The 124,958-nt window shown below is 41.4% G+C and overlaps 5 protein-coding genes, 1 long non-coding RNA gene and 1 pseudogene across 16 annotated transcripts in view; 4 read left to right on the top strand and 3 right to left on the bottom strand.

Annotated features, from left to right (window-relative positions):
• The window catches only part of rasl12 (RAS-like, family 12), a 10,143-nt gene extending 5,229 nt beyond the window's left edge, over nucleotides 1-4,914 (top strand). The window contains exon 3 of the mRNA XM_085159441.1: nucleotides 1-4,914. This exon is cut by the window's left edge and continues 1,097 nt beyond it. The gene's annotated coding sequence lies outside the window, so the exon portion shown is untranslated.
• On the bottom strand, nucleotides 1,408-11,651 carry LOC146525033 (uncharacterized). Its single transcript, XM_085159431.1, has 6 exons — nucleotides 11,388-11,651; nucleotides 8,136-8,177; nucleotides 6,019-6,408; nucleotides 4,434-4,550; nucleotides 2,403-2,493; nucleotides 1,408-2,315 (listed from the first exon to the last, which is right to left on the bottom strand). Exons 2-6 carry the CDS (start codon nucleotides 8,173-8,175, stop codon nucleotides 2,021-2,023), a joined length of 933 nt encoding a protein of 310 aa, XP_085015557.1. The 5' UTR covers nucleotides 8,176-8,177; nucleotides 11,388-11,651; the 3' UTR covers nucleotides 1,408-2,020.
• A 7,173-nt stretch (nucleotides 11,652-18,824) lies between these two features.
• On the bottom strand, nucleotides 18,825-21,815 carry uqcrfs1 (ubiquinol-cytochrome c reductase, Rieske iron-sulfur polypeptide 1). The gene is made up of 2 exons (XM_085164072.1): nucleotides 21,545-21,815; nucleotides 18,825-19,805 (listed from the first exon to the last, which is right to left on the bottom strand). The coding sequence occupies exons 1-2, from the start codon at nucleotides 21,753-21,755 to the stop codon at nucleotides 19,195-19,197; spliced, it is 822 nt and encodes a 273-aa protein (XP_085020198.1). The 5' UTR covers nucleotides 21,756-21,815; the 3' UTR covers nucleotides 18,825-19,194.
• A 2,436-nt stretch (nucleotides 21,816-24,251) lies between these two features.
• On the top strand, nucleotides 24,252-35,447 carry mtfmt (mitochondrial methionyl-tRNA formyltransferase). 2 transcript variants are annotated; one of them, XM_085163970.1, is made up of 10 exons: nucleotides 24,252-24,588; nucleotides 27,432-27,629; nucleotides 29,233-29,355; nucleotides 29,426-29,528; nucleotides 30,205-30,280; nucleotides 30,363-30,454; nucleotides 30,527-30,605; nucleotides 32,928-33,001; nucleotides 33,490-33,565; nucleotides 35,105-35,300. In XM_085163970.1, exons 1-10 carry the CDS (start codon nucleotides 24,374-24,376, stop codon nucleotides 35,158-35,160), a joined length of 1,092 nt encoding a protein of 363 aa, XP_085020096.1. In that variant the 5' UTR covers nucleotides 24,252-24,373; the 3' UTR covers nucleotides 35,161-35,300. The 2 variants fall into 2 exon arrangements, with proteins under 2 accessions (XP_085020096.1, XP_085020087.1); XM_085163961.1 differs by lacking the exon at nucleotides 33,490-33,565 and having other exon boundaries at nucleotides 24,254-24,588; nucleotides 35,105-35,447.
• On the bottom strand, nucleotides 28,290-28,406 carry LOC146525031 (5S ribosomal RNA; annotated as a pseudogene).
• A 4,365-nt stretch (nucleotides 35,448-39,812) lies between the features above and the next one.
• Nucleotides 39,813-95,844, top strand: celf1 (cugbp, Elav-like family member 1). Of its 10 annotated transcripts, none has more exons than XR_014874711.1 (15): nucleotides 39,814-40,266; nucleotides 44,246-44,365; nucleotides 50,563-50,750; nucleotides 59,748-59,830; nucleotides 63,971-64,019; nucleotides 64,143-64,277; nucleotides 78,308-78,387; nucleotides 78,768-78,929; nucleotides 79,019-79,088; nucleotides 79,270-79,392; nucleotides 82,222-82,338; nucleotides 84,183-84,368; nucleotides 87,557-87,710; nucleotides 88,921-89,093; nucleotides 95,080-95,844. XR_014874711.1 is itself a non-coding variant. In XM_085163883.1 (15 exons), the coding sequence occupies exons 2-14, from the start codon at nucleotides 44,262-44,264 to the stop codon at nucleotides 89,046-89,048; spliced, it is 1,569 nt and encodes a 522-aa protein (XP_085020009.1). In that variant the 5' UTR covers nucleotides 39,826-40,266; nucleotides 44,246-44,261; the 3' UTR covers nucleotides 89,049-89,093; nucleotides 95,080-95,844. The 10 variants fall into 10 exon arrangements, 9 of the variants coding, with proteins under 9 accessions (XP_085020027.1, XP_085020057.1, XP_085020065.1 ...); XM_085163883.1 differs by having other exon boundaries at nucleotides 39,826-40,266; nucleotides 87,557-87,700; XM_085163901.1 differs by having other exon boundaries at nucleotides 39,813-40,266; nucleotides 88,921-95,844.
• On the top strand, nucleotides 50,757-54,002 carry LOC146525029 (uncharacterized). Its single transcript, XR_014874720.1, has 2 exons — nucleotides 50,757-52,320; nucleotides 52,373-54,002. It is a non-coding gene; the product is annotated as an uncharacterized LOC146525029 (long non-coding RNA).
• Nucleotides 95,845-124,958: the final 29,114 nt, after the last annotated feature.

Here is a 124,958-nt window from a genome sequence, read left to right as displayed (position 1 = left end):
TGGATTTGAACTCAGGACCTTCTTGCTGTGAGGCAACAGCACTAATCACCACGCCACCAATCCAGGCATAACAAAAGTAGGAAAGCAATGATTTCATGGCTTGATGCAGAATTTTCTGTACATTTTTGTCCTTGACAGGTTGAACCTCAGTAAATAGCGATAGCATAACGTGGTGTGTCTGTAGATATCTGCCTCTTATAATTCCAGTGATTTTCCTGCAGTTTGAAATCTCGTGTGATCTTGTGAATTTTGTGAGTCCAGCAACTAACCGCTCTTACTAGATTGGGAAGGACACTGTCTCAGCTGAACTCTGGACACATGCACTGATACGCACTCATCCCTCCTTCCTTTCCAAACGCCTTCGATGCTTGTTCCCTCCTGGAGAACACGGCGGGTCTGAGCCCGCGCTGGAAGAATAGCTGCAGGGCAGGATGGCTGCTGCGTTTGCTTCGGATTACTCCTCACCCCCCACCCACCCCTGTTGCTTTTCACCTGCTCCATAATGTTGTGCTGTGGACATTTATGTGCTTTCTGTGCAGAGGAGTTTTTTTTGTTTCCTGTTCTCATGCTGTCCTCCCAGGAGCTCAGCATGAGTAGAGGTCTCTTTTTTTCCTCTTGGACTTTCCCATTGTAGTGTACATTTCAGTGTTTTTCCGTAATACTACCGATCTCCGACCCGTCTCCCCATGTGATGTCTGTGTTGTGTATGTAAGGCCGGCGGCGGGGGGGGGCATTTCACTGCAGGGCAACTTGCATGTGACAAATAAAGTTCTGATTGATTGATTGATTGATTGTATCAGGTCATCTCAACAAGGAGAAATTAAGTTGTTGAATTTCATACAGATCCTACATGATTTCCTAACGTTCAAGATAGAAACATGAAATTTTTGTGTTGTGTTTTTTTAATGTATCAACCACCCAATTTACTTTATTTTGTATACCGAAAAAAGTAGAGGCAGGAGGCTCGGCTTGAGATGGATGCCTTCCTCAAACCACGATCCAAAGGTGTAGCAAGATTTAACATCACTATATTATTGACTTACTCGAACATGATTTAATCTACCCTCTCTGCATATCATGTAGTTTCTACACGACACAGTTACACTTAACTTTAAAGCATGAGGCAGTTGTGTTAAATACACGCAAGATGCTTACATAAATCCAAGAGATGGCCAATCCCTTTTTTTCAGCGTAGTTTATCTTACCTCCTTAATGTTGTCATACATCCACTGAAATGATGGATAAACCAAGCCATTATGTCACTGAGAAAAAGACATGCATACCTTTTAAGCTTGCTCTTCCAATGTGGTGAGCAGCATGAAGGATGTTCTTTCTCTACGCTAAGCAATGTTTTCCCATATTAGAGACATTTATACGAACAATGACAAGTCTGAAAGGCCTTCAAAATCAAAGCAAGTGATTTATTGTGATGCAATAATATCTGAGGCATCAGCACAACACACACAAGTACTCAAATCTCATTAGGTTTTTCCCATTTCAGTTCACAGGAAGACTAGAACATTCGGTGTCTATTTGTCAGACTCCCTGTGGACAGAACCTTATTGAAAGTTTTAACTTTACTGCCCATCAAACCAGAAATCAACAACACAAGAGGAGCCCTAGAAACTGAACCATCAGCAGGGGCAGTGCTCCCTCCTTTAGCCACCCCAAAACAAACCATGGCGAAGCCCATTGAGGGAAACACACATAAGCAGATCTGAACTTACATCCAGAAGCTGTTTTTATGGAACAGCTTTACAGGGAACCATTTTTATACAACTTTTGTTCCCACATGGACACATTTTATGAGCACAACCACCCACTGAAACTGTAATGTAAACTGTTATGAGCTTTATTAGGAATGAATAAAAAGAGACAAATGTTTTCTGATCATTTGAGGGTTTCATAAAATTTCTCTCTGAAGTCATGAAAATAAGAATCATCAGAAAATTATGATCAATTATTAAAGCAAACACTGCCACGCCCACTGGCCGCTGGTATTCACTGTGACCTCTTCAGCTCATAATGGAGAGTCGTGCTCAGCAGCTGTTATTTCCTCTTTCCTCTCTTCCTCCTGTTTCTCTTCCACCGCAGGATCTGGGTACAGGCAGGAGGTGTTGCCATCTTTCCATGTGATCACAATATTTCCTGCATTGCTCTGCTCGCTTGTGTCACTGTTGGACATGTGAGGCTTGTTTCCCTGCAGTGGCATGTCTGATGCTGGGTGTGTGCTGTTTTCTTTGAGCAGCTCCTGATCTTCATTTTTCTGAAGCAGAGATGTTGCAGCCTTGTACTCGGCTATCTTCCTCCTGCTCCTGTTTGAGTTGGTACAGAAACCTTTAATATAATATACAGTATGTTCGCTCTCAAAAAAATAGCAGTCAAACAACTTCGGGTCATACTTATTTGCCATGGCTCCCATTCCCAGCAGAAGAAAACCAACAAGAAGGCAGACAAAGGCCAGTCCCAGCAGTACAAATGTCCATGTGGTTTCTGCAACACGAGGATAATTAAAACCTGAAAACCTCCCTGCCCTCTTTCATATGAGAAAATCATATGCACACTGCAGAATCAGTAATACACACACGAGTTAAATAAGGGCTTGTCAGTATTTCCCAACTTTTTATTTTTGATAATCTGCAGAATGTTAGCCTCAAAACAAATGCGTATCTACAGATGTGAGATGTTTCCCTGATTAGAAAACGTAAAAAATTTGACATAAAAGTATTTTCTACCTGACAGCATTACAACATAACAACACTAACCTTTTAGTCAGCGAATTTTTCTGGATTTTTGAATGCTCGCTTTCTTACTGAAATATGTGGTATCAACATTTTTTGCCAAATGTGTAAATTAACAGCATTTTGTCGGAGCTGTTCACAGCTATTCCCCCTGACAGCCTAATGAGTAATGAAAATGAACCAGTGCCAAGACCCTTGTGGTCTGGTTCACCAGCATGAAGCTGAGAAACTGCAGAATTCTTGCTCTGAGCTTCATCATTTAGCTTTCCCCCCCAAAAAGTTTCCGTTTTCTATATGGAAAAGCTTTCAGCATGTGACAAAGCGGCTAGGACAGAATTCATTTGCCATTTGTCACTTGCATATATTGTTATTTTGTGTTCTGATATCTTATAGTCTATCATAATGCTTTAATGGAGTGACACTGACGCATGGACGCATGTCTCAAGCTCACAGAGTGAAGCCTGTATCGGTGCGTGCGTCGCTTTAAGAAAAAGTCACGTGAGCGATACAGCTGCTGTATCGCTCATTGCCAACGCGCCAAGCTGTGTTTAAAAGGTGCCGAATTTTTCTGAATAAAAATTATAATAAACTCTGAGTCAATTACATTTAAATGGGTAATATTACATTCACAATACTTTCATTTTAATTTTCACTTAATGTCATTCACAATATATTTTAAATATGTCTGCAATAGTTGCAATGTAAAATATATAAAATGATTCCATGGAAAGTACAATAGCTTACAGTGTGTACAAGTATGACTAGGTCATTGAATCAGTGTCTGTTGAGTCTCCAGTAAGGTGCCTGCAATGATATTTAAGGTCCAGCAGGTGTCAGTATGGAGCAAAACAGCAACACTGTGTCGACTCAGTATTGATACAGTTTGGGGAATGTGCTGAAACGCTTCACGAGGCCTCATCTACCCATCACTACTTTAATGTAAACACAGCACATGCAACCTCGGCTCTACATACTATCCCGGGTCTGTTTGTGGTAGCATTGGTTATATTCATTTCATCTTAAAGCTAAATGTCACTTCATCATTAATTGATTTGAATCTTTCATTTGTTTATGTAGTTTGGTTATATTTACCATTGTGTGTTCCTTTGAGCAGGTCCTATGTGTAAAACAGGTATGTGGGAAGGGCCCCCAGTACTTCCTGATTTTATAGGATATGATGTCACTGATTATGTCAATTGGGTGTAACCAAATGAAAGGGTGTTTCTTTTGTGTAAAATTGTTTATTTCACTTAAAATAACCTCATGAGTCAGAGTAAGTGAAGAGATTGACTTTTCAAACTGTTTAGTTGGGTGAATGAGTTAAGTGGAAAAATGATTTTATTCCTGTTTCTTTGTCTAGACTGTGTTATTTAGTCTACCCTGTTTTCCCAATGGTGGAGGTTAATGAGATCCAGGTGTGAGTGGAATTCTATATAAAGCAGGTGCGATTTTGACTGAGAGGTTCTTATGTTTTTGTGAAACAATTGTTGAAAGGCGACACCAGAAAATAAAGAACACTTAAAGGAAACGTGAACAGTCTGCAGATGCTGTCTTCCTATCACCTTCCATGCTGCTTATGTTATGCTACTTCACACAGCATACGATGTCTCAGGAAAAAGACTATCCAAATGACCAAGTATTTCATGTTACACATCCATTTGGATCAGGTATTCTAGCAGGAGCAGCACTTACGGTCCTCTGTGCGGTAGAACCAACGTAGATACTCTCTTTGTTCCTTTGTCATAGCTGTCAGCTCTCCTGTTTGCGCTTCATCCTCGTATGTCGAATCGTCAGAAGCTCTCCTATGTCCTTAAGAGGACACACAGACAGACCCCACAGAAGCTTTGATTGTCAAACACAAACGATCAAACTGAGAATTTCAGTATCAGCTCTTAAATTTGTCTCTGTACCAGTAATAATATAGTGGCAGGAGAGCCGGTCATCTACTGCCAAGTAGCAAGATACTGACCCCAAGTTGCTCTGCGATGCATCCATTGCATTATAAATGTGTACGCATGTTAGGAAGCACTAACAAGCTTAGAAGAAAGGTGCTGCGTGATTGGGTGAATTTGGCATGTTGGGCGCTTTGTGTGCTCTGGGAGAGTAGAAAAGCGCTATACAAGAATTAGTCCATTTACCATTTACATGTGCTGCTCATTAAACATACTGAATGTAATATATTTTGAGTTCCTTAGTGATAAACTGTAAAGATTTTGTTGGCCGAAGATTCAGGTCACTGTGACCTGACCTCCTCAAAGCACTTTCAAGTCTCATCCACACGATCACACACATTCATACAGCTCTTATCTATACACTTTGATCTAACACTCACACTCCAGTGGATATATCAGGACAACTTGGGATTCTGTATCGTGCCCAAGGATACTTTGACACATACAAAGTACGTTATGTGGATCCAACTTTCTAACTGCTAGCTGACTCACAGTCTCTCATGACAAGAATGTGCTGCAATGAGTTTTCTTTGCTTTTCTACCTTTACTGCAATCAAAAAACACAGGTCACTAATAAGCACAATAGCAATGTATGGACAAGTTTGATTTAGACAAGATCAGTGAAAGAAGTTCACTGAAGTTTAAATGAGCTCCACCGTTTTCAGCTGAAGAATTAAAGTGATAAATGAACACTTTAATAGCATACTTAATATTAACTACTTTTTGACTACTTCAATATATTTTCATGAAATCACATTATTGCACTTTCACTTTAAATTTGTCTGAGTTCCTTTTCTACTCATATGTGAACGTGTTGCGTACTGCTAAAGCAGGATTTACGGTGTGTCCGCGTACATGTTTTCAGTCGAATGGTGGGGGTTCCCCCCACCCTAGATACGTGCAGTCATCCAATATCCTGACTGCATGTTGTTGGAAGCGTATGACATAAATGTAGACTGGTTAATAAGTGAGTCAGAAAGAGGAAAGAGTGATAGCAGAGTTCACTAAACTACAAAAATCCAACATAAAAAAGCTGCGGTGGACATTTTCATTGTTTTTAATTCTTTGTGTGTTAGAACTTCTCTGCTGCCGGCTGATAGACCAAAATCTATAAGAGCAACAGTGGCCTGCAGACCAGCTGTTACACACACTTTGTACACTGCCTCCATCTGACAACAGAGGCAGACTGCAGGCCTACAGGCAGGCCCTGGACTAAAGTGGGCAGTGAACACGCCGTCTTTGGTGGACCATAAATCCTGCTTCAGTGTGAAAAGTGTGCGAAGAACAGAAAAGCTGCTTTCTGTTCAATAACTACTGAGTCTTACTGAATCTTTCCTGGCAGATGTCCCCCTGATCCAGATCCAGAGATCTCCACTTTGGGTGTTTGCTGTTTTGTACGAGGATCGCATGCTGGCCATTGTGTGACAGAAGCCTTGATAGCTTTCTGCTGATCAGTTGGTCCCGGTCACAGTCCCATATTAACCAAGCAGCATCCACCTCGGGTCCGTGGCAGTCCTGGGTGTGCACTGGCCCTTCGTGCTGGGCTGACAGACATCTAGATGATGCGATACACATCAGCATGTCCCGACTGATCCAGATCCACTGCTGATATTCAGAGTCTAGGTTGCATGTCTTCAATTGGACTTCACCTGTATCTGCTGAATCTTCCAGACACAGGTTGTGCTGGGTGTTGTGGATCATGAATGCTCTTGCCCCTGCAGGTGTTGACAGTATAACAACGTTAGATATAGACCACTTAAAAAATGATAGTTTGCATGGTTGGAGCTTAACAAGGTTCCAAGTAGAGCTTCAACATGGAACAAGACAAAATGCGAGTGAGACTAAACATTTTTTTGAGCATGCAATTTATTTAATTTAAAATAACGCTTAAACTGAAACAGGCTGTTTTACAGCTGATCAAGAGTTTAGGACCACATGCCTTTAAAAGGCCACATCTGTGTAAAAATGTCAATTCATTGTCATTTTGTAGTCAAACTGTCATGATGTTCTGACGGCAAAGGCAAAAAAAACGTTCCCTTTTTGAATGTGGTTGGGTTGTTGAACTGCATAAGTATGGAACAAAAAAATCAAGTGGTAGACCCAAAAAAATGTCACAAGCACTGAACCAGAGGATCCAATTGGCTGTCCGTCAAGACACTGGACAATCCTTGACCCAAATTAAGGCTTTTACTGGTGCCGACTGCAGCCCAATAACCATCAGACGACATCTGAGACTGAAGGGCTTTAAAAACAAAAGACGTCTTCAATGGCCTCGTCTCTGTTTTGCACTTTGCAAGAGACCACCAAACATGGGACATCGAAAGGTGGAAGAAAGTTTAACTCTGATGAGAAAAAAATTAAACCTCGATGGTGCTGATGGTTTCCAACATTACTGGCATGACAAGCAGATCCCACCTGAGATGTTTTCTACACGCCACAGTGGAGGGGGCGCCATAATGGTCTGGGGTGCTTTTTCCTTCAGTGGAACAATGGAGATTCAGGTGGTGCAGGGGCGTCAAACGGCCGCTGGTTATGTCCATATGTTGCAAACGGCATCCCTCATGACTGAGGGCTCTCATCCGTGTGGTAATGACTGGGTTTTTCAACAGGACAACGTTGCAGTATACCGCAGGACAAGGGACTTCTTTCAGGAGAATTTTGGACCATCCATTTGCACCATGGGGAAGGATGGAAAGGGAAATTTACAAAAATGGACAACAGTTCCAGACAGTAGATGGAACACTTCAGCCATGGGTGGCTGTAGCTCAGGTGGCAGAGCAGGTCAGCCACTAATCAGAAGGTCGGTGGTTCGACCTGGGTTCGACCCAGGCTGCCTCCTGGCTGCATGCCAAATATCCTTGGACAAGACACTTCACCCGTTGCCTACTGGTGGTGGTCAGAGGGCCCGGTGGCGCCAGTGTCCTGTCTGTCAGTGCTGTGGCTACAATGTAGCTGCCATCACCAATGTGTGTGTGAATGGGAATGACTGGATGTGTAAAGTGCTTTGGGGTCCTTAGGGACTAGTAAAGCATTATACAAATGCAGGCCATTTCACCACTTGGAGAAATGTTCCCACTCACCTCATAGAAACACTTGCATCAAGCATGCCGCATCGAACTTTTGAAGTGATCAACAATAACGCTGGAGCTACTCATTACTGAGTTCATGTTTGGAACTTTGACTTCTGTTTTGGAGGGGGGTTACAGGTGTGGTCAGTTTAAGCGTTGTTTTCAATAAATTGCCTGCTCAAACAATGTTTTGTCTCACTCCCATTTCTTCTTGTTGCATGTTGAATCTGTACTTGGCACCTTGTTAAGATCCAACCATGCAAAATATTGTTTTTTGTTTTGTTTTTTTTTCAACTTTTGATCAGGACTGTATATATTATATTAAGTATTAATAAAATCATTTCAAAATGTGTTTGAATAACAGGGTTATTTACCAGACAGGAACAGCAACAGTAAGATCCTGGCATCAAACATATCTGAAAAACACAGAGTAAGGGGATTCTTTCAGAACACTCAATAGAAGCTGTACAATATAATAAAGTGCAGCAATATCATCCTGTTGATATCAAACATACATTGACTATACATTTATTTATTATCAGTACATTTCTTTTATATGCACATTATTTCATCTCTTTTATTCCTTATCTTGCACTTTTAATCTTTTGTACCACTGACAGGAGGGTTACATTTTGTTGTGCAATGACAGTAAAGCTATTCTATTCTATTCTATTCTATTCTGATTTAACAATTTCAGGAACTTCCATATATTACTCCAGGAAAACAATCTGAGAGCAAAGACTATACTAACTATGTTTTTATACATGTTTACATGCAGATAAGAGAGAGCCAGCACAGTGACAGATTTATTCTGGTCAACCAAGAGGAAAGTGAGCACACACCCAAAGAACCAGCAGTACATAGAGAATAGTGTGTGTGTTATTTCCACAGCCAGTAAAAAAAATATTTGTATAGTGTTCACGTTGTTTCAAAACACCTTTAGTGCTTGACTGACATATTTCAGCTTGTAGGTGTCCCCAGAATCATCATAAAAATATATAAATAAAACATTTCAAATAATATTTATTTTTTTAAAAGGCAACCATATAATGTATGGGTCAGAGAGACAAAGTTTAGACCATGTGCCACGATTACCCACTGGACCAAACGTACCGATGAAGCAACACAACTGTTCAGTCTAAAAGCTTTGCCGGACATGCTTTCATCCATGCAACTTTGAAGAGTGTCAGCTGTGTCAGAAATCACGTGTCTGTCTGTCTCTCAGTGAACAAATCTCATTGTAAAGATCTATTTGAACAAGTATGTGATGAGCCAGTCAACTCCAGATATATACCTTGCATATAAGTATAATATGGCGAGCAAAAAACAACTTAAGCATTGAAACAGTAAAATGTGGATTATTAAATATTAGGTCTCTCTCCTCCAAGTCTCTGTTAGTACATGAGTTAATAATTGATGAACAAATCGATTTACTCTGCCTTACAGAACCCTGGTTGCAGCAGGATGATTATGTTAGTTTAAATATGTCAACACCCCCGAGTCATTCTAACTACCAGAAACCTCGAAGCACAGGCCGAGGGGGAGGTGTGGCAGCAATTTTTCACACCAGCCTATTAATCAACCAAAGACCCAGACACTTTTAATTCATTTGAAAGCCTGATGCCTTGCCCACCCTAGCTGGAAAACTCAGAAATCTGTCTTATTTGCAATCATCTATCATCCACCTGGGCCTTACAGAGAGTTTTAGTCTGATTTCTCAGCATTTTTATTTGATTTAGTGCTCAGCTCAGATAAAATCACTATTGTGTGACGTTAACATCCATGTAGATGCTAAAATCACGGCATTTAATCTCTTATTAGACTCCGTTGGCTTCTCTCAAAATGTAAAAGAACCCACCCACCACTCACTAATCACACTCTGGATATTGCTTTACTGTCGCCAAAGTGCTCGCTCATAGGGGGTCATATGATTGGATTTTCTCTGTATGTATTATTGTAGTGCATACCTTACAATATAAAGCGCCTTGAGGTGACTTTTGTTGTGATTTGGCGCTGTATAAATAAAATAAAATTGAATATAAATCTCCATAATGTGTTTCTAATATTACTGACCACTCAAAGCACTTTTAGAGTACAAGTCACATTCTAACCATACATTTGAATATTAGGTCAGTTTTATGATTGTTACATACAAATTTTCAGCTGGTATGATTAATGATTATGAAGGCTGGAGAAACCTGCGGTCAGCTGAGGATGAAAAAGTCACCTGGTTGTGACAAAACATTTCTCCATCTCAAAATGAAATCAACTTTCTGGGAATGTGTTCAAAGACATTTATATGGGATGTGGCATTAAGCTTCAGTCTGACTCATTATCACTGCTGATTTTCAAAAGGTTCAGCAGCTAACCTCTCACCATCATCCTAATTTAAGGGCTTAAAATTATTATTAGTACTAATCATTCATTTTATCCATAACATATTTTTAATGTCTTTATCCCTCTTCCCTTTTTAATTACTTCTATCAGACTACCCCGTTTTGTTTCTTAGTGCTGTTTGACTGCAAAGTCTTATTTTGGTAAATGGTAAATGGACTGGTTCTTATATAGCGCTTTTCTACTCTTCTGAGCACTCAAAGCGCTTTACACAACTTGTGCATTCACCCATTCACACAAGCACATTTCTCTAGGTGCTTTCTAGATAACATTCACACACCGATGGATGCATCGGAGAGCAATTTGGGGTTAGTATCTTGCCCAAGGATATTTGGCATGCAGACTAGGGGAAGCCAGGAATTGAACCACCAACCTTCCGATCAGTAGATGACCTGCTCTGCCACCTGAGCTACAGCCACCCATTTTCAGCACACCTTTGGATCACAGATGTAATACTTACTTTGTTTCTGATAAAACATGTCCCTCTCTTCAGAACTAGTGTCGGGATGAGAAAATTATTTTACTGTTACTATTCATAACCATTATTATTACTGTTGCATCACTTATGATTTATCATTATCATTTCATTAAAGAATTTATTGAAATGCATTTATTGAAACTGTTGGTGTTACATTAAAGTCTGTATTTCAGGTGTTAGCTGAATTACATAATAATCTTTCATTGCAGGGGCAGCTGTAATCTGTAATTTTGCTCAAAACTGCAAGTTGTACCTGCATACGTGACAGTTTAATTCCACAGGTAAGTGAAGTGAAATAACAGGAAGCATCTGGCGATAGTGGAGGAACAGAGGAAGGAAATGCTCTTTTTTAGAATATGTCCTAGGTCCAAGAATTACTGGAACTGATGCAGGTCATTTATCTGTGTTGACGCATGTTGCTCGTCATCAACTATGTTATATATATGACTGCTCATTTACTGTTCGAAGAAGATCGATGCTGTGTGAGGGATCGTGCTCGGCTTCCCATATATATGTGTGTTTTAATAAAATCATTGTTTGACGCACTATGGACCTCCAGTCGTCTGTCCCTCACCTCAAATTAAGAATCAGGGCACTAGTCTGTGGCACAAAAAGAAATGTTTTGTTTTTTGTTTTGTTTTTTGCAAACAGCATGTAACAAACTGTGAAACAACTTTCCCCTTCATAGAAACCTGCTGGTTACACTTATGTAAGTCACAAGAAACAGTCTATATTTACTGATAGTGTACTTACTTTTTTTGATGCTCCAGCTCTGGCAGAAGAAAGGAGAGTATCTGTGCTATGCAGGCAGAAGGCTAAAAATGAGACTTTCCACAGTGCATGGGGAGGAGACTGCCCAATGTTTCATTACTCCGCCTTCTTTTTCTGAACGCTGATTGCGTTAAAGCCCATAAACAGAAACACTGTGATGTTTTGTTGAATTATTAAACAGAACTATTATGTGAAGCTGAAGCCGGTTGCTGTTCTGCTATAACTCAGTCATGCTGTCCTGTTAATCTTTGATATCAATATGAAACTCATTCTCACAAAAGTGCTGCAAAGTCTTTAAACCAAAGTCCAGACGGTTGCTTTTCAGGTCTTTGACCCTGTTGCATAGATACTATTTATATGACCTCGTTGCAACCTTGGTTTTTCTGTTTGTAGAGGTACATGACTCACTGGTCAAACGCCTGCGGGCTAACTGCTGGCTGTAAAAAGATTCATTTTTATAGCACACTTGTGGAGAGGTGAATAACCTCTGTGTCAAGAAAGAAAAGGACATCTTGTTGTGTATATGAAAAGATTCTGGAAGGTCTATTAATGGGTGTTTCTCCCCCTTTTCACTCGTGTTTATACTCTGCATTTAATCATTAATTATTAATCTCTGGCTCTCCTCCACAGCAGGTCTTTGTCTTGTCTTCCTCCCCTCAGCAGATGGCTGCCTATTTCCTAAGCCTGGTTCTTCTTGTTAAAAAGGAATTTTTGCTTCCCACTGACGATGTGCTTCCTCAAAGGGAAATGGAATTAGATTGATTCTTGGGGTTTTCTCCATTTCCTTTGTATAATTTGTAGGGTTACAAGTGGTTTGAGGAGATTGTTGTTGTGATTTGGTGCTATATAAATAAAACTGAATTGTGAGGCCTGGTGCTAAGGAGAAAATGACTTGCACTGTTTGAGAGAACGAGCTGGAAAGGGTGCAGCAGATTAAGGATAGAGATCAAAATGTGCTTAGAAGTGAAGAGCATGTGTTCAGATATGAGAGTGCTTTGATGAACTGAAAGAGAGGAGGACAGATGGAGCACAGCTCCTGAATCAGGAAGAGCAGAGGATTAGTAAGGAGGAAGTGAGGGAAACTATAATGTCAGCAGAAGCAAGACCGAATACATGTATGTGAATGAGAGAGATACAGGTTTTCCACCTGAATATGTAACATGAAAGGTGACTGCTGTCACGTGGATTCACACCTTCCACGTGCCCTCTGGCCTGTAGGAAGAGTGACACGCCTGCTGAAAAGCCCAGATGACCGCATCAGAACTGTGGAAGTAGCACAGGATAAAACCCTGCCCTGTCTCCTGTCTGATCCCCCGCTTCCTGAAGAAGACTGATCCTGATCATATCAACATGTTTCTCACTAGAAATATGGGGGCGGCTGTTGTAAAGACCCACCTTTAGCACATCCCAGCACACCCACTCACTTCACCAGATGCACCTTGTTTATTTCTCTCACCTTTGATTGGGTGTGGTGCTGGTCCTTAATTGCGCTCACCTGTCACACGTTATATAAGGACTGCATTTACTCTTAGCTCACTCTTCCTTCACTCCCACACGGGGCGGCAGCGGAGCATTGGCAGTCCATGGCTGTGTCCCAACTCAGGGTCTGCACGCTTATAGTACGTACAGTACGAGTACGGTGCGTACTATAAGTACGAGAAGTGAGGAAGTGAGAGGCTTGTGAAATGGGACGGTCTAGCCTTCCTCGCGCTGTTCAGGTTGCCTAGCAACCATGACACTAACCGCGAGAAACGTCTCATACAGCTTTGTGTGACAGAAATGAAGGAGAAAAATGTTTTGTTGGTCATTAATTTTTGTCATGACATCACTTTGATTAGTTGAGTATCTGAGGCTGAGACCACAGGACTGTAAAACATGATTGTTGGGCTTCATTTCTGTACTGAACAGTTATTTAAGATTAGCTAGTAAATAACAATTAGCTAATGTTGTATACATATATATATATATATATATACATATATATATATATATATATGTGTGTATATGTGTATATATATATATATATATATATACATATACACACATATATATATATATATATGTGTGTGTATATATATATATATATATATATATATATATATACATATATATATATGTGTGTATATGTATATATATATATATATATATACACATATACACACACACATATATATATGTATATATATATATATATATATATATATATATATATATATATATATATATATATATATATATACATATGTGTGTGTGTGTGTATATGTATATATTAGGGGTGCAACGATACTCGTATCGATATCGAACCGTTCGATACAGTGCTTTCGGTTCGGTACGCATATGTATCGAACAATACAACATTTTTAATTTATTTTATCAACTTTCCTTCTGACGATGCTGTCTGTGTTGAGCGCTCAGTGGATCTGCGCTCGGCAGTGCAGCCTAGGCGGAGTAGTCGAACACAGATTCACTGAGCGCAGGGCAAGCTAGCTAGACAGAAGTTAAGCTCGTTGCAACATGGCAAATTGAACCTCCCCCACCCTCATTCAGATCTGGCGTTTGGAACTATTTTGGTTTTCATGTGACGTATGACCCTGAAGGTAAGCGTGTCATGGACAAAAGTAAAACAGTATGTTGGATGTGCCAGCAATGCTCAATTGGTGGGAACTAGTGTGTTAGCGCAGTTAGCTCGTTAATGTGTTGACGTCTTCCAGCCCCACTCATGAGGCGATCCGGGGTAGCTCGTTAACGGAGATTTGCCGTGTTGTGACCTTAACGTCATTTCAGATTAACGCTGACAGCACTAGTGGGAACACAACCAATATGACTGCACATTTACTCCGACATCATCCTAGTGCAAAGACAAGTGGAAGCAGACAAAAACAAGCACGCATGCTACAAACTTTACCCGAGTCATTTAGACAGCCGTTAGCACATGATTCTCCTTATGGGGACCTGATATGTTTAATATGCTGCTGAGAATATAGCCCAGAAGAAGCGTATAGTATAGCTTTTATTTTGGAAAGAGACATTTCTCCATAATAAACTCTCTTTTCCAAAGATGAGTGATTCCTCAATCAGATACAGGGCTCGCAAAATCGCTAGCCTGACGTCCTGGGGCTTTTTTCCAGTCGGGCTACCAAAATCTATCTCTGCCCTGCCCGTCGGCCTATCGTAGGAAGGAAAAATATATGTCAATGCTTTTGCATTCTTTCGGAAATGTAGCTGGGTAATTATGTCATTGGCATCGGCCACTGTCAATATGTGACATACTGAAATCGCGTTTGAATTTGCGCTTGTTTTTTGCTTTCACTTTGCAATCGCGTGAACTGTGTATAGAGAGCGACAGTACTGATTGGTGAGTGATGATAATTTGCGCACCAATTCCTCTGACATCGTCTTATCAATCGTTAGCTTACTATGCAAACATGACAAGTGAAATCTCCTGCAGCTTAAACATGTGAGAGGTTGATCGCGCAGAGAATCGCTGAGCGTTATGTTAGTGCGTGTGTAAAAGCAGCAGGATATATATTTTAGTTCTGCTGAGCCAAATAAGACAGGTCAGGGTGAAGAAGTGACAAAACGGAAAGGTTATGACAAATCAGACTATAAGGCAAAAAGAAAGTGCAGCTTTATGGTTTCATGGACAAAAGAATTTCTGTGGCTGCAATATGACGAGCTAAATAACCAGGGCTGCACATAAGTGGTCCGCAGGTGCGCATTCGCTGTCAAAATAAAAACGCGCACAAGATAAGAAGTTGCAACACGTGTTTGCGTACATAAGATTTTCAGGAGGAGGACAGACATTTGTTTAGAACTCTTAAAGATGTCGAAGAAGCTCCTTTAAGCAATTACTGTGATGTTCCTCCACCTCCAAAGAAATGTCAGAAGGAGTCCGAACCGCAAAAGAGGCGCCTATTCTTGGAAAAGTGGTTGCAGGAGGTGAGCTGGCTTCAAACAAATGATGAACGCACAGAGATGTGGTGCAGAATGTGCCGTGAAAATTTAATAAATGACAAATTAATAAAAAGGCATGAACATTTTTTTTGTATCGAAAAAATATCGAACCGAACCGAACTGTGAATTTTGTTGTATCGTTGCACCCCTAGTATATATATATATATATATATATATATATATATATATATATATACATACACACACACACACACACACACACACACACAGTGGGGCAAAAAAGTATTTAGTCAGCCACCGATTGTGCAAGTTCCCCCACTTAAAATGATGACAGAGGTCAGTAATTTGCACCAGAGGTACACTTCAACTGTGAGAGACAGAATGTGAAAAAAAAAATCCATGAATTCACATGGTAGGATTTGTAAAGAATTTATTCGTAAATCAGGGTGGAAAATAAGTATTTGGTCAATAACAAAAATACAACTCAATACTTTGTAACATAACCTTTGTTGGCAATAACAGAGGTCAAACGTTTACTATAGGTCTTTACCAGGTTTGCACACACAGTAGCTGGTATTTTGGTCCATTCCTCCATGCAGATCTTCTCAAGAGCAGTGATGTTTTGGGGCTGTCGCCGAGCAACACGGACTTTCAACTCCCGCCACAGATTTTCTATGGGGTTGAGGTCTGGAGACTGGCTAGGCCACTCCAGGACTTTCAAATGCTTCTTACGGAGCCACTCCTTTGTTGCCCGGGCGGTGTGTTTTGGATCATTGTCATGTTGGAAGACCCAGCCTCGTTTCATCTTCAAAGTTCTCACTGATGGAAGGAGGTTTTGGCTCAAAATCTCACGATACTTGGCCCCATTCATTCTGTCCTTAACACGGATCAGTCATCCTGTCCCCTTGGCAGAAAAACAGCCCCATAGCATGATGTTTCCACCCCCATGCTTCACAGTAGGTATGGTGTTCTTGGGATGCAACTCAGTATTCTTCTTCCTCCAAACACGACGAGTTGAGTTTATACCAAAAAGTTCTACTTTGGTTTCATCTGACCACATGACATTCTCCCAATCCTCTGCTGTATCATCCATGTGCTCTCTGGCAAACTTCAGACGGGCCTGGACATGCACTGGCTTCAGCAGCGGAACACGTCTGGCACTGCGGGATTTGATTCCCTGCCGTTGTAGTGTGTTACTGATGGTGACCTTTGTTACTTTGGTCCCAGCTCTCTGCAGGTCATTCACCAGGTCCCCCCGTGTGGTTCTGGGATCTTTGCTCACCGTTCTCATGATCATTTTGACCCCACGGGATGAGATCTTGCGTGGAGCCCCAGATCGAGGGAGATTATCAGTGGTCTTGTATGTCTTCCATTTTCTGATGATTGCTCCCACAGTTGATTTTTTCACACCAAGCTGCTTGCCTATTGTAGATTCACTCTTCCCAGTCTGGTGCAGGTCTACAATTCTTTTCCTGGTGTCCTTCGAAAGCTCTTTGGTCTTGGCCATGGCGGAGTTTGGAGTCTGACTGGTTGAGGCTGTGGACAGGTGTCTTTTATACAGATGATGAGGTCAAACAGGTGCCATTCATACAGGTAACGAGTGGGGGACAGAAAAGCTTCTTACAGAAGACGTTACAGGTCTGTGAGAGCCAGGGATTTTCCTTGTTTGAGGTGACCAAATACTTATTTTCCACCCTGATTTACGAATAAATTCTTTACAAATCCTACCATGTGAATTCATGGATTTTTTTTTCACATTCTGTCTCTCACAGTTGAAGTGTACCTCTGGTGCAAATTACTGACCTCTGTCATCATTTTAAGTGGGGGAACTTGCACAATCGGTGGCTGACTAAATACTTTTTTGCCCCACTGTATATATACATATACACACACATATATATATATATATATATGTGTGTATATGTATATATATATATATATATATATATATATATATATATATATGTATAGAGGCTGTAAAACCACGTTAACGCTGAAAGCACAAACATCACTAATGTCACATAACTTTGCTGTTGACCACATGTCGGCAATGTTTTAATGTTCTTCGCTATTAAACATTCGCACATAATTAAGTGACGTCATGTTCAGTACTTACTTTTGACAGTTCGGCGGCTCCCTTCTGTCGTATTTTGTGGCAAAATTATCCACACCCACCGCTGTGCTATGAATTGTGGGATATATGGGACCACGAAGCGTGCACCGGACCACGCTTGATATTTGGGGAAATCGACGGCGCATTTGGAGTATGCATTTGAAGTACACTTCGAATTGGGACAGCCGTCGTCGCGTAGCGGTGACGTGATTGCACTTGAAATGCGTACTTCAAGCGTGCAGACCCTGAATTGGGACACAGCCCATGTGTGTCTTTCCTTTATTGATTTGAGAATAAAAACCCTGTGAACGATTAGATGACTGCTTATTCTCATTCTAATCGGATGAGCCCGTGATGCTGATTACTTAAACCCTGAGCCTTCCTTCCTTCCTAACAGTGACAGTGAAGACAGACGAGTTTAAATATCTAAGTTATAAGGAAGTCCATTTTAATTTATATTGCACTTTTCACAGAAAATTAATACATCACAAAGTGCTTCACAATAAAATATTTGTTTGGTTGATATATAGATTGGAGACAGTGGCACTGAGCTGAGGATGCTCAGATGATGGACAGAGTTAGAAATGAGTCCATCAGAGAGACAGCTCAGAGTCAGAGGAAGGAGGGTGAACAAAGGATGATGAAGAGGGAGCTACCAGGCAGGAGGACAAAAGGAAGACCTCAGCAGAGGTTTGTGGGTGTAGTGAAGGAGTGCATGCAGATGGTTGGTGTGACAGAAGATGCTGGAATAGCGTGAGATGGAGCAGATGAGCCGTTGTGGCGACCCCTTCAGGGAGCTTCCAAAAGAAGAACTATCCCTGCCATTTTGGTTGCGTCCACATATGTTAATCTATTTTGAATTATTTATTTTAAACACATGCAACACTCCACAGCTGCAGGATGTACTGTAGGTGGAATCCCATCTCTACATTGGCTATAGTACATGACACTTTAAACACATGTCCAAATCTCATTGAGGTGCTCCTTAGAGAACACCTCAAACTGCATCTTGTTTGTAGTCTAGTTTGACTGGATTCTTGTTTGGTCCATCCTAATCATGTATGCTATCCCATTATGCCCAATAATTACACCTTTAACATTTCTTTACCTGTTACTTGTTGTAATTCTGTCCACAACTTTGTTTCCGTTTTTCATGGACAGTTTAATCTCCTCACTGCTTTAGTGAGGTTGTCAGTTCAGTTCTTCTGAGGCTTGTAACTTTATCGCAAACACATCTGCGCTTTGTCCTGATGCATGTTCAGTTATTCAGGTAAGTAAATCCCAAAAGGTACACCTGCTCAACTTATCTTCTGTCCAAGTATTTGGACGTGACCTGAACATCAACAGAATGTATTTGAAGGTAAACAAAGGCTTAACACAGACCCACAGCTGTCAAATAAAATTAAATCTTTATTATCCAAATCTGAATACATTTGTTCTCCAGAGATAGATTATATCACTCAAGATGTTTATCATGTTCAAGTCGCACTCGGGAAAGGAAAGAAGACTATGAAGTTTTCCAAGTGTAGTCAACTGTCTGAATGCAAAACTCAAAAGCTCCTGCTTGTTTTTAACGTGTAATGTGCCTTCATGGCATAATATAAAACAAAGCAGAGGTGCTCTCATGTTCGAGTGAGCAGTTGAAAGGAACTAAACCCTTCGAACACGTCAACATCTCACTAACACAGCTGAATGCACCTGAACACATTTGTGACGGACTGACAACTGAAGTACAAAGCCATCTCAGTCCTGTGAGTGCCATTTATCCCACAATCACTGTGTCGTCATCTGGAAACTCGTAGTAAGGTACCTCCAGGTTGAGGGGGGCGGGGCCTTTCCTGATGCGGCCAGAGGCATCATAGTGCGAGCCGTGGCAGGGGCAATAGTAGCCGCCGTATTCGCCGGCATTGGCGATGGGTACACATCCCAGATGTGTGCACACTCCCAGCACGATGACCCAGCTGGGGTCGATGACTCTGTCCTTATCGTGCTGAGGGTCTCGCAGCTCTGCGAGGCTGACGGCAGCCTCGGTAGCGATCTCCTTCTCTGTGCGGTGACGAACAAACAGCGGTTTGCCTCGCCACTTGAAGGTCATGTTCTTGCCTTCAGGGATGTCACTCAGTTTGATTTCTATCTTGGACATGGCTAAGACATCAGCTGAGGCACTCATGGAAGAAACGAACTGACTGACCACCGTCTTGGCAGCGTAGACGCTCACCACCGCTGTCGCCCCGGTAACCAGGTAAGAGAAGGTTCTCCTGGATTCACTGCTGTCCTGAGACGACTTGCTGGGGTCGAGCACCTCTGGACGCCTGTAGTCAGAAAAGTCTGGTACTCTGATGTCTGTATGAGCAAATCTGACTCCTGCAGATCCTGCAAAGACAAGAGCTGGAAGTTAGACTGCTGGAATTAAATAGAGTAAAGATTCATCACCAATGAATGGTGCCCAAACTATTCATTCAAAGCAAATTAAACGAAACTAGAGACTACTAAATGATTTTCTAAACAGATCTGCCTCTCCAGTGAGCTGCGGATGAGTTCAAGGACCACCACAACAGTGTCCTTACCAGCTTCTGCCCAGCAGTTAAAGAGGAAGACTGACTCCCTGACGGTGGCCAGGAAGCTTCAGCTTACACATAAGGGTGAGACAAGTAGTGTCTTTAATATCGTGTTTTTCCTTGGCATACATGTGCTGCATCAAACACATCTGAAAACATTTGTTCTCCAGTGACTGGCTGGATATCATTGATTAAATAGATAATATGATAGCAGACGACCTCTACTGCAAACAAAGAGTTAAACTGGTTTTTCTCAGCCTCAACAGCTTGAAAAAACTGGGCTTTAAAGTTTCCAGCTTTAAATTAGTGGATCCTTTGTCTAAATTAAGTAGTATACTGCATTTACTGGTTTGTTTGTTTCCTTTAAAATGCACTTCTGCAAATATAAAAACGTTTATTTAAGAAACACAAACACGATGTTGATATTCTTACTAACAAGGATAAGGCAGTAACATTCAATATAATGCAGAAGTTACAAGACTACAAGGTTAAAAAAAAATCAAAAACACATCTGATCACCTACACTACAAAAGCACATGACATTTATGAGTGCCAATGCAAGAGCACACTTATTATTCGCCATATTTATTCTTATTCTCCATCTTCAGCCTCACATTTTGCCGTGACACTCGCCTCGCAGCTTTGACACCCCCCCCCCCCCCCACAAATTATATCATTTCGAGCAGCTCAATTGGGAACGGTGTGCTATAACTTTTGGTGGTGACTCGTCGCCTGATTATTATTACTACTTAATTCTACTCATGTTACTTTAGATGGCTATAAAATGAGATGATTTTATAAGCCTCTGCACTTCTTGTCTGTTTAGCTTTGACTTCAAATTGGGCAGATGGACCTTTGAGTCCTTGGGTCAGGTAAGCTCAGAGTGAAGAGCAAGTTTAGACAATGCTACCTTCTTATCATTTCAACTGACTGTTACCAGAGGGGGAAAACCAACCGCTCAACTTTTCTATGTGGAGCACAGTGAAGAATCAGGAACAGACAGGTGAGCCTCATGTAAAAACATGCTGTACAATGTATCAGAACTACACTCTTCAAATGAGTCCCAGGGCTGATAGTTAGGCATGGAGCAAAAAATACGACTACTTGATTTAGTGCAACGATAAGTTCATGTGTCTCGAGTTTTGTCTGCGACCTAAGAGGAGAAACGCACACAGAGCAGGAGACGTCACGCATACTGGGTTACACGGACACTGAACGGACCCCAACAACGCTCACGCCACGCGCACTGCGGTACTTCAACAGAGCCTCTAAAAAAGGTTTTGTATCAGATATGTAGAGCCCTGAGGTGATGTTGTCAGTCCTGATTATCTAACACTAACGTAACGCTCACGTCAGCTGTAGCCTCCTTTTAGCCCCAAAGGCTAACTGCCTGTATAAGAAAGCTAACAGCAGCCGACTGTATAAACGTGAGAGGGAAAACCTCCTACTGACTAATATATCAGGATATAGGCGTTAACGTTAAATGTGCTTTTTCTAAACAAAAGGCTAACATTACCAGTTCAGATAATGCTAAAATTCAATGACAATACTTACCATTGATGCTAACTGTCACAGCAGGGCCTGTCTTTGGGCTTTGACCGTGTAGCGACTCGCGACACAAAAACTGTTTCTTCGGGTTCAACAGAATATTCTCTCCCTTTACAACAACCCCGGGAACAAGAGCTTTCAGCGGCCCCGCAACTGCGAAAGCGGTGGCCTGCATGTAAGGGGAAAACACCCCTGAGCGGGCAGCTATAGACATCATGTTTAACCGCTGCAGTAACGACCTTGTGTCGCTCGACTGCGTGCGCACCCCTGGATCTGGCGGAACTCAGTGCGTACTTACGTAACATGTAACAGTTACGTACGTACAGATACGCAAACGTGACCAAAGCCCTTTCATTTAAGGTGAACAATGAACATTTACAGCACAGGTGACAAAAGTACAGACATTCTGTATTTAAGTAGAAGTACAGATACTTGTGTTAAAAATTACTAAAAGCTGAAGTACTGATTCAGCTTCTTTTCTCAAGTAAAGGTCAACAAATACAGGCTCTGAAATGTACTCAAAAGTAAAAAGTTGCTCCTTGAAGGACGAGTCTACCATCTATTTTTATGCAGAGGTAAATGAATCGTGTGCTATTTTAATATTTTAATAATATTAATACACGAGAATAAAAATGTTATCCGATTTTAAATTCTAATTGTAACGAATCTGCTCAGCTTGTTATGTAGGACACATGTAGTGACAAAGACATGTAAAAATTATTTTCTGTTGCCCACCTGGTAGAGGGGGACTTTGCCTCCACACCTAAACAGGAAAAACAGTCAGGTGATAAAGTCACCAGATGTTTCACAAGATATCTCGGCTGATTTCCGTTTCCTACATTTTCAGTATAGTGGATATTTTCTTTATACTAGACCTTTGCAGTTAGCATGAAGGTGGAATTCAATGAATGAATCTAAGCATTGTCAGCTTAATGACGAATTAATCTACGACACTTGATGTGACCCAACACTGACCATGAGCATCACAGCCACCGAACACCAGTCCAACACAGTGCCTACTGTGAAATCACCACAGTACTACCAGCTAACCAGTTTATCATGTACTAAACTACTGAATATTTTCATGCAACATTTGAATAACACAACTTTGTTTTGCAGGATGTTTCCCGATATGAAAATACATAATTTATCAAAACACATCAGACACAGATCCAGTATGTGATTAAAATGAACTACCTTTAAATCTAATCACACCTCTACCTCTCCTGTCCCGTCTTTCTCCTCCTCTGAGAAAAGCTATTCCACATTTTTTTCTCTCCCTAAATACAGTAGCTGGACATTTAGCTGGCAACACATTGTGTGATAAACTGCACACACAGTTGTATGTTAGCTGATGTCTGTTCCCTAATAGAGATGTTGCATTTGAAATTACCTGACAGTTAAAAAACTTTACTTCCTTTATCCTCACTCCTCAGAAGCGCTAGCTAAATGCCTAAATATCAAGGCTACACGTGATTGGATTAAAACCTCCTGATTTTGGAGAGATGACCACTGGTCAGTTGCACCACCTTGCAGATGCGAGTGAGAAGGGGTTTGACACTGTTACCTGCCTGCTGCTGCACAACAGTCGCTCACAGATACACAGTTCCTTGATAATGGGAAATCCAGGGTGGCACCTTTAAAACCAGTCACAATCCCCTATATGGTACTGAAAGCAGCAGTGGTAGCAGTTCGCATGGATAGAATGTGGAGGAGGGAGCTAAGACTACCGCTCCTGAACTCAGTATTTTATTGACTTAGTAATCAATAAAATCAGATCTTCCTCACATAGTAGCAACCAGCTGGTTTCTGGGTCCGCAGTGAGGAATATATAAATAACAAGACGTCCACATTATTCAACAATAATATTCCCCTATTCAGCTGCTCGGCTACTCAAAGGTTTGATAGTTGCCAATAATAGTTTTACAAAATCCAAAGGAAAACAGGAGAAATGAGAAGCATAGGAAGGAACAGGAGAGATGAGACAGTTATATCTCAACTTAGATTTGGGCACACTGGATTGAATAGTATGTTGTTTTTAATAGAAAAACACACAGGACAGCGTGACTTCAATAAAGAAGAAACAATAGAACGTGTTTTAATGCACTGTCAGAAATATGATGCTGAAAGAAAACAACTGATCAAAAAGCTGGGTGATATGAAAGTGAAACTGGACTTGGTTGATTTATTTCATAAGAACTTGAGAAGTGAAAGTTATCAGGCCATATTTTGTTTTTTAACCCTGTAAGACCCAACCCATCAAAAATAGCCAGAAAATTATTTTTATTTTTATTTTTTAACTGAGATGTTTAATGATCCTAATAACAAAATCCACATTTTCTTTGGTATATCATGTTGTGTATAATATGTTTTTATTATATATTTTTTGTATTGCATTTGATACATTGGGCGTTTTGGCAACTTTTTGTTAACAACAATGTTAATTTTAGACAAAAACAAAGAGTTTTGTCCATAACATTTTATGGACAAATTATGGCAAGTATTGATCATGTTGATGAGATGGAGGTCTCAGAAACTCATGTATCAAATATGACACAGAGGGCATTATAGGACTAATTTGTTTGGGAGGGTTTGAATGTTTGTTTGTTTTTTATTCTTTTGTGGACGTTCCGGTCCACACTCCACACCAGTTGGTGGCGGTAGTGCACCATTTTGCTGTTTGCCAACCGCCAATAAACATTATAAAGAAGAAGAGGAGGAAGTAGAAGAAGAAGAAGAAAAAAACATGGCGGCTTCCTGTGGGTCAAAACGACGACAAACTGAGGAAGTTTTTCATTGTGTGAACTGACACTTTGGGCCGACGCTGCTTTCAGTATGTGGACGAGCGCCAAGACAATAAGAGCTTATGTGGAAACGTTGAAGCGCTGTCAGCGTTGCTGTGTGGGGACAGTATGGAGGGGCGACGCTGGCCGCGGGCAGAGACCGCTATGTCGAGTCCTGTCATCGGCATCAAAACCCAAATGGAGGCTCCTGTTTTTTGGCACTGATCACTTCGCTGTGGAATCTCTGAAACTTCTCACATCCTGCAGGTGCGAGTCCAACACGCCGCTTACAGGCGTGCACACAGGCTTTCACACTGCAACGTGTTACATATGTCACATATCATACACAGAGGAGCAATAGTTTGCAATAACATTGTAATTTTTTTTATTGAAATTAATCTTAATGAATTTGTTGAAATTGTTTCCTCTTCAGTTTAACCTGCCAGAAACCGTCCTCTTGCCTAACGTGCTAGTTAACTTAAACATGTAATACGAAATAAGCTCGAAATGTATTAGCACAGAGTGCCGTCAGTTTTATTAAATAATAAACGCAGTAGTTTCTGAAGAAGATTTTTTTCAGCTTTTTTTTATTTCCACATCTGTAAATTTACAGACAGGAACTGTGCTGTGCCACAAAGTGATCGTCAGCTTTTTGCAAAACAACGTTTATGTATCATTTATTTAAAACTCTTATTGACATTAAAAAATGACCAGATAGATTATAACGTAGAAAACAGGGTATGCACTACCTCAGGTCATTTATTTATTTTAAATGTAACCTCTTTGTAAATCCTATTGACTGCTGACTTTTTAACAATATAAGCAAAGATATTAAACAGAAAAAACACACATCTGAAATCACCTTTGGCACAACCAAGGAAACGGCTCTTTTACATTTACTGAGATCAGTAGCAGACTTTCAGAGTGAACATAAGTCAGATCTCTAACATGTTTTACACCATACTGGACTACAGTTTCTGTGTTATGCAGTGCATGATAAAGGTTTGTTTTTACTGAGGAGTGTGGCTGCTCCTCTGTATCAGCTCGTCACAATAGTTTAAAACCACCAAACTCTGCATGTAACACAGCAAGAGTTTCTAACTGCAGCATGTTTAAGACTGCAGCACTAGTGCAAAGCTGCACTACCTGACCTCCCTGTCAGGTAGGGATGGGAATTGATAAGATTTTCATGATTCTAATTCTATTTTTGATTCTGTTTAACAATTCGATTCTTTATCGATTCTTTATCGATTCTTTTTAAAAAGGAGAACACTAAGGTCGATTAGCTTAGAACTTTGTTTTATATCTTCTCTTTGAACAAGATAGAAATTTAGGAGTAACATGGCCTTACAAACCCAACAGTGAGATCTTAAGAGATCCACAGCCTACGGCTCTTCAATGGGGTGTCACAGGGTCCCCAGGGAAAAAACTGTAAATGTAAAATAATAAAATAAATATTCTTCTGTAGCAATAACAAAGTATAACATCAATTATTCTGTAGCAATTACACAAGAATGTCCAGTAATGTCCCTGCCTACAATTAAACACATTCACTTACTGAAAATCATCTGCTGTGACAAACGGCTGCAAGCCTTTGACCACAAACTGAGTCTCTGCTCGCTGACATTCGTCTATCCTGCCTGAAAGGAGACGCTACGGTAGACTGCAGTGAGAACTGCCAGCATCTGAGCCAGACTCTGTCCGTGTCTCTGATCGTGGTTATCTAAACACACAGTAATGGCAGGTTTTGTAATAAGACAGATCGCGCTAACATAATCTGCACTGTTAGCTGATTATTTACCTGCCGCATTAACGGGAGAGGACGTGTTTCCTGTTTCAGACAGTCGTCTTCAAATCTCAGTAGCTAATCAGTTTATTTTAAATCCTCAGATTTGCTCCTGTGGCACCAACAATCAAAGTCACTTTCTTTCCCAATGCATTGCCCTTTGCTCAGTTTTAATTTCAGCACGTTGTTTTGAACTGCAAGTGCACATTCACTGAATTGCACTAATGTCAGTGGTTGATTACATAGTGGTGAAGTTCAGTATGTGTATCATATTCATTGATCAGTGAGTGTACATAAACACACAGGTGTGAACTTCTGTGAGAAACAGTCCTTGCATAAAATACTAAAACACTATTATCACTTTCAAACAAGTCAAAGTTTTTGAGGAAAGCGCCACCTCTTGGTAATACTCTGTAACTGAATGATAGTGGCTTCGTAACAGTTGACACATCCCACAGGGAGGACCAGGCTTTATCTGTATGTGCAACTCCAGTGTCCTATGTACATTTAAACATTTTAGAGAGGGCAGGGCTGCAACTATTCATTAAGTATTTACAATAATTCAATTATAAAAAACATATTCTTTTCTTCGCTTAATGCACGGCTCTGTGCTGCGCCATTGTCACCATGAAAACAAGACATTGCACACTTTTGCGACTAAAAACTACCTGCAATAGAAACTTGTTCAGGAGAAGTGTGTGAATAAAATCTACACGGGCGAGTAAAACTCTTACAAAACCCTGAAAGACAGAGGGAAGGTAATTTTTTATGCCTTTATATTTTATGTTGTTTGACTTTGATCTTAGACTGTACTTTAGTGTATTTATATAATTTTGCATTTAAGAAATGTTTGTCTTTACATACAGTCAGTGGGCTTGGTTATTTTTTGACAAATAGAACAAAAACTTTCTAAAATGGAAACTAATGAGCACTTGAAAGATCTTTATTTTTTCTCTTTTGAATATTTATCAATGCTCATTAATAAGACACAAGTACTAATGGATGGAATAGATTACTAAAAGAATGGTTAGCTTGCAGGAAACAGATGAGGGCGTCATTGACACAGAAGTGTGTTGTAGTTTAATTCCCGACTCCATGATCAGAAATCTCACTGCTTACACAAACACAAAGCCGATAAAAGTGAGGGAATGAATAAAATCAGTTTAATGCTCTATTTTCCTCTTTGATTTCCTGGTAAAATTGAGCCTTTAGTATCTGGTATTGACTTTAAAACATATTTTTGTCTTAGAGAGTTGAACACACTGCTGAGGTGCTGCAGTTTTAGTTTGTTTTTTTATACTCAACCCTTCCTTTTGTGTTGCAGGAGCACCAGTGAAGGGATAGTGGAGACCCTTGAAGTTGTTACCTTGGCTGGTGATGTTCCAGTGAAGAGGTTTGCTCAAGAGAACCACCTCCCACTACACAGTTGGCCCCCTGATGATGTGAATGGACGGTTTGATGTTGGTGTGGTCGTGTCTTTTGGCTGCCTACTTCCTGAGAGACTAATCAGCAAGTTTCCATAGTGAGCATTTATCGTTGATCAATCGTTAAAACCTGGGGACTGGTGCCGTGCTGTGCTGTGATCTCACTGTCTCTGAAATGTTGTGACAATGTCGTCAGTACCCAGGGCGGCCTCTTATAGCTCTCACCCCTGGGTTTTTCAAGGGTGGGTTGATTGTTGTAATCAGAGTTTTCTTTTCTGTTTTAAGAATCAGTTTAACATCTCGTGCAAATGCACTGGGACGAGAAAATAAAACAAAGTAGATGATACTGTGGAGAGACACATAAATACAGTGTACATATGATGGGTGACAAATTAAAAGAAAAGGCTGAACCCTTGGCCCTGTCACTGACAGGTCCAATTAGTCTACAGGTAAGCTGTGGAAATGTTTCGCTTTCATGCTCCGAATCATAAAATCTCTGTTAGCACTTTCTGCTGACATCCACAGAGACAGAATGAACGAATATCTAGATTAGTGATTCCCCCCAAAATCAAGGTATGAAAAGGGGTGGGGGGGGGGGACAACAACGCTTGGACACTGCTAGCACTGGGCGCCTACACAAACGCAAAGCAGGAGATGAAGCATGAAACCAACTTCATTCTAAGCCAAAAACTCCCTTTTAACAGGAAGAAACCAGGCTCAGGGAGGGGCGGCTATCTGCTGCGACCGGTTGGGGTGAAAGCTTACAGCACCTGGTATTCCCAGGCGGTCTCCCATCCAAGTACTAACCAAGCTCAACCCTGTCTAGCTCCTGAGATCAGACGAGATCGGGTGTGCTCAGTGGTATGGCCGTAAGCCGTACCACTGAAAAACAGCAGCTCTCTGCAGTTGCTTGTGGACAGTCATGGCTAAGACAAAGAAGCTCAGTGAGGACCTCCGGCTGTGCTTTGTGGCTGCTCACAAGGAAAGGGATACAAGGTGCTATCTAAATATTTTCAAGTTCTAGTGGCTACAGCATAAAGTGTTATTAAAAAATACAAGATGGCCACACCTGTGCTGGCCAGATAAGATAGTGAAAGAGGTGAAAACAAATCCAAGGTCCACCACTAAGGCCATCCTGGGGAATCTGGGCTCTGTTGGTGGCAGACAGTCCAACGGATACTGCACACTGTTGGGTTCCACGGATGCAGACTGAGGAGGACGCCAATTCTCCAGGATTGCAAATGCTCATCAGCCAGAGTCCTGACTTGAATTAAGAATCTGTGGAGGGAGCTAAAGGGTCTTAGACCCTCCAACCTGAAAGAGTTGGAGCTCATTGCTAAAGATGAATGGGTGAAAATACCTGTGGAGACGTGCAAAAAAAGCTGTTCTGCAATTATAAGAAGCTTTTGATTGATGTAATAGCCAATACAGGCTTTTCTATTGATTATTGAGAATGGTATGAATAACTTTGAACGTAACACTTTTTGCTCAAATCTAAATCAAAGCTGAGATTTTTCCCCCATGGGAGACGCCCATGTCATGTCCGGTCAAAAAAGCCAACTCGCTGGTTAAATAAAAGTAACTTTAAGTCAAAGTGTGCAGGGGTGTGAATAATTATGGGCTTGACTGAAGCTGTTAAGGCATGAAATCAGAACTTATATATATTTTGTCCACAGAAACAGACATTGCATTCTCTTTCAGTGGGATTTTGAATGTTCACCCTAGCCTGCTGCCGAGATGGCGCGGTCCAGCTCCTATCTTCCACACCATCTTGCATGGTGACAGTGTGACAGGAGTCTCCATCATCCAGATCCGACCTCACAGGTAAACAGCAGATAAATGTCTTTTCTTTTTCCTGATAACAACCGTAACAGAGCTCAATATCACCCTGCAGGTTTGATGTGGGGCCTATTCTCAACCAGCAACTCTATCAGGTCCCTGAGAATTGTACTGCTGATGAGCTGGGAGGCACTCTAGCCACAATGGGAGCACATCTCGTGAGTTGATAGAACAACAACAACAACTCCAATTCCATAAAAGTTGGGATGTTATGTAAAATGTAAATAAAAGTAGTGATCCGAAAGTCTCATAAACCCAGTCTATTTACAATAGAACGTGAAAATCTATTAAATGTTTACATTGAGAAAATTTCCCATTTTAAGGACAATATGAGCTCATTTTGAATTTTATGGCAGCAACATCTCAATACCAAATGTTCTCAGCTGGTGAAGGTCTGGACTGCAGGCAGGCCAGTTCAGCAACAGGAGTCTTCTGTTTCAAATATATCCACCTTTCAGCATTGTTAGAGCATTTCCAGATGTGCAAGCTGCCAGCTCCATAGGCACTAATGCACCCCCATAACATCAGAGATGCAGGGTTTTGAACTGATGACAAGCAAACCTTGGTAAAGATTATTGAACCTCTGCCCCAGCTTTACTCCAGAGAAACACGACCTCCTTCAGATACTCCTTTAGATACTGATTAGATCAGGGGTCTCGACCTCCAGTCCTCGAGGGCCGGTGTCCTGAAACTTTTCCATGTGTCGCTGTTTTGAGATTTGCAAATGAATTACATTTTTTTACTAACATTCCCACAATGTCAGAACTGTTGTAGAACATGGTTATTCTTTTACCAGCAGGACTGTAACATGATTGCTTGTGCGTGCTTTTGCAGCTGATTAACACATTGATGTCACTGTCTGAGAGGATGGAAAATCAAAGGGAACAAGGACAAACTGGTGCAACATTTGGTGCGTAACCCTGAGCTGGATACATATAGTTGTCTGAATGAAAAACTGGTCTTCTAACTTTCAACATGATTTCCTCCAACAGCCCCAAAAATCAAGATGTCCATGAGCTGGATTGTGTGGGAGGAACAGACTTGTGACCAAATTGACCGTCTGTATCGTGCAGTCGGGTCCCGGGTAAGGCTCACTGCATAACTGAGTCATGCCAAACTCTTGGAGATCTCAACAATGACCCCTCTCTTACATCAGATCCCTTTGAGGACTATATGGATGAACAGAACAATAAAACTTCTGGATTTTGCTGGAAAATGTCACGTGTCATTATCAGGTAAACAGACCGTATGAGTGTTTGTGACGTTGGTGGAGTTTTAAATGAATGTCTTGGCCAGATTCTATGCATAAAGTGCCCAAATATTTCTCCTTGAGTTGGGATCTTTTGGTGTGAACAAGAAGCTGGCCAACAGAGGCACAGGTCATGTGACTCAAAGCTAAGGGTTGTTCAACAGCTTCTAAAAGATGCAAACCAGTGAAAATATGAGGATTGGATCCTCTCATTAAATCACAGCTGCCTTGACAGCCTCTATTTTTAGAAAAGCCTTGATCCAGTAATAAGAGCACTAACATGGACTTGAGAGGATATTTTTCCCGTATCAGCTTCTTTTCCTTGGCTAAAATTCAGAATCACATTCAAAATCCTCCTCACAGTCAAGGTCTTAAGTAACAAGGCCTGATCTTTTGTGAAGACCTCATAGTGCCATATCACCACAATAGCTCCTCTGGTACTGCTGGTTTACCTGCGGCTCCTAGAGTATTTAAAAACAGAATGGGAGGCAGAGCCTTCAGCTTTTAGGCCCCTCTCCTGTGGAACCAGCTCCCAGGTTGGATTCGGGAAACAGTCACCCTTGCTGCTTTTAAGATTAGGCTTAGAATTTTCCCTTTTGGTACAGCATATAGTTAGGGCTGCATCAGGTTACCATGAATCCTACCATAGGCTACGTTCACTCTGCAGGTCTTGATGCTCAATTCAGATTTTTTGATCTAATCTGATTTTTTTGTCTGCTCGTTCACGCTACAGATAAAATGCGACAGCAAACGCGCTCTAGTGTGAACGCTCAAAGCGGCCGCATGCACAAAAGAAGACGTCACACACAACGCGCTCTGTTTAGACCCAGAGCAACAGTATGTTTGACTGATGGTCTTAATATAAAGACTTGTTCACGTTTCCCAATTTTTGCTTTAAGTTATTTTGTTATTTACATAATAATGTAAATAACCTAATAATGATCCTTATTGCTGTTTTAGAGGAGCGCTGCTTCAAAGGATAGTTGCAGATTTTTGTCAGAATCTGCAGATTATACAAATAAAATGTTCACGTTTCTCCAACGTTGTCTTCCCAGCAGTTTCACTGACATCTACACGGGATGGACAGGAAGCGTTCGCGATGTCTTCTCCGGCGCTGATAATTGGCGTCTGTCTTGTGTCAGTGACGTAAAAGACGGATTTAATGTGACATGACCATCAAACAGCAGCTTTCTAAAACATCAGATATGTATCGGATTCAGGTAGACATACGAAAGTGACCCAGATCGGATTTGAAAATATCGGATTTGTGCCGTTCACACTGTCACACCATGATCGGATAGATGGTCGCAGAGGGTCAGAAAAATTGGGTTTTATGCGCTTTCGCCTGCAGTGTGAACGTAGCCTTTGTTAGGAAGCTCTAGGTTTAGCTTCCTGGGAACTTCCCATGATGCACTGAGTGTTTCTTCTTCACTCACTATGTGTTTATACACCACTCTGCATTTAATCATTAGTCATTAATGTCTAGCTCTCCTGCACATTGGGATTTTGTCCTATCTTTCTCCTCACACCCCCAACCAGTTGCAGCAGATGGCCGCCCCTCCCTGAGCCTGGTTCTTCCAGAGGTTTCTTTGTGTTAAAAGGTTTTTTCTTCCCACTGTTGTCAACGGGGCTCGCTCACAGGGGGTCGACTGCTGCTGGAGATTCTTTCTAATATTGCAGAGTATTTACTTTACTTTTGCAACTTAGTGCTATAAATAGAATGAAATCCAAACTGGATAACTAAAAATTACATTACTTAGTGATTCGTTGTGAGGTCTGCATCAGCTAGAAGGAACGTGAGACTACTGCAAGCAAGAAATAGTAAATGGGAAAACTCGGATGATTTCAAAGCATTCATTGCAGCCAGTGTGAGGACTAGTTTCTGGTCTCTGCGTCGGGGAAATTGGGCTTTCGGTATCAAGGACACTTTACATGCAGACCAGAAGTATCTAGGCTCAAACCACAAACTTTCCAATTAGTGAACAATCCAGACATACTAAAAGAAAACTCCAGTTTTTTGTGGAATTTGTGGAGAAAGATGACAGTTTTTCAAAAAAAAGATAATCTCAGCCACAAAAATGAACATACATGATCATGTAAATTGTCTAGATAATGTCACTGCATCTGTGTTGTAGACCTTTGTTAATAAGTAAACCTTTAAATAGAAATATTTGTAGAATCAGAGGTGGGAACCTCTAAGTGAGCTATGGAAGTTGTAATTTGACATAAACGTGCCCTACTGTATGTTATTCCAATATTGTATAACAATAACACTGTGCTGCCATTATCATTCACATGCTGTTTGCAGATCAAAGAAGGAGCCCCATCCCTGGTTCAGTGAGCTTTCAGAAGGAGTCGAATACTCTCGCAGTCTGCTGCAAGGTTGGTCCAGCTGTTCCCTCGAGCACCCCTGACCTTCTTAACTGCATGCTTACCATAGCGTCTGCACGTTTTCTTAGTGAGGTGACAGGTGACTTTCACACAGTTGCCACCATTGCTAAGCAACATATCAAAGACATTGTATTTGTGAAAATTAATTGAATGTTGTGGTTAAATGTTCGTCCGTGTTGGAGATATTTCTCCACGTGGTTGTGATCAGTATTGGATTCATTACTAAAAAATAATGTATTACACAAAAAACACTTTTCTTTGAAGTAATTGATTAATTACTCCTAGAAGAAAGTCATTTGTTCTTAGTGTTAGCATGCAGTCTGTGCAGGTGCTTGCAAAGAGCTGAAGTTGTGTTAGCAGCAGAACGTGGTTGTTTCTGTGGGGTGGGGGTGCTTCTGCTTCATCCTGACATCTGCAACGACCACCTTGGTTTTCTTCGTGATGAGGAACAAGTTGTTCTTTGCACTCTACTCTGGCAGATGCTGCACCTCGTCCCTGACGGCCATCTTGTCCCATTCAGTTATAAGGCCCACCAAGGTGGCTTCATCTGCACTGGTAACATCAGCTAGCTGTTGGCACATTTTGGGGATGGTGCGGATGTTATTAGAAGGACCTTTACTCTTATTCACCGTCACATCTGAGGAGAACTCTTAGCAGCATGGTCTCCAGAGGTGGAGAGGACTTTATAGCAGACTCTTTGTTGAGGAGAAACATACTCTGTCAACACAAACTCACACACAGTGAGAGCAGTTTGATACCAGCATTCAGATTTTGGCAGTGTTGCATTTTTTCTTGTCACCTGACCAAAAGGAAGACTTTTTGTAAAATATCAGTCATAGAAGAACCGCACATTTAAATAGCTTTAGGGTTATAGCACCATCGTTTCATCCACAAAGAAGCTGTCAGTGCATACAGTCTCTACACCAGGATGTTGTTTGAGCTATAAACAGCATCAGATAATTACTGGAGCTAAAGAATGTAACAATGCAGCAAAACCACATATGAGCGGGCAGAGTCAGGTATGGGGTCTTCACACCCCCTTCTTTGGCTGCCTGGTCGGGGTCTGGGCTTTTGGGCTGGACAGAGGGCAGTCTGTGTGCCACCCCAGAGCAAAGGGAAACATCTCCTGTGTCTGGGGGCGGATTGCCACTCTGGGGAGGATGGCACCTGGACCTGGGGTATAGAGTCTGTATTTATATATGTGTGTGCCTGTTTGTCTACGTTTATGTGTCTGGTTGGGTCTTAGACTCTTACTCTCTGGGAACATCTCAGGCCCCCACCTATCTCCCCCCACCACACTCCCTGCCGGTGGCTGATGACCTCACCTGTCGGTGGAATTGTAGTTCTTGGTGTCTGGGTGCTCAGGTGTGTACTGTCTCACTCCTAGTGGCTGCTTGGAGGGTCCTGGTGCATGTGGCTCGGTCGTGAGGGTGAAGCTCTTTTCTAGGAGGGTGGTGCATCCGCCCTTTCGGTGGGCCTCCTTGGACTCTTGTGTCCTGGGGGGCCTTTAGATGTCTGGGGCCTGGATATCCTACATGCCTGCTTCATTTCCTGGAGGGGCAGGGCTATGGCTCCCCACAGCTACTATCAGATATGGATAGTAGCATTCATGGAGAAACCTTTTGAATGCAGGCACGCTCACGCACACGGGTGTTCTTCTTCCTTGGCTGCTCCCTTTAAGCATATTGTGCTCGGTATCATTCAAAATGTATGATTTACAGTTACTTCTGCTTATCTGGGATGTTGCTGTGGTCTCCCTACTGTGTTGTTCTCTTTGCTTGTTTTTCCCATCAGGTAATGTAGCAGACTTATTCGTGTCTTTTCTCTCGGTCCAGTATGGCTGTACTGGTCCACCTGGGAAAACAAATCTGTTGGGCATTTTTCTTGGCCCTCAGACAACAATTCTGATTGGTGCAGTGCTGAGAAACAGACCAAAAAAATAATCAAAGAATGGTGAAAAAAGACCTTTATTGAAAAGTCTGTTTCAGAAAAGTCTGTGGTTAAACGTCCTGAAATGTTGCAGCAGTAGTACTGCTTTCTTTGTTTCACTTTGTCCTTTTGATTGTTGAAGTTTTATATTAATGTGTGTTCCAGGATGGCTGGGTGGGATTCAGATCAGTGCTCCTGAAGAAAAGACTCACTGCAGCTGATTTCTATAACGGCTACCTGCATCAGACACAGCAGAAGAATACGCCGCGTGAGACGGCCGAAGCACAGTTTTTCAGTAAAAAAGGAGGAATTGAAGTGCATCAAATGAGAAAAAACTCAAAGTTGTGACGCAACAATAATATTCTCACTTAAAGTAAACACAACACCATCTAATGAAATGTACTGTTTTTAATATGTTATACTTTTAAGTCATTTGCATTCATGCCACAGTTATTTTTTGCTGTATTTATTCTATTGCAATAAATGATTGCAATGTTGATCAGCAGTTTCCAGGAACAATAATGAACTGATTTTTTTCCCCTTTGAATATTTACCTTAAGGACTTTCCTCGTTTCTACCAGTGTTAATGGTTGGGCTGTAGATGTGATGGTGTTTGGTTGGGCTGTAGATGTGATGGTGTTTGGTTGGTCTGTCAGTCTGGAATTGCCCTCCTCTTTGCTCCATACGGGAATCTCTCAGCAGCACCAAACACTGACGTTAACATGCACACCATACATAAACATGTCCAAATACAGCAGATTGACCAGTATTTATAGCTGCATCAGTTGTTTTCTGCTTTTCTTCAGAGAGCTTATATGACCCTGTTCTAGAAACGTTGGGGTGCTGTTTAAATAAAAGCAAAATGCAATAGTTTGCAAATGTTGAACATTGTGAAAATGTTTACGGTGTTCTGTTTTATTCGCATAGAAAACCTATCAAATGTTGAGAAAATGTCCCATTTTGTGAAAATATTAGTTCAGACTCAAACTACATAAATTTCTTAAATACAATTTTTAGCTATTAGAGAAAAAAGGTATTCATGGTACAGCAACATTAATAACTGTTCACATTTTTTTTCCTATCGATTCTCTAAAGTTGTTGCAAAACTAAGAGAGGATTCGGGGTCACCTGATCTAATCCTAATTATATGCTTTATCAAAAAGGCAAGTTTTAAGCCTAATCTTAGGAGTATAGAGTCAAACTAGGAGCTGGTTCACAGAAAAGGAGCCTAAAAGCTGAAAGCTCTTCTTCCCCTACTACTTTTAAATATTCTAGGAACCACAAGCAAGCCCACAGTCTGAGAGTTAAGTTCTCTGTTGGGGAAACACAGTACTATGAGGTCTTTAGGATAATATGGGGTTTGATTATTCATGTATGTGATGAGCTGCTAACGAGTATTTTATTTAGTAATGACCCCAACACTGCTGTCGTCTCTGGAGACAAAAGTTTAACTTTTTGGAAGGTGTATGTCCTGTTACATCTGGCATAAAACTAACACTGCGTTTCATAAAATCATACTAAAATTCAAACGTGGTGGTGGTATGATGGATTTTCCAGATTTGATGGAGTTTATAAATTCTGTTTGACTATCTGAAAATCCGAAAGGAGAATGTCTGGCCATCAGAGGTGTCCTGAAGCTGAAGAGCTCTTGGGTTATGGAACAAGAAAATGATCTGATGATCTGGTCCCTTAAAAGTCTGAAGTTAAATCAAGATGCTTTGACATGACCTGAAACAGACTGATCATGGTCGAAAGTCATTCAATGTGGCTGAAGCAATTCTGCAAAGAAAACTAGGCCAAAATTGCTCCACAGTGATGTGAAAGATTCATAGCTATTGATCCCAAACGCTATGAGATAACTGACCAATCATTTGTAGTCATTCAGTGCTTTAATAATTAATAATCCAAGGAAGAAGTGTTTTACTGGTGAATGCTCAAGGTGGATAAACAAACATGTCCCTGAGCCTGGTTCTGCAGGTTTTTTCCTATGAACAGGGATTTTTTCCATCCCATTGTTGCAAAGTGCTGACTCAAAGGGGTTGTTTGATTGTTGGGGTTTTCTCTATATTTTTGTACAGCTGTTACCTTACAATATAAAGCACCTTGTTGTGATTTGGTACTATATACACGCATTCCAAATTATTATGCAAATGATATTTCTCTCGGATTTTCCTAAACAGTCGATGCAAGTAACAGAACAATTTTCGAGTCATCAGCTATTAGTTTTATTAGTATAATTTGAATGTTACTGAACAACCCTCCCAATGAAAACATGCTGTTTTTTAAAAATAAAAAAACTTAAAATGCACTGTTTCAAATTATTAGGCACAACAGAGTTCCAAAATATTTCATAGTTTGTAAAGAACTGAAAATGGTTATTTGTTGAATTTGCAGCATTAGGAGATCATATTTACTAAAATCAAAAGCTATTTCAATCAAAAAGATCTTAACAGGTCATGTTACGTATTAACATAGGACCTCTTATTTGATAGCAGTTTCACAATTCTTGCATCCATGTAACTTTTTGGAGAGTTTTTGCTTGAATGTCTGCAGGATGTCAGAATAGCCTCCCAGAGCTGGTTTTTGGATGTGAACTACCTCCACCCTCCTTGGTCTTTTGCTTGAGAATGCTCAAAGGTTCTCAATCCGGTCTTTTAGTGATGACGTGATGAATCCTGCTTCCGGGCCCAAACTACCCTGCGTTTAATAAGGCTTTTGTTTGTTTTTAAACATGTTTTAATGCTTTGTATCTGGTTCTATTTATTCTCAAAAAGCCCCTAAAAACAGTCAGTGATCACTGTCGCCCTCTCGGTTTTTATTACCGCTAATCATTTTAAAGTTCAGTTTTTAAAACCTTACGATGTAACTACAGCCCAGCCCATGCAGCAGTATATTGATGACTAACCTCGTATTGTGGATGGATTATCTCAGTTGTTCTCCTGACTGAAGTTTGGTCCATTTACAGCATCCTGCCATGTGATTACATTTGTCCCTGACCATCCAGAATACTCACGGCAACTTTTATCGAGTGGAAAGAAGTTAGCGTTCATCCTCCACCCTTCACTGTTAATATTATGCTAATGTAGCTGTGTTGCTAGCGATCACGTAGCACATCGTTATATATCAGCTAGCCAAACTAAAGTAACCCTACAAACATCACTGCTGTTTACTTTCCTGTCTTCATTTATGTCAGAAGTGATAGCAGAGCTGTACGTCTTAATTTGTTTCAGAAATCTCTCAGTCAGGACAGGCTATATTATATTTAGATGGAAACTAGCGAGCTAACTCTTTGCTAACTTCTAACTACGTTAAGTTTAATAAATTCTGTTTTCACGGATGCCTGGATGTTAAACTTAATTATTACACCTGGTAAAGCAGCCACACTGATCATTTTATTACAGATGAAAGAATTTAAATAGTTTTTAACTCTCAGTAATGCCGCAGTGATCGTTTGGCTTATGGACCTGCAGCGGAGTTTGGGCCCAGACACGGTTAATGACGTCAGACTTAAAGACCGGATAGAGGTCAGGGGAGGTCGGGGGCCACACCATGAGTTTCTCTAATTTTATGCTGATAGCAGCCAATGATGCAGAGGTATTCCTTGCAGTATGAGATGGTGCATTGTCAGGCATGAAGATGATTTTGTTGCGGAAAGCATGGTTCTTTTATTTTGTACCATGGACGAAAGTGGTCAGTCAGGATGTCCACATACTTTGCAGAGGTCACTTTCACACCTTCAGGGACCCTGAAGGGGCCGACCAGCTCTCTCCATGTGATTCCTGCCCAAAACATGACTCCACTACCTCTTTGCTGACCTCACATCCTTGTTGGCACATGGTGGCCATCCACCACTCCATCCACATGGACAATATAGGGTCGCACGGCACTCATCAGTGAACAAGACTGATGAAAATTAGTCTTCATGTAGTTCAAGGCCCACTGCAGCCGTTTCTGCTTGTGAGCATGAACCTGTGTGTGCTGTGACTCAGCCACAAATCTCTTGACAGTACAATGATCACGCTTAAGTATTTGTGATATATCTAGGGTTTTCATTACTTGTCCAAGGCATTCAACTATTTCACTGTTTCAGCAGTAGAGAGATCCTTTTTCTTTTTCCAAAGATTTTCAGCTCAAGATATTGTTGCATTATTATTCTTTGTAAATAAACGTTTATTCTGAGAATCCTGTGTTTGCGTCCACCAGCTTCACTATCCTTGACAAATGAGGAAAATTTGAAAAAGCACCACAGGGATAACTCAGTATCTCGGTGCTGCCTCACTGGCTAAACAGGATGCTTGGCCTTTCTAAATGAAAATCCTTTGATTAAAAAATACAATAAACACACGTCTCTGACTAGCTTTTTTGTGAGCTACCTACATTTTGAACTTGACTATTTTTTTTGCAACTTTCATGAAGTTATTTTTAGCTTCTGGCATCCCTTCACACAAGCTGTTAAACGCTGTGGCTGCTGACAGCTCAAATGGCGACAGGTATGGTACACTCAAAATTAAAAAGAATTTATCTAGTAATATTATTATTATAATTGCTGTAACTAAATAATTTGCCATATATGGGATAAATAAAGTATTTGTTATTGTCATCTTCTTCACATCTTTATGATGTTTTTCCACAACTACAGTTAACAGGTGTTTCTAATTAGAAATATAGCCACTAACAACGAACAATTGACTTTTTAAGGATATCTTATATAAAGCTTTTTGATTTTACTATATTTAGATTTCACACCTTTTTAAAAAGTTAAACATGAATATCTGTTAACTTTATTATTTTTTCTATTTTCAATGGGAAAAACAACAACAACAACAAACAAAACTGAACCACATTAAAGGCTTGCTGGAAAGTAAGAAACGATAGTCCCTCATAGCGACTTTCTATGGACCGTACCACGTTACACTTTGAACAAGGGAATTGTCACGTGCACTTTCACCATCGTTACGGAGAGAAAGGACGAAGTAAGATCGCTTCTTTTCGTTTCGAGGAACGATTCTACGTTAAGCCATTCAGATATAAAAGGAAGCAAATATCATACTGATGTTGGTTCTGACCGGTTCCTTTAAACCTCTCCACCCCCTTTACAGCTGCCGAATGGAAATGGTTCAGCATAAGGACACTGCCATTTTACACGGTGACTTCTAGTTAAATCTATGAAGTGACAGACCACAAGTTATCCACACGTGTTGTGGGCAGTTTGTTTTCCGAGCGGTGCAATATTTTTAAACGTCACACTGTTACATAATAAGCAAATATCCAAAACACGATCTCGTCTGTTAAGCACAAATCCAACTAACAGTGAAGTAAAGAACCGGGTAAGTAGTTGAGCATTTTAAGTTAACTGTTGTCGCTAGCGTTAATGACACAGACAACTCACGAAGAGGCAGCTGCTGGGCTTGGAGCATAGTTTGATGGCCAGGCAAAAATGTTGTTTAAATCACGTCATGACGAGTTTGCGTTGGTTCGCTTAAGTGAGCTGTGCTTACAGTATCATCTGGTAACAGCGATACGAATCATTAACTCACTTGAAAGGTTTGTGAATACGTGCACATAAATATGTCCAATATAAATGTATTGTACAAAATACACACGCATGTGACGTCACCGAAAGCGGAAGTCACCCCTGCCACCTCTCTCGCAGATAGTGGACTTTTTTTTTTTAAGTCTGATCTGTTAAACTGTTACGCTTCTCTGCACCAGGCAACACGACCGCCTCCCAGCTTTAATAGCAAGTTCGAGTTTAGAAGCTCTATAGCCAAGAGGTCCTGAGCTAAATCTTCGATCCTCTGGAGTGCATCACTTCCTGTATTAGTGTAAAGCAGAGAATCATAGCATGCTGCTAACGTGGATGCTACTCGTACTGCAGTGAACAGCCAGCACCAAAACATATTGTGGACAGCTAAAGTCAGCAGTTTATCTTCAGGCTGTTTTTCAGGGTTCAGTCTTCTGTGGGTCAGCTCATTGGATACAAAATTAAACTACTCTCCTGGTCAAAGCCACAAGACTCACTAGCAATTAAAGTTAATATAGTAGTAGAGAGAAAACTGTATAATTCTGAATTATACTAATGCATGAAGCATTCACACAGCAACCTGAGGAAACTGATTGTTGCTGAGGTAAAGTTATTTGTTTTTGTCAGAGAAGTCTGGAATTAACATCTCCAGTAAAATAAAAAATGCTGTGTGACAGCATTTTTTTCAGCAAGGAATTTGCATTTGCACTGTTACATCTTTATATAACTTTAATGCAAAAAACAGCTGCTTGTTTAAGTGAAAATACATTGATGGGTGTTTTTGCACTAATAAAGTTGTGGAGTTGTAAAGTATTTTGTCTCGTGTCAATTATATTGTCAGTTATATCGTTATCGCAAATTTTCAAATGTATATCGTGATAAATATTTTTGGTCACATCGCCCTGCTCTACTCGCTACGATCGACGTAATGCTCCGACAACGCATCAAGTGGTGCGGGTTTGTAACTTAGCAAAGTCGTACTAAAACATCAGTCAGTAAACACAACCAGAGTTCATACATAAGGCACACGGGATTATAAGGGGCTCTGTCGACTTTCAGAAAAATCAAAGGATTGATTTTAAGTGCGCCGTATTTTCCAAACAACACGGTAATAACGACGGCCCGCTAGCATGCGCTACCAAAAATAGTGCTTTGTTGTGTATCTGACGGACGAAAGCTAAACCAGTTCCACACCACTGAAGCTGCAGCATTTTTACAAACCAGTTCTGGTTCATCGTTTCATTCAACAATCCGCTTTCACTCTTCTCATTCTCCGTCGCCGGCACGCTTTTTCCGCCATGTGCGTATGAAAACAAAGGCACTGCGCATGCGCGTTTTACCCATATTCTATCAAAATATTTCATTTTCTTGTCGTTGCCCAACATTATACCGGTATTACTGTGAATGGTATGATATGGCCCAGCCCTACCCTATTGTCCTTCTGGGTGTTTTTCTTGCTGTCATCGGCTTGACTTTGTATCTCAAATTATTCAAATGTTTCACATTCCTAAGGAACATTATGAAGGTGCTAAGAAAAAAAGATGTGGTTGTCGGTGGCCTAACCAACTTCAACTTCATTTGTATAGTACATTTAAAAGAACTATTGTTGACCAAAGTGCTTTTAGAGGTTCAGCAAGTGAAAACAGTGATAAGGGACAATAGAAATAATGACAAGACAGATGTGGAGCACTAGTAGTGATCCAGGGCCTGACAATGCAAGCGCGTCAGCAGCATTTGCAGCTGGTATTTCGCTGTAACTCAATGGCCTAGGCATTTTTAAACAAGAACATTTCCCTGGGAAATACTCGACTATTGTGGCAGATTATTGACACACTATCTGTAGTTTTATTTTGCTGTTGCCTTTAACTTTATAGGTTTTCCTGTTTCTACAGTAACATGTAATTGTCTGGAAGTCAGTAGCATGCTCTCTTTGCTGCATTTCAGTTGTGGCAAGCAAACAGCTTGTGGATATGTTACACCCACCACTGATGGTGGTGGTAGCATTGACTAGTGTGCAAACTGGTAAAGACTTGACACAGTAATTAAGATTAATGTGGTATTGTAATCATTATTTCATTTAGACCACAGTCATTTTAATATGTTTGTGAATTGCTGGGTTATGAATAATTTGTTAATGTTCAGTTGTATGCCAAGTTAGATTAGATGCTTCCTGTGGGTTGCCATCGTTAGATAAAGTGATTAGATATGCCTAATCACTGAAGCCAACTTAGCCTGAGTGTCTAGTGGCTCTAGCATATTTATTTATGTGTTGGATGTCTTTGTAAAATATTTTCTTTTTTTTTTTTAAACATATTTGTTTCAGGGCTCTAGACTAACCTTTTGCCATGGATGCACTGGAGCACCAACTTCTTTTTTCTTAGGTGCACCAGCACAAAAGTTATGTGCACCCAAATTTTTTAACCACATCGCTTAACACCGCAGCTTTACATGTTCACTTTGCTGTCCATACAGACAACATTGATTTGTAAAGTAAACTAACAATCTTGTTCTTTATTTGGAGCACATTTCTACAAGAAAGATAAGTTACCATATTTTTTGGACCCTAAAGCGCACCAGATAATAAGGCGCATTAAGCGAAACAGTCAGATAAGTCAAACTTTACTCAGCTTATTCCTCCACTTCCATACCATTGATTCATTAATGTTAAATTCTGTCACAGCAGCATGTAACAAGTGCCATTTTGAGGTCCCTATATACACACAATACGGTAATATTATGTTGAAGCGCATATTACTCTGTGAGGCTCCAGTAGGGCTGGGCCATATCATATTGTTCAACAGTAATACCGGTATAATGTGAGGCAATGATAATAAAAAGAAATATTGCGATATAATATGGGTAAAACGCGCATGCGCAGTGCCTTTGTTTACATACGCACATGGCGGCGACGGAGAATGAGAAGAGCGAAAGTGGATCGTTGAATGAAACAGATGAACCAGAACTGGTTTGTAAAAATGCTGCAGCTTCAGTGGTGGGACTGGTTTGGCTTTCGTCAGATACACAACAAAGCACTATTTTTGGTAGCGCATGCTAGCGGGCCGTCGTTATTACCGTTATTACCGTTATTACCGAACTGATTTTATGTACACGGCGCTAAAAAATCTGTCAAAAATGTTTCAGTACAACTTTGCTAAGCTACGAAGCCGCACCGCTTGATGGATTGTCGTAGCATTACGGCTATCGTAGTCGGGAGCCTTGTGTATTGTGTGTGTGTGTATGACCCCTTTAAGTTTTGTGGATATTATACATGGTTATGCTCAGGATATGTCGGCCAGTTTCCACTGGAAATGCCTTTTGGTTAAACTGTCAGCGAGGAATTTGCATTTGCACTGTAAAATGTTTATATAGCTTTAATGCACATAAAAAAAACAGAAACAAAAGGATTTTAAGTGCGCCTTATAGTCCGAAGAATACGGTAATGAAAAAGTTCTTGTGCTTAAAGTGCTTCACTGAGCTGAAATTTAAACTTAAAATGTCTCAAGATATATAAAATCTAATATAAAAGTCCAAATTAAAAGTGCCTCAAAGACTTCGAACTGAAAATCTCAGTATCTGAACATCTTACCTTGGGCATCGGCATCTGAGAGGTTCCGCTATTGACTCTCTCTCGTTGGTTTAGACCACGATATGGAGCAGCAGCACGGAGTCGGTGCTTCAGCGGCCCTCTAACTCCTAGAGCCCTGTGTTTGTAATTGGGTTTTCTTGTGTCTTGTCCTGATGTGTCTCTTGTGTGTATGTGTGGGTTTGTTTTCTGTTACCAGCACTACTAGGCCTTGGATGGATAGCCTTGACCCTGAAACACTGTATGTGTCTCCAGAGCACACTGGTCTGCCCTCACATGCCCTTGCTACCGTGGAAGGGCCCAACCTGGAACTGAGGGGGTAAGTGTGTGTGTGTGTGTGTGTGTGTGTGTGTGTGTGTGTGTGTGTGTGGATATGGAGCACCATAACTACTCTGCATCTAAAAGTCCACATTAGCAAAAATGCACTGGTTGCTAATGAAGACTAGCTAACATAGTTAGAGGAAGCTAAGAGCAAAGGATGCACCAGTTGGACACATTTCACAGTTGCTGTTGCCGTTTCCTTGTTTGCAATAGTTTGTGGTCAATGTCCAAACCACTGTTTGGAAAAGTTTCATCAGGAGCACCTCTCTCTCTCTCTCTCTCCCTCTCAATGTCTGTCATTACATTAACTTTGCATTTTTTGCACTTAAGATAACAAGTTACTGTATTGATAGCGTCACCTTCAACTCATCTGTCTTTTCTTCTTCTCTTGTGTGTTTGCATGCATGTGTGTACACACACAAAGTAAAGGAAGAACACAGAAAAGCGATAAAGCAGCACTAATGTAAATGACAACAAAGTGCGGTAAAGACTCTTAATCTAAGCTGTAATTAAGTAAGTTGCGTGAATATGCACAACTGCATGAATATAACTCAAATACAAAGTTTCCCGGAGGAACCCACCCAAGGAATTAATAACGTTTCATCTAATCTAATCTGAATAATATAAGATCTGATACCAGCGTTAAATTATTAAGGTGTATTGGTGTATTTATCATTTTTGCATAGAACCATCAAATCCACTTTTTGTCAAATTAAATACTTTAAAGATTTGGTCCACCTCAGAACTGCACAAATAATCTATAAAGCAGCAAACCAATATTTGCTGCAAATAAGATCAAATCATCATGGCCTGATAGGAATCCTCATGTTCAGCTAGCCTGTCGTAATAACTAATGTGAAATATCACAGCATTTAAGTCACAGATAAAGTAAGAAAGAAAGGGCATCATTATATATTGTCATATTTTCACTCAAAGTGCTTTATTATGCCTCATTCACTGATTCACACCCATTAATACAAGCACTTCAGATATACTCACGCTTTGTTGAAATCACACATTTATTATCTCAAATTAATTATGCACATCAAAGCTGACCAGAAAAACCGCCTTCATGTTTTTCTGTATTTTATCCTCAGTTATTTTGACACAAAGGAATCTGCTGTGATGCTCACACCTTTGATAAAGACAAAATTTCCCCGATTCGAATCGATTCGTGGATCGAATCGATTCGGGACCTTGTGAATCGGAATCGATTCTAGAAATTAGTGACGACACCCAGCCCTGATTAATATCTCTAAGAAGTCATTTGTAACAGGTTTAACTGTCTGTTTGCCTAATTCGCTCCCTTTATCATGGATCATTTTAATCCCTTTATACTTTTAATAACTCCAGTAAGATTTGCCAGTAATACAGTTTTGTGTAATATGGGATGTTTTTATATTGCTCCTTGTACTAAATTAGTGGTTCTGGAAATTTGTCCAACACAGTGGTTTTCACTGTTGCCTCACAGCAATAAAGTCCTGTGTTCAATTCCCGGGCTGGGCGATGTGGCCTAAAATTCATATCTTGATATTCTTTAGCTGGATGGCGATATACGATATATATGTCTCGATATTTTTTTTAAAGCCATCAAGTAAGAAAAAAGAGAGAGTTCTTAGTCACGCTGTGTCCCAGATCTCACACAGGCACTTTTATTATGATACAGCATAGATGTACATGAAAAAATTATTCAGAAATAAATTATCAGCATTTATTAAATAATAATGCTCCATAAATAAAAGAAAACAATGTTGTTTTTGTGCATAACAAAAAGCTCACAATTGTGCAGTCAAAATGTAAACTAACAGACGCTGAGCATAATAAGAAAGAGACAGATTTCACAGCTGCTCTGTTCCCAACTTCTGCTGCGTGACTGACAGCCTGGAGTTTGAAATCCGCTTAGTAACCGTGTCTCTTAACAGGTGCCATTTATGGTCCTTATACACACACAATACGGTAATATTATGTTGAAGCACAGTATGTATCACTCCGTGAGGCTCCTGACTACACTGGCCATAATGCTCTGACAATCCATTAAGCGGTGCAGCTTAGTAGCTTACCATAGTCGTAGCATTTTTGACAGATTACTGAGTAATAGCCTAGTAACCCTAACCCTAACCTGTACCACATAAAATTGGTTCGCGGTCAGTAAGCACAACCAGAACTCATACATAAGGCACACTGTCGATTTTTGAGAAAATGAAAGGATTTTAGTGTAAGGTTATAGTCTGAAAAATACTGTATACAAGTTTATACGAGTTTATACGAGTATACGATGAACCAGAGACCAGATGAACAGAATCAACTTTTGGAGAGGTGAAAATACTAGTAGTGCTAGCTGCACGGCGTCAACACATTAACGAGGTAACCGCTGACGCTAACCGCAATGCTAACGCGTTGACGGCGTGCAGCCCCACGCACGGGGCGATCCGCGGTAACTCGTTAATGGAGATTTGCCGCGTTAATACAGTTATGGTGTTAATATTATTTTAACGAGAGTAACGCAGCAGCACTAAAATAATAATCTCCAAATGTTTTCCTTTTACCAACCAGCTCCTCTTTGATAGCTGCCGTGTCCATCTTGTCGTTGCCTGCAGGTGAAGTGATGAGGGAGGTGGAGTTGTGTTCAGGGAAGGAGAGGCGAGGCCGAGTAACGCAGTGCAGAGACAAAAGTGGACGAGAGAGAGGCAAACTTGCGGTTCCACAAGTATAAATATAACGTAACATAGACTATATCCATATAAACGATATTGTCACATCTCATATCTCGTATAAAAATATATCGATATATTAAAAAACTCGATATATCGCCCAGTCCTAATTCCACCATCATCTTTCTGTGTGGAGTTTGCATGTTCTCCTGTGTTTTCGTGGGTTCTCTCCAGTAGAGCAGGGCAATATGTCTGTGTTAGCTCTGCAACAGATCGGTGACCTTTCCAGGGTATACCCTGCCTCTTGCCTAAGACAGCTGGGATGGAACTGGGATCGACCCTGAATAAGCCTGGATGGACTTTTCAGTTAATGCTGAATATTTAGATAATAACTATAGAAATATTAACCTGGAGGGGGAAAGTGAAGGCGCCCATGCACAGTGCAGCATGTGTAAGGAATAACAGACGGGTGTGTTTTAATCTGACCCAATTCGTCTTTTAGACAGTGGAGGAAAATGTGTACTGTCTTACATTGTGTGGAAATGAAGGCACAGAGGTCAAACGCTGCCTGTTTATTTTTTTTAAATTCGTGGTAAATTATTGCCTGGTTTGTTTGTCATTGTATTAATATAGTTGTGCTCAACTAACAGTGTCTTTTTGTTTCTTTGTTGAGGACTTATGTGGGTCAAAGCATGTTTTTATATTAAATTATAACATGTCAGTAAACTGTCCCTTGATATAATTATTTTCCAGCGTAACCCTTGGTGAACTTAATTGTTTGTGTGTAGTTGTGAGTCTAGGCTGCACACACAAAGGCGTTATTTGATATTGGTTCATGTATATCTTTACACACAAAAATCACACACAGACCTTTGCAGCGTGTAAGACAACAGCGAAAACACGGGCCCCTCAGGCCGGAACCTAATTGTTACTCTTGGTGTAGCTAGTCCAGGGATTAGCTGCTGGCTGGGGAGTACTATTCACTCCCCTTTTCATTCCCTCTGACCACCGGGCCTTATCACCATCAATCTGACACCTTGTTTATCTGACGCTGCAGCCAGATTTGCTGGCCTAGGAGAAATGTTCACAAAGGCCCTGGATCATCAGCACTTTGATTGTGGTTATTCATATGGCTATTACGCTCTCTAGTCCCAGTTATCCCAGCATCCCTCTGTTTCCATGAACTACATGCAGTTTTTAGTCTCTGTCCCAGAGCCTGGTAAGCTAACCTGAAGGCCTGCCAGTTTGTCTCTGACGTTTTTGTTCTTTCATCTCAAACATAGGTGTCCCTTTACTTGATTTTTTTTGGTTTGTTTTTGTGTTCAAATACACGGGTTTTCATGTGGATTGATTTATTTTTTCCCCTCTGGTTTTTTGCACACTGCTGCCCTATGACACCAGTCCTCAGGGACTTAACAGCAAGTGTGCAATCTGGAGTTTGCCTCTACCTTCTGATCGCCTTGTGAGTTTACTTCCATTGAAGAAGAAGAAAGATACAGGTTTTATCAGCATGGCTTCTTTTAAGCTGGATTTTCTCCCAGAGATGATGGTGGACCATTGCTCTTTAAATGCTAGTCCTGTGTAAGTAACCCTTCCTAGCCAGGTTCGTTATTCCAGGTGCCTCTTGAAGTCAGCTGGAAAGAATTGTAGTGGAGTGTATGTTTAGCAATAAATATGTGTACTGCAAGATAGTAAAATTCCTCAGAAGTCCCGATTTCAACATCTTTTTTTTTTTTTGCTCTTTCCAAACATTATATATACAAGACAGTGTCAGTGTTTGTGTCGGCAGTCTATGTATATGCTTTTATTTAAAGCTGTATTTCCTTTTATAGTGAAAGAGTTAAAAATAAATACTTAAAAAAAACAAATGATGCACTCCATCAAATATGCATTCTGTTTAACAAAAAAAGAGCTTGTAGGTCTTTCACTACCTTAAAATTTCAGCAAAAAGTCTTCCCTGGAAAAAAAGTCCAGTTTATTGTCAATATTGGAATTTGTATTTAAGCAGTAGTCCACTATGTGTATGTTACTGGCATAGTGCAGCCTGAACCTTTCTGTCCATAACCTGATAAAGATGGTGTGAGATCACAAAGCCAGCGCAGCTCAATTAGACATTAAAAATTCCTTAGTGCACTGTGAGGCTAGTACAGGTAATAATCTGTAGTGCTTTGATTATTTTAGTAATTGAGTGTTCTTATTCCATTTTGTAATCACATAATAAGTACTTTTGCATTAATTAATAAGTAATAATAAATATTCAGGATAGGAAAGAAACCCACAGGGCAGCGGGTAAAACGGGTGGGCAGCGTGCAAGGTCCCCTGTGATGACCCTGTTTTTCCTGAGAAAGGAGGATCTGGCAATGGCCTCCAGGGCTGGCAGAGGGCTGCCTTTTGGGGCATTGTTAATAACCCCCTGTGCAGCCTTCCTGCTCTCAGTATTGGCCCCTGTGTACCAAACACCCAGGCAGTAAGAGAGCATGTCCTCCACTGAGGAGTGGTAGAAGGCCAGCAGCAGCTTCTGGTCTTCAGACTGAAAAAAGCACTTTCTTTCAAACAATACTCAGTTGAGATGAGGAATATATCCTCCACACCGCTGCCCTGCCACCAGCCTGAGTGGATGATACAAAACAGGATTAATGTTTTCATGTTGTTTACACCACTGACTCTACCGTTCACAGCAGACATTGACTCAACAGACCATTAGAAGTGCTTCAGTTTCCTTGTTCTTGTTTTGTTCTTATCTGATAGGAGTGGCACCTGGCATGGTTTTCTGCTGCTGTAACCCATTTCTTCCAAGATTAGACGTGTTATATGTTCACAGATGGACTAATATAACGGTTGTTTACCTTAGTGGGCTTGTTATTAAATTAATGTTGGCTTCGTATCAGGTTGAAGCAGTCTGGCTATTCTGCTCCGATCTCAGGCATAAACAAGAAATTTTCACCCACACAACTGCCGCTCACTGGATATTTTAAATTTTTAGACCATTCTCTATAACTCTTAGAGGTGATTGAGCACATTAGCAGTATCTGAAATACTTAGAACAGCAGCATCAAAAACTGTCCACATTAAGTCACTTAAATAACTTTTCCTCACCATTCTGTTGCCTGGTTTGAACTTCAGTGCATCATCTCGACTCTGTCTACATGCTGGAATGCATGGAGTTGCTACCATGTGATTGGCTCACTAGTTATTTGCATTAATGTGTCGTTGAACAAGTGTATCTAACAAAGAGGCGAATACCCTAAGCGCCTTGAGGTGACTGCTGTTGTGATTTGGTGCTAGATGAGTAAAATTAAAGTGAAATTACTTTAATTAGCATATTTTGTGTCCCTTTCGTGAGCATTCACAGAATTAATCAGTAAAAACCACAATCAGTCATTTATGGTCCTAATCAGAGGTGATATTAGAGAAATGTGTGAAAATGTGACCACTTTCTGTCAGACCCTAATCGATAAATGTTGTACATGTACACTATTGTTTAATGCATACTTTTAAGTTTGTTTCTAGCTCCAATTTAATGGACGGTTGTCTGTCTTTCTAGTGGGAAGAAGATGAATGGGTCCCTGGACCACCCTGACCAACCAGATATTGATGCCATTAAAATGTTTGTTGGACAGATTCCCCGGTCTTGGTCGGAAGAGCAGCTTCGTGAACTGTTTGAACCTTATGGAGCAGTCTACGAGATTAATGTTCTCCGAGACCGCAGCCAGAATCCACCGCAGAGCAAAGGTCGGCGGCATGTAGTTACACTCACATGAGGTCATTAAGAAACAGCAAATATCCATATGAGAGAGGCACAATGCAACAGCTGTATTCATTCTGAACCTGTAGTAGTCTAATATGTCACCCTTAAATGTAACTTCTTTGTCACAATTACAAACACAATTTGTTCAAACTAAATGGGCTGCAGTAGGGGTGGGCAATAAAAACGATATACAATAGAAACGATATAAATTTGGCCAACGATAGAGATTTTGACTATATCGCTCTATCGTGATAGCGTATGTTGATGATGTCATCAAGCTGCGCCTGTTTTGTTCGAAAGCATCACAGCGGCTAAAACCATTATCATCTGCAAATTATGGCGACAGTCACAGCAAAGAGATGAAGCACTTTTGAAATATGGGGAAAGCTAAAAACTGCGCTTCCTCCACTTCCCTAACATTGACTCATTAATGTTGAATTCTCTGCAGCTGCTCTGTTCCCATGTTGTTGCAGTATATTAATAACTAACCTCGTGTTGTGGATGAATGATCTCACTTGTTCTCCTGACTGAAGTTTGGCCCGTGTATAGCATCCTGCTATGATTGCATTTGTCCCTGACCACCAGAATCCCTCACGTTAACTTTTATCGAGTGGAAAAAAAGTTCAGCTTCACTGTGCTAATGTTATGCTAACATAGCTGTGTCGCTAGCAATCACGTAGCACAACATTATAAACCAGGTAGTCCAACTTCAGTAACCCTGCAAACGCCACTGCTGTTTAGTTTTCTGTCTTCATTTATGTTGGAAGTGACAGCAGAGCTGTACGTTTGAATTAGTTTCAGAAATCTCTCAGTCAGAACATGGTATGAAATGTTTAGGTGGAAACTAGCGAGCTAACTTCCTGCTAACTTCTAACTCCATTAAATTTAATAAATCCTGTTTTCATGGATGCCTGGATGTTAAACTTAATTGTTACACCTGGTAAAGCAGCAACGCTGATGATTTAATTAAAGATGAAAGAATTTAGACCGTTTTTAACTCTCAGTGTTGGTTTGACTTTGGGACCTGAAGAGAACGGCGTTTTGGACCCAGATTACTCCGTGAAGCTCCTCCCTACGGCAGCCGTAATGCTCTGACAATCCATCAAGCAGTGCAGCTTACCAAAGTTGTACTAAAACATTTTTTACAGATTTCTGCCCAAATCAGTTCGAGGTCAGTAAGCACAACCAGAATTCATACATAAGGCACACTCTACAGAAGAAAAGAATATATCGCGATATATATCGTTACCACACGTGCTTCAAATTATATCGTGATATGGGTTTTAGGCCATATCGCCCAGCCCTAGGCTGCAGTCTTCAGGTCGGATGACACCTGCCGAACAGGTGCTGGCATTACATTCATAAGGAGAAAATTGCTACATCAACAGGCTGCAAGTATGAGTTTTGGGGGGTTGGAATTATGGGGGACTCCATAATTCAGTGACCCTTGGTCACTAGTGGAAACAGAAAATTTGCAATTTTTCTGAAATTATCTTGACCATTGCAGAGCTGTCCCAGATATACTAACCCATGCCTCTCTATCAAAATGTGATGGTTGATTGTTGTGTCAATGTCAGTCACAGTATTTAAACGCTCATCTAAAGAGGTTGGTATAAATGAAGATAAAATGTTATTGTAGGGGTAGTGTAGGTGACACCGATAAAAGAATCAGGGGCTACTGTTTTGTATTTTATGGGTTTAATTTTATCCTTAAAATAGGTTTAAAATTTATAAAGTTAAAGTTAACTTCTCACTTTGAATCTGAGACGGTCCGCTGTGTTAAAGAACTCTCTGGCTGTGCTTATTAGCAGTAATTAATGTTGAGAAATAGTTGGTCCATAAATGTTTGGACAGAGGCAACTTTTTTGTTGTTCTGCTCAGATGCAGTTGAAGTTCAGATTTCAGCCTTAATTTAGTGGGTTGAACAAAAAGATTGTATAAAAATGTGAGAAAATAAAGCACATTTTAACACAATCTCTTCATTTCAGGGGCTTAAAAGTAATTGAATGAGTTAAATAACTGAAAATAAAATGTTAATTTCTAATACTTGGTTGAAAGCCCTTTGCTGGGAATGACAGCCTGAAGTTTTGAACTCATGGACATCACCTGATGCTGGGTTTCCTCCTCTTTAATGCTCTGCCAGGCCTTTATTGCAGCAGCTTTCATTTGCTGTTTGTTTGTGAGACTCTCTGTCTGAAGTTTAGTGTTTAACTAGTGAAATGCATAATTATTTGGGTTAAGATCAGGTGACTGACTTGGACTATTTCACTTCTTTACCTTAATAAACTTCTGGCCAATCAGTTTGACTTTAGCAAACTTTAGTTTGCATTTAGCTGGATTCGAACAGACAATATGTCTCTGAGCACCTCAGAATTAATTCAGCTGCTTCTGCCCGAGTCACATCATCAATAAAAACTAGTGTCCAAGTGCCACTGCAGCCATGCACGCCCAAGCCATCACACCGTCTCTGCCGTGTTTTACAGATGATGTGGTATACTTTGGATCATGAACTGCATCTTCTTCATACTTTTTTCTTGTCATCATTCTCATAGAAGTTGATCTTGGTTTCATCTGTCCAAGGAATGTTTTTCAGAGATGTGCTGGCTTTTTAGTTGTTTTTTAGGAGTCCAATCTAGCCTTTCAATTTCTGAGGCTTATGAGTGGCTTGCACCTTGCAGTGAACCCTCTGTATTTACTTTCATGCAGTCTCTTTATGGTAGATTTGGATAGCTATACACCTTCCTCCTGGAGAGTGTTGTTCATTTGGTTGGTGTTGTGAAGGGGTTTCTCTTCACCATAGATTTTAAGGGACAAAGGTATCTGGACTTTTCTGGAGTTTGTTGAAGACATTTTCACTTCTCATCCCAAAGCAACAGCGTTTGGGAAGGATCTCAACCCTGGATTATAGATACCAGACAGTTGGTGTCGTAAGCCACCCCCCTCTGTTCTAAAATCTTCACTAAAATGCTGTTAGTGTACTACCGTGGCCTCATTTGTCTGTTCACCTGGAAAACAGAAAGAAGAAACATGATCTAATTAAATACATAAATGGCCAGAAATAAACAAATCAGTTTCAAAATATAGAGTTAATACTGAAGTCAGGTGTTTTTAAAACAACAACAACAACAAAACCCTCCCCAAACATCTAAAGTATGTCCATGGTTATGTGTAGGTCCAACAACATGCTGTTTAAAACCAAAAGACTTCATTATTCTGGGGATAGTGGATTAAGATAAGGGAAATAAGTAAGATCATTAACATAAATGATAAAATATTTAAACAAAAATAATATGATTACATAAAAATACTATTGACGATTTAGAAAACAAAATTTTGGAGGTGTTTTATGCTTTAAAAAGCAGCACCTGAAAGCTACAGACTTTATCAACCTTAATAGGTGAGGTGGTTATTTAAACTGTTAAACATTACAGGCAAACCTCCACCCCGCCCACTTTCTCTGGAAGGAATTAAACAATGATAAGTGGGAGGGCATAATTCACCAAATAGACCGTACTCTCCAGATTTCATCCACATTTCTGTTAAGAACAAAAGCCAATAGAGATGAAGGAAAACCAGGTGCTGAGGTTGAGCACCTTGCTTAATTGCCCCATTCCACGGCCACAGGTATGAGTGGGGTCAGAGATAAAAATGCTATTGCAGAGTTTTTTTACTGTGTCAAAAAGATGCAGAAGAACCTGTGGCCCGAGATTAATGAGATGGGGCTGCTCTACTCGCCTTCAGATGATCTGCAGACCAGGCAGAACAATCCTGAGTGCACTATTTCACAACTGGGTGATGGTTACGAGTGAGAGCATAGGAGGAGGTCCGTTGCAAGTGGAGGGAATTCTTGCTTGTCCAGGATGTTGTACCTGTTGAAGATGGAGGCTAGCTGGATTATTTATTCATTTATTTATTTATTTTCCTCGGCAGCTGCTCTTTTAGACTCTGGACCCAATGTAACTGCCATGGAGTCAAGCTGACCAGTTTCTTCAATCTAGCTCCTAGAGATCCACGGCTGGGTGATAGGAAACTGGGATAGACTTCAATACTGTTTCTGCTGGGGCAATGGCAGTTGCACCCACTCTAACTAAGAAATCGATTAATCCAGCCCTTTAAAACTAATGGACACGTAGGGCTGTTTTACAAGGCTGTCTGTCTTGACTACACTTTCCAATAAAGGTGAAAAAGATAAATATTTGCAATGGTTGGAGCTGAAACGTTGTAGACATGTAGTGTGAGTTGTGGAGGAGTGGAATTTATGGAGAATTTCATGTCAGCTATCAAAGATAGAATTTTTGTTTTTGTAAAGTTTTGTTTATTAAAATAACCTTGTTGAATTTAATTTCTCTGGAAGCATTTTGTGATGAAAGTTGGCACACGTGTAGAGAAGGTAACCCAGAGGAGTAGTCAACTGACAATTTCATGTTTACAGTAGAGATGGCACGTTACCGATATCATATATTTGGATATCTGGCGATACTGATATGAATCCGATATAGTGTTTTTTAATCAATAAAACTGTTTTTGATATTTTGCTGCATTTTGTATAAGTTCATACTCAAGTTTTAAAAAAACAAAACACTAAAGTTATTCTGTTACACCTGTATGCAAAAAATACACTGCACCCAAAATATTTCATAGTTCAGCAACACTGATCAATCTAATAAACTTAAACCTGCTCCATCCTCCCTATTCTGGTGTTTTAAAGAGTACTTAGCAGAAATATCAAACAACCTAACTAATAGGGCTGCAAACTCCCAGCAAAAAAGGGAACCAGCCCCCACCCTCCACCTCGTGATGCTTAATTGACGTAATCAACTTTAATTTAATGTACGTGTGTAAAAAAGAAAAATAAAAATAAATAAAATTAAATATAAAATTTAAAAAAATGCACAGAAATCAATTATTTTTCTACAATAATTAAATAGATTCAACATCTTTCTTCTACAGAACTGCAGACTGCACAGATGGTTCCCAAAGGAAAAAGTACTATAGCTTACTAGGGTATATTAGACTTAACAGTTCCTATATACAGTAATGGACTTCTATACATTTTACATCAGATTAAAACTTTGGGTGTAAAATTCAGATAATTATTTATTAAAAGCTCGACATTTTAAATGAGAATAAGAAAGAAAAGTATGTCTTTGTGCCCCCTTTTCCCTGTTCATGCCCTATCGGCCCCCCTGGCTAAACTTTGCTAGATCCGCCCCTGCACAGTTACGTCAGCTGTAGAAAAAGATCCTGGTGTAGAAATAATATTAAATAAATTCTAACAACAGCTGATCAAGCTTAATAGTGCTGCTGTTGTTCAGCCGTTGGTTTCCTCTTTCTGGTGAGAAGTGAGACAAAAACAAACAAGAGAGACGATCAGCTGATTATTGATCAGTTTATGATTGAAGCAGGAGAGAGAGAGAGAGAGAGAGAGAGAGGCAGTCGCTCCATATATCGGTTGTTAAGCTTAACGCTGGAATGCTTTACAGACATTCAGAGATGAACTTACACACTTGCTTTACTTCTCTCTGGGAAAAGTGCTGGTTTGGTAGTGAGGCTTCAACCAGACCGCCGAGAGGTCTCGCGCAGCTGCTCTATCACGTGACGCACACTGCTCCGACGTGGTAAGGTTATGAACAAAGTTACGACATGTCGTGACAAGTTTTGTGAGGTGCTTTTGTGATATTTAATGGATTGGATTACATTTTTTTATTTCTCTCCGATATCCGATCCAGTAATTTACGTCAGTATTGGACCGATACATAATATCGGATCAGTCCATCCCTAGTTTACAGTCACAGATGAATTTTAATAAAATTTGTATGTGATGTTATAATTTTCTAACATTTCTAACAGGACGTTATCACATTCTTTTGAAGTTTTTAAATTTGAGCAGACATCCTTTAATTTCTTGGGAGTATGAAAGCAGTTTGAGATGAAACTTGGCCCGGAGGAGAGAAAATCTGAAAGTTTCACATCAACTATCAAGGGTGACTTTTAATGAATTTTTGAATATGATGCAGTCAGGCTCTTTCAGTGCAATGTTTGTTGTTATGTCTGCGCAAGCTTACATTTGCGATCAGCAATGAGAATCGGTGCAGTTGTAAAAGTGCAAGAAAATTTATATGGCGGACAGGAGGCGGCTGGCCTCACTGCGGCTCACAAATGATAGCTAACTTGACTGCAGTCACAAATGCAGCCCAATACTCCAAATTTCCCATTGCTACAGGAAATAAAAATCACCAGTTTTCCACAGACGAATATCAGCGTGCATATGAGGAGAATCGTGCAGACATCTCATTTCTCGCTGAGCAGTTTCAGCAGCGTGTCCTGGATTTGGCTGGTTTTTCCTCTCCTTTCTCCGTGAACCCCGGTGACGCTCCAGACCACCTGCAGGTGGAGCTCATGACGGTGTGACGCAGAGTGTCACATTTGGCACCAACAGCTCCTGCTTTTCAACTTTTACCACCAGCTTTATGAAAGCAGGTTCCAAGAGATTTGAACATTTCTAAGAAATTGATAAGCTTGTTTGGAAAGACATTCTTGGTTATGAACTTTAGCAAGACTCTCACCAGCATGACATTGTGCATCAAAATCACTGTCTCTGAGCCAGACCTGGCCTTTTTAATGCAATCGAGATCTCAGTGTCACCCTTCACATTAGTGCAGGCAAGTTATTTGTTAAGTCTTTTGAGGGGAATGAATTCTACAATCTCAGTGATGGATTTTTATTGGAGGATATGTTTAACCTTCTCAAAAGTTTTCAATAGTGATTTTGGTAAAACAGTTAAGATTTATTTGCGTTCTGTGTGAAGAAATGAAAAGTGTGCCATTTGCAATAAAAATGTCATTAAATAATTCATTTGCATTTAATGTTAATGGTTTGTAGAATGTCAGGCTGAATGGTCAGCCCCCACCTCTCCTCCCCACATCGGGCCCTCTTTGCAAAAGGTTTGGACACCCTGGTCTACTGTTTGCTTCTGAGATGTTTCCCAATTTCTTCTATTACTATACTGCTTCTATGAAGCTCCCGTGAAAGTTCTTCAATAACCAGACTTTGTATGCCATCATAGTGACGGGGACTATAACACACATTTGTAATCTGTCCTTAACTGGAACAAGTCCGAGTGGCTTTTGGAGAACTACTAACATGTAGAAGTTTCTGTACTTTATGAAACGTATAATGTGTTTGGTCACTGTGTGTTAGACAAAAAGATGGAAAGTACAACTACTGCTGTGGTATTATCCACATGTTTGTCTATAAATCAGTCCTCAACAATTCTTAAAAAGAATTCACTGTTTTCTTGAAACATTTTAATTTTGTAAACGGAATAGATTAAATATCCTTTCATCAACAGCATATATGTGTTATTGTGGTTCTGATTTGAATGAATAATAATAATCGTAAATTGTTGATGAATTAAACACAACCCATGTTGTTTTAAAATCATGTGTGGCTCTAAATGGCTCGTGGGCAGCACAGTGGTGCAGCATTCAGATTCCTGGTTGGAAACCCAACAGGGGCCTTTCTTTGTGGAGTTTGAATGTTCTGTCCATGCCTGGGTGGTGGTGGTGCTCTGGCTTCCATCTCTGATTAGATTAAATGCTTAACATGTATAGAATAAAGTGCTCTATGAACATGTTAAATTATGTTACATGTATTCTTCACTGACCACATTAATGAGTTAAGAATTGTTATTAAAATGGATGCGTGCATAATAGGGTTATCTTTATTGAGCTGAATTTTAATTCAATTCAATTCAATTCAATTTTATTTATATAGCGCCAAATCACAACAAAAGTCGCCTCAAGGCGCTTCATAGATACAGCGAAAAACCCAACAATCATATGACCCCCTATGAGAAGCACTTTGGCGACAGTGGGAAGGAAAAACTCCCTTTAACAGGAAGAAACCTCCGGCAGAACCAGGCTCAGGGAGGGGCGGGGCCATCTGCTGTGATTGGTTGGGGTGAGAGAAGGAAGACAGGATAAAAGACATGCTGTGGGAGAGAGACAGAGGTTAATAACAGATATGATTCAACACAGAGAGGTCTGTTAACACATAGTGAGTGAGAAAGGTGACTGGAAAGGAAAAACTCAATGCATCATGGGAATCCCCCGGCAGCCTACATCTATTGCAGCATAACTAAGGGAGGATTCAGGGTCACCTGGTCCAGCCCTAACTATATGCTTTAGCAAAAAGGAAAGTTTGAAGCCTAATCTTGAAAGTAGAGATAGTGTCTGTCTCCTGAATCCAAACTGGAAGCTGGTTCCACAGAAGAGGGGCCTGAAAACTGAAGGCTCTGCCTCCCATTCTACTTTTAAATACTCTAGGAACAAGAAGTAGGCCTGCAGAGCGGGAGCGAAGTGCTCTAATAGGGTGATATGGTACTACAAGGTCATTAAGATAAGATGGGGCCTGATTATTTAAGACCTTGTATGTGAGGAGCAGGATTTTGAATTCAATTCTGGATTTAACAGGAAGCCAATGAAGGGAAGCCAAAACAGGAGAAATATGCTCTCTCTTTTTTATGAACGCCTTGCCTATGAATGTTTATCAAGTGTTAACAGTAGTTATTTCCCTCGTACTTTGTGAGGTACAGGAGTTTAAAAAAGTTTACATCACTGTCATTTGTTATTTTTAATGCATATTACATACAAATAATACAAGGCATTATTTTATCCTTTGCTTCTTCTGTTGTGTGACATTCTGTGAATTTTCTAGAGGTGGCAAAATAACCCCTCAAAACACTTTATTATTATTCTGACATTACTAAACCTAGATTACTATTTGTTTATTTTTGTTTTAAAAAAGACTGAATGAATTGAACCAGTTATACTACTAATCTTCTGAAATTGAATATATTGATTTTATTTTTGGTTTGCTGTGTTAATGTCCTTTGTTTTTAATTAGCAAAAAAGGAACAACATGATCTTTGTATGATGTGAATCAGCTGAGTAAGATTTTTCTTTTCCAATCTCTGGCAGGTTGCTGTTTTGTAACTTACTATAGCCGCAAATCCGCCTTAGAAGCGCAGAATGCTCTGCACAACATGAAGATTCTGCCAGGGGTAGGTGATAGTCTTTGATTTGCCCTTTCAACACATGTGCGGCTCACATTGAAACCTTGAACTTAATTTTTGTATCAATTTTTGGTTGTCCATCAGAAAAGTGGACAGAGATTAAGCATATTTTGTCTGTCTGAAAGGAAATTAAATCACTCATTTTGAGACATCAAAGGCTATTGATTTCTGTGACGTCTCTGTTTTCAGCAGTTGTCCACAGAGGTGCACTAAGCATTTACCCTCCAGATTCTTTGGTTGGTGTGATGTTCCCAATAATACTGGAAAAATAGAAAAGTAAAACTGCAGATTAGAGGAATTAAATAGCAAATTGACTAAGGAAGATGAAAAAAATATCAGTTTAAGAAAAAAACCTGTCTCCCCTGTTTGTCAGGATTGGTTCAGTTTTAAATCCCAATCCTTATAATCATACTTTTTTTTCAATGAACTATGAAACTATTAAACCTACAAATTCACTAACAAATGGCTAAGAAAGAATAAAAGGAGGTTTAAAAGTGCTAAGTACATAAATAGCTATCCACTGTGAAATCTTAACTAGTTTTCTTGATATTAAGATAGGGTTAGTGTTTGGGTCGGCCAGCTACAGGGCCTCCTCCGAGTGGGATATGCCCCGAACACCCCACCTAGGAGATGCTCAGGGGGTATGCTAATCAGATGCCCCAACCACCTTAACTGGCTTTTTTCGATCCTGAGGAGTAGTGGTTTTACTCTGAGCCCCTCTCGAATGACTCCTCACCCTATCTCTAAAGGAGAGCCCAGCCATTCTTTGAAGGAAACTAATTTCTGCTGTTGTATTTGCACAATCTCCCTCTTTTGGGCTTTACCCAAAGCTCGTGACAGTAGGAAGGTGAGGGTAGGTTACATAGACTGGTAAATTGAGAGCTTCCCTTTTACACTCGGCTCCCTCTTTGGCACGACAGACAGTGTCTGTATAAATGCAGACGCTTCCACAGGTCCATCTCTGTCTCTCACTCTCCTCTCACTTGTAAACACCACCCAGAGATAAACTCCTCCACTTCGGGCAGCAACTCATCCCTGACCCGGACTGAGCACTTCACTCTTTTGCTGCTGAGGACCATAGCCTTTGATTTTGAGGTGCGGATTCTTATTCCCGCAAATTCACACTGGGAACCACTCTAGTGCTTGTTGGAGGGCCTCCACTTGATGAACCTAATACAACCACATAATCTGCATAAAGCAGAGATCAGATCTCCACCTGGTTACACCTATAAATTCAGTCCATAAAAATGATGAACAACAGTCTGTGACAAAGGACAGCCCTGGTGGAGTCCAGAAATAAGGCAATGTGGATCAAGCCCTTGCAACAGTTCCACAGGAACCATAAGAGACGCTCCATATTCCCAAAGCACCCGTCACGTGAGACTCTGAGGGATGCAGTTAAATGCCTCCTCAAAGTCCACAAAGCATATGTAGATAGTAACTGGTAAATGGCCTGTATTTGTATAGCGCTTTACTTAGTCCCTAAGGACCCCAAAGCGCTTTACACTACATTCAGTCATTCACACACACATTCACACACACATTCACACACTGTTGATGGCAGCTACATTGTAGCCACAGCCACCCTGGGGCGCACTGACAGAGGCGAGGCTGCCGGACACTGGTGCCACCGGGCCCTCTGACCACCACCAGTAGGCAACGGGTGAAGTGTCTTGCTGCCCAAGGACACAACGACCGAGACTGTCGGAGCCGGGGCTGGAACGGCCACGATCGTGAGTGGTTGGGCAAACTCCCACCCTCACCCTCAAATATCTTAGAGCAGCGGTCCCCAACCCCCGGTCCGTGAGTCGTTTGGTAGAGTTGAGGCTCAGGTGTGAAATGTATAGTTTTCAGGGTTTTTATCGGTTTTCAGCGTTATTTTGTTATCGTTTTTATTGTTAACTTGGTTTTCCTGGGTCTTTTCACGTGTGTTATGAATAAATCTTCTTTTTTTCGGTACTGGTACTAGTTTTATTTTGTTGTATTTATCCGCGACACCTTAAAGGCCGGTCCATGAAAATATTGTCGGGCATAAACCGGTCCGTGGTGCAAAAAAGGTTGGAGACCGCTGTCTTAGAGGATAAAGAGCTAGTCCAGTGTTCCGCGACCAAGACGAAAACCGCATTGTCCCTCCTCTATCCGAGGTTCCACTAATGGACCAACTGCAGCCTGCCATTTACCTTCTGAGGAGTACAATCCCCCCTCCATGTGATGTTGCAGAAAGACTTTCCACTTAAAATGCAGTATTTCAAAAACAATCTAAGAAAAATGTCAATGCTTGATCAAGAGTGAAAGTGTCACTCAGTTTTGTTTTTAAATTAATGAAAAAAATGTTTTAAAAAAAGCAGGTCTTTTAACATAAGAATGCAGCATAAACATGCACTTCCTTATTTTAAAACAATCCTTGTCTATTTATTTTATTTTCTGTTCATCTGTAAGAAGTAGTGTAGTGACAGCGCCCCCTACTGTAGAGAAAACTTGGTACAGATCGGTACCAAGGGCAAGATAATGTGGTGCTGGCTTAGCAAAGCGAGAATATTTATGCTAATTACATTTCCACCATGCAAGTGGATCTGCATCCAGAGAAGTGTAGTGTAGTGCTTGTAGTCCTGGACAAAGGCTTAGTGGTTCTTCTCCTCCATTGTAAAGAGCTCTCCAAATAGCTCTGCCATGGCAGGTTATTTTTATTTATTTTATTTTTCTAAGGACCAGATGACATTTCTGATGCTTCTGGCTCTTATATTAAAAGACTAAAATTGTTCTCTGCTGAACTGGGGAAAAAGACAAAAACACTGCAAAAGCACAAATATGCTTTATTTAGTAAGTAAGTATTTAGAAACAAATACTCACAATATATGGAAGAAAACATAAATAAATAAATTAAGCAATAATATTTTCTCTTTGATATCGATATTGGTGGCAGCATTTATAATGACTGATAAATTAGAGTTAAAAGGAAAGAGACTGTGCGATAAACACAATCTAATCATGTTGTTGATGTTGCATAGTTTGTCCACCAGATGGCACTCTGCAACTTCAGTGTTCGCAGCAACCAGCTGATGCAAAAGGAGCTGATCTGTAGGCAAACATGTAATTCAGAACTTGTTGGGACACTACAATAGGACGTTGCCATGTCATATCTTAGTAAATAACTGCGCTGAAGAGGTTTCATGTGTCTTAAAGGAAAATATACCATTTGTCAATATTATCTATGTGTGTATATGTATCTATGTGAAAGAACATTTTTTCTGTTTGTGGAGCTTTTCAGGTATCTGTAGTCAAATGGGATCCAAACATCTCTAACAAGCACACAATAGTAATTTTACATAAGTTGGCAGGTGAAACCAACATATTTGTTTCTGTATCTCTACATTTCAATTTCAATTTCAATTTTCAATTTCAATTTTATTTATATAGCGCCAAATCACAACAAATGTCGCCTCAAGGCGCTTCATAGATACAGAGAAAAGCCCAACAATCATATGACCCCCTATGAGCAAGCACTTTGGCGACAGTGGGAAGGAAAAACTCCCTTTTAACAGGAAGAAACCTCCGGCAGAACCAGGCTCAGGGAGGGGCGGCCATCTGCTGCGACCGGTTGGGGTGAGAGAAGGAAGACAGGATAAAGACATGCTGTGGAAGAGAGACAGAGATTAATAACAGATACGATTCAATACAGAGAGGTCTGTTAATACATAGTGAGTGAGAAAGGTGACTGGAAAGGAAAAACTCAATGCATCATGGGAATCCCCCGGCAGCCTACATCTATTGCAGCATAACTAAGGGAGGATTCAGGGTCACCTGGTCCAGCCCTAACTATATGCTTTAGCAAAAAGGAAGGTTTTAAGCCTAATCTTAAAAGTAGAGATAGTGTCTGTCTCCTGAATCCAAACTGGAAGCTGGTTCCACAGAAGAGGGGCCTGAAAACTGAAGGCTCTCCCTCCCATTCTACTTTTAAATACTCTAGGAACAACAAGTAGGCCTGCAGAGCGAGAGCGAAGTGCTCTAATAGGGTGATATGGTACTACAAGGTCATTAAGATAAGATGGGGCCTGAAACAAAATACATGTTATAAAATACATGTTGTGTATTTTATGAAATAATATATGTATTTACTGTCTTGCTCAGATGCACCATCCAATCCAAATGAAGCCCGCTGATAGTGAGAAAAACAATGGTAAGGATTTTGTAGCATAAGTACCTGCTAATAAACATACTTGTATGCATGTTGAATGTTGCAGGGCACCATAATTCTTGATATAATGCACAGAAGTTTAATGTTGTCTTATGTTTAATACAGCAGTGGAGGACAGAAAACTGTTTATTGGAATGATCTCCAAGAAGTGTAACGAGAATGATATCCGACTGATGTTTTCGCCATATGGACAGATAGAGGAGTGCCGGATACTCAGAGGCCCTGATGGACTTAGCCGTGGTAAGACTTATTTGTGATAAGGTTTAGCTTTCCAGCATTTGCTATTCTGTTGCCAGGCTTATACACAATTACAGGTTGAAGTGTGGTATTGTGTGTTGTCTGTCTGCAGCTTTGTTATATGGCTGAAAATGACTAAGTCCAGTAGTCATCTTTTGTAATAGTTTATGGTAAGTAAGCTAAAGAATTGTAAATTAAAACTCAGCGATCCCCTATGAGCAAGCAGTTGCAGTATGGAGCAGAATAAAAACTCCCTCTTAACGTGTAAAAACGTCTGGCCTGACCAGGCTCAGGGAGGGAAAGCTGTTTTCTTAGGCCAGATAGGGGTGGCTGTAGCTCAGGTGGCAGAGCAGGTCAGCCACTAATCAGAAGGTCAGTGGTTCGGCAGCCTCGCCTCTGTCAGTGCGCCCCAGGGCAGCTGTGGCTACAATGTAGCTGCCATCACCAGTGTGTGAATGTGTGTGTGAATGGGTGAATGACTGAATGTAGTGTAAAGCGCTTTGGGGTCCTTAGGGATTGAGTAAAGCGCCATACAAATGCAGGCCATTTACCATTTACCATTAGAGAAGGAAAGACAGAAGAGTGTCCTGATAACAAAAATTAAACAGGACATAGCACAGATTATCAACCAGGAGCATAACCAAGAAAACAAAGATCTAATGCTCTACTGTATGCTTTATTAAAAAGGAAAGTGCATGCAGAACTAGGGGTAGGCGATGTATTAGATATACTTTATGTATTGCGAGTTTTGGTTTGGTTAAAATGGTTCTTTTGCAACCATAAACTATAAATTCCCATGGCAATATTAAGCTATGTGCATGTAATTCACTGTTTTGTTTTGTGATTTAACAAGGAGGATGCCAAACAAAATGCAGTAATTTGCCGTAAAACATGCCATAAAACTATTGCCACTGAGGGTAGCAGTGCCATAAATTTATTCCACCAGCTGAAAGGTCATCCACTGGGGGTGGTTGTAGTTCAGGAGGTAGGTAGGTCACCTACTGATCGGAAGGTTAGTGGTTCGATTCCTGGCTCCTCCAGTCTGCGTGTCAAGTATCCTTGGGCAAGATACTAACCCCAAGTTGCTCTCCGATGCATTCATCGGAGTGTGAATGTAGTTCGTAAGCACTCTGTTTAGAAGTGCTTGTGCCAATGGGTGTGATTGGGTGAATGTGGCATGTTGTATAGAGCGCTTCTATTACTCTGGGAGAGTAGAAACGCGCTATATAAGAATCAGTCTAGTCCATTTATCCTTCAACTGCAAAATGAAGAATGTTTTAAACTTTGCATGTCAACATCTCCCTGCACACCAAAGAAAATATTGAATAAACCAGCTGTGATACCTGTGACTGCTCTTGGTCAGTCGCTTTTAGTCACTATCTAGACTTTTGTTTCTGTAATATGAGGTCATTGCATTTTTAATTTTACTGTTTTTATATGTTATAAGCACAAAAAAGAGCCTTTTTAATTTCACTCGTTTTATTTTGTCTTGCGAATTCTTGCTTGATGTACTTTCTTGTTGTTATGATCTTCAGTTTGTTAAAGCTCTAATGTTGACCACAGAAAGTTACTGTCACAGTATTGTCATTTGGAAAAACCGTCTGTGTACAACTGATGGTTAAAAAATGATTGAAATAAAACATGTCAATTCATTCAGATTTATTGTATTCAAAGTAGAAAAAAATATTGAACAGTCGATTTGAATGAGTATACCAGTGCAATTTTATTCACTATACGGTTGAAAATAACATGTTTTTGGAAGTTATTTAAACACTTCATGATATATATCTTGAATCGCAATAAAAAATGGTAAAATATTACAATATTAGATTTTCCTGATATCGCCCAGGCCTTTGCTGAATTTAAATTGCGAGGTGATTCCACAGAGCAGAATCTCTATTCTGTTTTAGGCATATCTAGGAAGCACAAATAAGCCTGGACTACGTAATGCTTTCTACAGAATAGTCTGGTACTAATAGCTATAGGACCTGATCTTTCAGGACTTTGTGTGGGCCTAAGCAAGACGTATACCGTATTTTTCGGACCATAAGGCGCACTGCCGATGAATGGGTCTGTTTTCATACATAAGGTGCACGGGATTATAAGGTACATTAAGTGAAACAAAACAGACAGATAAGTCAAACTTTACTCAGCTCATTCTTCTTGCTTCCTCTGCTTCCTTAACATTGATTCATTAATGTTGAATTCTCTCGCAGCTGCTCTGTTCCCGTGTTGTTGCAGTATCTTAATGACTAACCTCGTATTGTGGATGAATTCTCAGTTGTTCTCCTGACTGAAGTTTGGTCCGTTTACAGCATCCTGCCATGCGTTTACAGTTGTCCCTGACCATTGGGAACCCTCACATTAACTTCTATAGAGTGGAAAAAAAAGTTAGCGTTCATCCTCCAGCTTCACTATGTTTATATTATGCTAACATAGCTGTGTAGCTAGCGATCACGTAGCACATCATTATATACCAGCTAGCCCAACTTCAGTAACCCTGCAAACGTCACCGCTGTTTAGTTTTCTGTCTTCATTTATGTTGGACGTGATAGCAGAGCTGTACATTTGAATTTTTCAGAAATCTCTGTTTTAAACAAAAAAAAGACACTTTTTATCCACAACACCAAATGACCAACATAAAATACAAATGCTATTTATGGGTTCCTCACAACAATGATAACAAAAATAGACTGGGCCAATGTGGCATGTTTGTTGACATAGCCATACACATGTTAATGTGATCTCTGGTCTCCCACTCAGAGACACAGGTCTCCGAGTGTCCAGCATTCAGACCTGAGGACACTCTTCGTATGAGAGGAAACCTGCTCACACAGACATGTGGAGCCAAATACTGTCAATAAGGCCTCTGCAATGTTCTGAAGACAGTTAAACTTGTCAGGTAGTGACGTCCAGCAGGTGAAAATGCAGCTCCATGAACACGCACAGCTATGGATACTAGCTGCGTTCGTAGTTCTGCAAACTTTGACCCCCACAGAGTCGAGCTTTTCAGTTCAGTCAGCTGCATTTCGTTGTCCTTTGTGTCTAGCCAGTTAATGCGAGACAAATACAGCTGCTCATTAAAGCTTTCTGGTTTGATCAGAAAAGAAAACATTGGTCCAAACACCTGAAAGTCCTGAAAACACATTGTGAATTCTGTCTTAACTCTTTGGCTGTATCCGTGTATTTCCGCGGTGCTGATGCTGCGCTGAGCAGACAGCTCCTGAAGCATTTGAAGTGTCAGAATGTGGAAATTTCAACATCGCTTGAAAAAACTGCCAGCTAGCAACGTCCCTCTCACCTGTAGTTATTTTTAGCCAATTACAAGGTGAATCTGGTAGTTGGGGTTGTTGGCTAAGATACCGTCATTAAGAAGCGGCACAACTAATGTCTCTATGCGAGCTAATTTGTGATGTGCACCGCTGGGCCGGCCATTTTTTTTTTAAATGCACCTTCCCAGATTAATTCACTGTGTGTCGTGCCCAGGGCTGGACTGGGACAAAAAAACAACCCGAGCATTTTGACTAGAGACCGGCCCCCCAGGTATTATTGGAAAAGCCATAAAGCCTTGGAATGAAAACAAACGCTGTTGTGACAGTGATGTACAGTCTTGTTGGTATGTGTATGATTTCTATACATTTTACATCAGATGAAAACTTTGGTTGTAAGACTCAGATAATTATTTATTAAAAACTAGACATTTTAAATGAGAATAAGAAATAAAAGTATGTCTTTGTGCCCCCCTCTCCCTGTTAATGTCCTACCTGCCCCCCTGGCAACACTTTGCTAGACCCGCCCCTGCACAGTTACCAGCTGTCAGCTACTTAGAAAAGGATCCTGGTGTTATTTGTCTCTCAGAAACAGTTCATAACTTCAACTCATTCATGTCACCTAAAAGGTAAACCTGTTTCTCCATCACAGCTCTGATGGTTCAGTAAGGACATCTCCTGGTTTCATCTTCATGTTTCCCTCTCACCACATATCCAAACCCACATCATGACCAGCAGCTTTACAGCTGTGGCTCCAGCAAACATCAGCTGATACTAGAAATTAATATTAAATACATTCTAACAACAGCTGATCAAGCTTAAACGTGCTGCTGTTGTTTAGTGCGACATCCACTGGTTTCCTCTTTCTGGCGCAAAGTGGGCGATAAACAAGCAAGAGAGACGGGACTTGCGGCAGAAATGCCGATCAGCTGATCATTGATCAGTTTCATAATTGAAGTAGCAACAGGAGAGGGAGGGGGATAATAACTGAGAATAACTCCAGCTTTGTGTCTTTTTCCATCCTAGCTGAAGTACGGGACAAACTGTTCCTTTTCAGCTCAATACGAAGCGCGTAATATTTTCTCTGAATACGGGACAATTCCATTTTTTTACGGGACTTTTGGCAACTCTACTAACTAACCTTATGAATAAAATAAAGTTCACTATCAGTAACATCATAGCACCACCCAGCTGTACAGAAACTCATGCTAGCTAGTACACAGTACGAGTTATTGTAACTGACTGTAAAAAGTCAGCATAACGAAAATAAACTCCACCTAAACTTGGTTTATATCTGACCCAGATAGACTGCAGGTCATAACTTCTTACCTGAAGTTCAGTTCACCTGACACTCGGACCGGCGACTGCCTCGGGTCTCTCCTCCTTCTGCCTCCCCTTTCCCTCATCCACCTGCTGGCCTCTGTGGAAGCTCCGCCATAGCCACCACCAAACAACTGAGTTATTTTTACACATCGGCCAGCATCTGGCTAATCCACCACCTTTCATTGTTTATACCGTTACAAATACAACAACAAAACCATCGGCCCGTAAAAAACGAAAAATCACAATCTGCCCACCGGGCAAGTACCCGTTATGCCCGATGGCCAGTCCAGCTATGGTCGTGCCATCAGTTAACCCCGATGGCACGTGTGCCCAGAGTTGCCAACCCCTGATTTAGACAGTTTTTAACTCTCAGTGATCCCATACTATTGTTTGACTTTGGGATCTAAAGCAAAAGGAGTTTTGGACCCAGATTACTCCGTGAGGCTCTTGACTACGGTAGCCGCAATCCTACGACAATCTAAGTGGTGTGGCTTCGTAGCTTACCAAAGTCATATTAAAAAAATTTGGGGCGGTTTCTGGTGTCATGACGTAGTGAGTGGACCTATTCGGTGGCTGCTCCCCACAATCTTGATAGAAAAACACCGAAACTCATTAACAGACAATTCAACTGGGCAAGAGAAATGCAGCTGGTGACGGAATAAGGCAAAGGGAACTCAAAATGCCAAAGGGACAGGATAAAGCCACTTCCTAATGCTATCATCGTGACAGGACAAGCTAGCATGAGCCCCGTTAGCATAGCTAGCAATTCAGCTGGTGAGCTACTAAGGGTATCGAATCATTGAAATCAGAAATCAAACAAGATAATGAAGGTCTGAGAAGACATAGAAGACATGACACTGGAGCTAACCGAAGTGCTCTTCCAAACCCTAAAAGCACAGAAATTGATCCAAAACAAGCTGGCAGATCTAGAATCAAAATCCCACAGAAACAATATACGCATGTTTGGAGTGGAAGATAGCGCTGAGGGGAAATCTGTCCAAGAGTTGCTTCAGCACAAATTACCTATGCCAGATGGGCTGGAGCTCAAGATCCAGCGGGCCCACCGTGCCCCCGCACAGAAATCGCACCCTGGAGACCCCCTGCGACCAGTCCTTGTTAATTTCCAGGAATTCACAACGAAAGAACTTATACTCCAAAAAACTTGGACGAAGAAGCAAGTCCAGGTGAATGGCAAGATGATCTAGTTTGATAATGATTATGCATCAGATACTGTCCAAAAGCGGAAACAATGCAGAGAAGTCAAACGGACATTATAGGACATGGGCGTGCACTTCCAAACTCCATATACGTGTATGCAGATCCACTGGCTGGACAGAGTTAGATACTACAGCAGTGCATGCGACGCGGCTCTGGAGCTGCAGAGGCGGGGATACGTCGTGCGGATCCCAACAGCGACTGAAGAGGAGGATGCGCTGTTTAGAAAGTGTTGTGGAAACGGGTCTCATTCTCTCGACGAGAGCAAGCTACTTCCCGGGGCTAAAGAAGAGCTGAAGGAATTTCAGAGAAGTGATGGTTAGCTCGGGGGACATCTTTCCCCTGCCACTGACCAGAATACGACACGATTGCCTCATCAATTCATAGAATGGGAGGGGCAGCACCGGATGGAGGTAAATACGTTGGACAATAACAGAGGTTCCCAAAGTGTGAGGCCCGCCCCCTGGGGGGGGAGCAGAGCCATTGCGGGGGGGCGCAGTACAAAAAAAAAGAAAGAGCTTGGACACTGCTAGCATAATGGGCAGGTTTTTGACGGGGCTCCCACACAAATGTAAAGCAGGAGATGAAGCATTGCCAAATATGTTTCCAAACCAATTTCCTTCCAAGCCAAGCCAAAAGCCCAAACACATAGAAACAGCTGCGTTTTCAAAAATACCCGTGTAGGTGTGGACGTAGTGTAAAATAGTTAGTAGTATATTTTATTACTACCTGTAATTTATTGCAGTTTACTTTTACTTGTTTCATTGTTTACTAAATATTTGAGGTGTGAAATAAACCGCATTGGAGTTTGAAAACAAAATATGGGTGTGTGTGGTTGGAGGATGTGTTTGTGCGGGGGGGTGCGAAGATTTTTCTTGTAAAACAAAGGGGGGCCTAGCAACAAAAAAAGTTTGGGAACCACTGGACTATAAGATGGAAACAATATTTTCAGTCTCCGAACTTTATATAGGGCCCTCCCTTTGTGGAGGTTACTACCCTAGACCTGCCAACGGGGTCATGGTGGGAGATTGTCTTTTCCCACTTAATGGGAGTCCCAGGCATTTGTTTATTCTTTGTTTTATGTTTAGCAATGTTGTTTTTTGTCTGTTTGAATCTGTGGGGACTGTTTTTACACATTTTATAAGACATGAGTGGTGTAGGTAAACATCTCAATCAATATCAATGGTCTGGGGAATCCAGTTAAAAGGAGTAGGTTGTTATATTCATCCAAGAAACCCATATGTCAAAAGAAGAGCATGAAAAATTTAAAAAGTTCAGTTATGTAAAGTCCTTCTACAGCTCATTTAATAATAGTAGACGAAGAGGAGTTATAACTTTAATCTCTAATACGGTAAATTTTGAAATGTTGGAGGAAGACTGTGATAAGGCAGATATGTTGCTGTTAAAGGGAGGATTGATAATAATATGGTATCCCTGATAGATGTGTATGCCCCCACGACCCAAAATTCTATCAAAAACTATCTGAAAAAATCACTAGTTTTAGTGAAGGGACTTTGATATGTGGGGGTGACTGGAACTGTGTATTAACTCATACTAAAGATACTACAAGTTTAAAAAGACGCAAAAATAGGCTCTTAATTTGCTTATAAAGGAAGCAGATCTTTGTAATGTGTGGAGAGAGCTACACCCTCTGGAGAAGGACTATACTCATTTCTCAGTAGCTCATAAGGTACACTCAAGGATTGATTTCTTTTTGATAAACAGAAGCGATAGACACAGAGTCATAGATTGTAACATCGGTATAGCTGATCTGTCAGATCACAATGCCATACACTTGACTGTTCACTTACACAATCAGAATAAGAAATCATTGTGGAACCTAAATACTAGTATTCTTAACAATGAATCTGTGTTACAAGAGATTATAAAAGAATTACATAATTATTAAGTCAGTATCGCTGATAATAGAGATGAACAGATGGAACCAACAATTATTTGGGATACTGTTAAAGCAGTAATTCTAGGATATCTGATATCAAGGACTACCCATATCAAAAAAACCCTGAAAAGCTCACACAATTCAAATTAGAACAATGATTAAGAGATTTAAAAAAAAACAGCATACAGATGTGAGTGCCAACTTGGCTGAAAGTATCAAAGATTTAAAAAAACAACTAAGCGATCTGTCTATGGAGGAAATGGAAAAGAAATTAAGATTCACAAAACAAACATTTTATGAGTCCGGTTCCAAAGCAACTAAAATACTGGCCAAATGCTTAAAATCAATACAAATATGTAATGCAATGAATACGATCAGAGACCCAAAAACTAACCCAAAACCCAAAAATATATGAACCAGCACAGATAAAAAACGTTTTTCAATAATACTACAAAACCTTATATAATCAACCTGATCAGATAGACGGAGAAGAAATTGAAGATTATTTGGCTCAGTTAGGCCTTCCTTCTATTGGAACAATTCAAAATGAGTCTTTAACTAAACCAATCGCTAAAGAAGAACTGGATACGGCAATAAGGGAATTGAAACCTAATAAAAGTCTAGGGAGTGATGGGTACCCCAATCAGTGGTACAAGATTTTTAAAGAGGTCCTGGCTACTCTCTTGATAGATTCTTTCAACCTTTCAACTGGACACTAAAACATGCTAAAACTCCACCCTCTTGGAAAGAGGCCATCATATCAGTCCTACCAAAATAAGGTAAAAACAAGGAAAATTGTGACTCTTATCGCCCAATCTCTATCTAAAATGGGGACTATAAATTATTTACCTCCATAATTACAAGACGCTTAGAGCTGTTCCCTTCAGATCTGATGGATGTAGATCAGACAGGATTCATGAAGGGGCGACAGACGCACACTGCATATAATTAAGTTAATAAACAGTAAACTCCAACAGTCTCAGTAAGCCTAGATGCTGAAAAGGCTTTTGACAGAGTCTCTTGGATATTTCTCTTTGCTGTCTCGAAAAGAATGGGCTTTAACAGTATCTTTATGGAGTGTATACAATCCTTGTATCACAGGCCATTGGCTAGAGTCAAAATAAATGGGGATCTGACAGACAGTTTTGAGCTCTTCAGAGGAGCTAGGCAGGATTGTTGCCTCAGTCCAGCCCTTTTTGCTCTGTATATTGAGACTTTGGCTCATTACATACGGCAAAGTACACATTTAAAAGGGGTTACAGTTTCTAAAGTTGAATAATGAATAGGTCTCTTTGCTGATGATATAATAATATACTTACAGGATACTGACACGACCTTTCCTCAATTGATTAAAGTATTTAAACATTTTGGCAAAAAATGAGGGTATAAACTAAACATCTTAAAGACTCACGTACTTTGTATGAACTATTCCCGCAGAGATTCAATCCAAAAGAAATATAAACTAAAATGGGACTCGAATAAGATCAAATATTTAGGTGTCTATCTGTGAATTAGGCACATTATATGAGGCAAATTATGGCAAGATTAGCAACGCGATTCAAAAAGATTTGACTAAATGGGCACCACTTGTCATGGATCTCCAGTCTATATACCAGATGTACAATTTGACAAAAGGGATAAACTAGTGAGCAGATTTATTTGGAAAGGGACAAAGCTAAGAGTAAGATTTAAAACCCTCCTCCTCTTTCTTTTCTAAGTTGGACTCGCCCTCCTGAATTTCAAGGAATACTTATATGCAGCCCAGCTGAGATATATTGTATACTGGTGCTCACCGGACTACACCTCAAAATGGAAACACATTGAGATAAATTATTGTTCATCATGTCAACCACAAGCAAGATTGGGAGAAGAAACTATACAGTCTACACATGCAAATCCTATTACTGAATTCACTATTAAACTCTGGTGGATTATAGTGACGAAGTGTAGAATTGAAGAAGACTGTAAACTGTTGATTTGGCCTGCATATTCTCAAAAATTACAAAGTGGCTAATGGGATAGTACATTTTTAGGAATTACGGCAATGTGCACATTAATAGATGGGAAAATATTCAAATATTTTGACAAACTACACAGACAGTTTGGACTGGATAAATCAGTTTCCAATTAAGACACTTTTATAATACAGGAATCAGGAGGAAGGCCCTGAGGGAAGGTAGCCAGATAACAGAAATAATATCAGGTGCGCATAAAAATCTTCCATCAAAAATTGTATCAAAATTATATAATGGTCTGCGAAATTTGAATAGGAATGAAACATTATATATTAAACAAAAGTGGGGATCTGAATTACATCTTAAATTGTCAGAGGATGATTGGCGATTCACATGTCTCTCACAGCATAATTCCACTAGCTCTAGACAATGGAGAGAATATTGTTGGGAAAATGTAATTAGGTTTTTTATTACTCCTTATATCAAAAGCAAGCAGCTGAAAACACCCCAGCAATGCTGGAGACTATGTGGGGACTGGAACGCCACCATTCTCATGTGTTTTGGAAGTGCAAAAATGTCAAATCTTATTGGGAAAGTATTGCGGTAACAATGAAGAAAGTATTTGGGCATGATGTGCCGTGTGAGGCCGAGTACTGTATTTTGGACTATTGGAACATGTAAGAAGGGAGGACTGTTACTTGTTTAAAATTATGTTGCTGACAAGGAAAAAGGTAATAACAAGAAATTGTCCAAAAAGTGAGCCCTTAAAATTGAAAGAATAGGCCGATGTAATAGAGGAAATATATATAATGGAGAAAATGACCTACTCTTTGAAGTTGAAAACTGACAAATTCCAAAAACATTGGACAAAATGGATAGCCTACAAGGACCACTCAACCGAATAAGCTGCGGACTCTTCTTCGCTGGAATGGTTTCTCGAATTCAAACTGCTTCTGTTTTTGACCATTTGAGGTGCAGGCGGATGGGTGGGAGAGACTGGCGCTTTGTGCTTTTCGCCTCTGCGGTCAAATTTGCTTTGATTGTAGGTGGAACTGGACCTGTCTGGGAGAGTACTAGGCAACGGGTTCCATCTGGCTGTCTTTCTGTGGATGTGAGGGGCGGGGTGGATGGTGTGGATTGGGTCGATTGGACGTTACTTTGGCATCCCTGGCTGGCAGCAGTTCCTCCCTGAGAATTGAGTGTTTTAACTGAAATTGGTTACAGGTTCTTGTAATGGGCTTGGGAGTTTGGGGGAGTCCTACTGACTTTTGGGAATTCTTGGGGGTGTAATTTTGTTTGTTGGGAGAGTATTTGGACAGATGCCGGGTTGCCCCAGATCTGGCAGCGATAGTTATGTTTATTTTGCATCTCTGAGAATGAGATAAGGGAATTCTGTGAGATAGCTGAATATAACGTGTAATCTAGCAACATAACGCTTATATCTGCTTTTTTTAAAAAAAAAACTTTGGCCCAGAAATTCTGTTCATTCTGTTCCTTTTGTGTTCCTTCCCTTTTTTCTTTTCTTTTTGTTTGTATGTTCTATAAACTTGGAAAAAGTTAAAAAAAAAAAAAAAAAAAAGTATTAAAAAAAATAAATAAATATTTTTGACAGATTTTTGAGCACCGTGTACCACATAAAATTGTTTCGAGGTCAGTAAAAGCACAACCAGAATTCATACATAAGGTGCACCGGATTATAAGGCGCACTGTCGATTTTTGAGAAAATTAAAGGATTTTAAGTGCGCCTTATAGTGCGGAAAATACTGTACATTGGAGGCCAAGTAAAGCTAATTGGTTTCTCAAGTCCTGATTTGTAGCCTTGAGATGAGCGTTTCCACTGCTGCAAAAAAAACAAGGAAGGGCAGCTCTGACTATGAAACCATGTGCTCATTAGCTAATGACTTGTGACTGACAATGCATTAGGCTAAACTGTTCAGTTCTACAGATAATCTGCCATTTTGAAACATGGTCTAAGCAAAATTTACACAATAGACTCAATTTGTTTTATTCAGTATCACCCAGAACAAATGACTAAGCCCATTTACTCACGAGCAAAGTGTTTACAAAGGTCAAGATAGAAAACCTTTTTCCCAAAGACTTCTGTAGGACTGGAAGTCTTTTTGTAGTCACAATCTGGTGACCCTCAGATATAATTTGGCACTTCCAAATTGGCTTAATTTATTTGACCCCAAAGCTAGGCCCAACTTTTTTTTTACTGACTTATTGCTGTCACCTTATAACAGTTGGCCTGGGCTCCAGCCTCAAACAAGCTGTGAAGTTTGACACAGGACCTGATGGCTCTTTGACTGGAGATCAATCAAAAGGAAGCTTCATCAAATATGGAAAAAGGCTCTTGTGTGCCAGATTACACAAGAACTGGGTCACATGGAGTGTAACTCCATCAGACTCAATCCAAATCCAAAAATTTCAGTTCAATTGTCAATATGGTATGTAAGAGGTCAGAAGAGGTCAAGTCATCCAGGTCAGTATAAAGAGCTCGGAAAGAAAGCGACTTTTTAAGGACTTCTTAAAGGGGAGGCTCTGTCATGGTGTAGGGCTGCAGGTCAGCCAGTGGTGTTGAGGATTTTGTCAACAGTAGGGAATTATGATCACATAAAAAAAAGAACAAGAAATTTTGATCGAACGTGCAATACCACCTGGAAACCTATGGGAACAGCTTCCCTTTTCAGCATGACAGTGATCCCAAACACAACACCAATGGATTAAGATTATACTCATATACAAAAACACACAGAGGAACACTATCTTTCATGGATTGGCCGCCCCAGAGCCCAGACTTCAACATTATTGAAGCAGTAATAGAAGAACAGCCTTGAATATCCTTCAAGAAGCCTGGAGAACTATTCCTGAAGAAAGTACTGTAAGAAAGTATAAGAGAGCTGAATAAGACAATTTAGACTCACTTGAGGAATAAAGGTGGTCATAGTCTTACTAACTTAAAAACATGATAAATGTTTTAATAAATGTACTGAAACATATGCAAATAAAAACAATAGGGATGGCACAGCATTGTAAATGCCTAGTATGGGCTGAAACCAATTGGTCACAAACCAAAATGTGGAAGCTCTGTGCAATGGCAAACCAAGCAGTTCTATATGTCCAAAGGTTTATAGACAACTAAACTGGGATGATGTAAAAAGTGACTAAGATTAAAGACTGATCTTATCCACCAGAAGATGCCCTCAAGAGCTGAAAGCTCATACCTTTTTCTTCGCTCTGCAGGTTTGATTCTAAAGAGACAACATTGATTATCAATTCAGTAAAATGCCCTGCTCTTTAACAGCTTTAAAGAACCATGATAGACGTGAAGAAAAATGTTGTTTCGAATACCACAAAAATGTTAGAAGGTGAAAATGCTATAAATAGGATAATTTACATCATAGAGATCTGTTCTTAAACCATGTTTAGAGTCAAAAAGTGATGTGACTAGGTTAGTTGGTCCCTGCTAATAGACTTACATTACTTAGGTAAGGTAACTAGTGACAGAACTCAGTGGAACACAAGGACACTACAACTAAAAAGCAGCCTAAGGTATCACTTTTGTACTTAAAAAAACAAACAAATAAAAGATACACTGTCCGCTTTCACTGTCTGTTTCAGTGCAGTTCTTTCATTATTTGGTTAGCTGCACTGAAACAGGAAAATCTAACTGTAGCCTTAATGTTAGAATATCTAGATAAGCCCCTAACCCTAACTCTTGCACCGGTGGTTCACCAGACCGACAACCCTTAATTCTGTTTGATTTTTTTCTTCCCCTGTCAGGTCGGGTGTACAGACTAAGCGGTACAATCGTCTGGAAAAGCAGATGTATCCACCAGATGATATCATCACTATTTTATCCAATGCCAGGAACTGATGACCTACTGATTGAATTGAAAATCTTTTTAAAGATAAATTACATTTCCCCTCTTAACCTCCTAGGACCTGGCGTCCACATATGTGGACATCACATTTTGGGTTATTTAGACCAAAATGCTCAATTTTGTTCTACAAGGGCCTGATATCCACTTACGAGGACATTATACTGCTACTGTTCTTTCAAAATTTTAAACGAATATCCTAATACGTGGCTCTCATTTTTCTTAAAAACAAAAATAAGGTAAAAAAAAAATCTGGTAATTCTTTGTTTTTACATTCATCAGGCCCCAATATGCCCAAATATCAAAGAGAAATTAAAAATGCATGCTGTGGAAGAGTTCGGGTCTTAGGAGGTTAAATATGAATAATGAATCTTAAAGTTCTCCCTCTTACACAAATAAACTGGAAAAGTGTATCAAGAATTTTGTTAAAAATAAGTGTGGTCTTACTGAAAGGTTAACAAAATTGATACATTTAGTTTCTTTCTTGCAGGTTGTGCGTTTGTGACATTCACAGCCAGACAAATGGCCCAGTCTGCTATCAAATCCATGCATCAGTCCCAGACCATGGAGGTGAAGTTTAAACTAAAAAAAACAAATTTGCATTTTGTCTGTGATTTAGGAGATCTGCATTCTGTTGTTTCCACTGGATAAATAGTTTCAAGGTTTCCCAGTATATGATTATTCACAGCAAGAGATTAACCATTGTCCTTGATGTAAATATGTAAGAAAAAACTGTGTATGTTTCTGTCCTGTGTCCTGTTTGTTTGTATATGTGTCTTTCTGGCTGCTGTTACAACCAAATTTCCCCTTGTGGGACAATTAAAGGATTATTCTATTCTAGATTTTTTTTTAACTATTTGGTTACGTTACTTGGAATTTGAAAGTTGCAGTTTAATAGTTTTGACCAGTAACCTGTCATGAGCACAATGTTTTCCTGTGTTTGTGTTCAGGGTTGTTCATCGCCAATTGTAGTGAAATTTGCAGACACTCAGAAGGACAAGGAGCAGAAGCGCATGGCTCAACAGCTGCAGCAACAGATGCAGCAACTTAGTGCTGCTTCCATGTGGGGTAATCTCACTGGACTCAACAGTTTAGGCCCACAGTACTTAGCAGTAAGTGTATATTTATCCAAAATGTAACAACCATTAGAAAACAAATTGACAAATTTAAATGTTATCTTCCATTTTTCTTCTTGCTTTAGCTCTACTTACAGTTGCTGCAGCAGTCTGCCTCCACAGGGAATGCACTCAACAACCTGCACCCTGTTTCAGGTACATATACACACATCCACAAAATGTAAAGCTATATTACTGGCTACATAATAATCTCATTAATTATTTTGAGTTTAGATTCATCCCTTTGTTTATTGAGAAAGTTAAGTCCAGCCTTATATCTGTATAACTGATGATCTCTGTTGGGGAACTTGAACTTGCCTATTCATGTGTCTGTCAGGTCTTAATGCTATGCAGAACCTCGCTGCTTTAGCAGCAGCAGCAACTGCTACACAGGCCACACCTACAGGTTCTAGCGCCATGACGACATCTACTAGCCCACTAAGTGCGTTAACAAGCTCAGGTAAAAACCAAAACACAGAGTCTGTACTACAAAACTAAGGAAATTTATGTTTGGTTGATTTCTTTGTTGTGACAATGAATGTTGCAAATGAATCGTATATCACTGGAAAGCCTATTCATGGTGCCACCTTTGTAAGAAAAATCTATTTTTGGGTTGAGCAGCAGAGGTTGAGTATGTAGGTTGTGCCCTGTAAAACTTAGTGGACACAGGTGAAAGAATATTGGCTTACCGGATAAAACAATACTGTGGATCCATCACAGAATGGCTATAAATACATACTTTCACAGAATTTAAAACTTTATATGCTCTTGGACCTGAAATTAAATGTCAGGTAATCTCTAATATAATGTAAAATACTGAACACCAGGATTTAAACTGTATATTAAACCCATTTGCTTTACAGCAAATTCATTTCTGTTCCACTACTGGCCTAATGCAAGAACTGCTCAATTAGGTAAGGAGAAACAATAGTCCATTAGTCCAAATACAACTTCATCCTCAAGAAGTATAGTATTGGTGCATTGTATAGTATAGTATTGCATAGTATTAGAGAACTGGAGCCAACGACCTTCACCTAAACCCAGTAAAATTTGATAAGATTATATCTGTGAAGGTTCTCAGTCATCCAGGTCATCATAGTCTAAGCAGCTTGGAAAGATGCTTTTTTCTTTCCAAGCTCCTTAGATTTGATAAGATTATGTTTGGGCTTTTGAGCAATAAAATTCAAGAAAGGCGTGTGCAAACTTAAGTTAAAAAAAAAAAACCTGATTAAAAATATTTTATTACAATCGTGATGATTTGGGTCAATGCCATTTTTTTTTCATATGCTTGAAAAGCAGTCAACAAGTATACTGTATATGAAACACTTTGTCATGTAACAAAAACCAAAACCAAAAAAGTAAGACTGAACTAGAGATGGCACGATACCACTTTTTTATGTCCGATACCGATACCAATATCATAAATTTGGATATCTGCCGATACCGATATGAATCCGATATAGTGTGTTCTTTAATCAATAAAACGTTTTTTTAATATATTGGTGCATTTTGTATAAGTTTATACTCAAGTTTAAATAAATAACAACACTAAAGCTATTCTGTTATACCTGTATGTAAAAAATACACTGCGCCCAAAATATTTCATAGTTCAGTAACACTGATCAATCTAATAAACTTAAACCTGCTCCATCCTCCCTGTTCTGGTGTTTTAAAGAGTACTTAGCAGAAATATTAAACAACCTAACTAATAGGGCTGCAACCTCCCAGCAAAAAAAAATAGGGAACCACCCTCCACCTCATGATGCTTAATTGACGTAATCAAATTTAATTTGATGCAGGGGGAAAAATGCACAGAAATAAATTATTTTTCAAGAATAATTAAATAGATTCAACAGCTTTCTTCAACAGAACTGCAGACTGCACAGATGGTTCCCAAAGGAAAAAGTAGTATAGCTTACTAGGGTATATTAGACTTAACAGTTACTATGTACAGTAATGGACTTCTATACATTTTACATCAGATTAAAACTTTGGGTGTAAGATTCAGATAATTATTTATTAAAAGCTCGACATTTTAAATGAGAATAAGAAAGAAAAGTATGTCTTTGTGCCCCCTTTCCCCTGTTCATGCCCTATCAGCCCCCCTGGCTAAACTTTGCTAGCTCCGCCCCTGCACAGTTACGTCAGCTGTAGAAAAAGATCCTGGTGTAGAAATAATATTAAATAAATTCTAACAACAGCTGATCAAGCTTAAACGTGCTGCTGTTGTTCAGCCGCTGGTTTCCTCTTTCTGGTGCAAAGTGGGCCAAAAACTAAGAAGAGAGACGATCAGCTGATCATTGATCAGTTTATGATTGAAGCAGGAGAGAGAGAGAGAGAGAGAGAGAGAGAGAGAGGCAGTCGCTCCATATATCTGTTGTTAAGCTTAACGTGGGAATGCTTTACAAACATTCAGAGATGAACTTACACACTTGCTTTACTTCTCTCTGGGAAAACTTCCTCGGAGATGAAATGCTGGTTTGAGGCTACAAGCACACACAGCCGCTCTATCACGTGACCACACTGCTGCGACGTGCTACGGTTATGAGCCGAGTTACACCGTGTAGCAAGTTTTGTGAGGTGCTTTCGTGATATTTAATGGATCGGATTACATTTTTTACTTCTCGCCGATATCCGATCCAGTAATTTGGGTCAGTATCAGGTTATGATCAGTATGGACCGATCCGATATTACGTATCAGTATCGGTCCATCTCTAGACTGAACCCCCCCAAAAAACCAAAACAAAACCCAAACCTTATTATAGCAAGTGCTTTTGTTTAACACTAGAATTGGCAAAGGGCTTATTTGGACCCCTTTGCATTTTACAATGTTGCTGTTGAAATAAAACTCCACCTAATTTCATGACTTTCCCAAAAATAGAATTGGGTCATGATACACTTTTTGGGTGTAGGGAATAAAAAGAAAAACGCATTGTGACAATTTATTTCCTTCAAGGGTGTAATTTTGACCCAATGGAAATTATTGTAAAGTGCCTGGCTGCCTGGAAACATGTATTGTTTACACACATGATGATATTAAATCTACCATAACATGAACCAGAGCTGGCTAGATGTGATTCATAAGTAAATATATAGCGGACTGTAGTAATGAAATCATTTAAATTACTTGTAAGACTAATAAAACCCTTAAAACATAAATCCTGGCTTTGTCAAATCTTCCTTGTGATTAGACTTTTGATATTTTCCATTCTTATAGTACTTTTAATGATGCAGGGTAAATTGTTCATTTCCCTTATTATTATATCATTAAAAGTAAATGTTTCCCAAGCAGGCTCCTCCCCCACCTCCAGTGGCAACTCCTCGGCGAACCCCATGGCTTCTTTAGGGGCCCTGCAGTCTCTGGCTGCTAGTGCTGGAGCTGGCCTCAACATAGGTTCCTTGGCAGGTAAAAACTCTTATCTGCATAGGCGGAAATATAGATTAATTTGAGGCAGTACGTCTGATATAAATCTTCATTTTCAGGATTTGCTTGTCTTTGCTTTTTGTTTTCATAGGATAATTCTGCCTGTAATCTGGCTTGTAACTGTTTTATAATAATCACTGCCTGTTGAATTGGATTGTACTTGTACTAACTGTAAATAAGTTCCAAGTGCGTTGGCTCAGTGGTTCCTTCGGTGGTTCCTGCTAACTTGAGCAACTTAATCCATGCAATCTGTTGCATAAATAATTTTATGCAACAGATTGGGGGGGGGGGGTGTTTTGTTGTTGTTTTTGTTTTGTTTTGTTTTTTTACTTTTCAGGCTGACTTATTAATTACAATTGTAAAACCAAAAGGGGGAAAAACTTTTGTATTACTTTCCCTGGAACACTCTCTTACTGTCGTTATCTAAAACCTAAAAGAGAATTATGGATTTGATCAACTGGTCTCTGAATGCTATTGACACCCTTTTCTCAACGAGAAGTCTGAGCTTGGGTGAGCCGAGTGTCCTGGAGGTACTTTCCCTGCCGGATACACGATGGACAGGTGGCATAACTGGAGGGTCGTGTGCCTGGCAGGACTGTCGATCGAGGACGCTGAAGATGTCTACCTATTCAGAACCATGATAACAGGGTTCTTGCTGATCGGAGCTGGCTTGGCCCTGGCTTATCGAAGAATTAAGAAAGCGGAACCGGCTGTTCAAACCCCCACAAGGCTGCCCGCTGGGATTGAAACGATGGGACGAGGCGTGAGTTTCTCAAAATGGGCTCATTGAGTGCAGCACGAAGAAGATCTTGGAGAAGCTTGCAGCTGCCGTGAACACTCAGAATAAGACCTCTGAGCGCAAATTGGATCACATCTTGGAGAAGCTCACTGCGGTCGTGAGTTCTCAGAATCTGCTCTTTGAGGAAAAGAATGACAACATCACGGAGCGTAAGGTTGATAACATCATGGAGAAGCTCGCGGCTCTCCAACGGGAGATTGAGAGACCAGTGTCAGGGTGTTAAGAACAGCTTTGAAATTCATATGAGTTGTTCGCACTAAAGTAAAAACCACCATCACTTCATGCGGAGACCACTTCGGTGCCAGCTGCGGTCTCAAGGCTGGAGCCGAACAAAAACACCCTGATAACAGACTGTGCTTAGACTGTTTCTTCCCATTCTGCAAGCCCACCTGGGTTGGCTGGAAGACTGTTAGCCTGGCAGGGCGAAGGACACTGTCTCAGCTGAACTCTGGACACACACACACATACACACACACATACACTGATACGCACTCACTCATCCCCCCTCCCTTTCCAAACGCCTTCGATGCTTGTCCCCTCCTGGAGAACACGGCGGGTCTGAGCCCGCGCTGGAAAAATAGCTGCAGAGCAGGATGGCTGCTGTGTTTGCTTCGGATTACTCCTCACCCTCTACCCACCCCTGTTGCTGGTCACGTGCTCCATAATGTTGTGCTGTGGACTTTTATGTAGAGGAGTTTTTTTGTTTCCTGTTCTCATGCTGTCCTCCCAGGAGCTCAGCATGAGTAGAGGTCTCTTTTTTCCCTCTTGGACTTTCCCACTGTAGTGTATATTTCAGTGTTTTTCCGTAATTCTACTGGCCCCTGACCTGTCTCCCCATGTGATGTCTGTGTTGTGTATGTAAGGTCGGGGTGGGGTGGGGGGGGGGGGGGGGCAAGTTGCATGTGAAAAATAAAGTTTTCTTGAATCTTGAACAGTGACAGCCTTTTGGCCTCTTTTCTGATTCTTAGTCTACTGAAGTTTGTACCACTGTGAACATACAGCTTTTTTCTTCTTGTAACTGATGCAGGCATGGCAGCACTTAATGGCAGTCTTGGCTCTGGAAGTCTTTCTAATGGCTCAGGAAATACAATGGAGGCACTGAGCCAGGCCTACTCTGGCATTCAGCAGTACGCTGCCGCCGCCCTCCCTAGCCTCTACAACCAGACCATGCTATCCCAGCAGAATGTGTCAGCTGCAGGCAGCCAAAAGGAAGGTGAGTCTTGTTAGCTGGGAGTAGATCTAATGCAATGACTAATGAGTGAAGTGGACACTTATTAAAGGCGTTTATACAGAGGTTCAGTGTGTAACTATTAAAAAACAGAATGCAGCACTACTGTATTAGCATGTTTTAATGTATTTTCTCTTTAATTCAGTTTTATCCAGCTTTTGCTTGATCAGTAATAAACCTGATGAGTTGTAGGCTGTTTTTTCAATTAGGCCGTACCTATATGCCTTAGATGAAATACATAAACCTACTGTCAGTTTTCTCACAATTTAACATAACTCAGGCAACAAGAATAAACCATATGTAACTTGGAACCTCTCTAAAGGATTGTATTAATGACAAAGATGCACACACATGTGCCATTTGGTTATGCAACTTTTTTTTTTTTTACAAGAAATTCTTCTACTTTCCAACCCTCACCCTTGGTCAGATCTGTAGGGTCATGAACAGAAGTGGGTAAAATGAGTTTATTTTGTATGGTGGCTGTGCTCAGCATTTGCAGTAGGGAGAGTAACTCTGATATCCAAACTGAGTGCTCATCAGAGTAGTGCTCCTGCTCCTTTGTGATGAAAGGAGACAGTTGAGGTGGTTCTGACCTCTGGTTTAGGATGCCTCCTGGATTTCTCCTTAGAGGTTCTCCAGGCACTTAGGAGCAGAACCCAGTTTCTGGGGAGAAGGATGTCTGGAATACTCAGTCAGCTGCCATCATGATCTCCCTTTGAATACCCGTAAAGATGATTCATGGATGATTTGTGTTTTAATTTTACACTTTTTCTCGTTTGTTTTTTAATACTGTTATGCAATTTAAAATACTTGTTGACAGCTCTAATTCCTTCATCATTTTGAAGTAATTAAACATGGTAAATGTAACATGTAACTGTAAACAAGTAAACTAGCTGCAGAGATGTTACCATGCATCACCATTGTGCCTCTGCTTACCTACCAACAGTTAGCAACATTATTTGATTTTGATTTTTGTTTTTGATATACCTTTATTAGTCCCACAAGGGGAAATTTCATAAGGCTGCCGACCTATTGCACGCAGTGGCGGCGCCATCTTACCCTCCGACCATACATACATTACACAAAACATCACATGGGGAAGACAGGTCAGAGAGGTATAACAATGGAAAATGCACCACATGAGGAAAGATAAGGAGAAAAAATAACTCCCCCCAGACTGAGCTCAGTTTGAGAACAGAAAAAACACCTCTGCACATGAAAAAACTCTTAATACACCAAAGAAACACATGACAAGCAACAGGGGTGGGTAAAGGGTGAGAGACAGCCGAATTAGACAGCACATCCGGGCCTGCGTGCGCTGGTCTCCTTGATCCACCGTCAGCATCGGAAGGGAATAAGCGTTGAAGACCTTTGGAAAGGGAGGGGGGATGAGTGTGTGCATATCAGTGTATGTCTGTGTGTGTGTGTCCAGAGTTCAGCTGAGACAGTGTCCTTCGCCCTGCCAGGCTAAGTAAACAGTCTTCCAGCCAACCCAGGTGGGCTTGCATAGAATGGGAAGGAACAGACTAAACAGTCGTTATCAGGGTGTTTTGTTCAGCTCCAGCCTTGAGACCGCAGCTGGCGCCAAGAGGGTCTCCGCATGAAGAGATGGTGGTTTTTACTTTAGTGCGAACAGCTCATGTGAATTTCAAAGCAGTTCTACAGTCCAACACTGGTCTCTCAATCTCCCGTTGGAGAGCTGCGAGCTTCTCCATACTTGCGTTCTGTGATGTTGTCATTTCTTGTGCTCAAGGAGCTGATTCTGAGAACTCACGGCAGTGTGCCTCCCCGAGATGTCATCCAATTTGCACTCAGAGATGTTATTCCAAGCTAGCCCTTCCGAGATGTATCCAGTCTGCAGTCAGAGATCTTATTCTGAGTATTCACAGCAGCCGTAGCCTCTCCAAGATCTTCTCCGTGCTGACTCAATGAGCCCATTTTGAGAAACTCATGCCTCTTCCCATTGTTCCAATCCCAGCGGGCAGCCTTGTGGGGGTTTGAACAGCCGGTTCCACTTTCTTAATTCTTCGATAAGTCAGAGCCAAGCCAGCTCCGATCAGCCAGAACCCTGTTATCATGGTTCCGAATAGGTAGATATCTTCAGCAGTCAAGCTCACCCAAGCCCAGACTTCTCGTTGAGAATGGGGTGTCAATTGCATTTAGGGACCAGTTGATCAAATTCATAATTCCTCTTTTAGGTTTTAGAGAACAGACTGAGAGAGAGTGTTCAGGGAAAAGTAATACAAAAAACACGAGACTAGACAAGGACATAAGAGGCTAAGCAGGGAAGCTAAGGGAGAGGAGGAGGAGGAGAAAAGTGCGACCGCCTTCGTCAAGAGCAAGAGCAGAAGGACATCAACAATCAACAACAATGAAAGGAGTTGGAGTTAAAAAAAAAAAAAAAAAAAAAGTAATCATGGAATCAATTTATAGACCAAATTTATTCTAAACCTTTGGCTCAACAAAGTAGCCGCCTTTGGCAGATATAACAGTTGAACAATTGGACTAATGTTTTGGGTCATTATCTTGCTGTAGAATGAACCCCTGACCAACTAGGCGCATACCAGAGGGTATTGCATGAATGCTGTGGTAGCTATTTTGGAGCCTCTCACTCTGTCGCCGACCCTGGATCCAGCAAAACAGCCCCAGACCATCACACTTCCTCCTCCATGTTTGACAGTTGATGCCACACACTGTGGAACCATCCTTTCGCCTACTCGACGGCGCACAAAGATCCTGCGTGATGAACCGAAGATTTAAAATTTTGATTCAATTTTATTAGGAAGCTGCTAGGCTGCAGAGAAGTTTTGATATCACATTTTTGTGTTATGGAAACTGTCAAATAAGACAAAGTAAACACAATCAGGTTGGCTATGAGCTTGTCTCTGGAGATGTGCAGCCAGTGTTTGTGTTTTTAGAAGCAGTGCATATATGTTTTGTAAAACACAAGAATCTGTTAAAAAGCAGCTCTAAACCATATTATTAAACACTTTTAAGAATCTGTTAACCAGGCTCTGCATGACTGGATTAAACAGTTTGTTACAGTCTGATTTTTTTTCTTTGCATGAATACAAAAAATGTGACTCTATTTTTAAAAGCTACGTGAATTCATAATGATAATCCTGTTAGAATATTACTGTGTTTTATACTTGTATAATTTCTTTGTTTGGCAGGTCCAGAAGGTGCGAATCTGTTCATTTACCACCTGCCCCAGGAGTTTGGAGATCAGGATCTGCTCCAGATGTTTATGCCCTTTGGAAATGTAATCTCTGCAAAAGTCTTCATTGACAAACAAACTAACCTCAGCAAATGTTTTGGTGAGTTCATGTAAGTTATATATATATATATATATATGTATGTGTGTGTGTGTGTGTATGTATATATATATATATATATATACACACACACACATGTATGTATGTATTAGGGGTGCAACGATACACAAAATTCACGGTTCGATATTTTTTCGATACAAAAAAATTTTCATGCTTTTTTAATTTGTCATTTATTAAAATTATAAATATATATTTTAACTCAAAAGTACAGTTTTTAAATTTAATGTTGCTGAAACAACAAAGTCATAAAAAAAATAATCTATCTGATGGAGGAATCACTCATCTTTGGAAAAGAGAGTTTATTACAGAGAAATGTCTCTTTCCAAAATAAAAGCTATACTATACTATACGCTTCTTCTGGGCTATATTCTCAGCAGCATATTAAACATATCAGGTCCCCATAAGGAGAATCATGTGCTAACGGCTGTCTAAATGACTCGGGTAAAGTTTGTAGCATGCGTGCTTGTTGTTTTTGTCTGCTTCCACTTGTCTTTGCACTAGGATGTGCAGTCATATTCGTTGTGTTCCCACTAGTGCTGTCAGCGTTAATCTTGTTAAAATGACGTTAACGCCACAACACGGCAAATCTCCGTTAACGAGCTACCGCGGATCGCCCCGTGCGTGGGGCTGGACGACGTCAACACGTTAACGAGCTAACTGCGCTAACGCACTAGTTCCCACCAATGTAATTGAGCATTGCTGGCACATCCGACATACTGTTTTACTGTAGTCCATGACGCGCTTACCTTCAGGGTCATACGTCACATGAAGACCAAATCTGAATGAGGGTGGGGGGGGTTCAATTTGCCAGGTTTCAACGAGCTTAGCTTCTGTCTTGCTAGCTTGCGCTGCGCTCGACAGTGCAGCCTAGGCGGAGTAGTCGAACGCAGATCCACTGAGCTCTCAACACAGACAGCACCGTCAGAAGAAAAGTTGATCAAATAAATTAAAAATTTTGTATTGTTCATACATATGCGCACCGAACCGAAAGCACTGTATCGAACGGTTCAATATCGATACGAGTATCGTTGCACCCCTAGTATGTATGTGTGTGTGTGTGTGTGTGTGTATATATATATATATATATATATATATATATATAATGTGCATTTTTTATTTGCAACAATTGGTTTTCTTCGGCACATTGAAAATACCTACTGCAAGCTGCCTTGAGCTGCTCTTAGTGTTTCTTTCTTCTCTAGGCTTTGTGAGCTACGACAACCCAGTGTCATCACAGGCAGCCATCCAGGCAATGAATGGTTTCCAGATTGGTATGAAAAGGCTGAAGGTGCAGCTGAAGCGCTCAAAGAATGACAGCAAGCCCTACTGAAGGAGCTGAGACACTACAGGCTTAGTTAGGCAGGGTGGTGTTATGGTAAGTGTAGTGTGAATAACCAGCTGAGACTGATGCACTCAGAAACTTGTCTGTGTGCTACAGGGCTGCTTCACTGCTCCTCGTGGTCATTAGAAAACATGTCAGGACAAAGACAGACGTGAAGCTACATGACAAGTTTTGACACTAGCCTGGATTCTCCCTATGTTCTTTTGTGGTGTATGCACTTTTTCTTTTTAACAAAAAAGAGAAGCAGTTGTGTTAGTTTGCTGTGGTAGAAAGTAACACACATGAGTCATTTGTCAAGAAATGTTGCATGCTGACTATCAGATGCCAAATCTCTCTGTTGCCACTTCCTGTTCACCTTCTTCCTCTTTGGCACATTTAACCCTCGTGCGTTCTAGGTGAAAAAAGTTACCCTTTTGGGTAACTTTGGATTTTTGATTCTCAATATATCAGGCATTTTAATGTTAAAAACCAGGCAGCAAATGGGAAAGACAAATCTCTATTTGATGTGGTTTTCCCTGCTATCGCTTGAAATGGAGACCAAATAGTGATAGACACCTGTATTGTTTATCAGACTTATTTGTCAGGGTAGGTACAGAAGATCAGATTGTCAAGGTGGAGCACCACCAGTACGTGCAACTGGCATTTGGACTTAAGTGTTTTCGCATGTGTATGCGTGTGTGCACGTTAAATCACTGATTTCTGCAAAAGTTAACAAGCCTGTTGTTGTTCTACCCTTTTCTCTGGCATTTTGAAAGAGTACCTGTGATTTTTGTGCGCTGGTAAAACTGTATTCTGTTTTAGCATTACTTTTAATCGAGTCACTTTCATGTTTGATTATATTACATCTGTTGTTTGTCAATAGCAACAGTTTTATGGTGAACACTAATTGAGAGGCCTCAGGGGGTGAGTGTAGCGTAGTGTAGAAACCATGACCAATTATACTTGATATGGAATTATACTTCATTATACTTCATGTATAATCAGTACATTTAATAAAACATGCAGTTGAGATGTAGATCAACCTGGGTGAAACATCAGGGACTGAGCTGATGTGATCTATGAAGCTTAACTGTCAACTTTAACAAGCAATAACCCCAACTTTCACAATAAATCCAAAGTTGAATGACTTCTTTCAGTTGCTCTGTGCAATGTGAACATGATGGTTTTCATTACTACATTTTATTGTTTTAGTTTAGTTTTTCACCAGCCCTCCCTTTTCATAATAGCTATCAGCTAGCTGACCTCAAGGGCTAGAGACTTTCTATATATTGTGCAAGATTGATCTGGCAGCTCTCTGAACTGCCAGGAAATTATGTTGTGTTTTTGTTTTTTGCATGTTTCATCTTACAAAGAGCTAGGAAGGAAGATAAATGTTGAGATATATATTTTAATCGTAATGCTTTTTCTATTTTCATAGAGATTTTATACTTTCTGTAAGTCTTGGGGAACTATTATTGTCTAAATATTTATCTGATTGGAAATTATGAAGAAAATGTGAATCTGCCACCTCACTTCATCTCTTGATGTGTGTCCTAGACTTGCCTGTTGAACGTTGTTTCCGTTTGCTGATGTGTATTACATGACATTGTGGCACGAGCTGTATACGAAGGATCCATCCGATACTTTTGCTAGAATATTAATAATAATTTAAAAATAATACCAAGGATACGTTCAAAACTGAATTATTTGCAGAGGGGCTACCATGGGGAGTATTAATACATCCAGGGTACCCACGTATTTCATCAGTGTTTAAAGTCTTTTAAGACAAGGAAGTTCCATATTAAAGGAAAAACATTTGTTTAGCATAGCTTGATCAGCTTTTCTGCTACAAGTTACGTCCTAGAACAGGGGTAGGGAACTCCAGGCCTCGAGAGCCGGTGTCCTGCAGGTCTAGGTTCCCTACCCCTGCCCTAGAGAGTAACTGTTTGGGCACTTCCACATCTTTGTGTTCCCTGGGCTCTGTCCTTTAGGGCTGTCATGTACTAATTGGACTAGGTATATATTATATTACTGAGTTCTCAAATGAAAGGCTAAGACTTGGCATTTTAAAGTCATGCCTATTATTTGTAAATAATAAGGCAGAGAGCCTGAGGGACATGAGTATGTGTTATTGTCAAAATGCAAATCTATAATAAAAGTACATTGATGTATTGTATGCATTTACATGGTGGCAGTTAACTATGTATTGAGAATGTAACCTTATAAAAGAACATGAGTTAGTGTAGTAGTATTTACCGTTTCACTGGACGTGCCTCATTTCACTCCATTTTTCGTCCCCATTTGTTTAGCTCTTTGGTCTTAAAAGCATCTATCTGAATGTGTCCTTTAAGGAGATGGCCTTTAACGTATGAGAGATCAGACCTCACACAATGTGATAATACTCTGGGCTCTCAGTCATTAATTGAAAAATATTTTTTTTTATTTAAAAAATTAAAATCACCTGCCAAACATTGTCTAGGTTGCCCTTGTGCTGCTAAAACAGCTCTGGTGCATTTGAGGATACGGGACCTCTACAGGTTTTAGCCTGTTTGTCATGTTCCCTGAGATATTTGTTATAATACTTCTTCTCTTTCGAACATTATCGAAACCTGCCTAAAAGAGAAGTAGAGAAGTATACTCTGAAGATGCCAGTCCACAGCTGAGTTTCTTGTGTTTTTCTGTACAGGTATGCTTTTACTGCCTCAGCAGTAAAATGTTTGGGAGCACTGGGCCTCATTTACTAGCTTTATGTGCACACGTGACCTGTGAGCACCAGAGATGGGCAGTAACGCGTTACTTGTAACACGTTGCTGTAATCCGATTACTTTTTTCAAGTAACGAGTAAAGTAAGGGATTACTATTGCAAAAACGGTAATTAGATTACCGTTACTTTACCGTAGGAACGCTGCGTTACTGCGTTACTAAAACCGTGATTTTTTTGCGAGAATGTCTCATGACAGTGACGTAAGCGAGTGCGACGTTCATGACAACAGCTGTGTGCAGATCAACAATGGATCATATATCGAGTGCAGAGAGAGTATGAGCGTGCAGCGTTTAAAGCGTGGAAGTACTGACCTTACTTTGAGTTTGATTCCATAAAAAGTGACAAAAACATTAGTGTCCGTTGTGCGTGGGAAGAAAACTTCTTTTTACAGCGAAAAAACCCCTAAACTTCCGAGCAAGCACCGAGTAGCTACGACGTAATGGGAAACTCACAGAGAAACTCGCGGATTCTTCCACTGACCGCTGCACACCTGCACCAGGGTAACCCTCCGCCTACCCCACTCCTGCTTTACAGGTGAAAATAGAGCAACAGGACCGCTAGTCTTTGACTTTATTTATTTTCTGCTGTGTTTTACTTGCATCTATTTGAAAGACTAAGTGTAAACACAAAAAAAAATATTTTATGTGCTGGAATGTGCAGAAAATAGGTCTAAATATTAAACAAATTTCTTCCAGTCAGAGAATGTTGCAGATAATTAAATTTTTTCTGGATGCATAAAGTTAAAAAATTAAAACAAATAAAACAAGTTTTAAAAAGAGACTTTTCCATTTGATTACATTTTGTATGATGGATTATGCAGAAAAAGTAGAATTGGGCTGAAAGATCTATCACTTTATCACCTATTCAGGTTGTAAATCGTGTTTTTAAAAAGTAACTAAGTAATTAATTACTTTTGAAAATAAGTAATCAGTAAAGTAACGGGATTAGTTTTTGGGGGAAGTAATCAGTTACTTAGAGGTCCAGTTGCTTTCTTTCCAAGCTCCTCAGAATACCGTGACCTGGATGACTAAGAACCTACACAGACATATGGCTCACTGGTTTGATTAGAATGGTTTTTGAACAGCTATTTGAATCTATAGCAGTTAGGAGTATGGGCTTCTACAATCAGTTCATCCAGTGTTAGTTTAGCACTATGCAAATACCAGACTTTATAACGCTGAGTAAATTAGAAACTGAACTATCAGAAACAAGGTAGAACTGTAAGATAGAATGCAAGATAACTAGTTTATTCCAATAAAGGCATGGAAATCATGCCTAACTTGATCCAGAGGTATAATTAATGTGAATGTCACATCCATCTTAATAATTTTTACTAAAATGTTTCAAGAAGGCCTTATTCAATCAGTCTGGATTAAAACTGTGCTCATGGCTAGGATAATTAAGAACTGTGACAGAAAGATAGGCCTGAGCACTCACAGGACAGATGCAGTTACATTTTCATATTTTACGGAAATTAACGTTCAACGTTCTTGAATCTTCAAATGAATAAATAGAGATAGGAATTGACAGGACACACATGATTCTTCTCTTAGTATTTAGGTATAAACACCAAAGCCAGCAACACAAAACAAAGATGAAAACCAGCACAAAGAGACTTCAAAGCGACCACCACAGTGATTCTACTTTAGAAACAGTTTGGTACCTGTTGAAGTTCAGCAGCGGCTGGCTTTGCCACAAATGACAGCTCACCTTATCACTGTGCTGGGCTGTGGGCGGCATTTTACTGAGCTTTAACATAACCCAACTTAGTTTTAGATGCAGTCTATGCAGATGCTTGTGAAGAGCCTAAGTTGTGTTCAAAGTTGTTTCTGTCCTGGAGCAGTCTCCACTTTACCACTGCGCTCTCGTACTTTTGTGCAATAAAAATAAAATAAATGTCCATGTCCACGCTGGAGCTGTGCCACTATTTTCCTCTGACGACACATGAACTGAAATCAGCTGAATTCAGTTTCAAAATTCCAGGAGTTGATAAGCGGGATTGATAGTCAGGCAGACTAACGAAGGAATTGGGATACATCCCCATGATGTATCAATACATCATGGGGATGATGTATTGATATAAATGAATAAAACCACTAACTGTTAGTGGTGTGCGATACTGCATATTTTGGTATCGATCCCATACCAAGGAAATACGGGCCATATTGCTCTTACCGACACTTTTCAACAAATAAGGTGGATGCGTCATTGAATTGCTAAATCTCAATTAATTTTCTTGACTTTAAGTGTTTTTTGTGATTATCATTTTTTATTATTAAAATAGCTAAAACCCAGGACATAATTTGGACAAAGTTTATAATTAAATAGAAAATGCTAATAGAAAATTAATATTATCACTTTTTTTTCTTTCTTTCTTTTTTTTTTTTTTAGAAAAATCTTTAATTAAAAAGTGAACGCAAACCAGTAAACAAATTAAAACAAGTACTGTTGAGAAATAATAATACAAAAATTACAATTAAAATTCCCAACAACAAAAACAACAACTGGTGAAAATATAAATAATATGTAAACAACTTAACAACCCCCAAAGCGTCTAAGCCATGTCACGTGGCGGTGCACCATCTAAACACAAGAGGGGTGAGGTGGAGCTGACACAGCAGCGGCGAGTCCAGCGACCTGGCTGTTTTGTCTTTGCCGAAACCACAGCATTGCAAACAAGCAGAACTTAAAGTAAAGAATCGATCTCACCAGGCCAGTATTGATCCGATACGGATGCCGACTTGGCATCGATACAATCGATATTTGGATCGATTCGCCCACCACTACTAACTGTCTCAACAAACATTTGTTCTAAGTTTTTAAAGTGATGCAGATTTTCAGATGCACTTAAATAAATGTTGAAAATCATCAGTTCCACTTTCCAGTTAGCTGATTTTAAGAGAAGATGTGTGCAGCATGTTACATCAGGTACTAAAATGTTAAAGATGAGGCTTAAAAAGGTACTACCTCCGTAACACCCTCTGGTCTCCTTACAGAGCTGTGTTTGTTTGCATGTTGTCACTGATTTTGTGCTGGCACCACATTTACAGCTGTTCTATATGTGTGAATCTGCTGTTGTCATCCACCTCAGTTTCTAGTAGCATGCTCATCATCCTCACTCTGTCCCTGAAAATGGCTACTGAGTTTTTAGACTTTAGTAAAGCACCATGATAAATGTGATTATTGTCAGTTTCTTTTCTCTCTCCTGTCTGTGTTCCATTACTGTGTAACCAAGGTTTGTCTCCCTGTTGTGTATTATTTCCTTTGTTTTTCTAGATCTCTTCCTGTTTGCCCTAGCATGTTGGTGTGGCGTCACAGCTCATCGTCCAGTCCTTGTCTACTGCGCTTCACTGGTGCTTCCAATTTCACATTTGACCTTGTAGTTGACGTTGATTGCCCAAAGGTTTTGTTGTTTCTTATGTCCTATGTGCTGCCAAAATAGGCACTAGAAAGGTTGCCTCTGAGCATTTTTGAATGTTAAAATTTATTACAAGCAAAAGAAAATCTATTTTTCTAGAATAAGTAAAATAACCACTCAATTAAAAAACAATTCAGTTTAATAAGAGTCTCTAGTTTGTTTTTATTGACTGTATGATGGAGCAATTTTTCCAGTGCCTCTCTTTTTTGGTTTTGTTATGTTTTTTGTGGAAAAGCAGCTAATCTCTTTAGATTATGTTGTATGTGAGTGCTAGTGTGTGCCTTATTTAAAAAGAAAAAGAAAAGAAAAAAGTCAAAGAAATTGGTGATGACATGTTGTTGTACTTGTGTAATTCCTTCTCCTCTGGAGTTCCCTTTTGAGTGATATGAGGAGGAAACATTCATAATTGTAAAAATGTTTTTTTTCTTTTGACTTATTGTCTCAAAGCACATGGTGCTGTTTTACTCTTGTTTCTGCAGATAATCGGATATAGAGGAGAATATTTTGTCAGGCATGTTTTAGTTTTATTAACTACACTGAAATTTTTGAAAAATAAAATCAAGAAAAAATGAATATGTTTGTTAAGTTTGCTAAGTTAAAAAAATAAACTTGTGCCAAATGTTTTGCGCAATCAGTATTCCTCCTTTTTAGGACTTTTGATTTGAGGTGTTTTTACCAAATGCAGTCGGTAGACCCTACAGACCCACATTTATATGGGCTGCAGTTCGTTTCCTTGACTAATAGATCAGTATCGCTCCAGGTAGGGCTGGGCCATATTATACGTTTCATGATAATACCGGTACAATGTTAGGCAATGATAAGAAAATGAAATATTGCAATAAATTATGAGTAAAACACGCATGCACAATGCTTTTGTTTTTATACACACATGACGGAAAAAGCATGGCAGTGACGGAGAATGAGAAGGGCAAAAGCAGATCATTGAATGAAACAGATGAACCAGAATTGGTTTGTAGAAATGCAACTTCAGTGATGTGGAACTGGTTTGGTTTTCGTCCATCAGAAAGCCACCAAAGCACTTTTTTTTTCCTTTGTAGAGCGGGCTGTCGTTATTACCGTATTTTTCAGACTATAAGGCTCTCTTCGACAGTGCACCTTATGGTACGCCTTATGTATGAATTCTGGTTCTGCTTACTGACCTCCAACCGATTTTATGTGGCACACGGCGCTCAAAAATGTTTTTTCAAAGAATGTTTTTGTATGACTTTGGTAAGCTACAAAGCCCCACCGCTTGTCAGAGCATTACAGCTACTGTAGTCAGGAGCCTCACAGTAATACATACTGTGCTTCAGCATAATATTACTGTATAATGTGTGTGTGTAAGGACTCCAAAATGGCACCTGTTAAGAGACATGCTTATGAAGCGGATTTTAAACTCAAGGCTATCAGTCACGCAGTAGAACATGGGAATAGAGCAGCTGCGAGAGAATTCAGTATTAATGAATCAATGGTACAGAAGTGGAGGAAGCAAGAAGAATGAGTTGAGTGAAGTTAGACTTATCTGACTGTTTTAAATTCTCTCGCAGCTGCTCTATTCCCATGTTCTACTGCGTGACTGATAGCCTTGAGTTTAAAATTTCTCTTAATGCGCCTTATAATCCTGCGTGCCAGTTTCATGTTGCAAAGCACCTCTTTTTAACTTTTGTGGATATTATACATGGTTAGGCTCAGGATATGTCAGCCCATTTCCACTGGAAATGTCTTTTGGTTAAACTGTCAGCAAGGAATTAGCATTTGCACTCTTAAATTTTTATATAGCTTTAATGAGATGATGATGAGATGAGATGATGATGAGATAGCCTTTATTTGTCAGTTGCAGGTCTTTTGCCCACAACCGAGATGACAGACCTTGCCGACCGTACATACAATACACAAACATCACATTGGGGAGACAGGTCAGGCTAGGTAGCGAGGAAAAAAAACATCGAAATGTGTAACACAAAAGGATAATACAGGAATGCACAGATATCAACACACCATAGCACAATAAACACAGACAAGCAACATGGGAAAGAGTTCCAGTGTGTACATCTGATCTGGGACCGCTGCAATCTTTCGACTGCGCCTCCAACTGACCCGATGTCCACATCAGAGGGGAGGTAAGCGTTGGAGGTGGCGTTGGATCCGGGGTAGGGAGGGTGATGCGTCAGTGAGTGCTTATCAGTATCAGTATATGTATGTGTGTGCGTGTCGATAGATCAGCTGAGACAGTGTCCTTCGCCCTGCCAGGCTAAGTAAACAGTCTTCCAGCCAACCCAGGTGGCCTTGCATGGAATGGGAAGGAACAGACTAAACACAGTCGTTATCAGGGTGTTTTTGTTCAGCTCCGGCCTTGTAGCTGGCGCTGAGAGGTATCCGGATAATGCACATAAAAAACAGCTGCTTGTTTAAATGAAAATAAATTGATGGGTTTTTTTGGACTAATAAATTTGTGGAGTAAAGTATTTTGTCTTGCATCAATAATATCGTTAGTTATATCGTTATCGCAAATTTTTAAATTATATTGTGATAAATATTTTTGGCCATATTGCCCTGCCCTAGTTCCAGGTGTTCTCAAGTATTACATTCAGCATTGCATTTCTCACAATACACCAGTCGGCCACAACATTAAAAACCAATTAGTTTTTTCGTTAAAGTAGTACAATGTGTCGGTGTTGTTCCCACATCATCATAATAAATGTTGTTCCAGGTTCAGCATTGCAAGTGACCAATCACATTGTTGTGACGTCATACTTTTGCGACTTCGGAAAAAAGTGCCTTAAAAAAAATTAAAATCTACTTAACTTGCAAGAAACCGCCTTTGTCCACCGATCCATCAATTTGAACTCTTTGCATTTCAGGATACTGTTCTTTAATAAACGGTAAGCATTATACATATTGTCCTTGCAACATTGGAATTTCATGAATGAATGAATCGCTTGGCTTGCAAAAGTATGACATTACAACAATGTGATTGGTCACTTGCAATATTGAACCTGGAACAGCATTTATTATGATGATGTGGGAACAACACTGAGACAAGGATATCAGATCGTACTGGGATTAATAGAGTATTTTTTCTTCATCACCATCTATTTTCCTTTCCTTTCTTTTTTTATCCAGCAAGTGAGGTGTTGGAAGCGGAAATATTGACCATGTAGGGACATTGATAAAGGTAGGCCTTTTGTATCCCATGAAGCTTTATAGACAAAGTGGTTGGAAAGACATTAATTTCATAGAGCATCTGTGGGATGTTGGAAAAAACAGGTCTTTCTATGCAAACCCAACCGTCCAAATTCCAATACTTAAAAGTGCTTAAATCTGCTACCAATGTCTTGGTGTCTGATGCCACAGGACACCTTCAGTCTGTACAGTGTATAAATAAGAATGGGGAAAAATGGTTTAGTGGTGATGGCAGAGTTTTGATTTGACACTAATTCTACCACTCTTCTGACTGGATTTGCTATTTTTATAACTGATAGTAACAAAGACAATAATTGATGGTGTATCAGCGATGACTGATACATGACTAACTGTTACATGAATAGGGTGAGGGACCTATGGAATCTTTAATACCCAACATCCACATTGACAGCGAAACAACTAGTAGCTCAGAGGAGGAACCATCATGGAACCACCAAGGGTGGTGGAGAATGAAAGATCCTGTGGGACTTCCAGATACATCCATCCATCCATCCATCCATCCATCCATCTTCATCCGCTTTATCCGAGGCCGGGTCGCGGGGGCAGCAGCCCAAGCAAAGAGGCCCAGACCTCCCTCTCCCCAGCCACCTCCTCCAGCTTATCCGGGGGAACACCAAGGCGTTCCCAGGCCAGCCGAGAGATATAATCTCTCCAGCGTGTCCTGGGTCTGCCCCGGGGCCTCCTCCCGGTGGGACATGCCTGGAACACCTCACCCAGGAGGCGCCCAGGGGGCATCCTTGTCAGATGCCCAAACCACCTCAGCTGGCTCCTTTCGATGTGGAGCAGCAGCGGCTCTACTCTGAGCCCCTCCCGGATGGCCGAACTTCTCACCCTATCTCTAGGGGAGAGGCCAGCCACCCTTCGGAGGAAGCTCATTTCCGCCGCTTGTATCCGCGATCTCGTTCTTTCGGTCACTACCCACAGCTCGTGGCCATAGGTGAGGGTAGGGACGTAGATCGACCGGTAAATTGAGAGCTTCGCTTTTACACTCAGCTCCCTCTTCACCACGACGGACCGGTGCAGCGTCTGCATTACTGCAGCTGCAGCCCCAATCTGTCTGTCGATCTCCGGCTCCCTTCTCCCATCACTCGCGAACAAGACCCCGAGATACTTGAACTCCTCCACTTGGGGCAGGAACTCATCCCCGACCCGGTGTGGGCACTCCACCCTTTTCCGGCTGAGAACCATGGCCTCAGATTTGGAGGTGCTGATCCTCATTCCTGCTGCTTCACACTCGGCTGCGAACCGCTCCAGTGCGAGCTGGAGGCCCTCACCCGATGAAGCCAACAGAACCACATCATCCGCAAAAATCAGAGATGAGATTCTGAGGCCACCAAAGCGAAAGCCCTCCGGCACTTGGCTGCGCCTAGAAATCCTGTCTATAAAAATTATGAACAGAACTGGTGACAAAGGGCAGCCCTGGCGGAGCCCATCACCCACCGGGAACGAGTCCGACTTATTGCCGGCAATGCGAACCAAGCTCTTGCAACGGTTGTATAGGGATCGAATGGCCCGTAGCAATGGGCCAGACACCCCATACTCCCGCAACACCTCCCACAGGACACCCCGAGGGACACGGTCGAATGCCTTCTCCAAGTCCACAAAACACATGTAGACTGGTTGGACAAACTCCCATGCACCCTCAAGTATCCTCGAGAGGATGAAGAGCTGGTCCAGTGTTCCGCGACCAGGACGAAAACCGCATTGTTCCTCCTGTATCCGAGGTTCGACTAGCGGACGAACTCTCCTTTCCAGCACCCTGGCACAGACTTTCCCGGGGAGGCTGAGGAGTGTGATCCCCCTGTAGTTGGAACACACCCTCCGGTCCCCCTTCTTAAAGATGGGGACCACCACCCCGGTCTGCCAGTCCAGGGGTACTGCCCCTGATCTCCACGCAACATTGCAGAGGCGTGTCAACCAAGACAGCCCTACAACGTCCAGAGCCTTCAGGAACTCGGGGCGGACCTCATCAACACCAGGGGCTCTGCCACCAAGGAGTTGTTTAACTGCCTCAGTGACCTCGCCCCCAGAAATTGGCGGGTCATTCTCCTCATCCCCAGACTCTGCTTCCTCCTCGGAAGACGCGTCAGTGGGATTAAGGAGGTCCTCAAAGTATTCCTTCCACCGCCTGACAATTTTCCCAGTCGACGTCAGCAGCGCTCCGCCAGCACTGTACACAGTGCAGGTAGAGCACCGCTTTCCCCTCCTGAGACGCCTGACGGTTTGCCAGAATCTCTTCGAGGCAGTCCGAAAGTCTTTTTCCATGGCCTCTCCGAACTCCTCCCACACCCGAGTTTTTGCTTCAGCCACTGCCCGAGCCGCATTCCGCTTGGCCTGTCGATACCTGTCGGCTGCCTCCGGAGTCCCACAGGCTAACCAAGCCCGATAGGACTCCTTCTTCAGCCTGGTGGCTCCCTTCACCTCTGGTGTCCACCATTTGGTTCGGGGATTACCACCACGGCAGGCACCAACCACCTTGCGGCCGTAGCTCAATGCAGCAGCTTCGGCAATGGCGACGCTGAACATGGTCCATTCGGACTCAATGTCCCCCGCCTCCCTCGGAATGCTGTTGAAGCTCTGCCGGAGGTGTGCGTTGAAGATCTCGCGGACTGGGACCTCTGCTAGTCGTTCCCAGCACACCCTCACTACGCGTTTAGGTGCACCAGGTCTGTCCAGCGTCCTCCCCCGCCACCTGATCCAACTCACCCCCAGGTGGTGATCAGTTGACAGCTCAGCCCCTCTCTTTACCCGAGTGTCCAGAACATTAACCGGTCGCAGCAGATGGCCGCCCCTCCCTGAGCCTGGTTCTGCCGGAGGTTTCTTCCTGTTAAAAGGGAGTTTTTCCTTCCCACTGTCGCCAAAGTGCTTGCTCATAGGGGGTCATATGATTGTTGGGCTTTTCTCTGTATCTATGAAGCACCTTGAGGCGACATTTGTTGTGATTTGGCGCTATATAAATAAAATTGAATTGAATTGAAATTGAATTGAATGTGGTCGCAGGTCTGGTGATACGATTACAAAATCGATCAACCGACTATATCTAGCCGGTACCTCTCAACCTCACGCACTAACTCAAGCTCCTTCCCCACCAGAGAGGTGACATTCCATGTCCCTATTGCCAGTCTTGGCAGCCGGGGGTCAGTCCGCCAGGGCCTCCGCTCCTGGCCGCCACCCGGCACACAATGCACCCGACCCCTATGGCGCCTCCTGCGGGTGGTGGGCCTGCGGGAGGATGGGCCCATGTCTCCTCTTCGGGCTGTGCCCGGCCGGGCCCCATGGACTAAGGCCCGGCCACCAGACGCTTGCCCTCGGGCACGCTCCCCGGGCCTGGCTCCAGGGCGGGGCCCCGGTAACCCTATCCCAGGCAGGGTAAACTGTTCCCTCTGTGTTCTTTTCATAAGGGTCTTCTGAATCGCTCTTTGTCTGGTCCCTCACCCAGGACCAATTTGCCATGGGAGACCCTACCAGGGGGCAAAAGCCCCCAGACAACATAGCCCCTGGGATCCCTGGGACACACAAACCCTTCCACCACGATAAGGTTGCGATTCACGGAGGAGGACTTCCAGATACAGACAGACAAAATGGTGATGGCTAACCAACCGGACATAGTGGTGGTAGACAAACAGAAGTAGACGGCCGTAGTGATCGATGTAGCAGTAAGAAGGAACACTGGAAAATTGAGAAATACCAAGGGCTCAGAGAAGAGCTGGAGAAGATGTGGAGGGTGAAGGTAACAGTAGTCCCACCGGTAATCGGAGCACTAGGTATGGTGATTCCCAAACTCGGCGAATGGCTCCAGCAGGTTCGAGGAACAAAATCGGAGATCTATGTCCAGAAGAGTGCAGGATACTACACAGGACCCTCAAGCTCCCAGACCTATGGTAGAGGACCTGAGCCTGAAGGATAGACTGCCTGGAGAGAGGGGAATGTATTATGTCCAGGGAAGGCTGTAGTTGTGTCACGATCCTGGGTCATTTAACCCAGCATTTTAAGTTTTAATATATTTTGACGTTTATGGTTTATGTTTAAGTTTATTATCTAAGTTAATTTCTATTTTGCCTGTTATAGTTCCCCTGTGTTTAAGTCTCCCTCGCCCTTCATGTGTTTTATGTCTGCGTGTGCTATGTTGTCAAGCTCATGTTGTTTCTGTGTCTCAATATGTTTCCTGTTTTATTTTGAAGCGGTCTGGTGTCCCATATTTATTGTGTTTATTTTTACTTTTCTCTGTGACGTCGTTATGTTCATTTTAATCAGCTGTTTCCCCTTCCTCTGATCACCTCCTGTATTTAGTCTTTGTGTTTTCATTCAGTCTTTGTCAGGTTGTCTGTTGTTTCTGGTTTTTCATGTCAAGATGTTTCATGTTTTTTAATGTTTAACCTTGGTCTATGGTTGGCCTCCGGACCTGCTCCATCACCACTGGTGGACCTGTGGTTGTTTTTTGCGGGTGTTTTATAAATTTTTTTTTGCCTTTGTCCCTTGTTTTGTATGTTTAAATCCAACCTTTAATAAATGACTTTGTTTTGTCTGCATTTGGGTCCTATATTCTCCACTCCACACAGTCAGCTTCTGCCTGTCTGTGAGAGAACGACCTGACCATGTTGGACCCAGCGGATATTTATTTTAGTGACTTTTTTGAGTTTTCTGTTTGTGTTATGCAACTTCGCGGACTCTGAATGATTTCCTGTGCAGGGAAGCAGGAGTCTATTTGGGCTCAGCTGGCCCAGATAGCCACGGCCAACCCAAGGTTCTTGGACTGTTTACCAAAGAGTCAAAGAACTTTGTTACAACCACGATCTCCTCTACTTTGCAATCATCGCCACAGCAGCAGCTGCCCAGCATGCGGGTTGAATCACCCCAGCCCTGCTGGCTACATTCAGTCTCTCATCTGTCTCCACGCTCATGTCGCTGCAGCAGCGGACAAGCGCTTCATTTCCTCTACCTCGACCAGTTCCCTCTTTCAATGCCATGCCAGCCTCAGCTTTAGCAGGACCTACTTCCATCGTAGCTTCTCCTAGGAGGAGGCGATGTTCATGTCGCCAACTGTTAAGTCTAATTGTTGAATGTTGCCATTGTGTTTCTTAAATTTGTACAGTCTTAGTTCAAGCAGTAGGATCAAAGCCATTCCTTTGATCCTGACCACCTCTCCAACCACTCTGTGCTGGGGGAGGTTTTATTGTAGATACATCCTATCTGAAAGATCTGTTTCTTGTGTTGGAAGCTTCCTGCTTTTATGACCCTTTTGGTCAGCAGGAGGTCACACAAACGCACCCCCATGACACACACACACACACACACGTTCTTACAGAAGTTCACACATATACATACAATGCCTTGTCTTAGAACCACGTGGGTGTTGCTTTGCTGTGATGTGTTTTGTGTGAACTGTTTCTCAATAAAAGGCAGCGAGAGGAGGCCGGATTTGGGGTCATTTCATGGTAGACATCAATGAGGCCTCCCTTGCAAGTGAAACGATCGATCGCTGTTGCCTTGTTTTTCTTTCACGGGAATAAGTCCTGGATACAGCGGGGTCTGAGTTTAGACCCGACATTTATTTGGTCCTTCGGAGCCGGAACCTAACACATTGCATCCACCGAGGAGAGGGAGATGACGCCACCGCAGTCTGCTAGCAGCCAGCGTCTGGGACGCTTGCGTCTGAACTCCCCTCGGGATGGATGACGATTGACGGGATCCAGAGATTCTTACCATGAACGGAAACAACACGAACAGTGAGTAGAAAAGGCCTTATGCGTCACTGAGACTGCGCGTGCAGACGCGGGTCCAGGGGAGCGCTGGTTACGCAAACCTAAAACAATAGAGAGTGGCTACGTGACCGTGCGGTTTCTCGCAGGTACGGGAGTGCGTTGGACTGTGCGTTTAGGACGCAGGTCCATGAGAGCTGTGCGTGCAGACGCAAGCGATAGGCCTATGTTGTGTGTGTGCGGGCCAGACGTGGTCTGCGTGAGTGAGTCTGATTGTTGTCTTGTAATGGAGAATAAACTGAGTAAGTCTGCCTTGAAAGTGGATGAAATACACTGCAAAGTATTTATTGGGCAGCACGTGGTGTGTAGATCGTTCACAAATGAAGTGAAATTGTGCTCTAAGCAGAAGCGAGTGTGAGCGTGTCTGACGTCACGGTGCGTGTGAAAAGGTATCCAGCTGGGGCAGATGTGATTCTGCAGGTCACCTGCCCAGTGGACAAAAAGAAATAAAATAGTTGTGTTGATGAATGATAGCATGAAGAGTGTTTGGTGTTTCTCAGTCTGAAACAGCTGTAATGCTACTTTCTGTTTTGGAGAAAAGGACAGTTTAAAAGAAAAAAACAGAGAGATGTGTGTTGTTTTAAGCAGTGATGAGAATAATGAAAATGTGATGAGAGAGGAACACAAAAACATATGTGGCAGCACGAGGTGAGAATAAAGTAAATACTCTTCAGTTTTAAAAGACAACGCCACTCTGGGAATTTCACCCAGAGAATAATCAGTAACACTAATCACCACGAAGGCAGTTAGGTTTGTTATACTCAGTACAGAGACGAGGTTCAATGTTAAAACAAATTGACAATTTATTAACAATTATCTAAAACACAGTCATAAAAATCCATGTACAAATATGCTTAAAATATATTCAGAGCTGAGGCTTACCAGTGGAGGGGCAGGGATGCCACGCACAAACTCAAAAAAAGAAAACACACCAAGACACAAGTGCAACACAAAAATCACACACTCACACTAATAAACTTAAACAAGGCAGGTGTGTACACTCAAGGGATCCCACCGCCAAGGCACCCTGGTCTCCTCCACGTCGGCACTCCGCATCTGAATAAAAGAAACAAAGAAAAGTTTAATAGATAACAAAATTAATGTAGCGCTGGGGGATAACCCTACTGCAGGACCACACTGGTGATTTGCAGCTATAAAAAGGGCCTCCCACCAGTGGTGTAACAAAAATCCAAACTACAAATCAAAACAAAAACATACAATCTGGATATGTCTGTGAAGGTTCTCAGTCATCCAGGTCATCGTAGTCAAAGGAGCTTGCAAAGAAAAGCGTCTGGACTTCTTTAAGTTACTTGAAGACGTTTCACCTCTCATCCGAGAGGCTTCTTCAGTTCTAAGGTCAAATGGTGGAGAGTCCCAGATATAAACCTGGTGGGAGTGTCCCCCCACAGAGGGACAAAAGGACCCCCTGATGATCCTCTAATCGCCTGAGCCAAGGTGTGGAACTGGGTGTGGGTCCCAATCAGCCAGAGTTTCTGGTGAGTTCATTGTGAAACCTGGCCCCACCTTATCATGCGAATTCCTGAGGTCAGATGGCCCAGGGTGTGAGAGGGCGTTAAGGCGTCTGGGAAGGGATCTCAAAACTGGATTATAGATGGCAGAGAGTTGGTGTCGTAAACCACCGCCTCTGTTCAAAGATGGTCGCTCACAGTGGACATAGATGGCTTCTTTCACTCCTCTTTCAAACCATCTGTCCTCTCTGTCCAAAATGTGAACATTGGCATCCTCGAAGGAGTGTCCTCTATCCTTAAGATGCAGATGGACAGCTGAATCTTGTCCTGTGGAGGTGGCTCTTCTGTGCTGTGCCATGCGCTTGTGAAGTGGCTGTTTGGTCTCTCCAATGTAGAGGTCTGGGCATTCCTCGCTGCACTGTACAGCATACACCACATTGTTAAGTCTGTGTTTTGGCGTTTTGTCTTTCGGGTGAACCAGTTTTTGTCTGAGTGTGTTGCTGGGTCTGAAGTACACCGGGATGTCATGCTTGGAGAAAACCCTCCTGAGTTTCTCTGATACACCGGCTACATAGGGGATGACAATGTTGTTGCGTCTGTCCTTCTTATCCTCCCTCGCTGGTGTCTGATCTTCTTTTCTGTGCCTCTTTGCTGACTTTAAGAATGCCCATTTAGGATAGCCGCACGTTTTAAGTGCTTCCTTTACATGTGTGTGTTCCTTCTTTTTCCCTTCAAGCTTAGAGGGAACATGTTCTGCCCGGTGGTGTAGGGTCCTAATTACTCCAAGTTTGTGTTCCAGAGGGTGATGGGAGTCAAACAGGAGGTACTGGTCTGTGTGTGTGGGCTTCCGGTAAACTTCGATGTTGAGGTTTCCATTCTCTTCAATGTGCACAGCGCAGTCCAGGAAAGGCAAACAGTCGTCCTTTGTGTCTTCCCTGGTGAACTTGATGTTTTTATCCACAGTGTTGATGTGCGCAGTGAAGGATTCCACTTCTTGTGTCTTGATTTTGACCCAGGTGTCGTCTACATATCTGTACCAGTGGCTGGGTACTCTTCCTTTGAAAGAGCCAAGAGCCTTCCTTTCCACTTCTTCCATGTAAAGGTTGGCTACAATAGGTGACACGGGGGAGCCCATGGCACAGCCATGTTTTTGTCTGTAATAGCCTTTGTTGTATTTGAAATATGTAGTGGTGAGGCAGAGGTCTAACAGTGTGCAAATCTGATCGGGTGTGAAGTTGGTCCTGTCTTCCAAGGAGCTGTCTTCTTGTAGTCGTTTTCTGACAGTCTCCACGGCCTCCGTGGTGGGTATGCACGTGAAGAGAGAGACTACATCAAAGGACACCATGGTTTCATTTGGATCCAGGGTAAGTTTCTGGACCTTGTCAGTGAAGTCGGTGGAGTTCTTGATGTGGTGTGGGGTGTTCCCCACGAGAGGAGCAAGGATGGTAGCAAGGTGTATACAATCTGGATAAAACTTTAAAATCTGGAGCAAACGGGATCGCCGTATTACTCCAACTAGCCGTCCGCCCGACTATAAATTAATCATACGCTCATCAATATGTACGCCAGCTGACTCCCATAACCGGCGTGCATATGGCCGCTGTCCACGCCGATGTCCACGTTAAAAAGCGGACAGCAGCAGGAAAAGAAACTTCACAACGGGAACAGACGGTAAAAGCCAAGCAAAGCAAAGCAGCAGCACTTCAGTTAGTGTGGCGTTGCGTAAAACCAAGGCCCACACTTCCTGCAAAGCATAATAAATAATTACTATAAAACAAACAATAAAAGGCAAGGATCGAGACAAAATTGAATTACATACCGAGTAACCCCACGTCATGAAACATGAGCAGGGGCTCATAGGAGGCTTCCACAGCTACCTAAAAACAATATCCGTTTACCATCAAGTAAGGTAATGCACATACTACGATGGGTAAACACCTACCAGCCGCGATGGAGGCTTCAGAATAATCTCTGCCACACCAAGGGGAAGTCAGGTGACCAAAAAGGAGATCACAGGTAAGCGATCCAGGAATGCTCACAGGGCCACTATTTATACTAGCGCCCCCTAATGCGCCAGGCTGAAAGTGGGTGGAACCAAAGAATAACATTCATCCTGCCACAATCTACCCCTCCTTTTTGCATCGTCGCCCCGACGATGGATTACAAGGACACCCAGGTTAATCCCAAGGCCTAAACAATGCAGAGACAGCATGCACCCTAAGCTCAGAAATAGAGTTTGCAGCCCCTGGTGCCACCTCCCCTGTTGGTCTTGGGAGATGATGGATGTTTGAATGCTGGCCAGCCGTGGACCGTGTTGTTCTTCTCATGGATGGAACTGGTGCTGCACTCGGGGTCGCTGTACAAATGGCTGGAACGGAGGAAAGCCGGTCTGCTGGTGAGAGCAACAACTCAGAGCTACTTGGAAGCACTGCCACTGGGCTATAAGATGGTAGAACATTTACTTGAGGGGCTCCTACGCTCAGGAATAGCAGGTCACTGTCACTTGATGAGTCATGTTCTGAGGAGGGTATTTCTGGGCCATGTGGGCTACTGCTCGGAGCAGGCCCTTCTGATGGTATAGCTGCTATTACCACAGCCTTTAACAACGTTCGATGAACATGCTTCACACTGCTAGGATCATCGGCAGGTGCAATGGTATATACTGCCCCACCTGCTTTAGGTGCCTTCAGGATCCTATATACCGCTGGTTTCCATCGATCCTGGATCTTACATCTCCCTCTTCCGCTCAAATCGCGCAGGAACACCAACTGCCCGTCATTCAATGGTGCCTCTTTCACCTTTTTATCATGGTGCCTCTTCCTGCGGTCGGCAGCCAGTTGCAGTCGCTCCTTGGCTCCTTCATGTACAACCTGTAGCCGGGCTTTATGCTCCTGAATCCACTCGTGCACATCTCCACTGATGGGATCTGGTACTCTGCCCAACAGAAAGTCCACTGGCAACCTGGGTTCTTGTCCAAACATCAATAAGAATGGAGTTTCCCCAGTAGCCTGATGGGGAGTGGTGTTATAACAATAAAGTAACTGGGGCAAACATACATTCCAGTCCCTTTTCCTGGATACTGGCAGGGTCCGCAACAAATTGTGCAAAGTCCTATTAAAGCGTTCGCACTGACCATTTCCAGCCGGATGATAAGGAGTAGTATGGGACTTCTCAATACCATAAAACTTGCAGAGCTGCTGGATCAGGGAGCTTTCAAAGTTACGACCCTGATCAGAATGAATACGCGCCGGTACACCAAACTTTGAGAACCACTCTGTTACGAGAACCTGGGCCACTGTAGCAGCACATTGGTCACGAGTGGGGACAGCCAATGTATACTTGCTAAAAACATCAGTCATGACCAAGACGTTCTCCAGCCCATTCCGGGAAGGTTCAAGCAGGGTGTAATCAATGGCCAAGATTTCATTTGGTCGAGAAGCCAACAAATGTCCCATGAAACTTTGAGCTGCTGGTTGGGTGTCTTTTGCAACTTGGCAACGCTCACATCTCTGACACCAGCGAGCTTCCTCAGCAGACATACCTGGCCAGTAGCACCGTGAGCGGAGAAGCACTAGGGTCCTTTCCACACCTTGATGGCCATGGTCCTGATGAAGATGGGTCAGCACCTGCTCCATTAGTGAACTAGGCAGCAAAAGCTGAAGTACTACCTCGGCACCGTCAGGGCGATGAACCTGACGATACAGAACTCCATCCCTTTCAATCAGACGATCCCATTGTCGTAGCAGCACCAGAACAGGTGGGGCAAGTTGCTGCCGCTCCTCGAAGCTAGGTCGCTGCTTCCGTCTCCAGAACCCCAGGATCTCTTTTATCACTGGATCGACCTGTTGGAGGGCATGAAGATCAGGAGTAGTAAGATGGGGCAAAACTAATGGCAGCTTGGGATACCTCAACTGGTCCCAGCTGCAAGGCTTGTTGAAGAGGTTCAGGCAAGGCTGTACCAGGAACCATGGCTTTAATTTCCTGAGGATCGGGTGGATGCTGGCAAGATAAAGCGTCTGCATTCTTATTACTCCTTCCTGACCTGTACTTTAAGTCGAAGTCAGATGAAGCGAGCTGAGCTGCCCAGCGCTGTTCAGTAGCCCCAAGTTTAGCAGAAGACAAATGACTAAGAGGATTGTTGTCAGTGTAAACAATACACTTGTGGCCCAACAAGTACTCTCTAAACTTCTCAGTCATGGCCCACTTAAGTGCCAAAAACTCCAGCTTCATTGAGCTATAATTTAGCATATTGCGCTCAGTAGGCCTCAAACCCCGACTGGCATAGGCTATTGGCCTCACCTTACCTCCCTGCTCCTGGGAGAGCACTGCCCCTAGGCCGCCATGACTGGCATCCACCTCTAAAATAAAAGGCAAAGTGAAATCTGCATATGCCAGCACTGGTGCTGTTGTCAGTTTAGTCTTTAATGCCTCAAAACTTTGAGCACACTCTGCAGTCCAGTTCTCCATTACACCATGCTCTGACCTCTTCTTTGATTTTCTACCTCCCCACTCTGCCACCAGTCTATGCAGAGGTGCCGCCAGCTTGGCAAAACCCTCTACAAAACGGCGATAATAGCTGGCAAACCCAAGAAAGGACCGCAGTTCTGAAACAGTCTTAGGAGGCTGCCAGTTAGCCACCACTTCAACCTTGCTAGGGTCCGTGGAGACACCCTGATCGGAGATGACGTGGCCCAAGTAGCAAACCTCCCGCTGGAAAAAGGCACATTTGGCAAGCTTTGCTTTCAAACCCTCCTGCTGAAGCCGACCTAGCACCACATCCAGCCGCTCAAGATGTTGCTGTACTGTTGATGAGAAGATTACAATGTCATCAAGATAGAGAAGCAGAGACTGGCACTGTTGATCACCGAAAAGGCGTTGCATTAGTCTCTGGAAGGTGCTAGGGGCATTACACAGCCCAAATGGCATTCGGTTCCACTCAAATAGGCCAAAAGGAGTACAGAAGGCAGTCTTGGGCCTATCCTCTTCCGTAACTGGGACCTGATTGTAGCCACTGGCTAAATCCATGGTGGAAAACCAACGGGCACCAGTCAGCGCATCTAGGGATTCCTCAATGCGCGGCAGGGGGAATGCATCTTTCCTTGTCTTGTTGTTCAGTTGCCGATAATCCACACACATGCGTGGGCTGCCATCCTTTTTCTTAACGAGTACAATGGGAGAAGCATAGGGGCTGCTACTCTCTCTAATCACCTTAGCGCCTAGTAACTGGTTAATATGCTCTTTCACAACCTCATACTCTGAAGGGGGGATGCGCCTATAACGCTGCCGCACGGGGATATCATCTAAGAGCGGAATGTCATGAGAGATCAAGTTAGTGCAACCCAAATCAGTGTCGTGAGCAGAAAAGACCGAGCTGTACTTCTTAAGGAGAGACTTCACCTGTCCCTGTTCCTCTGCTGACAGTTTAGACAAATCAATCCCTTCCATCTGATCCTGCACAGTAGGAGTGGCGGTGTGAGATGCCATTGTTGCTATGTTATGGGGTATCTCTGTCACACCAGCAGGCAAACTGACAACGTGAACATCCTCCAGGGTCCCCATAATGGTCCTGGGATGAAGCAAAACCGCTGTGGTCCCTACATTAACAACTGGTATGTATGCAGTACCTCTAACCACTCGAACCAATGCAGGGGACGCTAAAAGTCCAGCAGGCAACATCATTGGGTTCAAATAACACTGTGGCACCTGAATATTGCTCAGAACAGGTGGCGGCCACTATTTTCATTACACCACCTGGAATGCAACATGCTCGCTTACCTCTCACCCTCACATGGCCAGACAAATCCGGTGGGGCTCTTGTACTAACATCATGACACTTTTGCAGCGCATGCACAAGGGGTTTAGGGGCCTCTGTGACAGAGCCCAAACTAAACAATGCTTCACCATGTTGCCCAAAAAGCTCGTGGTAACACTTCCGAATCACATTCATCCCCAATACACCTGGAACCATAGAAGGTCCAGCACCTGGCGGGTCCTTAACGATCAACACGCCACACTGCGGAATAAACTTACCACAGAGCTCTACACCTAGCTCTATATAGCCAAGGTAGGGAATAGACAAACCATTAGCTGCTTTAAGCTGCAACCAATGACAAGCTTGGAGATGTTCTTGACCCCAGGACTCAAAGTGCTGGCGGAAAAAGCTTTCAGTAATGGTAGACACCGTGGACCCTGTATCAACCAAACAAGGTACTTTTATACCGCCCATGTCCACCTCTATATGCGGACAGGATGAAACTAATTTGGAGACTGCCTCTGGACCATTGGAAACAACCCTTGAGCCAATAGACACCCCACCCGAACTGTGGCTCGGCAGTACGGAGGGTGCTAGTTTTCCGAAGCCGTATTTAAGGGAGAGTGCCGGCGATTATGCAGAGGGGCCTGCGAAGGAGGCCGGGAACGAGGAACACGTTCCCCATCACACTCCCGAGCAAAATGTCCAGGTTGCTGACAACGTCTGCATATAATGGCATCGCTCCGTCCCGAGCAAGACATTCGATGGGGGCCCTGCAATCGAGCAATGCTCTGAGTTAGCTGATTAAGTTGCTCCTGCTGGCGCTTTAACAATTCCTTCATCTCACTCATCTCAGACAGATGGGTGGACTGGGCTATTCCTGAAGGACCGCTATGGACCCCATACTGAATGCCATAGACAGAAGGGACAGAACTACTTCTATGTCTAACACCACTAGGCAACCCTTCACGTTCCCACCTAATAGCTTCCCCTCTAATCTCTAACAATGTCAGGGTTGGCTGCCTCCTTACTAGCTGCTTTAACTCCCGCCGCAACGTACTGTCTAAGACCTGTTCAACAAATTGATCTCTTAGTAAAACATCAGCATTGGGCATGCCATTAGGGGCACTCGATTTAACTTTTTCCATGAGACCCAAGAGGGCAAGGGAAAACTCTTGCAGTGTCTCACCTTCCTGCTGTTTTCTAGAGAAGAAAGCTTCCTGCAATGCTACATAGGAGTCTGAACAGCCATAAAGTTCTTGCAATATAGTGATTATCTTAGTGGGATCAGTCCTCTCTGCACTAGAGCGATATTTGATCTCCTCACGTGCTTCCCCTTCCAGGTGGTCAAATAGGAAAAATGCTTTATCAGCCGAAGACAAATGACGTGCCCTAGCACAACCTTCTATTTCCTCCAACCATTCATTCAACCCTATACCGGATTTTCCTCTAAACATGGGGCATTTTCTGTCACGGGGCACAAAAACTAGTCTCTCTGCTACAGAGACACTAGCAGTTGGGGGGTTAACAGATGATGCAGTTGAAGTAGAAGGTGTAGCACTTGTACCTGACCCAACAGCCCTCTCCTGACGCAGCCTCTCATTGTCTGCTTTTAGCTGCGCAATCAAGTCCCTGAGTTCCTGTAATTCTTCCTCCATCTCTATAACACAGCTGTGGAATCCAACACCCAAGTAGCTGCTGCTTTGCTTTTATCCTGTACAAAATGAATAAAAAAAAAACAGTTTACGTTAAACCAGATAATAAAAATAAAATAAGGAACACACGTCTCTGTTTTTAAAGAGTATATCCTGTCGACAACGCCAAGTTTGTGGCAGCACGAGGTGAGAATAAAGTAAATACTCTTCAGTTTTAAAAGACAACGCCATTCTGGGAATTTCACCCAGAGAATAATCAGTAACACTAATCACCACGAAGGCAGTTAGGTTTGTTATACTCAGTACAGAGACGAGGTTCAATGTTAAAACAAATTGACAATTTATTAACAATTATCTAAAACACAGTATAAAAACACAGTCATAAAAATCCATGTACAAATATGCTTAAAATATATTCAGAGCTGAGGCTTACCAGTGGAGGGGCAGGGATGCCACGCACAAACTCAAAAAACAGAAAACACACCAAGACACAAGTGCAACACAAAAATCACACACTCACACTAATAAACTTAAACAAGGCAGGTGTGTACACTCAAGGGATCCCACCACCAAGGCACCCTGGTCTCCTCCACGTCGGCACTCCGCATCTGAATAAAAGAAACAAAGAAAAGTTTAATAGATAACAAAATTAATGTAGCACTGGGGGATAACCCTACTGCAGGACCACACTGGTGATCTGCAGCTATAAAAAGGGCCTCCCACCAGTGGTGTAACAAAAATCAAAACTACAAATCAAAACAAAAACATACAATCTGGATAAAACTTTAAAATCTGGAGCAAACGGGATCGCCGTATTACTCCAACTAGCCGTCCGCCCGACTATAAATTAATCATACGCTCATCAATATGTACGCCAGCTGACTCCCATAACCGGCGTGCATATGGCCGCTGTCCACGCCGATGTCCACGTTAAAAAGCGGACAGCAGCAGGAAAAGAAACTTCACAACGGGAACAGACGGTAAAAGCCAAGCAAAGCAAAGCAGCAGCACTTCAGTTAGTGTGGCGTTGCGTAAAACCAAGGCCCACACTTCCTGCAAAGCATAATAAATAATTACTATAAAACAAACAATAAAAGGCAAGGATCGAGACAAAATTGAATTACATACCGAGTAACCCCACGTCATGAAACATGAGCAGGGGCTCATAGGAGGCTTCCACAGCTACCTAAAAACAATATCCGTTTACCATCAAGTAAGGTAATGCACATACTACGATGGGTAAACACCTACCAGCCGCGATGGAGGCTTCAGAATAATCTCTGCCACACCAAGGGGAAGTCAGGTGACCAAAAAGGAGATCACAGGTAAGCGATCCAGGAATGCTCACAGGGCCACTATTTATACTAGCGCCCCCTAATGCGCCAGGCTGAAAGTGGGTGGAACCAAAGAATAACATTCATCCTGCCACACATACAGAAAATGCATTAACCATACTAACCCTACATGCATACACAATAAATGATACTCATGAAGACCAGACAGCATCTTAAGCATGAGATTCTGTTTGTCATCTTGTCCAAGTCACTAGTGAGATGAAAGTGATACATAGACTAGTGGACTGAATATTATAGGAGGACAGATGGTTGCATCATAGAGGAGAAAACAGAATGCTGATGAGAGGTTTTAGATGAGTGAGCTGATTGTGAGTTTCTGGTGTGTGAAGAAGTTTTAATATGGCACACATTTAGTTACATGAGAAGAAACTTATGTGCTAAGACAACAGGGTTATGCTGTATGTTGTGTGTATGGCTGATTGGATGAATGTTTGAGATTAAACTGGCTGTTGATTTGTCTTTTGTTACTAAGTTGAGCCTGCCAATTGGGTTGTTACGATTTATCCCCCTGAAATAAATAACACGTGTCATGACTTAACAAGGCCTTTCTTTCCTTTGCTTTCCTTTATTTTCTTTCTTTTCTTTTTATTTTGTTACTTTCATGGTGCACTAAAGTTTTGTTTGATAATTTTTCTGTCATCTAAGCAGATCTAAACGTTGAATAGGAAGAACTACACAACATCTTGTTGCGAACGGTTGCAAAGTGAGCTTCTCCAAAATTAAAATGGGCTCAGGAGAAAGCCACTTATTTGGAACAATTAGAAAACAAGTTCCTGTCCAAACGGATTCAACGAGGAAATCCAGTCTAAAATTCTTCTTTTTCTTTTTCAAGTGTTGTTGTTTTGCTGAGGGTAGAAACAAAATGCGACAATAATTTCCACAATCAGCAAAAGAAAGACTCGCTGAGTGAATGAGTGAGAATTTTAAAATAAATGGGGAACTGACTGACTGACTTAACACCATTATGTGAAGTTAACCCCCACCTGACAAAGGTGTGGATGTATCTCTGTGTGTGTCTCTGTTGCAGGAGCAGAAGGAGACCACAGGAGGAAACTTGGGTCACATGACTATGTGAACTCTGCAAATTTAACCTTTTTAGTTTAAAATTTTTTGTGTCTGTGAATTTACCATGGGGGTGTTATTCACTACCTTATGTTGCTCACAGAGATCACTGTGAGAAAGAGTGTATACACCTGCGCAGCGCTAACATTTACATTTCTTTTTACAGCAGATGGTTAATCATGTGATTTGATCATGTGATTTATAGCAGGACACAACTTAATTATGTTTTTCTACCACAGGATTACTGAGATTTTGTGTGAAGGAAACTGTAGTTACAGGCTATATGTTGATGATGAAATTACACTGTGTTGTTGAGGAAATGTTGGAGAAAATGCGAACGTTACAGGGGAGAAGTGAATACAGTTTGATGAGACCATTGTTACTTTTTCCACAGCGAGTGTTAACTTTATGACCTTTCACAGCACCTCTGGAATCTGGATGGCCGACACCTGATAACCAGGATGAACCGTGTGTTTGGCTAATGTTTGTTTTTCTTTAAGAGTGCTTGTAAAGGATTCAGCAGACAGACAAGTGACAATTGAACAGATGTGCAGTGGTTACAGAATAGTTACATGGGGCTCATTATCTGACCACTATTAGGCTCATGGTGAGTGACAAACTTAAGGAAAGTCACTGATTACAATGTGGAATGACAGATGTTCAATGATTTGGAACAAATTATGGGAAAAAGTAGGAGTTTAATGAGTTTAGAATAAACCTGCAATGATACTTGTCTCTGTGACGCTGAATACTTTATTACACTTATAAGCTGCAGTTGGTTGCAAATGTGAAGTTGTTTTAACTTCAAGACTTTGTCTTTTACGATACAGGCTCTGGGTGGAGCTGGGAGTTAAACAAGCTGAACATTTAATTGCTGACTAATGTTTTTACACAGGGTTACAGCTTGGAGTGAAGCTGCTCCAAGTGGGAAACCCTGGAGATTGTTTTAGGGAGACTGTGCAACATTCTTGTACATGTCTCATTGGGGAGTTGACACATGGCAAAAGCCGTGTGGCGAGAGGAGTGTCATTTTTTAATGTCGTGAGGTGCCATGACGAGGAGTGGCTGAGGGGATCGCCCACAAGATGGAAGCTGAGACCTGGAGAGAGTCTTCAGGAGGATCAGAGATCACCTTCAGCACAGAGAACTGTGCTACTGGGCTTCCAGGAGGTCGTCACAAGGAGACTTTGCACAGCAAAATCTTAAATAAGATGAAAGAGTTTCGACGTTGACGTTGAGGAAGACAACTAAGGTGTACGACGTGCTCTGCCTTAAATCTTCAGCAGCGTTGGAACATGAGAACCTGAGGGAGCGTGCCAAGCTCCAAAGAGTGACAGCGCAGAGGAGGTCCAGCGATGGACTTGTGGTTCTGTGAACAGCACAAATGCCAGGTGACTGTAAAATAACTAACAGCACTTGTTCCACAAGTGAAGCCAGTAACTTACTATCCAAAAGGATTAGCTCTAGTTGCTTGTGCTTTACCTCCATGCGTGAGATCAGTATGTGCAGCAGCTTAAGCTGTACAATGTTTCAGGAAATAGTTTATTTCACCTTTTTGACATTGTTGGTTCCACACGAGGTAGATGTCTACTACTGCAGACTAAAATTACATTTCTGTCACCTACAAGACACTTGTCTTTAATGTTACTGTTACTCTCAAAACCACACATATTACCATAAAATGGTGCACAATTCTGAATCTGTCAACCCTTTTGCCAACGAAAGAAGTGGGCACTTCTCATGAGTGTAGAGAGCACGTGGAGAAGGAGTGTAAGCCGAGGGATGACTTAATAGCTGTGCCACTCGTTGAGGGAAAGGTTTGGTTTGTTGATGGTTTGAGTTTTACAACAGCACAGGGACAGACTAGAACACGTTTTACTGTAGAAGACAGTGAGAAAGTTATCTGTGCAGGACAACTAGCAAGTTTCATATTTGCTTGAGCAGCAGAGATAGTAGGTTTAACGGAAGCATGTAAAGCTGCAGAGAGACAATATACCCTGATAGCCAGTGTGCATTTGCTACAGTACATTTCTTTGTAGTGCAGTGGATGAGGTGTGATAACCTCTACAGGGAAACCTGTAGAACACACCAAACTCTTGCAGAATCTGCTGGAGGCAGTGTTATTAACCAGTAGAATTGCCATTTGTAAATGTGCAGCACACATGTGAGGGAAAGATCCAGATCCATGCCATGTTTCAACAGGAGGGAGATGATGAGTAGTTTATACTCTAGGATTAAATACCTTTAAAAAAAAATTGCAGGTAGAGAGAACTAATGGAACAGTAAAGACTTAGGAAGACAGGCAGGACATGGTTAGACGGTATAGAATTAATTAAGATATACATGAGGATTCCTCCAACAGAGAATGGTCTGAATCTTTCAGATTATATATGTTAGAGCATTTAGAGTTCTAGTCTTCTGTAGTGATGATAGAAAAACAGAAGAGAGATATTAGGAGCATATTAGGAGATTAGATACTTGAAATGTTTAAAAATAAAGAAGTCTTGAGAACAAATGATCTGCCAGATGATTCTGTTTCTCCGCAGGAGCAGAGTCTGAAGTCTGGAGATTGGATGTTGATAAGGCCATGGAGAGGAAGTGCTGGTCCAGTCCGCGGTGGAAGGTTTCTATCGGGTGCTGCTGACGACGACCACAGCAGTGAAGATTGCTGGAAAAAACACTTGCATACATCAAGCGCACTGCAAGAAGGTGACACACATCCAGGCCAGCTCGGGGTAAGTGGCAGGAAGACCGGGTACAAATGGGGGGGGAAAGCCTCCAGGGCCCCTCGTCTCAATCCGGTGAAGAAACCAACTGAGCCACAGGTACTCATCAGAATGGCTGGGAATGTGCTGTGCATCTTCTTGAGCCTGTGGACCCAGAGTGGGATGACAGGGAGCGCACTGGGACAGAGCAAACCACACCCAGTACCCACATGGGTTTTCAACAACTACTGGTGGCAGTTTAAGAACACAACCGCTCACCTAAAGAACGAGACCAATGGTTATGCTTGTGATGCCACTGGCTACACATTCTTCTGGACTGTGGCCATATAGCATCACTGAGAGCGAGACAGTTTGTTTGGTTGCCTTAGCAACACATCCAGGAGTAAACGTACTTGGAACACTGCCAACTTTTCAACTGCTCTGAACCTGAATGGACGGTTGATTCACCAGTAGCTGGGAAGGTGAACTGCTCTGGTACGACAGACCTGCTAGTCTGACTCAAAGTATCTGACTCGCTGCAGGATATTGAACAGCTAAACGTACTGGAAACAGGCCGATTATCTATGTGCATAAAGGACAATGGATTAGTCCAAGTTGAAGATTTACCATGGAATTTGTGCAACATCACCTATTCTTTTGTCTTCTGCAAGAAGGATGTAAACAGAGAAGCCTTTTGTCTACATTTACATCATGAACACTTCTCTAAGCTGGTTGAGGTTTTGAGCCAAGAAGATCAAAACAGCTTGATCCAATTTCCTTTACAAAGCTTTTTCTGCGGTGACAACAGGACAGGAGAAGAGTTGTAAATGCAGATAACTCACCAGTTGACTCTAACCCCCACAGGATGCCTACAGTGAGAAGATTTGGGGGGTTGATAGGAGTCATAAAGAAGGGTGTTGACCAGGCTACAGCTTTGAAGTTAGCTGAGAGCCACATGGACAAACAATTAAGTCAACTGATGCATTTGAATGTCTATGTCTGTATACAGTTGGATTGTAGTGACATATGATTTTTGAGAATGATGATTCTTCTTGTTTGACTTTTGACATTCAGTTGTTGATTTAGAGGTGGTATGCTGATTCCTACGTTTTGCGGTGCTGAGTTGAGTGTAAAGAGTGTCCAGAGTTTTCCACTCAAAGCTTCACAGTGAATCTCAGTATGTTGTGTTTCTCTGAAGCTCAATTCACAACCAGCTCCTTTGCATTTTCAACAAGTCTGAGCTCATTAAAAAGAATCCAAATGTTTGATTTCTCTTTCTTAATGGGATGTTTCCAAACTCTCCACATGCTCTTACTGTTTCACTCATTGTTGGAAGCTCATCATGTGAAAATGTTTCAGCCATAGAAGCTGAAAATATTGGCTCAATAGTTTTGAATGCAGTTCTAACCAGTGTGCTGGGTTTTTAAAAATACGTGGCTGCTGCCTGATGTTGGGCCCACAGAGGAAGACGACTCACTCACTTTTCTTCACTTCCTCCTTAAACATGTGGAAGGAGGAAGTGCTGCCAGACTGTTATTTCTGACAGGAACAGAAGAAACCACAGCAAACGGTTCCAGTTCTTCATCTTCATCACAATCTATTTATTTATTATGGTGTCTTCAGTCTGAGGGTTTGAGGTTTCCATGTCTGTGTGATGTGTGGTGTGAAGGCTGCTGGTTAAACTGGGACTCACTGTTAAAAGCACTGAGTGCTCATAGAGAGATGCTCCATGAGTCCCAGTACAGACTACAAACATGGTGGAAACTTAGCTTTGATATCCACACACTCTGCACGTCTGTGAGTAACTGTGATGAAAATGTGCAGAGATCTGTGTACAAACAGGAGAAAGACTGTAAAGACTCTGTGCTTCTAACAGCGTCTGTTAACATATGTGAGGCTGTTTGTTGTTGTTGCCATGGAGCTTTTCACTGTTTGGGTCAGCAGGTCATGTGATCAGGTTTGTTCTGTGAAAGCTTGACGATTGTTCAGTGTCAGGGTTTGTTTGCATTCATCAATAAATATCTAAATAAATCAAAGACTCCATGTTTTTTCTTTCATCATGTGACCTCTGCTCATCCATCTCTGTGTGTATCAGGATACATTTAGTTCATGATACACGAGTCAGAGAAATCAAACAAAATGGTAAATGGTAAATGGCCTGCATTTGTATAGCACTTTTCTGGTCGTTAAGGACCCCAAAGCGCTTTACACTACATTCAGTCATTCACCCATTCACACACTGGCGATGGCAAGCTACATTGTAGCCACAGCTGCCCTGGGGCGCACTGACAGAGGCGAGGCTGCCGGACACAGGCGCCACCGGGCCCTCTGACCACCACCAGTAGGCAAATATGGGGTTAATATCTTGCCCAAGGATATTTGGCATGCAGCCAGGAGGCAGCCTGGGATCGAACCACCGACCTTCTGATTAGTGGCTGACCTGCTCTGCCACCTGAGCTACAGCCACCCACAAAAGACAGCGTGATGTAAGTGATGGGAGTAGTGTAATAACAATGAGTAAGCTAAGAAGACAGATGGGTTACTCCAGTTAAAGATGATGAGTGTACTCGGTGTTGCGGATGCCCGGTGTCTCTTTTTTTTTAAATGTCTTTTCAAGCGGTTGTACAAAAATGTACTTTTGTGTGAATATGCATTGAAACACAACAAATGATTTTTTTTGTATTATTATTATTTATTATTATTTATTATTAGAAGGAACAAAGTCCTCAGCTGAAACACTCGTGTTTCTCCACAGACAGGAAACACAGCAGGAAACTTTCTCAAAGAAGTGCAGCTCATGGATAACACACTTCCTGTCAGTCAGAATCAGTGTTGGGTAAGTTACTTTGAAAAAGTAATTAATTACTATTTACTAATTACTTAATCAATATTGTATTTACAATACTTATCTAATTACTGTGTCTGAAAAGTAACTTAATTACTTGTCAAAGGACAATTGTTTTTATATAATGCGATCAGCTTCATGAAATGTGCTTTTTTAGGATCACTAAGCAACCAAATGTCTACGTGAACATGAACTGACATGAACTCTTTTGTGATAAACAACTAACAGCTTCCTCTTTTCTGAAAGAACATGCAGACTTAGAAAAGGGGAACCTCAGCTCTGAGTTCTTAGAATAACTTTGTTACCTTTGTACACACACACACACACACACACACACACACACACACACACACACACACACACACACACACACACACACAGACAGACAGACACACAGACAAGTATAAATAAAGAACGCAGACAGTGATGAGACGCAGGTCATGCGTCCATGACTGCCCTCGCGAGTGAAAGACAACTGCAGTGTTTGTGTTTTCTAACTCAGGTGTCTCAAGCTGAAGAACTGATTCTTCAGGGTGATTCTTAGAAATCCCCTGTCATTACTCAATAAGTAATTTAGGTAAATACTTCTTAAAATCCCTCTAAACCTTGAGTGGACAAACAATAGAAATTAAACTCTTTAAATAATAAATAATTTTTTTTAAAGACGGAGACTCTACAGCAGCGGTAGCAGCTCTTCCACAATGTAGCCTGCAATCATTTTTTAAGCTCACCTTCAGACGCTTTCTGTGCTGCTGAAGTAAAATCAGGTTTTGCTGCTCAGCAGGAGTTGCCGCTGTGTTATCCATGGATGATGAACAAGGATCACTCAGAAGTGTTCGTCTATGCTCCGTGTCAGGCGGTTCAGTAGATTACTCATGCTATTAACAGCGGCCGATAGTTTTTACATATTACTGTAATGTCCTTGTCTGCTTGTTTCAGAAAAGTGAAGAGACGGGAATATGTCCATTTCGTAAAACAGCCACTCGCTTCAGCCGAGTCCGACATCTTCCGCTTTAGAATACGACTGTGCAGCAAACTGGCGCGAAATGACGCGCAGCTGCACTACAGCAATGTTAAAGCGGCAGAATTTACTTTTACCTTTAGAAGATAAATTATTTAAATTAAATAATGATATTCAGCGAGTTTAATTATTTTACAATGTAACGCAAGCACATTTTAAGTAACTGTAATTAAAATACCTAAAAATGAACAGTAATCAGTTACTCTACTTTTTCAGTGGAAAAGTAATTTAATTACAGTAACGCGTTACTTAGTAATGCGTTACACCCAACACTGGTCAGAATGAGGCTGGAGCCAAACACAGAAAGGTGTTTTTGTCCAGATGAGCCCAGAGAAGAAACACGAGTGTTCACAGACATCAGAAGCTCAGAGAGGTGAAACATGAGGTTGGAGTCCTCGTCAGCATTCAGAAGAGCTGCTGTGAAACCCTGAGTACTCATGACAGACTCTGATGGCACAAACACATCATGATTCAAACAGAAAGACAAACATGGAGCTCCTGATCCTCCTGCATGAGAACAAGCTGACATGAGCGCTGTGTCTGAGAGTGTCTCCCTGTCACAGTGACAATAACACAGCTGCTGCTCACAGTCATTAAACTGACCTGAGGTCAGCTGCTAGGACATCTCTGTGCTCCTTACATATGAACCATGTGACCTCACATCAGTGCTGTGGATGACTGTAGTCACAGAAGTGTAGAGCTGTAGCAGGTGGTGTGAGGAGGAGGAGGAGGTAGTGTATTCTAGTTAACCTTAGTACTGAAACACTCCAGCAGAGGGCGCTGTTAAGTCCTTATTGTAATACAGTTACTGTGTGCAGTTATACTTCATACATAATCTGCACTCATTTAAATCAGACATGCTGTCAGTAAATGATTGATTCCAGATGACTTTTTTGGAGTAATGACACCAACACTGATCAGTAAACAGGTGTTTGTGTGTGAATACAGATCAGCAGGTGAATTTATTAAAGTGTGAGTTCAGGTGAAATTAGAGAGGTGTGTGTTAAAGAGTAACTGCCCACTGTGATGTCACATCCACAGTGTGTTATCTGTGTTTATGTTTTCATGTTCAGGTTCTAGTTTAAAGTGTCTGTCGCTCACACTTTACTGTGAAATGTTTGAATGTGTAAATTGAGTGTGTGCCTGTGTAACAGCGCTCTCTAGTGGATGAGCTGGCCTCCTGCACTATGAGCAGAGGCTCTGCAGACAGGAATGAGCTTTGAGCAGCTCTATGTAACCCTGGTTAACATAGCTATCAATAAATAAAAGCCTGTTAGTAAAAACAGTCATAAGAAATATATTACAGGTGATAAATAATCAATAAATAGATCATAATGGTTAAAAAACTCATCAAAAAACATCAGCAATGATGTAATTTATGGTATAGTATTTCATTTGTGTTTAAAAACACGTTAAAGGTTAAAAAACTTGATAATTGACTGTGTTTGCATGTTAATTCAGGTAAAATGGGTAAATATGTGTTCAGACTCTTATTGTGAAAGGGCACGCTGCAGCGTGACTCCTGTGACCAGCCACACCCAATCGGGTTGTTCCTTCTTTTTGAGAAATGCACACAGTCCTTGCAGCTGCTGCCTAAACAAGTGGAAAAAATATTCAAAAAAACAAGCCAGAAGTCTGCATGAAGCCATTTTTGTACTCTGGAGAGTATTTTTGTTTTTCCCACCTGTCCTTGCCTTGGTGACGTTGTGAACATAATTGAACGGGACTTGGTGAGTAGTGTTAGTGAGATGAAGCCTCGTGATGAACTGAAGCTTCCATCCAACTGGTTGATTTATGGTTTGAAGCATTGTGATTATTCATTTGCTCTACTACGCCATCAAGTGGACGATTCTAGCGAAACAGGCTCTTCATGGCTATTTATCCCAAATATTTTCTGAGTATGTCTGATACAAAAGAGAAAGTGGAAACTATCAGGACAGAGTTTTGATATGATTGTGTAACTGTTAGGGCTCGGTATCACTGATTCACAGTCACTGATTTCTAGAATCGATTCCACGATTCGATTCTGATCATGCATCACTACATATCTATATTTTATATCTATAAAAAGAAAGCTGACACTTGCCAGACTTTATCAAAGGTGTAAACATCACAGCAGATGCCTTTGTGTCAAAGTAGCTGAGGATAAAACAGAAAAACATGAAGGTGATTTTCCTGGCCTGGATTTTATAAAAATATTCTGCAGTAAATCAAAAACGAAAGAAAACCATTAATCAACATCTGAACATTAGCTGATGCTGCTGAAGTGAAGCAGAGCAAAGTTACAGAGGTTGGATTAGAGACACAGCAAAGGTTTTGCAATAATTTTTAATAATATTTAATAATAATTCATCTTCTCTGACAGGTGAACTCACCTCCACCAGCTCCACACACTCAGTAACCTTCCTGCCTGAGTGACTGAAGATCCCAAAAAGGAGAACTCACCTGTCCCAGTTCTCACCTTAGTCATGTGACACACACGTTTTCAAACAGGTCACACATGATAACACAGTATGGACCAATAAAAGCCCTGGTCCTGGTCATGTGATGTATGATGGCTCCAATGCAGGACGTTTCAGTGGCTCAGTTATTACAGGATGTTACCTGGTAAAGGTTTAACCACCTGGTGCTGCACTGATGTGTCAGCCATGTGATGATGATGATGATGATGATGAAGGTGTGCAGAAACAGGAAGTACATTTCCTTTTCCCTGTCTTCAGATCCCCAGCATTGTTTTATTCTCACAGCCTCTGACGACGACACACCTGTGCATATATCTGATGACATCATCAAGCTTCCTTCCAGAGAGCGATGGCGGGGCTGTTTTCAGGCCCTGCAGCTCAGACAGAGCTCTTTGGGAACCTCCATGTTTGGTGTTTGGAGGCGGGTCAGTGGATGATGACATCATTG

This window comes from Neolamprologus multifasciatus, chromosome 1 (assembly GCF_963576455.1).
Source record: "Neolamprologus multifasciatus chromosome 1, fNeoMul1.2, whole genome shotgun sequence".
Classification (NCBI taxonomy): Eukaryota; Metazoa; Chordata; class Actinopteri; order Cichliformes; family Cichlidae; genus Neolamprologus; species Neolamprologus multifasciatus.
Note: the sequence above shows the minus strand (reverse complement) of the source record. Positions and strands in the feature narration are given on the sequence as shown.

Coding starts and splice junctions, on each gene's coding strand:
- LOC146525033 (XM_085159431.1), bottom strand. CDS start 8,175: ATGTTTGATGCCAGGATCTTACTGTTGCTGTTCCTGTCTG. Junction 6,409..8,135: donor ACTGTTGCTGTTCCTGTCTG/GTAAATAACCCT, acceptor CAACACCTGCAG/GGGCAAGAGCATTCATGATC. Junction 2,316..2,402: donor ATGGGAGCCATGGCAAATAA/GTATGACCCGAA, acceptor CAACTCAAACAG/GAGCAGGAGGAAGATAGCCG.
- uqcrfs1 (XM_085164072.1), bottom strand. CDS start 21,755: ATGATGTCTATAGCTGCCCGCTCAGGGGTGTTTTCCCCTTACATGCAG. Junction 19,806..21,544: donor TGTGACAGTTAGCATCAATG/GTAAGTATTGTC, acceptor TTGTCTTTGCAG/GATCTGCAGGAGTCAGATTT.
- mtfmt (XM_085163961.1), top strand. CDS start 24,374: ATGTGGACGAGCGCCAAGACAATAAGAGCTTATGTGGAAACGTTGAAG. Junction 27,630..29,232: donor CTAATCAGCAAGTTTCCATA/GTGAGCATTTAT, acceptor ATTCTCTTTCAG/TGGGATTTTGAATGTTCACC. Junction 29,529..30,204: donor CCACAATGGGAGCACATCTC/GTGAGTTGATAG, acceptor GTGCTTTTGCAG/CTGATTAACACATTGATGTC.
- celf1 (XM_085163877.1), top strand. CDS start 44,262: ATGGATAGCCTTGACCCTGAAACACTGTATGTGTCTCCAGAGCACACT. Junction 44,366..50,562: donor CCCAACCTGGAACTGAGGGG/GTAAGTGTGTGT, acceptor CTGTCTTTCTAG/TGGGAAGAAGATGAATGGGT. Junction 64,278..78,307: donor CCCTGATGGACTTAGCCGTG/GTAAGACTTATT, acceptor TCTTTCTTGCAG/GTTGTGCGTTTGTGACATTC.